We start from the raw sequence: 144,179 nt of genomic DNA on the forward strand, positions 1-144,179 counted from the left end.
GTAAAACTATCCCCCCTCACTCCTCCCGACAAAATATAAATCAAAAGTAAAACTATCCCCCCTCACTCCTCCCGACAAAATATAAATCAAAAGTAAAACTATCCCCCCTCACTCCTCCCGACAAAATATAAATCAAAAGTAAAACTATCCCCCCTCACTCCTCCCGACAAAATATAGATCAAAAGTAAAACTATCCCCCCTCACTCCTCCCGACAAAAAATAGATCAAAAGTAAAACTATCCCCCCTCACTCCTCCCGACAAAAAATAGATCAAAAGTAAAAGTATCCCCCCTCACTCCTCCCGACAAAATATAAATCAAAAGTAAAACTATCCCCCCTCACTCCTCCCGACAAAATATAGATCAAAAGTAAAACTATCCCCCCTCACTCCTCCCGACAAAATATAAATCAAAAGTAAAACTATTCCCCCCTCACTCCTCCCGACAAAATATAAATCAAAAGTAAAACTATCCCCCCTCACTCCTCCCGACAAAATATAGATCAAAAGTAAAACTATCCCCCCTCACTCCTCCCGACAAAAAATAAATCAAAAGTAAAACTATCCCCCCTCACTCCTCCCGACAAAATATAAATCAAAAGTAAAACTATTCCCCCCTCACTCCTCCCGACAAAATATAAATCAAAAGTAAAACTATCCCCCCCTCACTCCTCCCGACAAAATATAAATCAAAAGTAAAACTATCCCCCCTCACTCCTCCCGACAAAAAATAGATCAAAAGTAAAACTATCCCCCCTCACTCCTCCCGACAAAAAATAGATCAAAAGTAAAAGTATCCCCCTCACTCCTCCCGACAAAATATACATCAAAAGTAAAACTATCCCCCCTCACTCCTCCCGACAAAATATACATCAAAAGTAAAACTATCCCCCCTCACTCCTCCCGACAAAATATAGATCAAAAGTAAAACTATCCCCCCTCACTCCTCCCGACAAAATATAAATCAAAAGTAAAACTATCCCCCCTCACTCCTCTCGACATCCTCCCGACAAAATATAAATCAAAAGTAAAACTATCCCCCCCTCACTCCTCCCGACAAAAAATAGATCAAAAGTAAAACTATCCCCCTCTCACTCCTCCCGACAAAAAATAGATCAAAAGTAAAACTATCCCCCCTCACTCCTCTCGACATCCTCCCGACAAAAAATAGATCAAAAGTAAAAGTATCCCCCTCACTCCTCCCGACAAAAAATAGATCAAAAGTAAAAGTATCCCCCCTCACTCCTCCCGACAAAAAATAGATCAAAAGTAAAACTATCTTTTAACCATGTTACTCTTCAAATGATTTAAATGTTGGTATGTAGGGTTATAAAAGAAGTTTTATTTTCTAGCAGCCATCTTTTCTGGGACGTCTCTATTACTGTCAGTGTCACGTGTCCCCTCCTTATATATGTCAGTAGAGCAGGTAAGTACACTAAACGTTAATTTTACATATCTGGTATACAGATGTCTAAGCCCAACAATCGAAGACAGCACCAGTAGCTATTAATAATGTCATTAACTGACCACTGGTCAGTTAAGGCCTCTAACATAAGTAGGGGAGTGCGTAATCTTTGACATTGTTCTTCATAAACCCGCCAAAAGGTAGCGAACACTTTTGGTCAGATAGGGTCAGTTTGTACATATGTATACCCCTGGCTATTGATGTCAATGGTCCTTTACCTATCCCTTGTTCGTTACGTCATACTACCAATTATTTGTGAATAACTCAGCAATTAAGACGACAGGTATTTATCCTGCCCTTTGTTCAATGTTACGGTCTGTCACGCTTCACAGCATTGTTATTAATATGTAACCTATATGTCTTTGTATGCATGGCTTATATCTACCAAATCTATGTTAAATGTAAATATAAATTATATAGTTTAGGCATTTTGCTTCTATTTGAAAAACTCCAACACAGAAAAAGTTAGTGAATAAGAAATATCCAAACTGTCAAATCTCTTTCGTCTGATAAAATAATAGCTGTCTTTTATAGTGTTATCTAACTGCCTCGATCATGCTGATTTGCCAGTGGGCGGTTATCTTAAATCAAATTTCTCTGAAAATTATCATTTTTGAATCAATTTTATAATTGCAACAACATACGTCAAATGTTAAATTACAAAATGTCTCCTTAATGAGAGAAAAAAAACAAAACAAAAAACAAAAACAAAACAAAAAAAGGAACAAATTATTTTCTTCGTTGAATGATTATCTATTTAACGTGTCCTACATGGAATTATATATCTGACCAACATGTTGTATCCTTAATGCGGTGAAAGAAGATCTCTCAATTGCTGTATATTTCATTGGGTTCGAATCGGAACAACAATATTCTTTCATAATTAGAATATTACATTATCTCATAGAACTATAATATGTCTTTTGATATGTCCATATTCTTAGTGTTAAATTCATATTTGTAATACGTCATAACAATGTCACCATGGAGTATATGACGTCATGAGTATTGTCGTCATCGTTGTTAATTCACTAATATATAAGCTATACTTTTTGGAATAACTTGTCAGGGAACATCTGTTTCCGTGCCTTATATTGATACATTGGTCAGTAAATAGCATAGATACTGTCAGAGATTGTGGTTTATCTTATTTTGGTAAGTAAACAGCATCAATATGGAACTATTATCAGAGAAGACAAAATGGGTAAATCGAAATAAACTAATTGCCAACAGGACAAAACAGACACAGAAATGAGAACGACCCACACAAACAGGTGCTTTACAATGGGAAGTATGTTTTAATCCAAATTAATTTCAATTTCAAAAAAAAGTTATTGTTCATAAAGGGCAAAGGAATAGGGTATCAGACAATGGCCTATTGAAGCCTTCTCCCAGCAACTTCTGGATGGCAATATAAAGTAATTATTAAACACATACAGACAATACATAACAGATAGGTATACAACAGTGTCTCCATTTCCCTACTGGAATACATACAATTACTTTTAGTCAAATCTTTTAGTGCCAATTATATGTTCTGATATACATTACAATAAGAATGTATCTATTTCTTCTTCACATTCATGACACCATTTAATTAATACATTAATATTAAAACGGTCATGGGTAATATTTTGGTTTATCAACTCATTTGAAAGAATTACTCTTGAATGGTTGTAGAGTGGACAGGCAAAGGAGTAACATGCTGTCTAATTTACAAGAACATAACGGAGAATCTTTTAACTGATCCAGAAAGAGACCACAGTTCAAATTACTGACATCATTTCTGAGTTGACACATGATTATATTTATTCGACGGATACCATTATTTTGAAACGTTTTTGTTGTGGCAGAAACAGCTTCATCATATTTTCAAGAGTAGATGTTTCAATTGTGATAACGAGTTAATATTGATAAATCAAAATTAAGAGTAAATGAGTTAAATTCTCTAAATGTAGGCGAAAAAACTACTATAATAGCCAGCTGTTCTACATATTGGAATATTAAGCGCCTAGTAGTCTGTAATGTTCATCCTTCATTTTCATTGGTATATATACAAGGTTCCATGATGTCTTTCAAATATTGTAGAGCTAAGTCTCGAAGTGTCTTAAACATTAATAATAGTTAATGTTTTTGAGAAAGATATTCCCTGTCAAGTTTGATATAATTTGTTAAATTAACCCCTAACTGATGAGGGAAAGTCAGTATTAACTGCTTTTGGCTTGTATGCCTTTTGTGCGATCTTTGTGAATGTAACTTGTTTACACATCATTATATTTCATAATATTTCTAGATATAGGATTGAAAGGCAATAAAGTGGCCCATCTTAAGGGCAACATTATTGATTTTATTTATTAATTTATTCAATTTATGTTTTGGGCTTCTGACTAAGTTATAGCAACTTGTTTGCTATATTCTAAAAGTATGCTCCTGGATTCCTGCACTGTGTGATGACGTATCTTTATCAATATCAGACTAACTATACATAAGACTTTAAACTGTTATGAAAACGAAGCAGATTTTTTTGTTCCGACGGATGGATGAAGTTTGGGTTGTAAGCGATCACATTTACAATTGTTTCTAATATGTTTTGGCTCGGCGACTTCATCATTTTGTACTTGTTACATAGATACGTTATAAAGATATTGCATTTATTATTCTATAACCTTTCTATAAGTTCACATTTCTGATAAAAAATGACAATTTTATTAATAATAATATTTTTTCAAATATTGATATCATAAATTCATTTTTCAGAATATTTGAATAGAACAGTTACAACATTTTACAAACAAATAACTATTGGATATCGTTATTTGATAATTCCTACAATATTCAACGAATCAAAATTCCCCATGCCTGGCCTCTTAGATCTGACCAATGACAAAACAAGAACTCTTTCATTCTCTTTCATAATTATGAATTAGATAAAACAATTTCTGCAACATATGCAATAGACAATAATACCTGCATTGTGCGGATGAACATGTATATTTATAATACCCCCATCGTGAGCCCCAGTCTACTGACCAATGCCGCGTGGTGACAAATGCGATCATAAATTATGGTAATGAGCTATATAAAATACGGTGTGCATTCCCCACTACACCCATAGTGTTTCTGCTGGTCAGTACTCGGTCTTCTAGATTTGCCCGCAAGTTGCTATTTTCGCATTTAGACGGGAGAGATCTGTTATCGTCATGAGGGTATCACTGATTTTCGGGACTATTATCCTGGCTATAGCTGTTGGTGAGTATTTTCTACATTCATTTTCTCATCATCTCATAAGATAAGATTTGAATTTTGCGTTCTCACTGTGTTAAAAAAGTGAATATTGGTTATTTAAATTAATAAACAGTTTCAACTATGGTTTTAGTATCTTTATAATGTTAGGTTTCCCTTTTCTTATACTATTTTATACAATTAGAATATTCTTTAGGTAAACAAAACTATCAGTGTTCTTTTTATGATCTATTTAATATCAATGATATGGAGACGATTATTATAACCAAATACGAATTTTTAATTGTAATAAAAAACATGATTCAAACTGATTTTTTAGCCATTTTTGTCATATTTACTTAGTTTATTATTTTTTGTTTTACAGCCAGCGCACATGGACGTAAGTATTCTCACACAGTTTTAATTCATATGAGGGGGAAATCAAGGCTCCTCCTAATCCTAACCCGTATTAATATGCTTCTCAATTTTGTGAGGAAAGTAGAGGGTATATATGGGCCGAGGGGGTATACTGTAAATGCAACTAAATAGCAGTATTGATTTGCGATAGCTATAATTTAAGGTAGAAACCAATGCTGAAGAAATGAAAAAAATAATACATTTTTTCGCTTAAGGTATTATTCACTTCAAATAAATCTTTAGTTATGAATTTTCAATAGTTATTAAGTTACAGCCGTGACGATTTGTGATTTAAGACTGAGAAAATGCTGTACTTTTTACTATATTTGTTGATATTACAGCCTAACGTAAGTAACATATACCAAGTCTATGTCCAAAGTTCTGCAAAATGCAAACCTAATTATCTAAAATATTTGACAGGATGAAAAAAACAATACTGTTACATTATATTTACTGGATAAGACATCTGGTTAATAACTACATTGTTTATTGAGTACAAAAACTAATGTTTGTGTAATGATCCTTAAAAAAATAAATCAAAATGTCGTTCAGCCATTCATATTATGCCTATATTGCAACTATTTAGGACAATAAATGAATGAAAAAAAATGTTTTGGTACATTAAAAAACAATGCACCAATACAGTGACACAAGACTATATTAGAGTATTAAATTGTCAACAAGTCGAACTTTAATGTACTTGTAATTACGTATCAATACTAACTGTAAAGGAAACCGATACACATGCCTGGCTTCTGCCCGGTTAATGAGCGGAACTCGTGACTACACACTAATAATAAAACCAAATCCGAACACTTTTTTTACGTGATCAACATGACGTGATGACAACAGAGACGTAGGAATGTTTTACAGTAATCATGGACAATGTACATATGGCCTCGATACACCTGAATGTGTGTGGAGACCAATTAAAGATGTCATCAGACACTAAATCATATATATGATACTGGAAGCCTGATTTGTAGTCAGCAGTATTCAAAATATTATACTTATCTTGCATTAAAGGGCATGATTCTCACGCTCTTAATTAAGCTCGTGAGAGGCAGTGGGTCTTGAGTTACAGAGAGATATACGAGTACTTTAAGACAAGTGGTCTTAACAGACTGTAGGAAATTGTTATAGATAGGAATACAGCGTTTGTACAGAGATGATGTTTTTTGAAGTTTTCTTTTGGAGACAGGTGTTATTTATTGACAGATGACATATAAAGATAGGTGAAAATGGTTAAGTGGTCTCTTTAGACAGGAGTTCTTTATAAACAAGTGGTCTTAATAGACTGTAGGGCAATTACATTGATAGGGAGATTGATCTTGTACATAGGGGACTTTCATGGACAGGTGACTTTTGTAGATGGTTTGTCTTTAAAGAAAGGTAGCCTTCATGATGAAAATAAATAAATATATTTCATGAAACAAAAAACATATGTCAAAATGTTTGATTAAAATTATGTTTATACAGAAAAATATTGCAAATAAATGTTCAACTGGCGAAATAGCATTTCAATCAGCAGTGTTTTGATAAATTTATTTTTGATTTCTTAAACAAATCAGAAAAAGGGTAAAAGAAATATGTCTTTCGCCTTTATGCATTATAATGATGTTAAATCTGTTTTCATCATATTAAAATAAAAGTGATATTTTCAAAATTGACCAAATGCTAATGTATCCTGTCCTTTAGTTTAATTAGTGTATCATCTTAATTATCATTATTATATAATTACGTTGTATTTCAAAACTATGTTCATCTTTTTTCAGTATTTGCGAGAAAGTACAAAAAACGTAAGTACCCAATACTTTGACATATTTCTTATCTCTAATCTAGGATGAACTAATGTATGGATTTGATTTCAGCTTCAACTAGGTAATAATCGTGATATTTTGCTTATTGTCGATGATAATAAGGGCCTCTCTTATTACTGATGCAAAATGTTGAGGCTATTTCATGACTTCCTTGAAAAATACATTTGCAGTTAGGTTTTGGTTGATCCACGAAATGTCAAACAAAACGAAAGTTAGATTTTTATTTTCGTGATATAGATTTTTAGTTAATAGATTCGAGTTTTTTCGAATGTTAATACACTACTGCAGATTTTCGTTTTGATGTCGTTCACTGTGATGGAATTCACTTTGTTGATGCAATAGACACAGTTAATCATAAAGGATATGCCATACACTGGCGTGTTCGAGTTTATAGCGTACAGAAATATAGCCAGGAATGCTAGTTCTCTGCTATAAAATTGCCATAAGCTGACAAAGACATTTTCATTGGCAACTCGGTGTCAACAGTTATACACAAAGCCTTGTCTCTATAACTGGATGATTATGTTTTGTGATCGACAGCCGCCCCAGGCCGATGTTCCAAACCGCTATCTGACCATTGTGTCTAGGCGTTAAGTAGTATTGATATGTAGAAGGTTCTCTTTGCACTCTTCCCTATGAACACGAAGTTTGAACTTTCAGGACTATTTGTTCAATCTTGCAGAGTTTATTTTTTTAATATTTTTTAAAGCAACATAAACATTTTTCAGAGTTATCGATATAACTTAAGATATGTATCTTACATTTTCCGGAAAAAATACTCATTAAATTCGTTACTAGTAATACCGCTAACCAGAAAGTTTTACACTAAAATATTTTTGCTTACAGTTCTTCCTGTCAGTAGTAAGTATCGATAACATAACATGTCGTTCTCTATTCCATTTTGATAATTTAATAATTTGAAAAAAAAATAATCAAATGCTTATGATTTTCTGTGAATAAAGATTCGTCGTTTTCTCTATCTATAACAATGCATTTTTCACCATTTTTTTATCTCGGATATTTTTTTCTTTGTTATTTGATTCCACATACCATCTTATAAATGTAAATATGCATATTTTATCAGTAGTCTTTTCATCCATGTCGTTATAGACACATATCTTAAATCTTGCAGTTTATATACTTTCTTCATAAAGATATGATAAAATTGTCAGAGCGAGATCAAACAGTTTGTTGACTTATTTGCATAGAATCATATGCCAGACAAATCAGAAGGTATTACCGACCATACCAACAAAGGATTCAAAACACATTTAAAGGTTGGTAGCGCGCATTCGCGAGAAAATAAACCATGCATCATCTGCGTCTACATTTCTAAGCAGTTCATTTGACGTAATTAATTTCGATCCCAAGTCATTGCTGTCTATAAATCGACTTTTATCAATGAAAACATTTATTGAATTAATTAATTTATACGAACACTTATATATTAAGACAAACTTGCAATTGAAAAAAAAAGAAAGTTATATAAAAAAAAATCCTATTATTCATTATTATTGATATTTTTGTAGATTTGTAAAACATTTGGTACTAAACATTATAACAACTTTTTAGGGAGTTATCGCAGAAGTTATGGTAATAGAAAAGCCTATGCTGCTCCGAAAATGAGACCACTCTACAGGAGAGGTTCGTTGGCGCTTGTAGGCGTGTATCGATAACGTGTGTAGCTGCTGGCACCCGTAGCTTGTGACCAAACACTGTGTACATGCACGTATATGTCTGTAACTTTAATTAGATGTGTACTTAACGCTTTTCGTGATAACACATGTGTTTGGTTGGTTTTACGTACTGTTTTGTGTGTAGAAATTAAGGCTTTAATTGTGTTTTGCTAGCTTTTTTGTTTGTTTTAACATCACTTTCTTAGTCCCATTTGTTGTTAATGTATCTAGCATCATCTGGTCAGCAAAAAAAGATGGACTATGTCGCTTCAGGTTATGAAAACAGTTTTGAACGAATATTTGATTCTCGCAGGGCTAATACACATCATATTGTAGCATGACAATATTTCAGTTGAATTTGATGAAACGTATTTTGTTTTTCAAATTCAACAATTCAATTAAAACCGAGAAATAAAAAATTGCACTGCAGCCAATATTTATAGAAATCTTGAACGGAATGCAGGTATGAAGATCATTTATCAGGTTACAATGTAAATGAGATTTGGATTGTAAGCATTATCTGATTTATTGTCAAGAAAATTAAAATATAAAGGTATGCTCTCTATAAAGACCCCGTGATAGCATAGAGGTTTATTTATGAAATATCAGTATCGATATTAAAATTGTACAAGCATACACAGCACAAAGCATTATCTGGCAAGCCTATTCATACTGTAGCCTTACTTATAACACTGAGCAAAGTATAAGGTAGAAACATCTGCATTGTGGGAAAATTTGACAGTACTGTTGCTGACAGGACAATTAAGGGGTCAGGTTTATCTTCGGTCACCTGTCGTGTGATTGTCCAGAGTGACCACTTTTATTATAGGTTTACTAGCACCATAACTCTGTACTTATATATCATCCATGAATCCATCATATATTTCTGATAAAGACTTAAGGACATTTGTTACCTTAATACATAAGGCATCTTCGGAAACATTTTATGACCAAAAATGATATTAATTTCACAAGTCGTAATTAGCGCAATTATGCAAATATGTTTTGACGACTAAAGTAAAATTTCAACTGGAAGATTAACAATTGATTAAGATTGTTATACACCTGTGGTAATGGTGATATTGTGATATATATGAACATCGAAGTTACACATATACATATACCGTTTAACATTAATATAGGTAAGTAATGCATTAACATCGTTCATACCGTAATAACCCGAGGTTTGTTGTGTCATTACCGATGTCATTATCATCCGTAGTAGATATTTGTTGTTTTGTCCTGTAAACAAGGTGAATGTTTCCTTTTAGATAATATACTCGATATATTATTTGCACTGCTAAACAAATTGAAGTGAATGCCTCTTTCTGTTCTGATTCAATGTATATAATTGCCTATAATGTAATGAGTTCATATCAAGAGAGTGAAATCTTAAATTTAACAATTCCAATCATATTATTTCAAAATCAGGAAAGATATATATCATAAAAACTGCAGTATCAGATAAAAAAAATATTTTTACACTTTATCTTAATTAATGTTTCTGGTTTTTTTTATTAATTTCAGTGCCTATCATGAAACCAAGTAAGTAGAAAACATGAAAATCATCGTTAATGAAAATCAAATTTATGTATTTCACTGCTTCAGTGTTTATATTATGGGAACTCATGAAAATCGTGGTAAAGTGTTGATTGAGAAATATATAACCGTATAATGATATAAGTTTAATAAAACTATTATATCTTGTTTGGAATATAGATCATGTGTAGTTCTGAAAATGGAAAGTAATAGTTATACAAAATGATGCTTAATAGGATTTTTTATGAGAAAGTAACATTTTTTCTGTATTCATTTTTGTGTTCCCGCCGGAAATAGTGACGATATACAAGAAAAGTAAGTATTTCTAATAAAAAAAATTGAAAAATGTATTCAAATGTACTATATTTATATTCTCTACATACTTTTTAAACGTAGATTGTTAAGCAGTTTCCGAAAAATGCACTTTCAAGGTCAAGTAAATTTTCTGATATTTAAGACTTGCTCTTTGTCGGTATTCTTTTAATATCGACATGAAATATAAATATACTCTTAGTTAACATGACTTGATAGGCATAACTGGCGAAACATTAGTTTGTCATGGAAACGGATTATTACATTACATGATTTGTGATTTGAGAAAAAAAAATACGAAAAATATTTCAATATTACCTTAAAATATTCACCCTAGTATTTTAAGGTTTATCTATTGACACTCTACCGCATATTGCGAAATGTTTTCTACAGTTCATATGTTTACAAGATAATAAATATTTGGCGTTCACTTTTTTCTTTTTTCTAATCATTTACGTTTCTTTTGTTAACAGTCCCGATTTACAAGCCTATTATAAAAACAGGTGAGTAATCTCCCTTTTTGTATTTCCGTATTAGTTTAGCACCTAATGGTAGGAATAGCTGTTGACATAACCAAGCGTTTTGATACTTATTGAAACAAAAGTAATTGTGTCTCTCTTTTTAATTGTTATTGATTATTAATTAATTGTAATACTGACAAAAGTTGATGAATCAATATTTCATTTTGCATTTTGAATAAAAGTGTTTATGTTATGTTCCAGTTGTAAAGAAAGTTCCATACGTGAAGGAAGTACCAGTTATCAAGACAGTTTACAAAAATAAATTTATTCCCAAAACCGTCCGAGTCGAGGTACCCGTGGCAAATCCTATCCGTATACCAGTAGAGGGTATGTGTCTCACCTTAAGGGTTATATCTTCAATGACGTATTACTGCGATGCACTATTATTCCTTTTTGTTCAAAGCAGTGTTTACTTAATTACCTAAATTCCGTAATGTCTTATACGTGTATGTTATGTCGAAAATATTTTAATGCAAATTTATTTGCTTCATTGATTATCACCCTTGAATATTAGTCTTATTTTGATTATTTGCCATTCAAACAAATTAAATGGAACACTATTTATATTTGTTATTTAATGTTGCTTTGTTTATTACAGTTCCTGTTCCTCAAGCAATTGGTCCCATTATTGACGAACCAGGTACGATATTACATCACATAATTTCTCATAGTCAAGATTGTATTGGTGAAATATCAAATATTACGTTTCATCAGTAAAAACATGCCATCTTGTTCCTTACATTTGCCTTTAAAAAATCATTCATGTAATTTCACTTATGTTATGATACAATATTTTTTAAATTCTATTTGAATAATTGTAAATGGTCCAGGTTTTTCTCTCTTCTCCTAAGCATATTTATCCGATACCGTTTCTACAAATAACATATTTCCTTCTCTCTCTTAACAGTACATAACAACGGAATCGGTGAGTAAATCTTCTCGTTTGTTTTATCATGAATGTTATAATGACAATCTATTTTTGGACGTCATAAAAAATACTTATTTGGATTAACTTTCCTCTCTGTCGCTGATGCGTTGAATCATGCTGATTCCCGGCGCTATCTACTCTGATTTTCCGTCCTACTTTCTCTCGACTCCAGCGCTGTATGCATGCAAATACTGAGCGTTCTAATGACTTTTATTTCTAATCGAACTATTCTTACTTTCTAACTATCCCTTTTAATTGCCATAGCATTAAGGTGGAGTCGGCGTTAGATAACCTAAACCAAGTATTACTCATTCACACACGCAAACTAATTCAGTAGTAGTGACTAGAATTTAAAAAAAGCATTTAAGGCTTTTTGAACTTGAACCATCGGCAATTGCTTTACGACATACCATCCACCGCGGCAGAAGCGATGCAACTTCCCTGGTGAACAGCACAGTTCACCACTCAATGAACGCGCCATTCGTCGCCATGCGAACTCATCATCCCTGACTTGTCAACAGATCATCTTTTGTTTCATGAACGCATCATCCATTGCTTTGCACCTACCGTTGATGTATGAACACTTACCCTTATCAGTAGTGATCACTAGGAACACATTAACATGCCTTATCAGCAGCAGTGTCGAATAATGAACGAAAACCTAAAATTGTTTACGCCATATTAATAATTATCAAACCAGAATATACAAACTGTCATGCTTGTTATAACGAAACTGGATATATGTAGTTCGGATAATGTCGTAAGAATGGTATTTTCGACAGTGTTTAGATGTTAAAACTGGGATAATTCAGAATATTAGATGTTCGTTTTTTAAGTAACTCGGATTTAAGATTTACTTAATAACATATTGCACATATTCGTATTCCAAGACAAATATTTTTCATTCTATAACTTGTTTTGATTAATTAATTAATTCATTTATTTTATTCATTTCCACAAAATTCGGGAATTTTTATGAATGGGTTTGCTTTATGTTTTATTTCGGAATATATTATTTAAAGAATGCTAATTGCAAAAGTCAGAACAGATTTTTACGTAAGATGTATTTATACGTCACCAAGATCGATATACAATTAGAATCGTCAATATTTATGTTCTGAAGTAATTTATTGACACAAAAACCATTCCTGAAGAGAAAAATATGTCATTTTCATTCTCGCTAATTAGTGTGAAAACAATTAGCTTCGTTAGATTCTGTGTTAAAATTAAAATTTAAACTTTAACTGCTCTCAATACATACTGTTCTATCTAATTCGTATGTCATTAACACAACTTATCTACGCATGGTAGAATTTCAATGTCCTTATATATATAAAAAAACTTATCCATTCCTGGCCATTGTAAAGTATCGTACTAGAATTTTGCACATTTTTTGTTTTTGATTTTTTCCCCTTTTCAGCACATATTTTGTTATAGATTGTATATTTCATATTCATAAAGTATGATATTTTCTGGCCTTATATGAAATATCATAAACAGGATAAGGAATCGCTATTCAAATCGTTCTAAGCTTGTATTTATCCCACTTCTAGGTAGTTAAACTGCATATCAATTATAAATCAATGGGTATATTGTAATATATAATAGTCATCTTAAAACGTTACGTCACTGTATTGTTTATACATATATATTTTTTTGTCTTTTGGTTCTCATTATTTTTGTAAATTAAATTGAAGCAGAAGCAGTGTTGTATGAAATCGATAAAGATACAGAGAAATCAAAGTGCCAAATCATTGAAAATTACAGTTTTTATTACATTTATGACGTAGCTTAGTTATTATTATTATTTACCGTGTGTTTAGATTGCATGCCTAATTCGCCGTGGTTTATTACACCAAAAAGCAAAGAATTATTGCAAATACGCGCGCTAGTTGCTTAACATGCGTAGGTTTCAGAGGAAAGTTTCCAGAATTCAAAACATTGCTGAATAGATCGTAAAATCATGTAATCACAGAATACATTTTTTGGGAAGAGTTTATTGTACCTGTTCTGCAATTGATAATATCCATTATTTTTAATTCAAAAAGTCTTACAAATCTAATATATATATATAAATGTTTCATAAAATATCTGTAAAAGTAAAATATCAAAAACAAATTAAATTAGGATTTGCTAACGATAGAATTGTTTTCGGTTGATCTTGAATTTGGTCATTTCTGATTTACGTTATTGGTTGGGTTCAGGTCATTCAACAAGTAAAAAAATAAAAACTGAAAGTTCAAGCAGTGGAGGTGGAGATATAAATATAGGACTTGGAATAGGTATAGATGGTGTCGGCGTTGGAAGTGCTGGTGATGCTAAAGGCATAGGCCTTGGTATTGATGGAGGAAGTATTGACATCGGTACTCCAAAAATTGATATCGGAGGACCAAATATCGACATGGCTGGGCCAGATCATGGCTTTGGTGGACCGAATATGGACCTGGGTGGACCAAAAATTGATATTGGTGGCCCAAATATTGAAATCGGTGGACCGGAGTTCAATAGTCCGAGTCTAGACTTAGGGGGAACTATTGGAGCGATGACGGGTATGGATTTTGGTTTCGGAGCTGGTGGAATTGAAGGTGGCATGGGTATGGGCGTTAGCGACCTAGGTGGAAGCGTTGGAGGTGGCATGGGAGGAAATGAAGGAGGAGCTGGTTTCGGAGTTGGTGGAAATGAGCTCGCTGGAGGAGTAGGATTCGGCGGAGGATCCTTGGGTGGAGTGGGGGGAGGTGGAGCAATGGACACTTCCGGTGTGGGTATTGGAGTGGGGCACGGGGATGGCAGTTTCGGGATAGGCATTGGTCGGGCTATGCCTCCACCTAGAGGTATGTATTTGTCACTAGATTATGTTGCTCAACCGTATCCTCGTCAAATAAGACGTCCACATTGCTCTGATATAGATACCACATCGGTATTGTCCACGTACACATTTAAAATGTATGATGATTCTTCAAATCAGAAATACAAATAAACAAACCAAAAACAAAAACATAGGTTTGTCAACAACTCTATGTGTCCTATGCATCCATTAAACATTTACGTTTTTAAACATATTTTCTCTTTTCTGATCTTTTCTAATTCTGCTTTTCTTTTCTCATTTCTCAGATTCTTTTTATGTGCTTCCTTACCTTTTGTAGGTTCATTGGAAATAAACATTCGAAATGTAAAAATAAACATATAAAGTAAATTAAATCAGATATACTATTTTAATATATATTTTATATCATTAATTACGAAATAAATTATTATGTTGAAGTGCTGAATAATGAGATCGAAATGATAAAAGAAGTGATAATTTTATCAGCCATTACAATAATAAGATTTATTACTGACATCGCAATAGGCTAATACATATTCTAATTGGTTGAATTTGATTGTAGACAATTTGTCAAAGATAGTGTTCCTTACAAATGTTTTAAATTATTTTTTCAGATACCCTTATCGTCTGTGAGTATTAAAACGACAGCAACGAAGACCTTTTGATACGAAATTAACACAGAAAATTATGTCAAAAGAAACATAAACCAAACTCAAAATACTATTAAATATGTTAATTTATTTAAATTATAAGTCATTCGAACACAGGCATATTTACTTATCGTTTTGTTAGATACAACAAAAACTTTAATGAATACAATATCGGTGTTTACCTGATGATCATGATTAACCTAATTTCCTGTAGTGTCTGAAATTGTCCATTTCTATATATATCATAAAACATTTTTCTATATCAACTGAAATGATACGAAATCAAAAATCTTAATATACAAATCAAGATATCAGCAACCGTATTCGAATATCAGTTTTTGACTATGATTAACATTATTCTATATCTTATATTTCAGCTGATGCTGATCACGGTAAGTTATTTCATTTTGACATCTCAATAAACAATTTGCCATAGGACAAATATACATGAAAGAATGTAGCAGCTATCAATCACTTCTATCAAAAGATACTTTCTAAACGAGTTTGAAAAGTGATAAGATGATTTGATGTTTGATACTAAAACATAAATCACTATTATAATAATACAGAATTAGAAAAAAAATGATGTTATTCGCCGATTTTCCAGTTTAATGCATGCTAAGATAGAGATGTTTATTATTACAGTAAGAATTGGAGATCATGACTTCAGGGGACACGGAGACAGAGGAAGGAACTTATTTATTCGTAAGTATCTAACGGTCATGGTGTATTCCTTTCTGTTTTGGTGTTTCATAACTCCTTGTTTAATCATAAAATTGCTTATTTTCGGTGTTTTTATATCCTGTGGAGAGTATTAATTTTATTACAAAATATTAATTGTTTAACTGACGACCTGGAAAATAATTAGAGAAATAAATATTCTAATGAGATCTCACTAGCAAATTACCAGCTCCAGCGTAAACGATCCAATAATATCAGATTCTGACTGATTTAATTTTTTATACGCAGGTACTATTATTGTTATTTGTTATGTAATGATATTCACTTGTATGTTTTTTTGCAATCTGCATTCATATTTGACATTTCTTCTTTTGTCTCTTTTTGCACCTATGTAGATGATGCTGACCATGGTAAGAACATATTTATTTCATACGCTTGATAAAACAATGTAACATCTGTTTTCCAATATTCAGTAAACTATTTTGTCTGTTCCTTCCGGTCAATTGTTTGAAGTGGTTATGTGATGAATGTTTATTACAATTTTACAAGTTATTCGACCAATACCGTGTATTTTGAGCTTGATTTAAAATTTTGAATTTTTCCATCCTTCAAAATACGTGTGATATCGTTCATATTTTCAACTGCGTTAAATGCGGTGACTTCAACACTATTTTTGTCTTAATATGTGAAAAGGACAAAAAGGTTTCAAACATCAGTTTCCTTGTGCAAATTGTAATAAGATTATGACGTTCAATATTTTGCTGAATGATATACACAGCTCAGCGTTTATATATTCTACGCATAATCATAAATTTTTTTTTTCCTTCATCACCATCGGAGAAATATGTTAACTAAGGGGAGATAAATCTAGTCAAATGCAAACAGAAAATACTGTAAGGTGCTTTGGTCAATAGTTACAGGAGGGGGTCATCAAGGACATATGAGCGGTGGTAGTGACGGTTTCAACAACCCTGGTACGTCAAGAGTGACCGCACGTGCAAATATAGCATCGATGCCCTAGATGGATATGCTATATATAACATAGATAATATTGATATAGTAGTAGTTCTCGTTAAACATCTATGTATACTACTACTTGCGTCATGGGTGGAACTGTTCATATATCATACATTTTTGTGAAGGTTTGCATTCCAATTTACCATAGCATTATTAGCATATTAGTGAATATTCATGCAGCTGATATTGTTAGTAATATTGGGTACTAAAGCCTCTACTAATATGCTTTTGGAATGTTGCATATATCCATTATACATTAGTATTGGTGATATGCTGAACCTGGATGTATTCGTGTTATCATTATATCTACGTCGTATCTGCATGTTCGAAATCTGCATTGATATTCAACAAGAGCATATCAGTTTCTTTAAACATCTGCAAAGCACAAATCAAAGTCTTAAAAAACCTTGCTTCTTGGTGTGGAAAGTCATCTGAAATTAACAGTCCAATATTTAAAGCTGGAATTGATTTGTTTATTATTCTATTGATCAATTAAATAAATAACGGTACAGATATAGGTGACAAAATCTGACAATTGCATGTGCTAGCCAATAATTACCTGATAGTGTCCCATCCACAATGATATAATTTATGAAAAATTGTTACGTGCCCAACCACACAATTAGCCAATCAATCTTTATCAAATGTACTAACTTATATACAATATAATCGATAGGAACTAATTAAGATGTTATTAACATTTATATTATACAGCTTATCATCATGTTTTATTTACAAATGATTTACAAAACTACTAAGTAACTTACTCAACTACTAACAAAGTATGTATATCTTTTTAGCCACTAAAATGTTATACATTCGTTATGAGATATTTGACATGTATTTTACCATATATTTCCTTGTTTAGACAGAAATTGTGCGTTAGACATCGGTCGATTGAGGACAATTTTCTAATTCAATCTCTCAGTCATTCTAATATCTACATCTTGTACAATAAAACTATATAGGACCGTTATAAACAATTTTCAATTATATAAACATTTAATCATTTATTTTAATGGTTTTTTAATATTTCAACTTAATTTCCATAAGCAATCTTTTGCATGCAAGTAATATTATTTTTCATCTTAAAGTTATATCGATTACTCTTTCTTAAAAAGAAACGACTTTACATGATCTAGTCAATTGCGTCATACGAATCATGAAAACGTATATCTGAACCAGTAAAATGTATTTATTTATGTTCTTGTGTCTATTAGTTGCCATCTTCGGAGTTGACAACGGCGGAAATGGTGGCATTAGCGGAGGAAGTGGACTCGATAATGGTCTTGGTATCAATATGGACGGAATCGGAAACGGTGGAATCGATTCCGGACTAGGATTAGACAACGGACTTGGAGTTGGAATTGATGGACTTGGAGGACCATCCGATCTCGGTCATGATCTAGGTCACAATGGTGGATTTGATAACCAGGGAGGATTCATCGACGGCAATGGAGGAATCTTCGACAATGGTGTAAATGGCGGAGGGTTCGTAGACAACTTCAATGGAGGTGCTGTAGACAAAGGCCTTGGAGGTGGCTTTGTTGATCCTATTGTCGGAGGTGGAATGGACGGCAACATCAACATAGTAAACAATGGAGGTAGCCTCGACCATGGATTAGGCGGCGCTGGATCACTGGACATCGGAGGTCACGGACCAATTGACCACGGAGTAGGTGTTGATTCTAGATCCAAAGCCACAACAAACGTTAATGTAAATGTAAACGCGAAGTCGGCAGCTCATGGCGTTGGGTCTGGGTCAGCAGGAATCGCCCCAGGACCAGTAGATATGCTCCCCGCACCAATTGACCATGGACTTGGACATCCTGGCCCAATCATTGATGCTGGTCACGGAGTTCACACAGGTCACATGGGCAAAGGAAAACGTAAGTGATTATTTATCGTTTCAAACAAATATTAGATATTTGACAGCGATATCTGTAATTGTATATGACTGGTTATCTATAAAAATGCTACTTTATGGAAGGTAATCATTCGAGCTTTGTAAACATTAAGAATATTGAGATGTTATAGAACAATATTACCAAAAACGTCAATATCTTAATAATCAGCATCTCCGTGGCTCATATTGTCTCTAGCTTATGCAGCGTTCTCTCCAATACTTCACTACACACAATTAAGTTTCAAGAGTTAGCATATCAACATTTCGCATGTTCTAGCAGAATAGTAATTTAGAATCTATGCACTTCCACATATTTTCCATTAAGTAATAATTAAGAGCACAAATCGAGAAAAACGATATTTCAGTCGTTTGATTTGATACCTGTATTTAGGTGAAATTCAAACTCCATGATTAGCATATTTAAGATATTTCAGGTGCTAATATCTATGAAATTCTCTAACCTTAATATTCTAGAAGGACAAAATCCCTTTATGTTGTGTACTTGCTTGTTGTTTGTACTATTTTCTGTTCACCTTGAGATAACAAGGTATAATAATATGCCATTGCGCAACATTTCTATAGCTACTTTAACAAATATATATATATAATTCAGTTGCCAGATATGAATTATCTTCAGAAAAGAAATAAAAACAATCGTGTCATTATATGGTCATTAGGTCATTAAAACCTAATACCTTTTCTTTGTTTTTTCACAGATATTTGAGTGAATGACATTCCATCGAAGGTTATAGGGGCCATATAGCATCTGGGATTATTTATGTTGTCGTACAAATTCATCTGTATAATTTAATAAAACATCATTTTGCATATAAAATCATATAAACATGTCTATTTGTTTGTTGTATTTTTGGAGGAAAGCTACAATCAGAAATGTAAACAAACAAGGAATCAGATTGTACCATTTAAAATCGACAGCGATATATAGCGCTAGACGATCATCAGTCTTAGCGGGTGTTTTAGCTTCTTTCGCAATCAATATTGATAAAATGTTAGCACAGGCATGCTGCCGATATTAGCGGATTAAGTCTGTACACCTTAACTCTGAAAATAAATGCAAATCATAATGGAAGACGATGAAGAAGAAAAGGTGAACTTTGTGGCTTCAGGAAGTCACGTTTATACAGTTTTAAGGCTTTAAGATAAAATCATATCAACGTTTGCTGCAGATCAACTGATTCTCATGGAAAGTCAACAGATGTCGATATAACAACATCTCAGGGATCATTATGATGCAGACAACATGAAATATCTCCATCAAAGACAAAATACCTTACTCGTGGTCATGTAGACAAATCATGTTCTTAGCATATTAAATAAAACATGATTACGTTACCACTATTAACACACAAAATACTTTCTCGATGAGAGATTGAGTCATTGAATAACTTGAGCAATGGGTTACTAATTGGTTTAGACTGTTTAATAGCAAATTTGATTACAGCACTGATATAAGATATAACAGATGAATACATTTCTTTGTAAACAGACAATATGAAAGTATAGACCAACTAACTATTCAAAAACTCCATTTCAGAACCATAGTCCATTGGAATAAAAAAAACACAATTAGTTACAAAATGCAAATGAATATGTTTTAAACATACCGACACGTCAACAGTGTCGTGAGTATCGTAATTAAAAAAAGAGTTCCATGAAACTAGAAATTCGTATATATGCAATAGATAATACTCGAATGCTTCATAGAAATTATTAGCTCCGAGCACCCTGACAGAGGTTTGATCAGTAATGGATACATTAAATATAGAACAACGCGAACTTTATTTCTTAAAGATTTGTCCCACATTTTTCGATTTGAAGATCTTTTGAATGCATAATAATATATCATCTGAAGGAGTGTTAAGTGTAAAGAATGAAAACGCTGTTATAAGATGAGTACACTTTAAAATCTTTATTCAAAGACAATTGCATACATTTGTATGTATATAGATTGTGCCATGGGATTTCTTGGGATAAGCTAACAAGGCTTTCACATACAACACATTTTCTTATCAGTAAGCAGTGTCTCCTTATGTCACCCTGCCAGACATCTTGACAACTCTTCGCCATGCTAAGAAACGGAGCTTCGTGTCTTTGTGAGTGTTAAATAACATTTAATATAAGCTTTAAGAAGTTGAAATGTAGATACTCTTTATTCTGTTTCTACCAGATATAGTTTATATAAATGCGGTGCCTTGATACGAATAGAGTAACTCTGTCTGGTAGGAACAGTCTGGAAGATTGTCATCACTATCTTATCAATCAGCGGACATACTGAAGTATTTAGGACACATCACCTTAATGTTTATGTCAGAAGGTGCACAAAATCAGATGAATTACTGCTAATAGCAGAATACTATACCTACATCATGGGTGTTGTTTTGGCTATTTTTGATGTCGCCGTAGAAATTTAACATATCTTGTTAGCAAAACCACGTTTACTTTTCCTTATATCAGGTTTGCAGGTGTGTTATATCTGGTTACCATAGAAACACAAGTATGATATGTACACTATAATAAATCCTATTCGGTTGGGATTTCTGGCCACTTAAGTAAGTGCCCAATACAAAACCAGGATGAATCAAATAAAATCTGTATGTGTGTATATCAAATATACTAATGTAACGAAATGAAAAGTAGCACAACAAAGGTTCAGCGCAAATCAAATACCATTTCAGTAAATGCAAAGGTTTGTTCTACAGCCACCAGATGACCTGAAACTCGTGAATATATGAATAAATAGCATTTTATATCTAATGTACGGTGATGCAGAGGAGCAAATAATTTAGAGCGCAAAACCATATACCAATTTATGAGGTAAATAAAACGATATATGCATATGTATAGATAGACCAATTAATAAATAACCAATAAATAGCATGTTATTCCTGTATACCTGTGAACTAATGTAACGTTATACAAAGCTGAATCAAGAGGTTAAATCAGGCGATTTCCAAATAAATAGACAACTATATAAATAACGATATAATAATGTAATGACGCGAAGAGAAGCGCAACTTCCAAACCATGTGACAAGTCATAGTGTGGGATTTAAATCAATACAGTACTACATTGTCACAGACAACGTATAATACCATATCTTAACATGGATAAATTGTGACTCGTTGTCCAAATACGGGTATGCTGAATTCATCATCCAATTATAAATGAAAATACTGTATGGATAAAATTGATCTCAACATTTTTTTTTCAAATTTACAACAAAGGTTAGAGGCTTTAGAATATATACAATATTGTATTGTCAAAAAATGTATAACAAATATGAAAAAGACAACCGGCTTTAAAGTGTACTTTCAAAACATCGTGATGATAGAACAAAATACAATTTGTCACCACTAATATTGAATATTAGTAAATAATAATTCAAACAAAAATCATCTTTAAAAAAAACGTCGAATCATTAAAACATTTAGTATCAAATATCACATCACCCAATGATATATATCAAATACCTGTAACTGTACCAGATCATCACCAGTAAGAAATAACAACAAATCGGTATACAACATCACAGCTATGTTTTGATTGCAAGATGAAAACAAACATCCAAATTTGTTCTATTGTTGTGATAGCCTTCTCTAAATACCCGATTGTAAAGTTAATGTCATTCATAAATGTACACATGTTTGTAACATAAAACAATGCTTTGCTAAAATTCTTTACTGATACATCCAAATATTTTGTATACATATCTTACCAACAGATGCTGGACTGGTCTTGTTCTTTGGATGTGTTCATGGTCAAGGTAAAAGGTGTTACACCAACTACATAATCAATTGGTTGAAAAGTCTATTTTTATTCACCTTTATTCCACACATTTCACTCTTACTTTTTTAAAATGCATCTCCCATATCAGTAAGTGGGGGTATATGATAGACAAATTGTGCACGCGTGCGTTTACGTGTGCGTGCGTGATAATCTTTTCAACAAAACATCTGACAAATCCCTGAGAAGATTTGATTTATATTCACACCATATTATAACCCAACAATATCTACACTGTATAATGTTAGTCACTGGCCGCAACTTTAGATCTACAATCACCCTTGACAATCTTTGGAAAAGTAATTAACGTCTTGATTCAGGGATGGGGTAATATTTATGTGAGACCCTGCTCACTTTTTTTATTAAGATAGAAAGGCTCTTCCGGTTAGATGAAAAATGGAGGACCCAATACTGAGATGGGCACAAGTGAGTCTTACAATACATATAGCATTTCACCGAGCCAATATCAAATCAATCAAACAGTTCGTTGAAAATTGATCCAATTCTTGTTTTAATATTCTCACATGCTTTGATTGAATATCATTATAACCTTGATGTTTTATTATGTTATACAAACTTGAAGAACAAGTCATGAAATCAATAACAATCAGGCAAAGAAAACATATTAACAGATAAGCGATTGGAGTGTTATACTTGCGCTGATGTGATCCACCCTGCTGACTGCAACTACAACACAGCAGTGTGCGGTCTGGATGAAGTGAGTATTGTGATGTTATGCAAATCACACCACATGTGAGTGCATTACAGATAAAGTGATTTTGGGTTACTTATCTGTTTTATACCTTAATCTGTCTACTTATTTATGTCTATGTTGTTAGTCTTTAGTTTTATATCTATTTAGCAACGTGGTGGGGGATGATTTGGGGCTAGTCTCGAAGCTTCAATTTCATAGTTTTTATCAATACTAAACAATAACTTATAATTTGATGTTTATTTTCAAGACATCTATTTTTTTATTTTAATTTTATCTATTTATTTTTATTTTCCCCGTATTTTGATATAATATTTACAAAACAATAGATTTTTCCCCAGATTTATTTAGGTGAGATATACTATACCTATATTTGTCTATCTCAGATATGTTCAGTCTATCAGGCACTGTTGGGACCAAGTGAAGCGATGAGATACGTTGTCGGGTGTTCCTCAATACAGGTAACATATGAAATAAATGTCTACAACATTTGTTCTAACTGACTGGTTCAATTTTGTTTTTTTTTTTTTTTTTTTTTTTTTTTCCTTAATAAGCCCTAATGAATGTCGATACTAGTTTCAATTAACATTTAGCCAATATACTTGCTGACGCAAACGGAACTAAACTGAAATGATACATGTTAATTCGTAATCGTAATGTTTTCACGCGATTCAAATATTTTCAGACCTGCACGGTTTTTCTTAAAGATCAAAGAAAAAAACACAAATGTTATGATTTAATGCAAACTATATATAATTCTGTTGATATGTTAGCCTCTTTATTATTATTTTTGCTTGATGGAATTTGATATAAAGATTCTTTCATGTCGGCCTTTTCTTGACTATCTTTCTTATTATCAGCCTTCGCCTGAACGACAATGCATTTCCCCTCACGAATTGTTTTATTAATTGTCAAGCAATCAGGCAAAATTAAATCTATTTCCGCAAATGCATTTTAAAGCCTTAGATAATAGAGTATCTTATCATTTTCAGCTCTGTAATACTATATCCGGTATGAAAGGAAATACCATGTGTTCTGAATGTTGTAACACCACGCTGTGTAACAATCAACTATGCTCCACGAGTAAGTATTTGATGTCATTGTTAAAACTGTTAGGGTCTGTAACAATTCATGCGTTGATATTAACATGCTTGAAATACTTATTAACGTATCAAAACATGCTTAATATCGAATATCTCGATATATTATCTGCAGTTTGCTGATGCAAATAGAATAAAATTAATATCACACAACATGTAGAACATTTCAGTGATGTGTCGATGACTACATGGTCACCTTCATTAAAAAAATGAAAATTCACAATCAATTATTCTACTGGCTGTGCTGTAAGAGCTTATATCATAATGTATACACTATTGTAAAAACGAATATTACTATACAAAATAAATTTAGAACAAGGCACAGTCTACAAAATAAGTCCAAAATAAGTTAAACTTCATCATAATCATGTTTCGTCCTTCTAGTGGTCGTCTGTGATGAAAATGCTTGATTGAGTTGAAAGCTTGTGAAGGAAATCTATAATTATTCAAACATGTCAATTATACATACGTGTAATTGTATATTTCAGAAACAACAGCACCAATTCCTACAAGTACAACGCCGGAAATAACTACACAACAAGCAACGACGCCTGCCATACATCTGTTTGAACACCCACCTGTTGTTACAATGAATAGTCAAACCTCAGTTCAATTAGGGCTTTCTTTTGCACTGACCTGTAGATTTTCTGGGAGTGGGACACTTGCTGCAACGTGGTATTTCAATGGAGTGCGTAGGAATACCATGGCATTTTTGCTAACATTTTTAGCTATTGATAGATGAAGGTGTAATCAAACATTTTAATTTTTTTTCTTTTGGTTTCGATTTTGGAAAGATTTCCCCCATAGACTTTGTTGCACTTGTGTAATCGTTAACAGTCATCAATATCTATGCTATTTGAAATATGTTGAGATTTTTTCTTGTTATTTTCCCTATGTGTTGTATTACTTGTAATCCTAATACATTTCCCCTGTCAGTGACATGCTATAAGTATACGAGTATTTTGAAAAATAAATTGGACCTCGGTAGTTGAGTGATTAAGGCGTCAGACCGTCTTTATAACGACCCTCTTTAAAACGAATGATCTTTCTCAAGGTGGTGGTCAATTTCCCTTTTTTTGCACTTAACCCTAACCCCTCACCCCCCAACCCCAACCCCCAATCTTCTTCCAACCCCATTAAATATATAAATCTAAACAAACTAACAGACAGACAAAAACAACAACAAAAAACAAACAAAAAACTAAACTAAACAAAAAATACTGAACAACGCAGACACAGAACAGAACAAAATTAGAATAAAACGGAACAAAACAAAACAAAAAACAAAAACCAAAATCAGTCGAATATTGATTGCCGGGTCCTAAAATGTTGGAAGTGATTCATCGGCGCGTTATTGATGCATTTCAAATATGTGATTTGTTTTAACTGATCATTCGTTTCTAATTTTCAAGAAATTTTGAAATCTGTCAAAATACCACTGTCTTCCTGAGTTATAAGTAAGACTAAGAAAAAGTATTAAATCCATTCAATACGTCAACTTCATGCTTTGTTAACACTTAGTCTTAAACTCGTGATTTTATATAGCAATTACCGTCTCAGACAACATAGTGTAAATAAATACGTCAACTTCATGCTTTGTTAACACTTAGTCTTAAACTCGTGATTTTATATAGCAATTACCGTCTCAGACAACATAGTGTAAATAAATACGTCAACTTCATGCTTTGTTAACACTTAGTCTTAAACTCGTGATTTTATATAGCAATTACCGTCTCAGACAACATAGTGTAAATAAATACGTCAACTTCATGCTTTGTTAACACTTAGTCTTAAACTCGTGATTTTATATAGCAATTACCGTCTCAGACAACATAGTGTAAATAAATACGTCAACTTCATGCTTTGTTAACACTCGTGATTTTATATAGTCTTAAACTCGTGATTTTATATAGCAATTATAGACAACATAGTGTAAATAAATACGTCAACTTCATGCTTTGTTAACACTTAGTCTTAAACAGACAACATAGTGTAAATAAATACGAATGTCTAAGACACTATGGAGAAACTTGTTTTAATACGGAAGCATGACCTACTTTCTGCAAGATCAGAATCTCATAAATCTTTAAATACCCTCTTTTCGTGTTCCAAAATTGTTAATTCTTTTGAATTTCCGCTAGATGGCTTTAAAAACTAGGACCAACCGATTTTGTTTTTGTAATGCAAGCAAATATTATATTCGATATATTTTTTTGAAAATGTCGGTTATTTACAGTAAAGCATCTCTTTTCATATGAATTTTTTTTTCTTTTCCTTTTAAAATTTTTATTTTCTCAAAGAGGTATATATGTTAAAGGAAATAAATTATTTTGCAGCATAGGACCTTGCCACATAATGCTGTTGTCGCTAACCACAGGATGACATCAAAACTTTCTGTTTCAAGCAGTGAAGAGGCTAATGCTGGCACATACAAATGTGAGGTGTCAAACATTTACGGGACTGCGGCAGCAACAAGCAACGTGGTAATTACTGGAGGTAATAAACATTTCAGCAATTTAGCAACAGACAGTCAAATTCACTTCATAGGACTTCGGAAAAAGGGAAAAGATATGTTGATGAAGCTAATTTGGAATCTTTATTGTCGTCATTACGATCTCATTTATATATCGTTTAAATAATTATCTATTTTCCATTACAATTTAATGTTTAATGCTGATTATACAGGGTGGATTCCTTGAATTTAGTCTTTTCTTTTTTCTTAAAGAGCAGCATCTGGTCTTACTCTCTTTATATTTTCTGAAATAGCCTTCGTGTGATTTTTAATGTTTAAATTTTACCCACGTTTTAATTACGGTTTTGATGACGTGCTGTTTTTTTCTGTGTATATATCCATATTTGTATATATATAGGTGTTTTCAGTTTTTTCAACGTGGCTATATATAATTCTTCTGCAATTTTGTCTGAGAACAATGTTATATAGATTCATTTCTGAAGTGCTTTGGCTATAAATAGTTTGAGTTTATAACATATAGTATGGTTACAATAAGATTAGGATATTAGGTTAATTACCGATCTTAGCAACACCCGATAACTCGTAAGCGAATTTCATATTTCACAATACTCTCCTACTAACTAGTCAAACCAGCTTTTATCGAAAGACCTCCCGCGCACCTTGATATGGTTACCAATGGAGACTACAGCGCCACCTGTCGGGCATCAGGATTACCAAAGCCAACAATACACTTTGTAAGTGGGTTATTTAACTTTCGGAACTGATATTAGAGTTATTTGTATCTCTACCTAGTATTTGAAAAGATTCCAAAAAAAAACTTTAAAAAAGAATCATCCTAATTCAAATCCATGTATGTATCTGTATACATGGGTTTTTTTCACAAAAAGCACACTTCTGCTTAAAGATACAAAATATTGGACATACAAAGTTTAATTGTGTTCACTTTTTAACTCTCAAATGTAAAACAAAACACACTTGCAAATTGCTTATCTAAAATGAAATGTTAATGCTGACCACACTTATCACAGACGTCTGTTACATGTTTCTTCATGATATAATAGAAAAGGAAAAACGTTTCCTCGAACAACAACAGCAACAACAATAACAAAAATCAAACAAACAAATACAATAACAATAAAACAAACGTCATCTTGTTTATGCAAGAAGATTTTTCATTGAATGTTCGTCTTCGTCTTTTTGATTACTGGACAAACCATTATCCATGCTTGTATAAATAAGACATTGTTTGCTTGTGTTTGTAGCTCCATCAGTCGATGGCCGCGCTATCAGCCATATATACAAACCAAGAGCAGACTGTACTTTATATATCCGACCCATCAATGGATTTATCTGAGGGTCATGTGACCTGCACTTACGAAAACAGCTACGGGTCGATATCGACAAATATGACCCTGACTGTTCATCAAGCAAGTGAGTGAATTTCTTTCATTTCAATCATAAGCAGCGCAATTTTGTTATAGCATTGAGTCATACATCAAACAAAATAAAAAATATGTTGTACAAAAAACTCTTCTTTGCCAATTATTGTAAGTAAATCATGATAATTTCACATAAAATTGAACTGATGACTCCAGATGTTATAAATGTCATAATCACACATTGTATTCAAACCCTCAATTAGTATCAAAAGATATGCAGGTTGATGAAAATTATGGGGAAGTTTCATGGTTGCCAAAGTGATTTTCGTTGCTTGACGAAGGTTTACATGGCGGGTGTCGGCGATAAAGCAGAATACGCTTACTCTTCCGGAACATCTGTTCTTATTCTCCTTGTTCTTTTTCTTCAGTCTCCGCGTATTTTTTTCTGTCAAGTTTTTACCTAGTTTGATTGAATTTGGGTTTGAATTATGAATATGTTGGCATGTTGGAATTTTCTTTGTGTTTTACATTTTTTGTCCCAAAGATTTTTTTTATCAGAGAATAATTTATTTGACAATTGTCGCTTCTCTCATGTGATCTATTTGTAGCAACGACACCTCCGAGAACAACACATCAACCTACTACCCTACCCATTGATCACGTACCGTTGGCAATATCACTTCCGGGACATTTAAACGTACAGCTAGGAAGTGATGTAGTTATACCTTGCAACGCTACTGGAAGTCCAACCCCTCAAATCACGTGGTCTCAAGTTCCTGTGAGTGTTATAACTTGACATTGAGAAATACCAGTCTTTGCAAAATAAATAATATTCGTTTTTTTTTTCTTTTTATTCATTTTACATAATCATAGTAAAAAATTAAATTACGATGCGCTATGACAATGACTTTATGAGTAGTCTTTAACCACGTTTACAAAAGTCAACAAGAATGTATTTTCAAAGAAAACAGCAACATTCAAACCAAAGGTAAAATATATGTTATTTTACATTCTGTGTTAGTTTGAATAAATGACTCACAAAAATTATCAGATAAATTTTGAATGGTATTTCTGCGAGAAAGTTTTACTGAAATTCCCAGGAAAAAAATTTCTCTGACATTAGCATTCATGTAGCTCCCTAACTGATCAATTAAGATAATTAAACATTTGTTTCTTTATAGTACAATATTCTTGTCCATACGAAAATGTTATTTTATTGTGTTTTTGAGACCGCTGATGAATGTGTGATCTCTATCTTTTAATTATGGGGGTGTAACACCTTACTCGGTAACAAATTTTTTTTAGGTCATCTAGGATTCGAAATGCAGGCCGTTAGAGTTAAAGAGTTATTCATCGCAAGTACGTTGAATATAATAATATCATATAGTGGTGTTCTTGATAGAACGGAACATGCAGTATGATGTAGTGGTTTTTCACTACGTTTCCCACAGTGTTGAATGTGCTACTTACCACAGTATTAATTATTTTTCTATTTTAAGGGCAGATTTCCTAGCAATGTGGAACAACATGGAAATTCTCTATACATAACAAATGCTTCGGCCATAAATAGTCTGATATTTATGTGTTCAGCTACGAACATCCATGGTAACACCATAAAGTTGATCAGGGTGAACGTTCAGGGAGGTGAGTAAATACAACGGAGATTCTCCACTACCTTCGATTTAGACGAAATACGAAAAAAAAAACAGGAAAACACCAACATGTGAAAACAATTATAATCCAAACTGAAATTCAGTAAAACTAGGTCAAATTATGAACTACCAGTAGATTTACGAGAAAACTGTAGAAAAAATGTTCAAGGAGAGTAAGATCTGGTGTCCCGGAAGAGTAAGTGTCTTCTGCTTCATCGACAACACCTGTCATTCAAATTTTGGTCAATTCAAGTAAGTAGTGTCACCCTCTTAAATGAGAACAAGATATACAACGGAACAACAGATGTAATTTAGAGCAAAAAGAATCGTCATGGTTGAATGATGTCCTATTTAAGGTCAAAGTTCAGAGAACATCGTTAATACCATTCCCTAACTGACTTCATTCCTGTCGCTTCTCCATTTAATCCAGATGAACCACATAACTCTCAATTTGTTGCAAAACCGACTAATAAAACAATATATATTAAATTGTATTGTTTTGTGTCTGTTGTCCAGTTCCTCCCTACATCACGACAAAACCAGTTGGTGGAAATGTAACTCACGGCGAAACAGTCTTGATGGTATGCCAGGCAACGGGAAACCCGAAACCTACCATCTCCTGGGGTTGGCAATCGGTAGGGTTAATTCAATAGGATTAACTTCCTTGTTGCTGATTGCACATGATTGTGGTCCGGTAGTAAACATTCCTGTTTTACCTTTATACATATTTTTCTTCTTTGTTCTTATTCATGCATCCCGTGTTAATTTCAGTGTTAATATTAATCAATTTGTACTTTAGACTGAACATACAACTTTACTTGACGCTGTTTTAATACTGTCCGATGAAAATAAAGAAATTTATTTAACTATGGGACTGCTGCACCTCCGTGTTTAGGCTTTGACTTTTCTTTCGATCACATTTGATTTCCATTAGTTGCCTCTAAGCCTTTAAAATCATTGACGAATCCTAGGAGGACGAAACAGCTGTATGATGCAATTTAGCTCATTGTTATGCTCAACTGTATCTAACTCTTAATCATGAAACGGTGCTTTTTTATTTGTGTTTATTTTGTACAATGTTTTAAATCATGGCGTGTAAACAATAGCCATGTGATATGCTTTCAGAAAGCGAACGATCTTGCAGTTGACGGCTCCATCCTAAGACAAGTTCCCGGCGTATCGATACACGATTCACAACTAACCATCAGCAATGCGTTCGAATTACACAGTGGCGTTTATATATGTACTGCATCAAATGCCTACGGTACTGTGACCGCTGATGCCAACCTTAATGTTATCAGCGGTGAGTAACAAAACTGGACACTATTGTTACAAACGTATGTATTCTGTTAAGTGTCGTATTGTTACCATTGGCAATGCGTTCTTCTTTCCAAAAGAACGGACGCGAATATTTGCTAATGAACCGCATAGGTATATTTTTTAACATAACAAATGCCGAACAACGTCACTTTTAAGTTTTGCTGAATGCTTTCTTGTTTCCCCATCAGCAGAGGTCAAAGGTGTAGCTGCTTTCTAGTATTATACCTACATCTTAAGAATAAACCCACCTTTCAAACATAATTTATAATATGCTGTTTCAATAGACATTCATATCCAAAATATCCATGTAGCTGAGGTTGAAACATGAATTTATTCTATAATACTATGGTAAAAAATAATCATTAGGGGTGTCTAGAAATCAAAGTAAATGGCGTGGCAGGGCCAATACATTGTATACAAGGACAGTAGTGCAAATAACGGGCAAAATGATGTTTAGATACATGTTATCGCACCAACAGTATTCCATCTTTCTTGTTCACATCAACACAGGCATGGGTAAGGTAGGGTAAGGTTCCAAAGCGACATTGAGAAGATTTGGAATGGATAGGAAGTCGTTAAAAGCGTACATCTGCAGAAAGTGAATGGTTTGATTTTATTGTTTTGCTCTCTGCATACGTTAACTAAAAGCTATAATGTTTATGTGAAATATCTTTGCAGCACACGTGAACGTTGCTCCTCACCTATTGGTCACGCCTATACTTACTAGTACTCTGTACGGAAGTGACGTCACAATTAACTACACCGTTACCGGAGATCCAACACCAAGCGTTTCCTGCCTGTATAATGTATGTGATCATTCATAATATTAACGTATAGACGTAGATAGCGATAATCATACATATTCATACCGAAAACAGTGTCAATTTTTAATATCATGAATGCTGAAATAACGACATTCGACAATATTTTTTTATAAACGTAGAAAAGCATGTTAATAATATTAATAAAACAGTTAATTCTTGCTGTTATCCATGAAAGGATCAGTGGTAATCATATCCATAGATCCAGGAGTTTTGCCGTTACCTGAAATTATCTGTATATTCTCTTGTATTTGTTCAGATTACAGGTATGTACTCGACTTTCTTTCTAAGTGAACCAAATTTGGGACTTGTGGAAATTGCTATTTTCCATATTAGCACGCCTATCAGTAAGACTCTTACTAAGATTCGGATATTTTCTTTTTCTTCTCACTGTTGATCTACATATAAAATACATTACAATATTATGAATAAGATATCTCCATTTTATCTTCAGAAAGCTTCATTGCCTCCGAATGTGCGCTTGACAGATACGCAGTTACTCGTTATAAAAGCAACCAACGACAACAATGGAATTTACCAGTGTAACGCCCACAATATCGAGGGGAGTGAAACTGCGACCTTTCAAATCTCAGTGGTTGGAAGTGAGTGGTGAATAATAATTATGCTAATTGAATTATGAAATGGTGTTATTCACTGTCGTACAATTACTTTGATACATGATGGTCGCCATCTTGATGTATTGGAGAAATTATATTAATTTGTGATAAATAAAGTTGACATACTCGTTAATATCCAGTATGACGTATCTTACATTGACCTAGACTTAAATAGCTGTAGCCATTGGTTAAAATAGAAACAGATTAGAGTTCCGTTTGTTTGATTCTTTTGTCTTTTTTCCGTAAATTGTGTTTTTTTTTTCATTTTGTTTAGTGAGTCCGACCTTCCTTACTAAACCTGTAACTACGACTGTGCTGTTCGGATCATACTAACATGTAGCTTTGTTTCTACTGTACAGTGAGTCCGACCTTCCTTACTAAACCTGTAACTACGACTGTGCTGTTCGGATCATACTAACATGTAGCTTTGTTTCTACTGTACAGTGAGTCCGACCTTCCTTACTAAACCTGTAACTACGACTGTGCTGTTCGGATCATACTAACATGTAGCTTTGTTTATACTGTATAGTGAGTCCGACCTTCCTTACTAAACCTGTAACTACGACTGTGCTGTTCGGATCATACTAACATGTAGCTTTGTTTCTACTGTATAGTGAGTCCGACCTTCCTTACTAAACCTGTAACTACGACTGTGCTGTTCGGATCATACTAACATGTAGCTTTGTTTCTACTGTATAGCGAGTCCGACCTTCCTTACTAAACCTGTAACTACGACTGTGCTGTTCGGATCATACTAACATGTAGCTTTGTTTCTACTGTATAGTGAGTCCGACCTTCCTTACTAAACCTGTAACTACGACTGTGCTGTTCGGATCATACTAACATGTAGCTTTGTTTCTACTGTACAGTGAGTCCGACCTTCCTTACTAAACCTGTAACTACGACTGTGCTGTTCGGATCATACTAATACTAACATGTAGCTTTGTTTCTACTGTATAGCGTGTCCGACCTTCCTTACTAAACCTGTAACTACGACTGTGCTGTTCGGATCATACTAACATGTAGCTTTGTTTATACTGTATAGCGTGTCCGACCTTCCTTACTAAACCTGTAACTACGACTGTGCTGTTCGGATCATACTAACATGCAGCTTTGTTTCTACTGTATAGCGTGTCCGACCTTCCTTACTAAACCTGTAACTACGACTGTGCTGTTCGGATCATACTAACATGTAGCTTTGTTTATACTGTATAGCGTTCCGACCTTCCTTACTAAACCTGTAACTACGACTGTGCTGTTCGGATCATACTAACATGTAGCTTTGTTACTGCTTATTTCTACTGTACTTAGTGAGTCCGACCTTCCCTAAGGTGATTTTAACCTTTACTAAACCTGTAACTACGACTGTGCTGTTCGGACATACTAACATCAGCTTTGTAGCTTTGTTAATACTAACATGTAGCTTTGTTTCTACTGTATAGCGTGTCCGACCTTCCTTACTAAACCTGTAACTACGACTGTGCTGTTCGGATCATACTAACATGTAGCTTTGTTTTTACTTACTAAACCTGTTTACGACTTCCTTACTAAACCTGTAGCGACTGTGCTGATTTTTATATATTTATACTAACATGTAGCTTTGTTTCTACCTATAGGGTACTAAACCTGTAACTACGACTGTGCTGTTCGGATCATACTAACATGTAGCTTTGTTTATACTGTATAGCGTGTCCGACCTTCCTTACTAAACCTGTAACTACTTGTGACTGTGCTGTAGCTTTGTTTATCTGTATAGCGTTCCGACCTTCATACTAAACTGTAACTACGACTGTGCTGTTCGGATCATACTAACATGTAGCTTTGTTTCTACTGTATAGTGAGTCCGACCTTCCTTACTAAACCTGTAACTACGACTGTGCTGTTCGGATCATCGTCGAGATTGACTTGTAGCGCTTCTGGGGTACCAACCCCGTCTATCCGATGGGAATATCAGTCGGTATGTTATTCAAATATTCAGAGAGTCAATCTAGAAGTTATTAAACTGATCATAAATATGCAGATTCGGCAACATGTATGTTTTATCCTGAAAACCGTGTTACTGCTTATTTATTCTACCTGTTGCTTATTATCTTTTTAAGGTGATTTTATTTAATTCTTTTTCTGCGCTTGAAATATTGCACTAAAACATCATTGAGCTAATTGAATTTATTTGAAAGTCGTTAATATAACAATTATTGCTCATGAGCGAATATATCATTTTACTTATTTGAAAAAAATGGTATTGTATTTCAATTGGATGCCACAGAGGTGTGTTCATTCACATTACGGTTTACAGGGAAATGTTTGTCTTCGTTTAATAATCGACTTTTTTGGATTGAGCGATTTTTATATATTTATATAACCCTATTATTTATACTCTGAGGGTGAACTAAACCAGATACGAATGTTTGTCTGATCGTACACGAAACAAGTAACCTGGGTCGAAAATGATTTGGTATACGCTATATTGATGTCGCTACGTTTTTAGAAAAGCCTTTATGTATGAATCCCTACCTTGTGACTTTATCGTCTAGCACATAACAGTATGTTTCTGGAATTGTTCAACGTCGAGAGCAATAAACGACTTAGCTGAATATACAATTCTGAGTTCTACACAATGACGGTGATTTCTAAGCTCGCCAAAAACACGAACAATCACTTAATATGCAGGGTTATTTTTTACAGAATCAATATTCGAAGACGTCGACGGAACATGTTCCTTTGCGATGGTCATGTAAAAAAAAAACCAATATTTCTATTCATGTCTTCACATATGAGTCATGAAACTGTAGATGAAAGAAGGAATTTAATAGGTTGATTTCATTTGGACAAACATTCATTCACGCTAGAAACCGATGTCTGCCTTATTGTAGACGAAACAAAGTTGTGATCTCCAAGAGTCATAAATAAAGTTAAAAGCATCACGTGTAAAAGATTGCAGTAGATATTATAATTCATTCGCATAATGACAGGGTTCACATAATATTCAAGTGTACCTACGTTCTTGTGCATTTAACAGATGTATGCGATATCACGAAATATGAGGCTAGAGCACCACCACATTTCCTTTCATCATTCTCCCTCTTGATTAAAATTTTGGCCCTGACATCTACGCGGAGTCCTAGAATGACGAAACAACTGTATGATGTAACATCACTGACGAGTCCTAGAATGACGAAACAACTGTATGATGTAACATCACTGACGAGTCCTAGAATGACGAAACAGCTGTATGATGTAACATCACTGACGAGTCCTAGAATGACGAAACAACTGTATGATGTAACATCACTAACGAGTCCTAGAATGACGAAACAACTGTATGATGTAACATCACTGACGAGTCCTAGAATGACGAAACAACTGTATGATGTAACATCACTGACGAGTCCTAGAATGACGAAACAGCTGTATGATGTAGCATCACCATACGAGCACTAGAAGGACGAAACTGTATTTTGTAGTATCACTGACGAGTCCTAGAAGGACGAAACTGTATTATGTAGTATCACTGACGAGACCTAGAAGGACGAAAAACTGTATGATTTAACATCACTGACCAGCACTAGAAGAACGAAACAGCTGTATGATGTAGTATCACTGATGAGTCCTACAAAGGACGAACTTTTATGTCATTGAATTAATTGTTTTACCCTAATATATCTCTTACTGCGTCTTTTTGTTCAATAACCATTTAGGTCAGCGGCAGCTCCGGATTACCCGCCGGTTCCTCGATAAGCCCCGACCATACCACAATGACAATCAAGTCGACACAGAACAGTGGAACCTTCATCTGTCACGCTGAAAATGCTTACGGACAGGCAACAGCACAGGCGTCCATATTAGTCAAAACAAGTAATGTAATAGTTATATCAAAGTTAAATGTCAACCAAGTAATGTTATAGTTATATCAGAGTTAAATGTCAAAACACGTAATGTTATAGTTATATCAAAGTTAAATGTCAAAACAAGTAATGGTATAGTTATATCAAAGTTAAATGGATAACAAACAATGAGTTTATAGAAAAAATACCCCCTCAAAAACATGTTATAAATAAAATAAATGAAATAAATGAAAAAATAAATAAAGCAATTTAATAAATCATTTAAAAGGAAATAAAAATAGATTGAGTTCAAAACAATATGCAACAATTACATTGTATTGCTCTGAAATAATATCGTTTTTAATAAATGAAGTTTTTTTTCTAAAAAAAAAAAATAAGCAATTCCATAATATTATGACATCTTTAAATAGTAAATTCAATAATATTTTTATCAATCTTATTACAATGAACAGATCACAGTTTCAGTAAATAAACGAGGTAACGTAGAGAAAAGCGTACTTATGATTCACAACAAAATCAGTACTACGACAAAAATAGTCGATGTAGTTGGAATATTTGGATTGATAATGATGCACACGTGATACAGATAAAGGTGTTTGCACTTTGCCATGTCGAAATGTGATTTTTGACGTTTAACAAGTGTAATCTTTAGAATGTACATATACTTATCACTAAATCTATACAATGTTAGGGCCGTTGCATCTCTGCTCCACATCTGTACATCTTTAATGTCAAATGTTGCCTCTTAAATATCAACAATATTTCGTCTCATCACCATTGATGATTCCTAGAAGGACGCATTAATTGTACTGCACTGATTAAAAACACTGCTTACTCTACGATTTGATTTTGTTTTAAAACATGTTATTTGCCATTATTTCGTGTAAAATTTTATGTTTTCTAGCTTAATTTCAGCATGTGTGATAGAAACACTAAATCAAAGTTAATTTTCATTTCAGACTTGATGTTGTTGATATAGATTATATAGAATGAAAGCGTGTAGGAAAAGTTTGATGTTAAGATTGAAACAGAATGATAAATTCGTCACCTGTACCATTAAAAGGCGATTTTAAAAACGAAAGTGAAACATATTAACATTTTGTTTATATGTATTTATCATAAACATTTATTTATTTTTTCAGGCTCGTTGATTGGCTGATCTGCATCAAATACAAATTCAATTACGTGTCTTGTGACATGAAAACCTAATAAACAAACACCCTTTTCATGAGTTTTACTCACTATTTGTTTTCTTTGCATTATTATTGTATTTGTTATCGTTTATGTTTTATCTACATTATTGGTGATATATAACAGAATAGTTCTATGATCTGTCGTTTTTTTAAAGATGTTCAAAGAAATGCTCCCATTGTACTTAACGCACTATTCTCACATAACATAATATATTTACATCATCAGTGTGGAGTGATTTCTTTTTCTCGTTGTGTTCGCTATCACCAATAACCGTATCCAGGTATCTGATTGGATTTTTGTTAATCGTTAATAGGCCAAGTCAAAAATAAATCTGTTGGAGCATATATCGTCCCAGAAACCACTTTTACGGAAGTACGTTCCATTTCAGAATATCCTATACTGTCACGTTTTAAAGCTGTTGAATCTCTTGATTCGTTTGACGTCTATTTTAGATTTCAAAAGTGCTGCATCAGCTACGCCTTCCTTGTAGACTGAGGAGAACAATGTTGTAGGAAGTTTACTTTAATTAATACAGCCTCAGTAATTAGTAGGTAACGTCTGATTCAATCACACAAGAACGGGGTGTTATATTTCTTTAAAATGTAGATACAAGGCGGGAAAATTGCGGTTCTAATTCAAACCGTTAGCGTAATGATTTCTTCACGGGTTATGGATGGAATTCGTTTTGTTGTTCGCTAATGTAAATCACTGTATTGTCGTTATAATACGCGAGGAGAGTCAATCGCGAATTCATATATATCAAATTTATCGCAATTATTTGTATAAAATAACTGTGGAATGTCTCGATGAAAAGTTGGTTATCCGGGTCTTGAAGAGTCTATGCTCCGGATAGCTCATCGTTCGCGAATATAAAGTAATTTCTAAATCAGCGTGCACATATGAATTTCAATAATAGCTGCGTATCTCAGTAGTGTATATAAATTCCAATTAAATATTTCGATCACAATTTCATGAATAAGGTGTAAGGCGAAAGCCTTCTTGCCGTTGATCACAGCCGTGTCGGTTGTCATAACAACGACGTGAACGGTTTAAACTTCCGTCAAATACATAAATAGATATAACTAAAAATGCACGATACGTTGATTGACGTCTGTGTAACTTCAATGATTTCTGCCTAAATCTGACGTATTGGGGAAGGATTGCTTCACATATCGTGTGCAACGATAAAGTTATGAAAACGAAAATAGTATAAAAGAAATAATCCTAAAAGTGAAAGGTATTTGAACGCTATACCTTTGTATACGCTGTAAGTAAAAATGTAACATTATCCTAAATGTACATCAAGATGTAAAGGTATGAGAACAAGGCCATAATAACCGAGGTGACAAAATGGCGGCAGTCTTGGGACACAAACGTATTGGATAGATTTAGGCGTCGCTATGCCCAAACCTAGTGATAACATGATGACTAAGTTTGAACAAAAGGGTAATTTTACAATGATATGCTGAAAGACAACAATGGTTTTGGAAAGTAGTTCAAAATCAAGTTTATTATATACGTTGTAGAACACGTCATCAGATCGCGTGATCATGCCGTGGACTATGCAGTTCCAGACTAGTGTGCTGATATGTAAAAAAATATATATATATTATTTTTTTCATAAATATCACAAACGTTTTTTATAATTGGTAAGTATTATGCCCGTTACGTTGCTATATAAACATATCAATAATTCATTCTATATCATCTTAAGCTTGAAAATACTTCTGAAGTTTTAAAAAGTAATATAAGACTATTTAATTCAGAGTGCATTGATTTACTTGTAGACAACACTGGGCACTAGATTATTGTCTTTCCAGGAAAATATAATGTTATTGTTCAAACATTTTACCTGATTCAATCACTGATGAAGTGGCTGCCGACCCTACTTTATTAGTTGCAGTGCACGTCCAGGTTCCTAGTACGTCATGGGTCACACGGATTTGTATTCGGGTACCTCCATGTGTGATGTGGGCTGTTCTCGGTATTACGTTCGACGCAGTTGTTGACTTAAAGAGGAGTAAATAGTTACTATATCTATCAAAGTATATGAGTGAGCAAGACGTGTACAGGAAATCGTAAATACACAAATAGGATGTGAAGGACAGATTTTTTTACTTTTTGACATAATTTCTGTTATAGTAGTTTTCTGAAAGCACATGCATGGTAAGCCTAAAAAATTGATGACAAGCTACATCTATCTCTGTGAGTTGTGTATTGGTTTTATGATCTAAAAGCATATGAACAATTTGAACAAATTGGGATAATTGTTTCACGTCCTATAGCAAAGTTCAGTTATAGCAGCCGCTTATCTGGTTGCAGTTTGTGTAGTTCGAGTTTTCTGGTTTGCATTTTTGACGAGCTATTCCTGGACTATTTCTTTGATGATAAACAATTAAACGCTTGGTCTTATTTTTAAGATAGCAATAAGTGAATTCTTCTGCAGATAAACTGTTTTTCTTCACACGATTCTACCTTGAAATAAAGAAAACATGCAAATGATTTAGATTTTGATGTCAGGTGTATGAAATCACATTATATCCACTTTTAATACTGACAAAAAATATTCTAAAAAAAAGAAAAAGCGATATAGTATAGGTTGTCGGACTGTTGTTTAGTTGACTAGAGGTATATTAGTTGTCGGACTGTTGTTTAGTCGACTAGTAGTGTAAGAGATCGGACTGTTGTTTAGTCGACTAGAGGTATAAGTTGTCGGCTGTTGTTTAGTCGACTAGAGGTATAAGTTGTCGGCTGTTGTTTAGTCGACTAGAGGTATAAGAGATCGGACTGTTGTTTAGTCGACTAGAGGTATAAGAGATCGGACTGTTGTTTAGTCGACTAGAGGTATAAGTTGTCGGACTGTTGTTTAGTCGACTAGAGGTATAAGAGATCGGACTGTTGTTTAGTCGACTAGAGGTATAAGTTGTCGGACTGTTGTTTAGTCGACTAGAGGTGTGAGAGATCGGACTGTTGTTTAGTCGACTAGAGGTGTAAGAGATCGGACTGTTGTTTAGTCGACTAGAGGTATAAGTTGTCGGACTGTTGTTTAGTCGACTAGAGGTGTGAGAGATCGGACTGTTGTTTAGTCGACCAGAGGTGTAAGTTGTCGGACTGTTGTTTAGTCGACTAGCGGTATAAGAGATCGGACTGTTGTTTAGTCGACTAGAGGTGTAAGAGACCGGACTGTTGTTTAGTCGACTAGAGGTATAAGAGATCGGACTGTTGTTTAGTCGACTAGAGGTGTAAGAGATTGGTTGCGTAAGATATGTTGATCTTTTAAAACGTCGTGCCCATTTCACGATAGCTAAGAACACCAGATCACAGGAATTATTTGTCTACACTAATACCATAATCTTACAAATACTTTCTTACTGAAGAAATGCATCTGTAGACAGAGGACCGAGGTTACTGGATAGCTTGACTATTAGGCAGATGTATGAGAGTGAACAAGGAGATAATTTATATTTAACACTACAGCTATCAGAACTGGTTTAACAATGGCATGTCATTCATAAGTGACAAACCGTTAGGTAATAATTTAGACAGCAATGTATTCACATTTTGATGCTGAATCCTTACAAAAGGTACGCTTAGAAGAATCAATGACTCAACCTTCATTACAGTATAATAAATATAAATGTATTGAAAAACACAGTAAACTACTGCATTTCTACAGAAGACAAGTAAAGTATGCAAGAAATGAAAAAAGGAAAAAAACGTAAACTAGTTAGAAAAATCAGAAAATTATTATATGTGTTTTGTTTATCTATATGGTTGATTTAATATATAATCAAGAAGTGATGGATTTAGTAGACAATTCAAATATTTGCAAGTTTCAGATTATCTGCTTTAAACACATCATCGATGCAAAAAGGAAAAACGAATGTGGACAACAAAAGAGAATTTGAAGGAAAGGTAATCTACTAGATTATTAATACATAAGAAAGCTGACGAGTGATTTGTTAAAGTTTCAACGTACTATTGTAATTTTACGACATGAAACTGAATTATTTGTAAATCTGATAAAAAGTGCAATAAAATGGTGACCAGAGGTTGATTTACTACCGACTGAAAGCTCCATGCTATTGTGGCGTTTGATTTGGGATCCACTTCACAATGCAGAATGACGATATCCCCGTCCAAGACTTTCCTGTTGTTTGGTTTTCGTGTGAATGAGGGTAACACTAAAATAATACATAAATTGGAATTTGCTTCATAAAATATCGATAAGAATTTTTTTTCCAATTTCTCTCAAATGACATTACTAGAAAGAGTTCATTGAAGTCTATGTAATAATTTTCCATTTCTATTTGGTTTTATTATTCAATAGTTTAAAGTTAGGTATTCAAGGAAGGTTGCAAGATATAGGCCTTTTATGTTTGTATTCCGATAAGACCTTCATTCTACAATGGCTAAAATCATTTTTGTATTCGTTCCGAAAAAACAGATAAATAAATATTATAACAAACACATGAGTGAATCAAAATGCTGACTTTTGCTAATTAGTCTCTATTTTAACAAATGACGTTAAAACATCAAGAAAATACCAACAGAGCAGCATAGGTATAATTCAAACTAAAATTCCATAAAACTAAAGCAAATTATGAACAAAAGGAAGATTTACATGGAAAAGCATAAGCAGAATAAACAAGGTGTTCCGAAAAAGTAAGCGTTTTCTGCTTCATTGCCAATAACCGCAATGCAAACCTTTGCCAATCCAAGTAAGCAATATCACGTTCTCAAATGAGAACAAGGTATACAACAACGATATCAATCGGCAATCTAAAGAGTATCAAATACGTCCAGCTTCATGTCGTACAAAGAAATAGTTCTCAATGAGATCACTATGACAACCATAAAACTTTCTCATAATTCTTATTCTTTCATATACACGCCCAAAAATACACGCGAATAAGACCTGTTGTTCAGTAAGATAAAGTCAGCGGGGACAAAATAAAGATTTCATACACACGCCCAAAAATACACGCGAATAAGGCCAGTTGGTCAGGAAGGGTAAGTGCGATACATATATTAATATTTATTTAACGAGATTAAACGTGATATTTGAGTATCCATTTCACCTAGTGTTGGTATTCCACAGAGAGCCATGTTACAGAAACTGCCGTTACAGCATCGAGTGCAGTATGCTCCGGCAGCAGTGGATAATGCATTCTCCTCGAAAACATCACAAACCTTAAGAATAATACATATATTTATCACATAAAGAACGGCTTGTAAATAATCTCTTAATCAATATTCAATATCATAACATATTCGTAATTAAAGACGGCTTGGCTGCGTTTGGCTTGTAGCTGCCATATATTAAATTATGTTTTAACTTTGTGACGTCATCAAAAAGAGGTAAAGAATGAAAGCACTTCTATTTTAGATTTTGTATTTATTTGATAAACTGTTGTTTTAACAAATGTTTAATGTATTTCATATGGTAAGGAGTATCTGACATGAATTTTCATAAGATGTGTATAAAACAAGTCAGGAATTTGTCACCGAACCAGATCAAGACTTGATAAAATGGAACATTTGATGAGTCGTATCAGGAAGAAAGTGGATAAAGATACCGATGAATAAATCGAAATAAGAAACCAACGTAACGAAAAATCGTTTTATAACGCAATATCTGCTTTCAAGGACACTCTAAATTATCACTATAAGTTTCAAGGACACTCGAAATTATCATTATAAGTTTCAAGGACACTCGAAATCATCACTATAAGTTTCAAGGACACTCGAAATTATCATTATAAGTTTCAAGGACACTCTAAATTATCAGTATAAGTTTCAAGGACACTCTAAATCATCACTATAAATTTCAAGGACACTCGAAATCATCATTATAAGTTTCAAGGACACTCGAAATCATCACTATAAATTTCAAGGACACTCGAAATTATCAGTATAAGTTTCAAGGACACTCGAAATTATCATTATAAGTTTCAAGGACACTCGAAATTATCATTATAAGTTTCAAGGACACTCGAAATCATCACTATAAATTTCAAGGACACTCGAAATCATCACTATAAGTTTCAAGGACACTCGAAATTATCATTATAAGTTTCAAGGACACTCGAAATCATCACTATAAGTTTCAAGGACACTCGAAATTATCAGTATAAGTTTCAAGGACACTCTAAATTATCAGTATAAGTTTCAAGGACACTCCAAATCATCACTATAAGTTTCAAGGACACTCTAAATTATCATTATAAGTTTCAAGGACACTCTAAATCATCACTATAAGTTTCAAGGACACTCGAAATTATCATTATAAGTTTCAAGGACACTCGAAATTATCATTATAAGTTTCAAGGACACTCGAAATCATCACTATAAATTTCAAGGACACTCGAAATCATCACTATAAGTTTCAAGGACACTCGAAATTATCATTATAAGTTTCAAGGACACTCTAAATTATCAGTATAAGTTTCAAGGACACTCGAAATCATCACTATAAATTTCAAGGACACTCGAAATCATCACTATAAGTTCCAAGGACACTCGAAATTATCATTATAAGTTTCAAGGACACTCTAAATTATCAGTATAATAAGTTTCAAGGACACTCTAAATTATCAGTATAAGTTTCAAGGACACTCTAAATTATCAGTATAAGTTTCAAGGACACTCGAAATCATCACTATAAATTTCAAGGACACTCGAAATCATCACTTAAGTTCCAAGGACACTGAAATTATCATTATAATTATCATTATAAGTTTCAAGGACACTCTAAATTATCAGTATAAGTTTCAAGGACACTCTAAATCATCACTATAAATTTCAAGGACACTCGAAATCATCACTATAAATTTCAAGGACACTCGAAATTATCATTATAAGTTTCAAGGACACTCGAAATTATCAGTATAAGTTTCAAGGACACTCTAAATTATCAGTATAAGTTTCAAGGACACTCTAAATTATCAGTATAAGTTTCAAGGACACTCGAAATCATCACTATAAGTTTCAAGGACACTCTAAATTATCAGTATAAGTTTCAAGGACACTCGAAATCATCACTATAAATTTCAAGGACACTCGAAATCATCACTATAAGTTCCAAGGACACTCGAAATTATCATTATAAGTTTCAAGGACACTCTTAATTATCAGTATAAGTTTCCAGGACACTCGAAATCATCACTATAAATTTCAAGGACACTCGAAATCATCACTATAAATTTCAAGGACACTCGAAATCATCACTATAAGTTTCAAGGACACTCGAAATTATCATTATAAGTTTCAAGGACACTCTAAATTATCATTATAAGTTTCAAGGACACTCGAAATCATCACTATAAATTTTAAGGACACTCGAAATGTAAGTTTCAAGGACACTCGAAATTATCACCATAAATTTCAAGGACACTCGAAATTATCATTATAAGTTTCACAAAACCATTATCATATTACTGCATTGATGTCAATCCATACCCGTTTTTGCTCGCATCCCATACTGAATCGCATCTCACCATTACTATCAAGTTGTACTTTCCTGGTAAAGCAAATCTGTAGATAAACAAAACAAGATATCACCAGTGAAAACCTACAGCGTAAAACTGAAAACATATTCAACATGATACAACTGTTGATGATAAACATCCAACAAAGGGAAAAAGACACAGCAGAGAAAATTTCAGTGGTCATGTGATAAGTCAGCGAGGGTCGTAGTATACCAGAGCGTGCATACTACTAATAGTGATTCCCATGAAGATAAACAGCAGTTGATTTCAAGTAAAGACATTAGATAAACAGTCCATAAAAGTATGCCATATTTCTTACCTTATCCGAATAACACTCCTTTAATTCCGTGCATTCATTTGGATGCATGACGTCATCACAGTGAAAGCACTTCAAGCCTCTGTCGTTCTCTAGGAGAGAAATAGTGTGTTTACTCATCTTATAAGGATGCAATTTTGATATCAACAATATAAACTTAGTTTAGAAATGTTACAGAATAAACACACTGTATTGTCATCAATAATGTCAGAATGCAAAAAGCTCATAGAGAGTCTGTTAATATTCCAATAATGAAATAGATTATTTCATACAGCTGTTTCGTCCTTCTAGGACTCGTCGGTGATGCTACATTATACGCTGTTTCGTCCTTCTAGGACTCGTCAGTGATGCTACATCACACAGTTGTTTCGTCCTTCTAGGACTCGTCAGTGATGCTACATCACACAGTTGTTTCGTCCTTCTAGGACTCGTCGGTGATGCTACATTATACGCTGTTTCGTCCTTCTAGGACTCGTAGGTGATGCTACATCATACATCTGTTTCGTCCTTCTAGGACTCGTCAGTGATGCTACATCATACAGCTGTTTCGTCCTTCTAGGACTCGTCAGTGATGCTACATCATACAGCTGTTTCGTCCTTCTAGGACTCGTCAGTGATGCTACATCATACAACTGTTTCGTCCTTCTAGGACTCGTAGGTGATACCACATCATACAGCTGTTTCGTCCTTCTAGGAGTTGACATAGATGCTCAATCAAACGATGAAGAAATGATTTTTTGGGGGTTTTTTTGTTACTATTGTTGTTATATACAAATAGCACAAAATTTACACCTTGAAGATTTATACGGATAATATAGATTGTTAAATTTGTATTAACAGCTTGAAGATCATACACATTGCATAAATTGTATCAATTTCATCAACACATGTTTGAAAATAACCCAGTCTAAATCTGTTTTGTTCGAGATCCAGCAAGCAATGATGTTATTTAACCAACACTACAATAATAATCATTTGAATTGACACGTGTAAACAAATTTTGATATCGTGTTTTCGATTTGGGACCATACAATAAGATCAATCATTTATCATTTGCTTCTTTTTCAACAATCATGTATGATCTAAACAGTCTCCAAGCATGGTTCTTTACATGAAATCGACAGGAATAAATGTTGACTTAAAGAGTTTGGACAAAATCCAGAAATGTTGAAACATGTACCTGAATTACAGAGAAAAGCGTTACACCCACAATTTGTCGTATTTTTCTCCGTACATCCCGTCGCTTCCGAGTCACAGCATTTCAGACAATTTACTAAATCTCGCTTTTTTCGGCCACCTCCGAAGTTCATATCAATTATGTTACAAACCTACAAGGTAAATTGCAGACTTACTTTGTATTTGTTTCAATAAATCAGTGCTTTAAAAATCAAGTAATTTTATTTCATGTTTGAGTCATCATTTTACGGCGAGTGCACAACAGGCTTACTCGATTAAAAGAATATTCGAAAATGTATTGACAAATTTCATTTTACTGAAAAATCATTAACTTTCGTTGGATGTTTATATTTAATGATTTCAATGATTTCATTAGTCCTCCCAGGGACGTATCATACGTCCCTGGTCCTCCTTCTCCACGAATCCAATGTTCCCAAACTGTTACAATAGATATAGGCAGACTTATCAGGCGATATTTATCCGCGTCGACGGTAAACACAAAATTTTAACCCCACGAAAATATATATTACAGAAATATTTTATATTGCGAGTTTTACAGATAATCTTTAATATCATTGTTGAAAATGATATATATGGGAGGGAGGCATACTTATAACTGTAAGTTCGAATTTTTTATTGAAATGTTTATTCGGACAACATTATCTTCCTCTCGTGAAATATTGATCTATTTCAAACATTGCATATCAGTGATACCACAGTCAACTTCTATTGCCAGTGGTGATGAATGTTATCATTTAGCTTACAGATTGATCCATGCAGCCTGATTCAAACATGAGGTTCCCTGAAGGACCAGTGTATCGCTTCGTATAACATTTCTGAAATCAACCATAGAGTCATTATGTATCGTATATCATTTTGTACAATTATTCTGAAATCAACCATAGAGTCATTATGTATCGTATATCATTTTGTACAATAATTCTGAAATCAATTATAGAGTCAATGTGTATCGTATGTCACATTTTATAATAATTCATATGTCGATTTCTCGAAGTGTCACTGAAATTGAACAGGTACGAGTCTGAAAAATCCATTTGTACTAGAACAAGTTAAAATTCTTTATATATTTATTTCCATTCCTAGTTTAAGTTTCCAATCCTATATTTACATTTGCTTTGTATTATCGACTTCGTTAAGATTTCAAAATTTGTATTTGATATTTAGTAAGACCGAGGAAAACCCCCAGGTGGATCTTCGTAAATCCCCACCCCAATGAAGCTTTCATACTAGGCTACCTCTCTAGGACCGCATATGGTTGTTTCACCGCAGTCCGATTGTGATGGCACACCATTGCAGCTGTAGCATAGTTGAGTGCATTCAGCAGCTGCGAATAAGAAAAGAAATGAAACCAGTTTATCAGCAGACAGGTAAAGAGCCGAATAATTAGATATCTATATAATATTTTCTTTTTATGTAACTTATTATCGTAGCTATCATACATTTTGACTAAATTAGATAATCTGACAACACGCGAACATTGTAAAATGTTTACTTACCGAAATATTTTTATTACATTTCAATGTCCTCAGTTTGTCAAAGCTGTCATTTTGATTAAAACGCTTTATAATGCACTGAAACATGTCTGCGTTTGAAAGAGTCAATATTGCAAAGCTTCTTAGCGACTCGAATGATACTACAGGAATTAATCGACTACATTTTCCTTAAGTACAAAGATACTATCGCGTTATCTATAGGTTAGTTGTTTATGTTATGTGGTGCAAACAGTCGATAAATCCAAAGTTTAAAAGCTCAGCATGAATACTTTTATTTCTTTATTTCTTTTTTTTTTTTATGTTTCATTTTTATTAACCTGCATATATTTTTAACCATGAGTTTAATGTAGTTTTATTATGAAACTGATAAATACCAAATCATTTACTGTTCCAAAATGTTTTCCCAGCACGCAGCTTTTTTGTTTGTGCTTTTTATTTCTTTTTTTTACCACGACCGTTTTATCATGGGTCACTGGACCCCTTGCCAATATTCAGATTCTTTAAAAGAAAAAGTTTTTCGTAGACATAGTTTCATTTTGAGTACACTTATATGTAAGTATGGTTGACTTGTACATTTTAGAAGTATACATATTCAATAACAACAAACACGATAAGGAGCTTTTTTCGTTTTTTGCTTTTTTTTGTTTTGTTTTGTTTTTTGTTTTATTTTTGTTTTTTGTTTTTTGCTTTTGATTTTTTGTTGTTTTTTTTTTTTTCATTATTTAAATTCACAAAGATTTGACAAGAAGTAAGCGTCTGGCTAATACTTATGTAGGACATATACCTGGGTTGGACGAATAAACTATCATAAAAACAATAAGTCACACATTGACAGCAACAGAAACGAGTTAACTCTCCTGTTACATGTTTATCTGGGCTTTATACAACAAAAGCTTAACAAATCACTTGTTGATAGCTATATTCCACTTACACAAACATTGACATTACATTACAATGTCCACTTAACAGTGTTTTCTAAAACGTTAAATTTGTATGGTTTGAGGGATAAGGTTGATTTTAAACAAAGGTAAAACAACAACTTATTTAACCAACCTGTACAAAGCAGTGCCAATACCAAGAGTACTCTCATTTCCAAAATTCAACCTCGACTGAAAAAAATTGTGAAAATATATTTTATCAAAATCACCTCTGTTACATACATTTTTATGAGAAAGATATCTTCATTTCTCAGTCTAGTATTTACAACTGTATGTGTAACCCTGTCATTTATTCCTATCTATATGGTACATATAGAACAAGGTATGTGTGTACGGCATTGTAGATATAGTTGTAGTACTGTTATATATTGATGATAATTATACAGATGTGTAGATATAGTACTGTAATATATTGATGATAATTATACTGATGTGTAGATATAGTACTGTTATATATTGATGATAATTATACTGATGTGTAGATATAGTACTGTTATATATTGATGATAATTATACTGATGTGTAGATATAGTACTGTTATATATTGATGATAATTATACTGGTGTGTAGATATAGTACTGTTATATATTGATGATAATTATACTGATGTGTAGATATAGTACTGTTATATATTGATGATAATTATACTGATGTGTAGATATAGTACTGTTATATATTGATGATAATTATACTGATGTGTAGATATAGATATAGTACTGTTATATATTGATGATAATTATACAGATGTGTAGATATAGATATAGTACTGTTATATATTGATGATAATTATACTGATGTGTAGATATAGTACTGTGATGATAATTATACTGATGTGTAGATATAGTACTGTTATATATTGATGATAATTATACTGATGTGTGTAGATATAGTACTGTTATATATTGATGATAATTATACTGATGTGTAGATATAGTACTGTTATATATTGATGATAATTATACTGATGTGATATAGATATAGTACTGTTATATATTGATGATAATTATACTGATGTGTAGATATAGTACTGTTATATATTGATGATAATTATACTGATGTGTAGATATAGTACTGTTATATATTGATGATAATTATACTGATGTGTGTAGATATAGTACTGTTATATATTGATGATAATTATACTGATGTGTAGATATAGATACTGTTATATATTGATGATAATTATACTGATGTGTAGATATAGTACTGTTATATATTGATGATAATTATACTGATGTGTAGATATAGTACTGTTATATATTGATGATAATTATACTGATGTGTAGATATAGTACTGTTATATATTGATGATAATTATACTGATGTGTAGATATAGTACTGTTATATATTGATGATAATTATACTGATGTGTAGATATAGTACTGTTATATATTGATGATAATTATACTGATGTGTAGATATAGTACTGTTATATATTGATGATAATTATACTGATGTGTAGATATAGTACTGTTATATATTGATGATAATTATACTGATGTGTAGATATAGTACTGTTATATATTGATGATAATTATACTGATGTGTAGATATAGTACTGTTATATATTGATGATAATTATACTGATGTGTAGATATAGTACTGTTATATATGATATTATACTGATGTGTAGATATAGTACTGTTATATATTGATGATAATTATACTGTTATATATGATGATAATTATACTGTGTAGATATAGTACTGTTATATATTGATGATAATTATACTGATGTGTGTAGTAGATATAGTATGTTATATATTGATGATAATTATACTGATGTGTAGATATAGTACTGTTATATATTGATGATAGATATATACTGTTATATATTGATGTGTAGATATAGTACTGTTATATATTGATGATAATTATACTGATGTGTGTAGATATAGTACTGTTATATATTGATGATAATTATACTGATGTGTAGATATAGTACTGCTATATATTGATGATAATTATACTGATGTGTAGATATAGTACTGTTATATATTGATGATAATTATACTGATGTGTAGATATAGTACTGTTATATATTGATGATAATTATACTGATGTGTAGATATAGTACTGTTATATATTGATGATAATTATACTGATGTGTGTACTGTTATATATTGATGATAATTATACTGATGTGTAGATATAGTACTGTTATATATTGATGATAATTATACTGTTATATATGTGATAATTATACTATGTGTAGATATAGTACTGTTATATATTGATGATAATTATACTGATTTGTAGATATAGATATAGTACTGTTATATATTGATGATAATTATACTGATGTGTAGATATAGTACTGTTATATATTGATGATAATTATACTGATGTGTAGATATAGTACTGTTATATATTGATGATAATTATACTGATGTGTAGATATAGTACTGTTATATATTGATGATAATTATACTGATGTGTAGATATAGTACTGATGATAATTATATATATATAGTACTGTTATATATATACTGATGTGTAGATATAGTACTGTTATATATTGATGATAATTATACTGATGTGTAGATATAGTACTGTTATATATTGATGATAATTATACTGATGATATGTACTGTTATATATTGATGATAATTATACTGATGTGTAGATATAGTACTGTTATATATTGATGATAATTATACTGATGTTATATGTTATATATTGATGATAATTATACTGATGTGTAGATATAGATATAGTACTGTTATATATTGATGATAATTATACTGATGTGTAGATATAGTACTGTTATATATTGATGATAATTATACTGATGTGTAGATATAGTACTGTTATATATTGATGATATTATACTGATGATATGTAGTTATATATAGATAATTATACTGATGTGTGTAGATATAGTACTGTTATATATTGATGATAATTATACTGATGTGTGATGTGTAGATATAGTACTGTTATATATTGATGATAATTATACTGATGTGTAGATATAGTACTGTTATATACTGTTATATATTGATGATAATTATACTGATGTGTAGATATAGTACTGTTATATATTGATGATAATTATACTGATGTGTAGATATAGTACTGTTATATATTGATGATAATTATACTGATGTGTAGATATAGTACTGTTATATATTGATGATAATTATACTGATGTGTAGATATAGATATAGTACTGTTATATATTGATGATAATTATACTGATGTGTAGATATAGTACTGTTATATATTGATGATAATTATAATGTGTAGATATAGTACTGATGTGTAGATATAGATATAGTACTGTTATATATTGATGATAATTATACTGATGTGTAGATATAGTACTGTTATATAATGATGATAATTATACAGATGTGTAGATATAGATATAGTACTGTTATATATTGATGATAATTATACTGATGTATAGATATAGTACTGTTATATATTGATGATAATTATACTGATGTGTAGATATAGATATAGTACTGTTATATATTGATGATAATTATACTGATGTGTAGATATAGTACTGTTATATATTGATGATAATTATACTGATGTGTAGATATAGTACTGTTATATATTGATGATAATTATACTGATGTGATATAGATATAGTACTGTTATATATTGATGATAATTATACTGATGTGTAGATATAGTACTGTTATATATTGATGATAATTATACTGATGTGTAGATATCGTACTGTTATATATTGATGATAATTATACTGATGTGTAGATATAGTACTGTTATATATTGATGATAATTATACTGATGTGTAGATATAGTACTGTTATATATTGATGATAATTATACTGATGTGTAGATATAGTACTGTTATATATTGATGATAATTATACTGATGTGTAGATATAGTACTGTTATATATTGATGATAATTATACTGATGATATATAGATATAGTACTGTTATATATTGATGATAATTATACTGATGTGTAGATATAGTACTGTTATATATTTGATAATTATATGATGTGTAGATATATACTGTTATATATGTGTAGATATAGATATAGTACTGTTATATATTGATGATAATTATACTGATGTGTAGATATAGTACTGTTATATATTGATGATAATTATACTGATGTGTAGATATAGTACTGTTATATACTGTTATATGAATTGATGATAATTATACTGTTATATATTGATGATGTAGATATAGTACTGTTATATATTGATGATAATTATACTGATGTGTAGATATAGTACTGTTATATATTGATGATAATTATACTGATGTGTAGATATAGATATATTAATGTTATATATTGATGATAATTATATTGATGATAATTATACATGTAGATATAGTACTGTTATATATTGAAATAATTATACTGATGTGTAGATATAGATATAGATACTGTTATATAAAAATGATAATTATACTGAAATGTGTAGATATAGAATTTGTATATATATTGCCAATATGAATTGTTTTGTTTGAGACATACCTGATATACGTAAAAAGCTCGAATCTCCAGTGTCAAATGTAAAGGTCAACGCGTGTGATCGAATTTCATGACCAAGTCGGCCCTTATCTTATACTAATGCATTTACTAGCGTGGGAAATACGTGACACCGACGGCTGTATTTGTATAATGTAAGGATATATTGTCAATGAATGTTCCAAAATGTTTTGATGTTTAGAATTAAATAACAATAATAAAAATGGCAAAATGATGTGTCTCTGTGATTTTGTTGTAAATAAAACTACAAAGAAGATAACGAAATTTTTCAGACTTTTGTCATTAAGTTAATTACCATGAAACTATGTCAAAATTTGTGCAAAGGCATACATGGACAACCTTGGTGAAGTATAAGGATAACAATATCATATGTTCCGCAAGGATATGCGTTTTATATTTCATCAATTACATCCGCCATATAAATCTTTGAACATTTAAGTAAATAATGTCATGTTTTACAAAATAAGAACAAAGGAAATGCAATGCCTGTCGATGAGCATCACACACATACTACTTAATGTGAAATAAGATCATAAACTTGAGAACAGAAAAGAGAAAAAAAATAATATCATCGATGAAACTACGGTAAACATGAAAAAATGGCGGATTTACACGGAACTTTTTGAACACCTTCTAGTATATTACATGTTGAGGAAAGGTTCGTCTCTTTGTTCGTTATGCAATCATGACACCGTAAATGACATGGGATCTATCGGTTTGACTCCTTTTTACTCTCCAACACTTCAGGCACTAAGCATCAGTCATTACATGTTTTAAACTAATTTCAATTTCATGTTATTCGCGTATTTTTTCTAACAATTCTTTTTCCAAATTGAAATTTTACTATAATTTCAATGACTTTTGAAGTTAAGGGAACGATGTCTATACACTGGATGTAAGCGTTCCAGATAAATCTAAAAATGAAACTTTGATATACATCATTCTTATTTTTTGTAATATGGCACAAGGAATTTAAAATCTAACATATTTTACAGATTTCATTAGGAAACATCTATATTTATAAAATCAATTACTCCATCGCTAACGAAATGATCATTGCATTTGAATTTGGGTTGTCGGGTGGCGCAGTGGTAACGCACTAGCCTTTCACCTAGCCGACCGGGCCCCACTTGTATAAAACATCTCAACTTGAGATTTCCTCAAAACGAGATTTTCCTCTGCTGATATCTCCTCAAAAACGGCTTGTATAAAATTTTCTCAAGGAACAGGAGGAAGTCCTCGGCTAGGATGTCCTGAAATTCCTTGAGGAATTTTCATACAAGATATTTTCAAGGAGATATTAGCTGAGGAAAATCTGGGCTTGAGGAAATCTCAAGTTGAGATGTTTTATACAAGTGGGGCCGGGGATCAATTCCCGGAACGGACGTGAAAAGGTAAGGGATCACCTGCCCGACCATGTGGGTTTTCCCCGGGTACTCCGGTTTCCTCCCACAATAAGACCCCTCGCGCGCTTACATCCGGGCCAGCAAGAGTGATTAGTATAAGTTAACATAACTTGTTTTTTAACTATTTTAAAAATAAAAAATAAAAAGTTATATTTATATTTGAATTTGGAATAAATTCACCTAGTGCACATTGCTGATTGGGAAAACATCTTTGTCACATTCGTCTCATTTGCCTTCAGCATAGTCCATTGAAAACACGATTGACTAAAAACATAAACAGTTGAACACATGTAGCAAGTTGCTTTTCTCTAATGCCATGCGTCTGACCTTTTTGCACCTATCTCTCGTAGACATTCCATAATGTATCTTTTGACTGTTTTTGCAAAAACTGCATATTTCACTCATGTAATTTTGTTTGGGTTGATGTCATATATGTCTAACCATCAGAATACAAAATAACCAGCACCAATATAATATGTTACCGTCTCAATAAAACCGTAGGAGACCCACTTATAATCTGCTATGAAAAAAATACAACACACAAAGAAAATGAAACAATGTTTTATTTCTTACGTTTCTGAAGTTTCTTCATAATTAAAGCTTCCCTTCGATTAGTATTAATCTTGATTGTGATCTGAAATCAAAAATTTCGAAAATGAAAAATTACAATCCTAGAAACATGTACAATAACAATTGAAGAAATCTGACTACGTCAGAGAGAGGAATTTTTATAACCTACAACCGTAAAGAAAACAAATCTGCATATGAATTTTTGAATAGATAAGATAATTTTATGATTACTTTTGATATTTAATGATATAAATTAATATCAAATTATTGCTGCAGACTGAAAACCTTGATATCATTAACAATGAAATACATTCAGATATATGATTATAGCATCAATATGATTCTAGATATTGGAGTTGGGAGGAATATTCATCTCATACGTGAACTATGAAAAAAATTCTTCTTATTATTTATCTTAAATCTTAAAAATCTTACAAAAATCTGTGATGTGTTTTATAAATTGAAATTCATTTTGAAAATTTGAAATCACGTCATATTCATTTTGAAAATTTGATATCACGTCATATTCGTTTTGAAAATTTGAAATCACGTCATATTCGTTTTGAAAATTTGATATCACGTCATATTCGTTTTGAAAATTTGAAATCACGTCATATTCATTTTAAAAATTTGAAATCACGTCATATTCATTTTAAAAATTTGAAATCACGTCATATTCGTTTTGAAAATTTGAAATCACGTCATATTCATTTTAAAAATTTGAAATCACGTCATATTCATTTTAAAAATTTGAAATCACGTCATATTCATTTTAAAAATTTGAAATCACGTCATATTCATTTTGAAAATTTGAAATGTTGATATTGCAGTCATATAAGCATATTTTATGGAAAGACAGCTATTGGAATATTTGTATAGAATTTATAATCTCTTGCAACGTGTGCAAATGGCTATTTTCTAATCATTTTGCCGACATTATTTTTAGTATTTTTAACACAATTAATCCTGATTACATAAAACTTTTTTTTTTATTTTTGTTTCTTCTCCTCATGCTCACAATCACATTTGTATATGACACTTCACGTTTACTTTGAGCCTTTAGTACCTCTATCTTTATTAAACCTTTTTATGATAAAATAATGACGTCATTTATGCCATTTTGGAAATACATGCAGCAATATCCTTTTTTATGATTTCATTACGTCGTTATTTCAGAACGTCATATACCGTATCAATTAATGACCGAAGAACGATTCATTTATTCTCAATCTTCATGTTTAAATTAACTGTATAGACATAGCAATATGTTCAGAAAATGATGTAACTTCCAAGTGTTGCCAATCTTTTGGGACACTGAATTCATCTGCAAACTTTAGCAATGTATAATATATCTAACACCTCCACTATTTACAATTTTGTGGCACGTATCACTGAAGCAAAACACGATAAAATATAATTAGCATCAAGCATTACTTTCTGAATATATTTTTCGCTATCAGAAAATATTACCTAAACCTCCAAAATATGTATAAAAAATCATACAAATCCCGGAAAATTTAACATGTTAAGGGGATTATGTGTTAAGGAAACCAATTCCCAGGAACTTACTCCGTCTTGTTGCTCCGCAAAGCGCTACGTTACAAAAATTCGTATCACAACAACTCGTGCAATAGGAGCCATCAGAGTGATTCAGGTTAAATACATCACAAACCTAAAAAGAAGTTTTAGAAGATGTAGCTGTTTGTTACTCCAAGCAATAAGATATATGACACATACTATTGTACTAAAGCATATTTCTTTGGAACATGTTCTTCATGTCGATAGAGTTGTAGGAGATTAGAGTCAGTGCTAGGACGATAGACACTGGTCATATGTCTGATGAAGGTGACCGTGTAGTCATAGAATCGTCACACTCTAATCTTCTACTGGTTGTGTTATAAGATGAAGGTGACCTTGTAGTCATAGAAACGTCACACTCTAATCTTCTACAGGTTATGTTGTAAGATGAAGGTGACTGTGTAGTCACAGTCACACTCTAATCATCCACTGGTTATGTTGTAAAATATGAAAGTGACCGTGTAGTCACAGAAACGTCACACTCTAAATTTCTACTGGTTATGTTGTAAAATGAAAGTAACCGTGTAGTCATAGAAACGCCACACTCTGATCTTCTACTGGTTGAGGTGTAAGATGAAAGTGACCGTGTAGTCATAGAAACGTCACTCTCTAATCTTACTGGTTGTGTAATCACATGACGGTGACCGAGTAGTCACAGAAACGTCACACTCTAATTTTCTATCGGTTGTGTTATAAGATGAAGGTGACCGAGTAGTCACAGAAACGTCACACTCTAATTTTCTATCGGTTGTGTTATAAGATGAGGGTGACCGAGTAGTCACAGAAACGTCACACTCTAATTTTCTATCGGTTGTGTTATAAGATGAAGGTGACCGAGAAGTCACAGAAACGTCACACTCTAATTTTCTATCGGTTGTGTTATAAGATGAAGGTGACCGAGAAGTCACAGAAACGTCACACTCTAATTTTCTATCGGTTGTGTTATAAGATGAAGGTGACCGAGTAGTCACAGAAACGTCACACTCTAATTTTCTACTGGTTGTGCATTAAACCTCAAGATTCATCCGCAATATCTATAATCTTGTAATTACTATGAGATTTGATTGATCGATGCAAGTTCATTTTTAAATAACGTATTATATTAGTGTTTCCAAATCAACCTGTATTGCGTCAAATCAATTTTGAATACGTGTATGTGAACTTTAAAATCTATAACATAATGACCTACTCTCTTGTCTGTACATCCCAAGGTGTATAGGATTGCAGCAGTAGGCCCGGATTGCATCTGAACTGTTGAGCAACTCTGAAATAATCAAATCGGCGTTATTTCAAATGATTTAATATAAAATTTATTCAAATTTGAGGATATTCATCACTCCATCCGGGTTTTTTTTTTTTTTTTGGGGGGGGGGGGTTTGTTTTTATTTTTTTGGGGGGGGGGGGGTAAAGACATATTTAAAGTACACTCTGAGGTCGACCTACCTGATCAACACTATAGACATATATAAAGTACACTCTGAGGTCGACCGACCTGATCAACACTATAGACATATATAGAGTACACTCTGAGGTCGACCCACCTGATCAACACTATAGACATATATAGAGTACACTCTGAGGTCGACCCACCTGATCAACACTACGGATATATATAAAGTACACTCTGAGGTCGACCCACCTGATAACTGTTACAAACGTCCACACTGAAACAATCCGATGGACGATTCACAGCCCTACAGCTGTAACAGTATTTGTTCCCGTGTTCAGCTGAGAAATAAAGAAATAATACAATACAAAGCTGTCAATCTTGAACCTTATTATGGTCAGGATATTCTATCTACTAAGCTGTCAATCTTGAACCTTATTATGGTCAGGATATTCTATTTACTAAGCTGTCAATCTTGAACCTTATTATGGTCAGGATATTCTATTTACTAAGCTGTCAATCTTGAACCTTATTATGGTCAGGATATTCTATTTACTAAGCTGTCAATCTTGAACCTTATTATGGTCAGGATATTCTATTTACTAAGCTGTCAATCTTGAACCTTATTATGGTCAGGATATTCTATTTACTAAGCTGTCAATCTTGAACCTTATTATGGTCAGGATATTCTATTTACTAAGCTGTCAATCTTGAACCTTATTATGGTCAGGATATTCTATTTACTAAGCTGTCAATCTTGAACCTTATTATGGTCAGGATATTCTATTTACTAAGCTGTCAATCTTGAACCTTATTATGGTCAGGATATTCTATTTACTAAGCTGTCAATCTTGAACCTTATTATGGTCAGGATATTCTATTTACTAAGCTGTCAATCTTGAACCTTATTATGGTCAGGATATTCTATTTACTAAGCTGTCAATCTTGAACCTTATTATGGTCAGGATATTCTATTTACTAAGCTGTCAATCTTGAACCTTATTATGGTCAGGATATTCTATTTACTAAGCTGTCAATCTTGAACCTTATTATGGTCAGGATATTCTATTTACTAAGCTGTCAATCTTGAACCTTATTATGGTCAGGATATTCTATTTACTAAGCTGTCAATCTTGAACCTTATTATGGTCAGGATATTCTATTTACTAAGCTGTCAATCTTGAACCTTATTATGGTCAGGATATTCTATTTACTAAGCTGTCAATCTTGAACCTTATTATGGTCAGGATATTCTATTTACTAAGCTGTCAATCTTGAACCTTATTATGGTCAGGATATTCTATTTACTAAGCTGTCAATCTTGAACCTTATTATGGTCAGGATATTCTATTTACTAAGCTGTCAATCTTGAACCTTATTATGGTCAGGATATTCTATTTACTAAGCTGTCAATCTTGAACCTTATTATGGTCAGGATATTCTATTTACTAAGCTGTCAATCTTGAACCTTATTATGGTCAGGATATTCTATTTACTAAGCTGTCAATCTTGAACCTTATTATGGTCAGGATATTCTATTTACTAAGCTGTCAATCTTGAACCTTATTATGGTCAGGATATTCTATTTACTAAGCTGTCAATCTTGAACCTTATTATGGTCAGGATATTCTATTTACTAAGCTGTCAATCTTGAACCTTATTATGGTCAGGATATTCTATTTACTAAGCTGTCAATCTTGAACCTTATTATGGTCAGGATATTCTATTTACTAAGCTGTCAATCTTGAACCTTATTATGGTCAGGATATTCTATTTACTAAGCTGTCAATCTTGAACCTTATTATGGTCAGGATATTCTATTTACTAAGCTGTCAATCTTGAACCTTATTATGGTCAGGATATTCTATTTACTAAGCTGTCAATCTTGAACCTTATTATGGTCAGGATATTCTATTTACTAAGCTGTCAATCTTGAACCTTATTATGGTCAGGATATTCTATTTACTAAGCTGTCAATCTTGAACCTTATTATGGTCAGGATATTCTATTTACTAAGCTGTCAATCTTGAACCTTATTATGGTCAGGATATTCTATTTACTAAGCTGTCAATCTTGAACCTTATTATGGTCAGGATATTCTATTTACTAAGCTGTCAATCTTGAACCTTATTATGGTCAGGATATTCTATTTACTAAGCTGTCAATCTTGAACCTTATTATGGTCAGGATATTCTATTTACTAAGCTGTCAATCTTGAACCTTATTATGGTCAGGATATTCTATTTACTAAGCTGTCAATCTTGAACCTTATTATGGTCAGGATATTCTATTTACTAAGCTGTCAATCTTGAACCTTATTATGGTCAGGATATTCTATTTACTAAGCTGTCAATCTTGAACCTTATTATGGTCAGGATATTCTATTTACTAAGCTGTCAATCTTGAACCTTATTATGGTCAGGATATTCTATTTACTAAGCTGTCAATCTTGAACCTTATTATGGTCAGGATATTCTATTTACTAAGCTGTCAATCTTGAACCTTATTATGGTCAGGATATTCTATTTACTAAGCTGTCAATCTTGAACCTCATTATGGTCAGGATATTCTATTTACTAAGCTGTCAATCTTGAACCTCATTATGGTCAGGATATTCTATTTACTAAGCTGTCAATCTTGAACCTCATTATGGTCAGGATATTCTATTTACTAAGCTGTCAATCTTGAACCTTATTATGGTCAGGATATTCTATTTACTAAGCTGTCAATCTTGAACCTTATTATGGTCAGGATATTCTATCTACTAAGCTGTCAATCTTGAACCTTATTATGGTCAGGATATTCTATTTACTAAGCTGTCAATCTTGAACCTTATTATGGTCAGGATATTCTATTTACTAAGCTGTCAATCTTGAACCTTATTATTGTCAGGATATTCTATTTACTAAGCTGTCAATCTTGAACCTTATTATGGTCAGGATATTCTATTTACTAAGCTGTCAATCTTGAACCTTATTATGGTCAGGATATTCTATCTACTAAGCTGTTGATTCGTCTTTTATTTACTTTACATTTATTCAATTATTTATTTATTGATTTATTCAATTCTCTAATCATTATTTCATATCTATCTTAATACAAGCTGTAATCAAAGTGTTCTTTTAAATTTTACAGAAAAAAAACCCATTCATATGACATGTTTGCATAATATTAGCATGAAATTACATTTGCAAAATATCAATCCGTTTTGTTAATTAATAGACCGAAAATGTTTTAAAACCATCATGGCATCTCGCATACCATACCGATTTCCATATATTCAAACTTTCCAAAATGTTCTTTTGTCTTGTATATATATATGTTGTTTTTTTATCTATTTATTCATTTTTCTTTCTTTCTTTTTTATTTTTTGTATTTTTTGTATATTCATGTTTGTATTATGTATTTACACAATCAGTATTACATAATTGCTCGACGCCATTGCTCTTGAGATTAAAAATAAATTTACAATTGCAAAGATTCATGTTATTTCCTGATATTTGCTCTGTTAATTAATTCTGTCTAAATGACGCTTCATTTCCATGTAATTTCCGTTATAATGATATATCGTTGAGTTGAAATGTAACTTAATTACCACGTTTGAAGCCGAAGGAAAATTTTTAATTGATGCTAAGAGGGATGAAAGGAATAGTGAAATAAACGTTTTGAATACGAAGAAGGAGAATGTAACAGAAATAATATCAAGAAATCATGATTAGAAAAAGACATCATCTCTGAAAATGATTACGTAGTGCACATAATTTCCTGTTACAACCGCAGCTGGAGGTGTCTTGATCCGTACAGCCCATCGCATCTGCGTCACAACACTCGTTACACAACGCCCTCTCGTGGCTTCTTTTTTTACGACCGATAACTCCCGAAGATGTTAAGCTATTACACTGTAAACAAGAATTATGAATGGTTAGCTCCTCCTGTCTACATCAAAAGAATCTTGTGTTGACATTTCTTAAAGTCTACTTCTTTTAAGGTGTTAGGTTTAGATTGAATTTTGTAACTTTGCTCAAGTTTTGCCACATTAGTTTTACTCAGAGTGTTCGCCGCTATTTTTTATAATATACTTCTTATTTTCTTCATAAATATTTGAAAAAAAATGTAGAAATGTTGTTTCGGTATCCACGTATATTTTATATTTTGTCGAATGAGTCCACTATAGGGATTCTGTTCAGACACATAATGATGACGTTTAACACACTTAACTTACCGTTGTAACCGGACTACATCCAAAATGATGACGTTTAACACACTTAACTTACCGTTGTAACCGGACTACATCCAAAATGATGACGTTTAACACACTTAACTTACCGTTGTAACCGGACTACATCCAAAATGATGACGTTTAACACACTTAACTTACCGTTGTAACCGGACTACATCCAAAATGATGACGTTTAACACACTTAACTTACCGTTGTAACCGGACTACATTCAAAATGATGACGTTTAACACACTTAACTTACCGTTGTAACCGGGCTACATCCAAAATGATGACGTTTAACACACTTAACTTACCGTTGTAACCAAACTACATCCAAAATGATGACGTTTAACACACTTAACTTACCGTTGTAACCGGACTACATCCAAAATGATGACGTTTAACACACTTAACTTACCGTTGTAACCGGACTACATCCAAAATGATGACGTTTAACACACTTAACTTACCGTTGTAACCGGACTACATCCAAAATGATGACGTTTAACACACTTAACTTACCGTTGTAACCGGACTACATCCAAAATGATGACGTTTAACACACTTAACTTACCGTTGTAACCGGGCTACATCCAAAATGATGACGTTTAACACACTTAACTTACCGTTGTAACCGGGCTACATCCAAAATGATGACGTTTAACACACTTAACTTACCGTTGTAACCGGACTACATCCAAAATGATGACGTTTAACACACTTAACTTACCGTTGTAACCGGACTACATCCAAAATGATGACGTTTAACATACTTAACTTACCGTTGTAACCGGGCTACATCCAAAATGATGACGTTTAACATACTTAACTTACCGTTGTAACCGGGCTACATCCAAAATGATGACGTTTAACATACTTAACTTACCGTTGTAACGGGCTTACATCCAAAATGATGACGTTTAACATACTTAACTTACCGTTGTAACCGGGCTACATCCAAAATGATGACGTTTAACATACTTAACTTACCGTTGTAACGGGCTTACATCCAAAATGATGACGTTTAACATACTTAACTTACCGTTGTAACCGGGCTACATCCAAAATGATGACGTTTGACATACTTAACTTACCGTTGTAACGGGCTTACATCCAAAATCAAAAGTAACATTTCCGGCATTGCTTACTGTTCTTCTGGTGTAACAAACCTGCAATGTATGTATATATAATTATTTTAAAATAAAAATTATTTTAGAATATTTTTGTACCTCAGTTGCAATAGACAAGGAGCTCCACAATGGTCTATGAAATTATCACTTTTCATGTTACTTTGTTGTAAAATTCGTGGACTTTCGCTTATTTTTTGGAAAGAAAATCATGATATCTTGAAAAGAACACTTATATTTTGGAGAAATAGAAACAAATCATAGTCTACTTCTGTAAATGTCGAAAAAACACACATAGATAAACAGTCTGTTTCTACATTCAAGATTTCATATCTTGATACTTGATAGGCAGGAAAACCATTCGTTTTGAGAACCGTCTTTCCGATGACGCCATACCGAATTGTCCGCGCAGTCCCTCATTGTGTTACAATCTTCCTTCCTTGATACCCCCATACAAGAATAGCAAGACTGTTTACCTGCTACCACTGAGAAGTAAACATTTACCATCTCATTACTTTTAATGCCTTTTCATTCACTTCGTTGTCTATATACATTTTCGTTGCATCCGTATTTACATTACTCTGCGAATTCCAATTTTTGTCAAAAAATTCAGAAAGTTATGTTTTCTTATAAATGTGGAATTGCATATTTCGTAAGGTTCAAATTAAGTATTTTCCAAAACAGTATGATATTAAATACTTTGAGATGGCACTTGATTTCGTTAATAAATCTGTTTTCACCAATAATATAATATATGACAACTTTATCATTTGGTGGACATATAAATTCGTGGTTTTATATAATCCACAAAATAAATGAAAATAAATCTCCAACGAAAAAAAACTTGTACTCAGTATTCGTCTATTAATATCTGAGGAAACTGACATACACAAGTACCTGTTATCACTGCAAATACGGCAAGAAGAAGTTCCATCTTCCTGGAAATAATATGCTAACATTGATACAAATACTGTCGAGTCTCGTTATCTCGAAGTCGGCGGGACAGTGTAAAACTTCGAGAAATCCGAGGATTTGATTTAAATAAAGTTCAAAATCAAACTTTTCGAGTTTTATCGGGTCTTCGAGTGAAAAGAGTTCTAGATAAGGAGGTTTCAACACTGTAAATTATATAAAACATATCTATATTTGATGTTTTATTACGTTATCGGGTTATTTTTAATTGATGACATGCGATCCATTTCAATATTTATCTTCTAATTGAATTTACTTGGAAAATAAAAGTAAGTATCAGATTAAAATACAAAAGGAATGAAGTCCAACAAAATCTAATGTCAAAACATTAGGTAGCAGGAAACAGTTAACTTGCATTTTCCTGAAATTATTGGTCATGTTTGAGATATACAGGTATAGCAGTTATGAAAAATACATCATCACATGTATATATATTTATAAACTACATGACAATTACATTAATAACAGAAAGATAAAATTTGTGTAAAAAAATTTCCTCTGATTTCTGACATGTGATTACTATGGTTACCTACTGAAAAAATGCTAAAGATGTCAAAATACTGCTAATTCCAACCTAACAGTACAACTTGATAGAAGAAATTTATTTCTTAACAACTGTCTTAAAATCAACAACTCTATCATGGTAACAAACTACTTACATTTCAACAAATTCCAACTCGGAAATCCTTCATAACATGACCACATGTAAACACTTTGAAAATTTCACTTCCTGTAAAGCTGATTTTTGGTAAATAGACACAGATTCGAGACTGCCCAAATAGTAATCTCAACCACAAAGCTAAAATATTATTCTGAAAAAAATAAAACCCCACATTGTCCACTTCAATATGACATGACCAATGTTACCAAGGATTTATTTTTGAAATTATAATTAAAACCAAGATAATCTAATGAACAAAAATATTAACCATGACCACACCGAGAAACTGTGTACTGCTACCTTAACTAATGACATACAGCTATCCTTTCGCAAGAACAAGAAAAATGCAGTAATATGTTCAAAAGGATAAGCGTATCTTGCTTCATCGAAAAATTGTATGTGTTAGTTATTCCGCGCATAGATAAAATCGTGGATTTAGAATACTAACGATTTAAACGAAAATAAATCTCCCATGGAAACTAACGATACATCAGAATACTTCATATTAAAATCACTGTACAAGGAAATAGTAATAACGTTAATTCAATTGAAGGAAAACATGTGACCAAAAGCAACGCTTACGAGAGAGAAAAAAAATCGCGTTCACTCAAACGCTTAATCTCTATTGACGTAAATAATGTAGCATTAAGAGTCTGGTTGAGCAAAAATACAAAAAAGTTAATCATGAAATATCAGTTTGAAAAAAACACACACTCATAGGCAGTGAAGATAATATCTCGCTTGAACTCTTTCTAACATCCTCCAAATCACTGAAAAAAGACCCAACCCAAATATCATATTAACCATCGAAAATAATTTAGAGAGAGCACCTGTGTATTTACGGACCAAGGTGTTCCGCAAGGGTAATCGATTTTGTCAATAAAAGTCAAATACCTACATCATGAGAAAGATGAAGATTATGAATTTTCAATTTAGATACGAAACAGAACCGCTGTACTTACATTGGAGTTGGAAATGATCTTAATAGAAACGTAACGTTATCTTTCGAATTGTGAGAATTGTACACGGTCTTATCAGCATCACGGTCGTCTTATCGTTTTGGGAGTAGAACTCTCAACGAAACATGTGGATCGTTATCATTTGATTTCAGAGTCAATGACATTTTGATTTCTGTATGTAGCTTTAACAGAGAACAGCACTTAACTGTTTTGTATAAACACACCGGTTTTGGTTTTATTTTTGGGTTTTGTTTGTTTGTTGTTATTTTTCAGTCATTTGTTTGTTATTGTTTATATATTCCGTCAGAGAAAATAACAAACGATTAGTCTACAATGATGTCTAAACTCTTCGATTGACCTCTTGAGTAATGACCTTTTGTTTTCTTATCACTATCTACACCATTCTCAGTCGCCTTACTGACAAGCTTATCACTAAGAAACAAAGGGAAGTAACTCTGGTGGAACTACTGTATAAATGCGCTTTCACATTGGATATGGATGTGCAGAAACAACACCAGTGTTTAAGTATTATCTATCCTTGTGTAATCTTAAGTTTCTTGATATCTAATGCATTTCTGACAGTTTATATCTTGATAGAGCTTCAGACTTTACGTGTAAATTTTTATAAATTACAACAGGATGTCGTTGATAACTCTCTTCGTATCCAGACTTGTTCCTCAGCTTCAGAATCGGTAAGTATCCCAAAGTATTTATGAGAAATAAATCAGAATTTTAAAAAATTCACATGTAGAAAATGTTACATACAAAAAAAACCTGTTTTACTTTCGTTCATAGTACATCATAAATGATTTATAGACATGAGAGTCCATTGTTCTAGCTATTGGATGTTTGACCTTTGACCTTTTTTAAATTTTATTTACAACAATTGCGAAACAAGTTATGTTAACTTATACTAATCACTCTTGCTGGCCTGGATGTAAGCGCGCTAGGGGTCTTATTGTTGGAGGAAACCGGAGTACCCGGAAAAAACCCATGTGGTCGGGCAGGTGACCCCTTACCTTTCCACGTCCGTTCCAAGAATCGAACCCCTATCGGCTAGGTGAAAGGCAAGTGCGTTACCACTGCGCCAGCCGACCTCTATTATGTTGATGCTATCAATCGATAGAAACATATCCATTTGTATATATCCCTGATCAGACATATAAAATCGTGTCTGAGTTTTCATTTTAATTCATAAATCGAGTCTAGCGAGCTAATTTGAGCTGGAAAGTTTCGTGAATATCATGTTTGAGTTTATTGACCCGTGAACACAAACGCCCAGGATCATTTGAGATGGAATTTTCTTGTGATAGCTGGTTTTTTCCTCAATGAACGACATAAGAGAGGGCGGCCGCGTACCATATATAGAATGTGACTTGCACAAAGACACAACTACGTCAGTATAGACCGACCCGTTTCCCAGCTTTCAATTCTGATATCAAACGGAATCGAATTTACGATTCGTTTTATCACGTGATTCAATCATTTTGCTAATGTCACAGAAAACACGGTTTCCAGTGTCATCCTTGAAAAACCGTTCACTCCACTGCGATTGTCTTCATTGTGACGTCATAACGTAATCTGAAAAGTGTGACATTCAATATTTAATGACATCACAATACGTCATATTGTACTAGTAAAACACACAAAAATGTTACCAACACTTTTCTTAAATCTTTGCTGTATCTATGTTTTCCATGAAAGTTTGTGTTTCCTGGGAAGCTCAGAAGCTTTGTGCTCCCGTATGCTGTTCATTGAGAGAGTCACCGGCTACTACTTAAAATAACACTATTGTTTTGGATTTATTAATTATTTTATTGCAGAATGTTTGTACAATAGGATTGGACACAAGTTTTACCAACTTATCAAGCCCTCTCCATTACATAGTTTATACACCAATACTTAAACAACAAGAAATGTAACAATATATATATAATATTTTTTTATTGAAACAAAAGGGAGGGGCTGAAGAGAAGGAAGGAGAATAGGTAAGGAGGGAAGAAGGGAATATATAGTGCAAAGGAGAGATTGGCTCTGAATAGGTCATAATTGAGTGATCTTGCTCTATTTCTCAAACGACAATGAAGAATATTTAGCTGACGAGGACCATATGATAAAAACGCACGATTTAAGCTTGTTGGTGCTTCTTGTACATAGTTTGGTTTTTAAACAAATTCAGTAAACCAACAGTTTCTAAAGACTCATCTAATCCATTCCAGAGTTCAGTTGTAGAAGGGAAAATGAATTACACATAGATTGAAGACGGTAAGTTGGCTGTCGTACTGATCTGAGTTTCTTAAGTTATACCTAGTGAGACTGCCAATAGGTTCAGGAAGAAAATCAGTGAGGAAAGATGGCGTAGTTCCATTAATTATAGTATAAAAAAAGGAGAACTTTCGATGTCGATGTCTTAATTTAAGTTCCTCCCAACCCGTTTCTCTTAATAGTAAGTCAGATCTGATAAATATGGGTAAATCAGTCACAATTCGGGCTGTCTCTAGTTTTTTTCGATATTTGATGACATAATAACTCCACAATTATCCCATACTTCGCAAGCTTATTCTAATAATGGCCCTATGGACGCGAGATGCATTTTTACAAAGTGTGTCTATTAAGAATTAATTTTAAACTACCTAGGACACAAAGCACAACAAATATAAAAACGATACTTATTGATCATGAAGAGGACAACATATTTTTCAGAGTAACAATGTCAGAGATTCAGAGGCCATTTTACGTGAAGGGAGACAACTGGCATCACATGATTTGATATCAGAATTATTACAGTCCCAGGTATGTTTCAAGGTGTTAACTGTATTTAAATAATTAACATATTATTTCTGTTTACTTATATGGATTACACGACTGAACAAATTTGGTAAAAGTCAATAGCTGAAGTCTTAACTTAATAAGAATAATTAAAGTACAAAATGGCGAATAAAGAAAACAAACAAATCGTTTTCCGAAATGAATATCAAAATCAAAACAAGTGATGAAATCGACATCACGTGATATTTAGTGTATTCCTAAAAGTAGAAACGAAAAAGAAACGAAACGAATATAGATTAACGAAACAAAAATGGGAAACAAAATTGGAGTTATTCTTTTCTATTCTGTTTACAAGTGATGATGTACAAAGATTAATTTTCTGAGAATGTATATTATGTAACTGTGTATCTAAATGAACGATGAAGTAAAACAGAATAAATCTGTTATGTTCTCAACTGATGTATCATTTTAATTTACAGGCACATATATTACAAAGCCATTGTACAAATAATAGCAGACTATGTATGGCAGGTAATAATAATTTTTAAAGATATTTTAATTTTTTTCTTTCATATCAACTGAAGAACGAAATGTTTCTGTTGCTTAATTCGAGTTGTACAAATGTTCATCTTTGAACCAATGTGGTTATCGTTTAAGTTCATAGCACATTTTTTTCATGTTGGGAATAGATTTTAAAATAAATATTTTAAACGCAAAGGCACTGTTTCAACCTAACATCCACATGCCAGAGATCAAACAGATCAAACAGTAGCCATCTTGTCATTTTAACAATTTTTACACGTATTAAACACGGTCGTGAAATTATCGACAAAGGTGATACTATGAATGACGTATGAATGAACAGAGAAAGTCGGCGAGTAGGGGTGTCGTACATGACGTCGTTTTCTCATGTATGACGTCATGTTATCATGTTGCTCTGCACCAGACGGACAGACGGACGGCCAGACGGACGGACGGACGGACAGACAATATTACGAATGTGTTCCCATTCCAATTTATTACATATGAGTGTCCATATAAGAGTATTGATCAATATAATAAATATTGGTTTGACACATAAAACAGACATGTGAAAGGAAAATTAATAGTAGTTTTCTTTGGATTTTTATGTATAAATATAGGACCTCAAGGGGCACCAGGCCCAAAAGGAGAAAAGGGTGACCCTGGACCAGCCATTAAACCGAATACAACATGTGCCTGCCTCGGTAAGTAATACACAGACGTCGGTGTCATTATTACTGCAGCTTGTGTTTTTTTCGTGAAACATTTATTTTTGCGCATAGTTTGAGTACAGTCTTTGATGTTTGACGTTTCTGTGATGCATGTGGGATTTCCCCGAATAATTCTGGTTTCCACCGAGTTATTTTATTGTACAAAGATATCAGCTCTGTACAAGAAATTATTTAATTGCAGTTGCACCCACTATAAACATCAGTAACTTAACACAACATATACAGACTGGAGGACGTTTGACGACGCTGGATTGCCCCGCTGCGGGAGATCCTCAACCATTCATTACCTGGGCGAAAAATAGTGTCAGAATCAACCACAGTGGCGATAAACAAGTTAGAGTTACTTCCCCTGGTAACTACACGTGTACTGCGGAAAATATGGTGGGCGTGGCCACAGCTACGTTTTATGTAACATAATAAAACTGTTCTAAGTTTTCTGCTTTTATTTCCTTTCTTATATATAAACTACATTTCGCTGTAATTTGTTCGGTTAAATCAGCTGTACCTACACTTATCTAAATTTTATGCAAATGTCGAAAGTTCATTTAATTAGCAAGACGTTCAAAGTGTCTTAATTATTTTCTTTAATTATTTCTCTTACTACGAAAAGATAATGTTTAGCGGGGTAAAAACAACATTTATTTTTGTTTCGCAGAAAGTGAGTTTGCGAGTCCTCTCAGCCGATATACCTAAAATGTCCTTGTTCAACGGAAGGGTAAATTACATGTAATATGAAATGTTATAACTAAGATTTTAAAAACGCCCATTTAATTGAGTTAATTTGAATGTGAAAATACCGTAAGTGACATTCGACTGTGTTAAATCATCATAACTTTAATGTATAAGTTCTTTGTAACAATTTATATCACGTGTTAATCAGGACAGAAATGTCTAGGTCAGCTTTCGTGTCAACTATATTGAAAGAAATGTACATAACCTATATATTACTTCGTAACATACTTATGTGAGATGAGTGTCCAATGAAAAACTGATTAGCAACATTCAAACCTATAGGTAAATCTTTTCCTCTTATATCACGTTTGTTTTAGATATTCAAAATAAATTATTTAGAATATTTTCGAATTTCTTTTTGAAATATATCTCCCTCACCTTTGTCCTGGCATTCCTCATTCGCCTATGTTATTACAAATAGCATCACTGACAAGTCCTAGAAAGACGATACATTGGCATGATACAGCTTCCTTCATCATTTTGATATACTGTATCTTATTTGTATTGAATGGTGCTTTGCGTTTTCTTTTGATACTAGATTGACCTTACATACTGATAATAATCTCGGTTATACAGGGTTAATCCATCGTAATGTCAACATCATATGAGGTCATTAACTGGTATCTTTGTGACCTGGCCCCACTTGTATAAAACATCTCAACTTGAGATTTCCTCAAGTCGAGATTTTCCTCAGCTAATATTTCCTTGAAAATATCTTGTATGAAAATTCCTCAAGGAATTTCAGGACATCCTAGCCGATACCTTCCTCCTGTTCCTTGAGAAAATTTTATACAAGCCGTTTTGGAGGAGATATCAGCTGAGGAAAATCTCGACTTGAGGAAATCTCAAGTTGAGATGTTTTATACAAGTGGGGCCTGAAATACAGTCAGATCGAAGCAGAATAGGAATTTTTCAATGAAGTATTGTTATATACAAGTATAATGTGGATTATTCCTATCTTAGAAATATTAGGACTATAAGATTGTTGGGAACTATTCAGTTTTGGAATAGAACTGATCAGGATGCCTACAGTAAAGATATTCGGTGTGTGGGATTGGATCATTTTCGCCGCAATGCTGTCGATTTCAGTCATAATTGGAATATATTTTTCTTTAATTGGTGACAGACAGAAAACAACTGCTAATTTCCTGATGGGTAATCGACAGTTAAAACTGATTCCGATCTCTATTTCGATGTTGGTTTCGTTTCTGTCCGCCATTTCGCTGCTCGGATATCCGGCTGAGATGTTCAGCCATGGCACCATGTTTCTTTTGATAATATTTGCCTATGTGATCGGAGGTACATTTGTCATTACCCTTATAGTTCCTCTCATGTATCCACTCCAGCTGACCAGCGCGTATGAGGTAAGACAATTGGTATTTATTTATTTATTTATTTATTTACAGATCGTTTGATTGACAGAGTGAGTGAGTAAGTCTGTCTGTCTGTCTGTCTGTCTGTCTGTCTGTCTGTCTGTGAATGAGAGAATGCTTGAGCGAGCGAGAGATCGAACCAGCCAACAAACAAGCCAGTCTGTTAGAATTGTTGAGCGAGTTTTCAAGTCTGCCAGTAAAACTAACCTGCGAGTGAGGGAGGAAGAATGGGCGGGAGGATGACTGAGTGCAAGAAGTAAGGGAGGGGGAGGAGGGAAGATTTTTTTATTAATCCAAAGTATTGAATAATAAAAAGAGTGTTAGTTGTTGGTCATTAACGGTGAGACGTGTAGTGATATGTAACGTAGACTTACGTAAATATGAATAGAAATTGTCTGATTTCTATAGAATGATCATACAAACAACATAGCACCATTACATAGATATAGGGAATGAAACAAATATACTCAACAAAAAGAGAAAGGTTAACATGTTTCCTTGGAGAATACCTGTAAATGAGTGAAAACAAAATGACGTTTGTGCAATATTAGAAAATGGTAATGTTTTACATTACAAAATCCAAGGGGGATTTCGCAATTCATTAGCGTAATAAATATTTTTTCTAACATATAAAGTTCCTACAATAATTCAATTAACGTAAAGACTGAAGCTTTTCTCCAGTAATACACCTTAATACAAAGAGCTTGAATGACTTGGAATTGTCTACATATTAGTAAAAACGGAATTCATCCGTAACTTCAGTAATACTGTTGTCAGTATCGGTGTGCCATTAGGATATTTCTTCCTGTCTCTACTGGCAGAAGAATGACATGATGTACGGATTCTAGTCAAACTCGTACGATATTTAATTGGAATATATTTACTTACGTAAAACTGCAAAGAAAAAAAATTGACATACGAGATATTTATACGTAAAGCATTTTGGTGAATTTTCCAATGAACTCATAATTAATTGCTTTGCCTGATCAAATATTCATTGCTAAATCTCCAATTAAGTTAAATTTGGTCGAGTGACACTATTAGGATTTATCTATACATCACTAAAACCTACATTATCTAATTCTTCCTTAACAGAAGTCACTCAATTGAAAGCATTTCTGTTTCACTGGTTTTACAGAAAATAATATAATTCGGACACAGTACAGTTATCAGAAACTCTGATTTTAAACCATTTTATTTCTATATATTTTGTCAGAGATTCCAAAGAAACATCCCAATTCAGAATAAACCATACTGTTACACGCTGTCTTCTATACTTTGAACAGCTTTTTACAAAAATCCAAACGCACATGTTCTACATCAGGCTCTTAGCACGAACCCCATATCTCGCGTGCATAATAAAGGATACTACCCACATAAGTATCAAATAAATACACCACTGTTTTTATATTAGGGTTTAAACAAGAGTACTTAGTAAGTAAAACAAACAAAGCTTTACGTCCTTGGACAGCCAGTTGCTTCTGGATACAACTGAATCTGTTATTATATTTTAGTAAAATCCCTAAATATGAAGACTGATCAAGACAAGAAACAATACCATCCTTATAATACCATTATACCATAGTAGATACTACAGATATAACATTATATGTTTGAGACACAAAGTAGTACTGAGGAATCGTATTGTTTTCGTGATGACGTCATACGTTCGTGACGTCATATGAATTGTGACGTCACCAAAGAAATATCGTGATGATATTTTTGTTTATTGCACCTCGGACTAAAATGCATTGATCTGATTGGACGTTGCTTGCCCCCTATAAATCTATAGGGGGCAGCTGAATATATAGGGGGCAATGGCCGCCATCCATTATCTCTGAAAGGCGTCACTTCGTAATTTCAAATCACAGATTGGCGATATTCACATTCTGTTCCGTGTCGGAATATTGGCTAGAGTGAATCCTAGAAGTTGCTATTATCTAGTACGAGTTGTTTCCCCTACACGAAGCACCTATTTGACTCGGATCAAAAATGGCTGGGCGGTTCGGGCAGACGACAGCTGCAGACAAGGAAAAAAAACGCCTGGCACTTAACGCTGATAAGACGTTAAAAACTAATAAGTTGGCCGCTAAAGTGTTCAAAGATTATTTGGTGGAAAAGCAGCAAAACCCAGATTTTGAAGATTACGATGTAGTCCGACTGGACGAATGTCTTGGCCATTTTTACATGGATGCCAGGAAATGTGATGGGACGTATTATATATATATTTAAATGGGTCCTTAGTGCAATAAATTCGTTATGTAGTTTGCTAGTGACCCCCTACAGGAATATAGGGGTTCAGTCAGATTGGTAGGGGGTGAGGGCGAAGCCCGAATCCCCCTTCTGACTGAACCCCTATATTCCTGTAGGGGGTCACTAGCAAACTACATAACTAATAATATTGAACAGTTGTTAGTATGTGAGGATTTTACTTGCTCTCACTCACCGATCGAATGAAATAAATTTAGGATAGTGACCCCAAATTAATTCACAGAACCACACTACCGTATATCCCATACTATAACCTACAACATATGCGGTACATTTTGTGTTCGTGTTGATCTCCCACTAAGGAAAATGCATATTCACGTCACAGTCTTTTTACCGACAACTGTCTGTGCTTAACCTCTGTGTCACGTTAGACTACATATACAATATCATGACGTACTCTATAGACCGTAATTACAATGTTGATATACAATTCTAGGTCGAGTACTGTACTAAGTTATGTACTTACGACTGGAGCGCCACCCTAGCATCACAAGATTTCTGTTCAAGGTGACTTCAAGCTTAGTCATCTTTATCACAGATAAGATTTTTTGACATCCATATCGATTTTGCAATATATTCGGGGTTTTATAGAGTTCTGACTTAATTTCACACAATCCGTGACGTTGAAAAAAGATATACTTTAAGTCTTTTTTAAACGAAAATAAAGTTTTAAAGTAAAAGTTGATATCACTTGAGGGTAACTGTGGTTTATATTTATGCTAATCGTTGTTTACCAAGTAACTGTCAATATATACCTGTGTCTGCTGGCGTTAGTTTCGTTCACGTCCCCGATTTCACTGGATCAGGCCAGTTTATGTATGCGCTGTACCAAACAGGGCGTATTGCATGCAGTCTGTGTGGGATGATCATTACAAAACGTCGATTTCTTCTAGAGCGTCAGTTTTTTATTTATCAATTTTTTTTTCAATTTCGCAGAGTCCGTTTACAGATACTGTAAATGTTTTTTTCTTTTTTTTTTTCATGAAAAACATTAATTCTTAAAACAGGGAATTTTAGGGAAATTGAACATAACTACATACAGAATACGGTCTTCACATAAGCACAATTGATTCAACACAATGGCTTCCAAGGATGAATTTGACGTGTGGGATTGGTTGGCTTTCGCGGCAATGCTGGGAATATCTGCTGGGATTGGAGTGTTTTATGCCATCAAGGGACGCCGAGAAGCATCTACGAACGAATTTCTGATGGGTGGACGAAACATGTTACTGTTTCCGATCGCCATTTCTATCCTTGTTTCATTCATGTCCGCCATTTTGATTTTGGGAACACCGGCAGAGATGTATATGGAGGGAACTGAGTATTTTCTGTATGTTTTCGGAATGATTTTAGCTGTAATCTTGGCAGCCTTGATCTTTGTTCCTCTCCTTTACCCGCTCGAGCTCACCAGCTCATTTGAGGTAAGTCCATTATCAAATCAACTGCTGAGAATTTCAGGCTACATTTTTTTTCAAAGTGGTTTTGATTTAAAAACCGTTCCGAGTAACATACAGGGGAAACATATCGATCGTATACGTACCATACTCTTACAATGGTGTATTCCGAGACTTCATATTTATTTGGAGAGAGTGTTTTTTCTTTACTTTAGCAATGTTTCATTTCTAAGCTAACTTCAAGCTGGGTATTTTTTCTGTGTTTGGGGTACAGAATATAGACACATAATCCATGGGGTTTTTGCCTGTGCAAAACGGATCAAACGGTTTCTGTACTAATTGGGTTGTCAAGCAACAAAAACATCCATTTTATATATATATATATATATATATATACATATAGATGAGGGTGTGTGTGTGTGTGTGTGTGTGTGTGTGTGTGTCTTTATTCTGCAACTTGCGCTGCAATTGTCGGAATACACCTGCCACCTATATTTTTGCTGTGTTCGGAAAACAGCTGTATTTTATCACGTGCGGTAATTCGACTAGATGACTCTCTGAATTTGCTTTAGAGTTACGTTTAATAATAGAAATACCTGCTGAAATAAGCGTTTTTATAAAGAGATGTAAAGAAGAAATTTATTTACGAAAACTCCGAAAATCACTTTCATATTCATTTAAATTGGGAACTATATTTCTGAGTGAAGTAATTTTTTTGGCGTACGTCAGCATCAAAATCAACGTCGTGTAAACACAGATAGAACAACTAGACCGTTGAAGTTTAGATTGTCTAATTTTAAATTAATGTTGCAGGATAAATGTAATACAATTTTTGTCTTTCTTCACCTTCGCCAAAATACAACTTATATTTTAAGACCATGTATTCTCCATAGATATAAAATACGAATGAAGCATTGTGTATGTATATATGCAGGGACATAAATTATACTTGTAAAAGCACGATGTAGTATACTAAACGGAATGTTATTGATTCTTGACAATTTTTATACATATTATCGTTGCTAACCCTGTGGTTCAGTATTGAATAACATGGTTATGCAAACTTTCAATTGTTACACTTTACAGAAAGTGCATACCTTTTTAATAGATATCTAAATTCTATAATGCTTTTTATCAGTTATAAAATGAAAATCTAGCATTCGCTCCAATTAAAAATGTGTTTTGTGTTTTCTCTTGTTTGAATATTTTCGCGCCATCTGCAGATTTTTTCGTCGTTTTGCCGAAGTTTTGCCATTTAGATATAACTGCTGGTTGTGGTTTTGCGTTTCCAACTGTTTGTATTTTTGCATTATTTGCACTTTAGCGTGTATCACTGTTTTGTGGTGTCTAATTTATGCCATTTCGTCCTTCGCCTTTCGCGTTGTTTCTACACTAAAACGCGAATAGGCTACAAAATGAACACGAAAAAACGTCGTTTCATTCTTGTAAAAAACCTCGCTTTTTCGCATAATTTTTGTCTCGTTTTCATTTTTTCGCCTTTTTACGTGGTGATGATAGACGCGAAACCCCGCCGAACGTCGCACTTTCGCGTAATTTAGAATGCGAAAATCCAGAATGGGATGAATACTTCCATATCTCAACTAATAAGCTTCTTATTTATTATTTGCATAAGATATGTAGCTATTCTTGATATTAAACTTCATTGAAAGTTAAGTTTAGAACGTACCCGTCGCCTGAACTGGTAAGCTACTTTCGATTTCAGTTTTGTATACGCATGTCATTTCGGAAAGCGAAAAAGCGACGTTCGGCGAGTTTTCGCGTCGGTCATAACGCAAAAAGATGGAAATGCGACAATTTTTTTACAGCCAACGTTTTGCGATTTTGATTAATTAATTGTTACGCTTTTGCGTTTTCCATCGATTTAATTTATTTAATTAATAGTTGTGTTTCTTTTGTTTTATATTTTTATTTCAGTCAATGTCCTTCCTGTATGATGTATACTGATCTGAAGCTCTGTCTGTTTACGTTCCAGATACAGGTTCCTGTGTATTAGTGTAATCTCATTGCTGTCTTCACGTTCCTTTCAGAACTACAGAAAATTACCATCGATCAGTTAAACAGATAGACATCAGTAATTTACACATCAGGCATCCAATACATGACGCCCTGTACATATATATTATTTCTGTTCACGATTCTAGTCATATAGTGTAATCTACATATGTTACAGCATTTAATGGTTTATCATCTTCAAACGACTCATCCGATTCATGTCAATTCATGAATACCATGTCATTGTTTTTCATCTGTCTGTCAATGTACAATGTACACACGTGTAGCACACCTGTGTATCACACCTGTGTAAATGTGTAGCAGTATGACAACGTCGTCAAGTTCATGGTCTCTGCGTAAGGACATTTTCAGCAAAGTTATTGTGACAGATCGTCTTTGAGACGTCGGTGTTCATGGACACATGTACAATAATGTTAACATTTAAAAGCGAATATCTTATTTTATGAAAACATTTCTGGAGTAGCATTCTCCATTTCGGATATACTCGAGTTTGGAGGGATTTCCACAATTGTTAGTTCGTTCGGATGTATTCATCAGCGCCAAGGACGGGATTAATTTGCTCTAACATAAGAGGCTCGGGGTTCAAATTCACATTTCTTATCAAATGATAAATCACAAATTTAAAAAAATAATCTTATTTGAGCTTTTAGATATCTCGTAGCATAAATTAAAGAAAGCTGTGATATCTTAAGAACGGTGTTCACTCTTAAGAAAAAAAAAGAAAGAAAAAACAAGATGGCTCCCAAAACTGAATTTGACACGTGGGATTGGGTTGCTTTCGTCTCCATGTTGGCTATATCAGCTGCTATCGGAATATTTTACGCGTTTCAAGGAAACAAGGAGAACTCTACGAAAGAATTTCTGTTGGGTGGAAGAGATATGAAGATGATTCCAGTCTCGGTTTCGATACTGGTCTCTTTCATGTCCGCCATATTGATTCTGGGGACCCCGGCGGAAATGTTTACCAAAGGAACTCAGTATTTTGTTTACACGTTCGGTGTGATGTCAGCTGTCGTTATGGCGGCATACATATTCGTCCCATTGATTTATCCACTAAGACTCACCAGTTCATTTGAGGTAAGATATACACATACTTTGATGACGTCATTATGACGTCATTTTATTTAGGGCCAGAGCATAAGCTATTTTTCGTGGATTGATCATCTGCTTGTTTGCAAAAATCAGGGGCAGCGATTGTTCAATCTGTAGAGAATTGGTCTGGCAATGTCCAATGAATGCTCATACAACGCCCCCACCCCTACCCCTACCCCCACCCCCTACCCCCTATCCCCTAACCTACACTCCCATAAACTGTTCGAAAGGTATTTACCAGCTAAAAGGATACCCTAAAAATGACTTTATCCACGTGGCATTATCCTCAACACGCAAGCACACAAACAAACAAAAAATGTGCAAAATAAATATACTATCTGTAACATGATGAAAAAGACATTTTTGGTTGACGTCATTTTGACCAATTTTAAATTTTCCGTAAACAGTTCTAATGTTTTGGTATTTAATGAGCAGGTATTTTAGCTGTCGTTTACTGATTATGCATAAATGTTTTTACCAGAGACATATTTTGAGTATTTAACGATATACATGTATCAAATGTCAATTACAGACGACCATACAAGTGTTTATATCATTTTTTTATGTTGAAGAGCGTGATGTGGATAGTGGAATTAATACGGAAATAGAAAATAAAAGAAAAATCTGCTTGTCATCTGCGCCACTCGTTGTCAGTTCAATATAATTTTAATCTCGTTCATCCATCATCCAATAAGACGATCGTTTTATATTTCACACGTTTTAAGGAGGAAATAAGATTTTTATTCACGGGGCACCATAAGGGGACTGTTGCAAAGTCGATTAATAGGTTATAACCTAACTCAGAAAAATCAGTAAAAGATTTATATTCACGGGGCACCATAAGGGGACTGTTGCAAAGTTGATAAATAGGTTATAACCTAACTCAGAAACACCAGTAAAAGATTTATATTCACGGGGCACCATAAGGGGACTGTTACAAAGTCGATAAATAGGTTATAACCTAACTCAGAAACACCAGTAAAAGATTTTTATTCACGGGGCACCATAAGGGGACTGTTACAAAGTCGATAAATAGGTTATAACCTAACTCAGAAACATCAGTAAAAGATTTATATTCACGGGGCACCATAAGGGGACTGTTGCAAAGTTGATAAATAGGTTATAACCTAACTCAGAAACACCAGTAAAAGATTTATATTCACGGGGCACCATAAGGAGACTGTTACAAAGTCGATAAATAGGTTATAACCTAACTCAGAAACATCAGTAAAAGATTTATATTCACGGGGCACCATAAGGGGACTGTTACAAAGTCGATAAATAGGTTATAACCTAACTCAGAAACACCAGTAAAAGATTTATATTCACGGGGCACCATAAGGGGACTGTTACAAAGTCGATAAATAGGTTATAACCTAACTCAGAAACACCAGTAAAAGATTTATATTCACGGGGCACCATAAGGGGACTGTTACAAAGTCGATAAATAGGTTATAACCTAACTCAGAAACACCAGTAAAAGATTTATATTCACGGGGCACCATAAGGGGACTGTTACAAAGTCGATAAATAGGTTATAACCTAACTCAGAAACACCAGTAAAATATTTATATTCACGGGGCACCATAAGTGGACTGTTACAAAGTCGATAAATAGGTTATAACCTATTTTTTCCTATTTATAACGACATTTGATCTTTATTCTGTCTCAAGTTTCTAATACGTCCTCACATTTAGTTCGGGTTTACGATAGCTCGGAGCCATTGGCTGTCAAGCTTATCTGTACACAGGTACTGCCAGAGTAAAACGAAGGGCAGTAACTCTAGAGAGATCAGAATGGAGAATTGACTAATGTAACCTTAAGTAAAGATCCGAGGTGCCGTAGTTCGATGCTCCCTACACCCGACGATGTTTGTGTTTCTAAAGACGAAGCGAAACGGACCGGTACGTTTTATTGTGGTCCTCCCGTGTGTTGTTTTGTGAGGAAGCCACAATCTACGACAAGGAAATCAATTCTCAAAATGACGCTGTGTAAATGACGATAAATCCGGCGTTTAATCACTTTTAGTTCAAAAACATTGACGACACAGTTATCATAAAAATGTTAGAGATATACTTCGTAAATATTCATTAGTGAGTTTGAGGCTGATTAATTTGAATTCTCACCGCGACGATCAACCAAAATCACTAAGACAGTTTCCCACAAAAAATCATATTTATCATGAATTGATTTGTACTGAAATGAAAACACAATAGACACAAACGTACAACACTTTTCAATCAATAAATAACACCGTATACAAATACTGCTTAATAAATAAATAAATAGATAAATAAACTAAATAAGAGAAGATAAATCTGCATTTCCTTTCGAATAAAGGACATAATAATTTATTGATTTTATTTTTCACTGGGAAATGGTATGAAAATCTCTACGTCACAATTAAATTGGTACACATGAATTCGTGACGTATTACACCAATTTCATTTAACTAAACCTTGACAGAAGAAAGAAGACATTCACATCGTAGCCCGTCGTAAGTGTATTTAAATCAGGAAAGTGACTGACAGAATGAGGTCACGTTGTGATTGATTACCCTGAATATGAAGCTAATTATGAGGTCAAAGTTCATGGCATGAATAATAATAACGAGAAGCGAGACATGTCTTCTACTTCTGATAAAAGAGACCCATCTCCTTGATATCAGACATTGTTATCTACGAATTTCAAACTTTCCGTTTTCGATTACGACACGTGTCCTGTGTGGTGACGATTTGGGTTCATTTTGTTCTATTCATGTATTCGAGAATGCAGCTATAAGATTATTAATCAAAGTCTGCATGGCAATATTACCTCTTTATATCTTTGGTGACGTCACAATCTGCATGAAGATATGACGTCACAATGGAACCATAGTCAATTAACTTCGTGACGAGTTCCATCATTTTTTTTTTTTTTTTTTTCATTCGTTAGAATGACAAACGAAATAAAAATTATCTCGCTTTCTTTGATGACGTTACAAGACAAATGACGCAATAGAGATATTTCTTTTCAATGAAAAGATTAGGAATCTTCTATAAGATGAATTACCACCCGTTTAAAATCTATGATACAATATGGCCGATGTCATTTTTTATCACAAGAAAAATGAGAAATGAGATATTTTGGTAATTAGGGGGCTTGTGTTTACTCCGAGAAAAAAGAGAAACCGTATATCACAATAAATTAAACAGATTTATAGATAATATAGATTATAGATAATATATAGATGTTCATCCTAAATATTAAATCATTGACAACTCATATATTCAAAAGTTAGAGCATCGACATGGCAACATCAGGTGAAAACCCGAGCTGTGAAGTTCATCTTTCCTTACTTAGGCATGTTTGTAACTGATTGATTGTGTTATTGCACAAGTTACAATAACATTATCATCGCCCTTTCCTTTAGAAGAAAAACAATTGCATATATACATTACAAGATGGCTCAAAATAATTATATACATATCATTCTTAATTAAGAGAGTAAGAGAGAGAGGGGGGAATATATATATAGAGAGAGAGAGAGAGAGAGAGAGAGAGAGAGAGAGATTTACTCGAATTTCATGGCTAAATAAATATATTCGTGCACAAAACGTCTTAGATATATCATTAACACAATCACACTTATTTATATTTACATATATTATTATTCATATTAACATGATCATACTTGTTTTAAAAGAATATAATTGATTGTGCGTTTGTGACCCACTTTGCCGTACCTCCCGCATGTTCTTCATTGAGTAAGTCACCAGCTACCGCAGGGAATCCCCAAGGAACGTTACACCCAGCATCTAGATAGCATTATGATAAACACGCAGATATTTCAGCTGTTTATTAAGAATATTTGTGTTTCAGTACCTGGAGAGAAGGTTCGACTCTAAAGCAGCCAAGCTTACTGGAACTATCATGATGATACTGCAACAGGTAAGTAAAAATATAGATATTTCGTAATCGACTAATTACTGAAATAAAGCATTAAAGAAATCAGTCAAGTCCACGAACATCCGTGATATCTCTCATTAAGTCCTTGTTTGGTCAATGTGGTTTGTTAAAGAGAAAAACCAACAAGATCGACAAACAAATCAATTATGTTATTGTGCTTTAGATGTTAGCCAGTGATCCCCTTTTTATCTATCAAAGATGTCACAGGCGTGAAAGTTTCCTAACAATAATTTAGAATGCGGACGCAGAGCCTTCAGTTTTGGTTTTGATACATTTAAATAGGTACTCTCCAATCACCTTCCTCGATAACTATGCCTTAGGGCCGTTACCATGATAACTTTAACTTCTAATCATGTAGTCCGGACATGACGTCACACTGACGTCACAAAATTTGTTTTTCATTTTTGACGTAAGGCAAATAACAACAAATATTGCCAAGTACTATCTCACAGATTGAAATGATAAAAAAAAAGTGGAGGGGCGGGGGATGTCGGGAAAATTCAGACAACAACAAGTACTTTACATGATATGTGATTGTAAGCAAAATTGTATTGAAGTGTATAAATTATCAAAATTGCTCGATATAAACCTTCAATGTTAAAATCCCCGGGACCGTCGTGATTGTCTTCCAACTTCTTTTATGTTAGTATAAAAATTCTATAGCAAGGGGTGATATACAACAGCGTTATAAACTTTATATTTATAAGTTATCGCCCTTGATTCGAGCGCTATAAACTTCCTATTTATTACAGATGTCCAGATCAAGTGTTGACAGTGATATATGTCAGTATAGTTTATGCCTTAATGGTGTAGACACCTCATAGATCATGTTACGAAAGTGATGCCGTGATTGTTTAGATGAGTGTTTCTCATTTATATTACAACATTGTAAATGAACCTGACACAAATCATTTCCAGTCATGTGAAAGTAGTATGGCGTGAAACCGCCAGATTTTGACCTTAATGTGACCTACAATAAAATGAATTTTCCATTTTTATGAATTCGGAAAGGTAATCTCATAAAACCTAACCAAATATCAATAAGCAGAAAAAAAGTCATGGATAGGAGTCACGTGTTACATACAGATCGTCAAAGCTGCTACCTGAAGCAATATACACTAAAACTTTTTTTCAATGTTTTACATGCAATTTTGGCACACAGCGCACATATGTTTCAACTTTTTAGGTAACTAAATCTAATCCAGTGTGATCAAGTGTAACTTAAGTTCTTTCCTTGAAAATTAGTACAAACAGGTACCGAAAAATTAGCAAATCAGATCGGACCACAATGGTTAAGCGCCATACCTCTTTATACCTATCTATTACGTTAAATAAGTTCATTTTCTTGTCGTCAAGGTAACTGCTTAGTTAGCATGTGTTGCAATTGTATTCCGTCTCCCAATTAGGGATTTTTAACCTCTACACTGTCACTCCTAAAGGGGTCACTCATGATCCACAACACGAATGTCGGTAGCTCGTTTTCCTTCATTCAAATAAGTTTAATAAAGTGCCGAGAAGTTCATGGCGTCCCCTGCGTAAACAATATCACCGTGGCCAGTTACGTCCTTGCTGTGGTATAGGGGATGTAACTCTGGCAAAATTAGTGACAAAAAAGGGTCGGTTATAGTATCTCAATGTCTGTTTCATTTTCCCATTTCCATTAATAAATCTATTACGTCCCCGTAGTTACCTGTGTAGCTTTGTATAAATAACAATCTCATTAGCAGAATCAGTTCTGTCAAAAAAAAAATTGAGGTTTTATTTTTTATGAAAAAAATATTGCTGTTTATCCTTTTTGCTGTGTTTATGTTTCATTAGCTGTACGTTTGTGAATTACAGGTGATCTACATGGGTATTGCGTCCTACGCACCGTCGACAGCTCTGGAGGCAGGTAAATATGTCACGTGTACACTGGTATTTATAGAACATATTAATTAGTCTTCATTCTTTAAAAATGAAGGCCGAAGGACACCTCCGTTGTAGACAGACGTTGCTAGAGACGAAGAGTCGGGGAAATTATTTTGGATAATGAGGTCAACAAACAATTCTTGCCTGGAAATTCAAAAAGAGAATAGAAAAAAACCATGATAAAGTAAGTTACAAGTTTTAGCGGCGAATTTTAAATTTAAAGTCTTTACGTGCGTTATAGAAAACAAATTTCTCGATCTTTTATTCGGTTTTTTTTTATGACTTCTTACAAATGTGCTTGTATTTCTTGCTTGTTCAATTATCTGAAAACTTCTTATCATAAACCGAACTCCACATCGTGCGTGATACTCGGTCCTTCGGAACGCATAGAATTAGCAATTTGTTCCGAGTGCCAATTTCCGCGGGGAGTTCGAGAATCGACCAGCATTGCCATCATCTGGCTGTTCCATCAAATGCGGTTACCTGGATTTACCTGATCTTGGGTCTACGTAAGCAATTGGCTTCTAGCTCGCCATTGTATCATTTGACGTTACATATGTCAGTAAATACACACCAACGAGTGTCTTCTTTCAAACAATGACGCATGCGCACAACATCTGCTTTTCCTGGTCACACCAACTGAAACGTTCGTTGAACTACTTGCAAAGTCGTTTGTCATAAACGTCAAAACATCCGGTCACACTACGCATCCTCAGTATAAGCTTTCAAAGTGAGATAGAACTCGCCCGCAATTCATAATCTCTAACAGTTTGTTTTGTATAAATACAGTGTACATACACAAACTGTAAGAATTGGATGCAAAGAACGATAACTCCGGATTTACTTTGTTAATATCAGTCATTTTCTTCATAAGTCAGACATTATTACTAAATAGTCGGAAGAAAACATATTTTCAATTAATAATTACAACACTGCTGGATCATGTTTTATATCTTTTTTCTCAAATTTCAGTAACCGGGTTTCCTACCTGGGCGACCGTCATTACAGTCGGATGTGTTTCGACGTTTTACACTTTCCTGGTAAGTCTATGTCGGCCATCATTCATCTGGATTTACATAGATTTATGTCTGCATTCATCTTGGCTTACCGCCGATATCATTAACGGACCAGCGCTCTAAACACGTACATACCTTTTCTGCCAGTAAGAAAATATTCTCATTATAGAACTTGTCGTTTGTATGTTTAAAGAAACATGTATACAATTTAGTTTGTTTCACATCAAAAACCTGTAACTTTTCTGAAAAAGCAACGTTTTTCTTACTTCGGAACTCATCTTTTGTGATGTATCGTAATATCTAATGCGAACACTATGCACGTTCGTTATTCCTTTGTAGTTTTCATGCACCAGTCACTTTCCAAATCAGTTGTTCGTTCTACATATAACTTCCCGTGGTCTCTATAAATCAGATGATTTACTCATTCGTTACTACTCTTGGTTTTTCGCAGGGTGGAATGAAGGCGGTAGTCTGGACTGATGTATTTCAGTCGCTAGTCATGGTGGCAGGGATACTCGCCATTGTCATACAGGTAAGTTAACACGTTACTCGTCAGGTAAGTTCACACGTAATTCTACTAGTGAGTTCACACGTAACTCTAAAGGTAAGTTCACACGTAATTCGTCAGGTAAGTTCACACGTAACTCAACAGGTAAGTTCAAACGTTATTCGTCAGGTAAGTTCACACGTCACTCTACAGGTAAGTTCACACGTAACTCTACAGGTAAGTTCACACGTAACTCTACAGGTAAGTTCACAAGTAACTCGTCAGGTAAGTTTACAAGTAACTCTACAGGTTAGTTCACACGTTACTCGTCAGGTAAGTTCACACGTCACTCGTCAGGTAAGTTCACAAGTAAGTCGTCATTTAAGTTCACAAGTAACTCGTCAGGTAAGTTCACACGTAACTCTACAGGTAAGTTCACATGTAACTCTACAGGTACGTTCACAAGTAACTCGTCATTTAAGTTCACAAGTAACTCGTCAGGTAAGTTCACACGTATCTCTACAGGTAAGTTCACACGTAACTCTACAGGTAAGTTCACACGTCACTCGTCAGGTAAGTTCATACGTAACACGTCAGGTAAGTTCACACGTAAATCTACAGGTAAGTTCACACGTAACTCTACGGGTAAGTTCACAAGTAACTCGTCATTTAAGTTCACAAGTAACTCGTCAGGTAAGTTCACACGTATCTCTACAGGTAAGTTCACACGTAACTCTACAGGTAAGTTCACACGTCACTCGTCAGGTAAGTTCATACGTAACACGTCAGGTAAGTTCACACGTAAATCTACAGGTAAGTTCATAAGTAACTCGTCATTTAAGTTCACAAGTAACTCGTCAGGTAAGTTAACACGTCATTCGTCAGGTAAGTTCACACGTAACTCTATAGGTAAGTTCACACGTAACTCTACGGGTAAGTTCACACGTAACTCTACAGGTAAGTTCACACGTTACTCGTCAGGTAAGTTCATACGTAACACGTCAGGTAAGTTCACACGTAAATCTACAGGTAAGTTCACACGTCACTCTACAGGTAAGTTCACACGTCACTCTACAGGTAAGTTCACACGTAACTCTACAGGTAAGTTCACAAGTAACTCGTCAGGTAAGTTTACAAGTAACTCTACAGGTTAGTTCACACGTTACTCGTCAGGTAAGTTCACACGTAAATCTACAGGTAAGTTCATACGTTACTGTACAGGTAAGTTCACACGTCAATCGTCAGGTAAGACTTCTTATAAATGAAGTGTCACACGTGTAGGACTGCATATACAAATAAAGTGCATTACGTCACACAGGTAACAGTGTAGTGCTTCATACAAATAAAGTGCATTATGTCACACAGGTAACAGTGTAGTGCTTCATACAAATAAAGTGTATTACGTCACACAGGTAACAGTGTAGTACTTCATACAAATAAAGTGCATTACGTCACACAGGTAACAGTGTAGTGCTTCATACAAATAAAGTGCATTACGTCACATAGGTAACAGTGTAGTACTCCATACAAATAAAGTGTATTACGTCACACAGGTAACAGTAACAGTGTAGTACTCCATACAAATAAAGTGTATTACGTCACACAGGTAACAGTGTAGTACTTCATACAAATAAAGTGCATTACGTCACACAGGTAACAGTGTAGTACTTCATACAAATAAAGTGTATTACGTCACACAGGTAACAGTGTAGTACTCCATACAAATAAAGTGCATTACGTCACATAGGTAACAGTGTAGTACTTCATACAAATAAAGTGTATTACGTCACACAGGTAACAGTGTAGTACTCCATACAAATAAAGTGCATTACGTCACACAGGTAACAGTGTAGTACTTCATACAAATAAAGTGCATTACGTCACACAGGTAACAGTAACAGTGTAGTACTTCATACAAATAAAGTGCATTATGTCACACAGGTAACAGTGTAGTACTTCATACAAATAAAGTGTATTACGTCACACAGGTAACAGTAACAGTGTAGTGCTTCATACAAATAAAGTGCATTATGTCACACAGGTAACAGTGTAGTACTTCATACAAATAAAGTGTATTACGTCACACAGGTAACAGTGTAGTACTTCATACAAATAAAGTGTATTACGTCACACAGGTAACAGTGTAGTACTTCATACAAATAAAGTGTATTACGTCACACAGGTAACAGTGTAGTGCTTCATACAAATAAAGTGCATTACGTCACACAGGTAACATTGTAGTGCTTCATACAAATAAAGTGTATTACGTCACACAGGTAACAGTGTAGTACTCCATACAAATAAAGTGTATTACGTCAAACAGGTAACAGTGTAGTACTTCATACAAATAAAGTGCATTACGTCACACAGGTAACAGTAACAGTGTAGTACTCCATACAAATAAAGTGTATTACGTCACACAGGTAACAGTAACAGTGTAGTACTCCATACAAATAAAGTGCATTACGTCACACAGGTAACAGTATAATACTCCATACAAATAAAGTGCATTACGTCACACAGGTAACAGTGTAGTGCTTCATACAAATAAAGTGCATTACGTCACACAGGTAACAGTATAATACTCCATACAAATAAAGTGCATTACGTCACACAGGTAACAGTGTAGTGCTTCATACAAATAAAGTGTATTACGTCACACAGGTAACAGTGTAGTGCTTCATACAAATAAAGTGCATTACGTCACACAGGTAACAGTAACAGTGTAGTACTCCATACAAATAAAGTACATTACGTCACACAGGTAACAGTGTAGTGCTTCATACAAATAAAGTGTATTACGTCACACAGGTAACAGTGTAGTACTTCATACAAATAAAGTGCATTACGCACTACAGGTAAAGTGTAAGACTTCACAGACGTGAACTACATTAATTGATACACTATCAGATAAGTGGTACTACTCATTGTAATATTTGCATTCGTCAGACACTAACTAGTGTGATAACATATAGCTTCTGATCATGATGTGTGTTTTACCTCACATTAGTCAGAAGAGATAATCATGATAAGAATACATTTTTTAATTGATAAGGATATTTACGATCATAATTCTATACTTATTTTGTTGTCAGGGGTCAATATCGGTCGGAGGATTGGAGAACGTTTGGCAAGTCAACAAAGAGTGGGACAGGATCGAATTCTTTGAGTAAGTAATTCGGGAAAGTTGATCTCTCCGAAACGAAACATAGCGCCTGATATCGGCAAGGGATCAAATCCGATTTGGTTCGTTTCGTTTCTTCTGTTCTAAGAGGTACATTTTCACAGAGAAAGCCAGTTAAAACACTGAGATAGTAACGCTTCTATTTTGTTAAAGAAAAATCACCTCGCGGTTCTGCTCACTTTGTGATATTTTGTTCAACAGTTTCAATCCGGATCCAACACAAAGACATTCGTTTTGGTCCTTGGTGATCGGTGGGATGGTAGGGTGGACTGCTACCTATGGAGTGAACCAAGCCTCGGTACAGAGGTACTGTGCCCTACCTACACTCAAAAAGGCAAAGGCGTAAGTACAACATTAAGATCGATCGACCCTTCTGTGACGTCACACTTTTCAGAGCACGGTAATCCGTTTCTTTTTATAGAATGCACTACCTATATCCGGTTCTGGGGTTTTCACCTTGGCGTTTTAAAAGGTGTTTGCTTATCACATGATGAAGCCTGTGAATAAGGACGGGAATTTTTTAAACCAAAAGTGAATTTGAATAAAAAAATCATTATATTTACAATAAGGATACAGAAATACAATGTCGCTCAGCAGTGGGATAAACAAGAATATCGGAATTATATATTTGGTGCCATTTATACGTCAACGATCAGGATCAAAACAATAACCAGGTAGTAAACACGGAATTCTAAAACAAAAACAAAACAAAAAAACAAAAAAGGGGGCTAGAAATGACTTTAAATTTGTGATTTTTGTCCATGTAAAATGAAAACAAAATCCTGATTTACATCTTTATCCGACAAACTTTTAGCATGGATGGAGGTAAAATCATGGCTGACATTCGACATTGTCGAAACGTAATCTGTTTTCCTTAAACGTTTCAAAATTTAGCATAGAAGGACAACTGTATGATGTAGCGTCACTGACGAGTCCTAAAAGGTCAAAACAGCTGTAAAATGTAGTTTAATTCATTGTTTGGCACTTCTGTATATAACTCTAAAATATTAAAGTTCCTATTGACTTGTGTGTCTTTTGTACAATCCAGTAAGAATGAATTGATTAATATGATGTCTGACACTTCGGTCTAACATGGGTGATAACTGTGTTTCAGGGCTGTTCTATTAAACATTATCGGAGTGTTCATCCTTGTCACGATCACGTGTCTGGCCGGTATCGTTGTGTTCGCCTATTACGCAGAAAAGGGATGTGACCCACTCTCTAACGGGGATGTCTCTAATTCTAACCAGGTAAGAGGTCGAGGTATCAAAAGGTCGTTTGAATATCTAACCACAGATATGCACGTGACCATGACAATATACAAAAAAAAAATCGTTTGAATATCTAACTAGGGATATGCACGTGACCACGACAAGATACAAACTGATATGATTTGTGTTCAAACTCAAACTGGGTACAGTGCAATTTATGTTTATACACATGAGATGGTCAATTTGCTGGAATTTGTTATCAATATAATTTTTATCAGATTATAAGAGCTATTTCCCTTATGTAATTATCCGGATATTAATTAACGGTTTCTTTTTTCATTTAATTACTATGTACCTTGTTCCGGATATTTTGTTCATTGCTTTGATTGTTATGTAATCATATGACTTAGAAGATAAAAGATACACGTGATTTATTCAGATAGACTAATTTTTCAATATAAACGACACATGGATTCCATTTATTTTTTTTTAAATATTTCCTTTTTGCAGATTATCCCATTCTTTGTTATGGAGAAACTTGGTTACCCCGGGTTACCTGGACTCTTCGTTGCTTGTCTCTTCAGTGGGGCGCTTAGGTAGGATTTAATTGTGATTTTTATGTCAAAAGATAGAAAGATCAGAAGCATATTGTTTTTCATTTCTTTATTGCTTTTTTTTACTTTGGTTATTTTTGTAGGTTTGTTTGTTTGTTTGTTTGTTTGTTTGTTTGTTTTTGTTCTGTCTGTTTTTGTCAGTCTGTTTTTTGTTGTTGCCAACTTTAACCTTCCCTAAACTATTACATCGTAAGTGATAATGTTTTAGATTCAGCTTGTGTGTTCCTTGTGACAAGACCTTTCTGGCGGTACCAAATTTTAAACCTAGTGACCTTGAAAGTGACCTTTGACCTAAATTTTAAAAAAACTAAGGACTGGCCTTAACTATTAAATTGTAAGATGTAAGTGTTTCACGAAGTGTGTATGCAGTTAGCACATGCCTTACACAATACAGCTTTAACGTCCCACTTCAGAACCAGTTTTAATGTCCCACTTCAAAACCAGTTTTAATGTCCCATTTTAGAAATTTGTCGCAACCGGGGCATAGTGTTTAATAAACATATCTTTTTTCCCTGTATTTTATCAATCAATTATAACGACTCCGAAAGGAATCAATTTTTAAACCCCGACGTTGTGTATGTACAACACATATCAGATCGAGCCATTAGAGATACAGGTATATGTAAATTACCTCACTTTAAACCTTTCAACCTCGCCTTCAATATTGTGCGTAATTTTTTTCTGACATATCTTTCAAGTGTTATTATTCTCAGTCGTCGCCTATATTTACAACTACTGACGGAACAGCTGTATGGTGCAATATAGCGTACGTTTTGGTTCCATCGTCTCAAACTAAATTTTTATCGAAATATAATAATTATTTACTTTGTGTAGTGATGGTTATTATTTGATAAGAAACTCTGAATGTCATGAAGCAAACTTGTGATTTTATACACAGAAATAATATATATGTAACCCTTCTTACTATTTCATGAATACGAAAGGCACATTCAAGCAATTGGTTTCAATGTTCCAAACAAATATTTAACATGTTTTTATTTAAAGCAAAATCAAGATACAAATAACAGCGGTTTTTAGTGAACTTTTCAAATTTCAAAAAATAATATTTCTGATATCAGCGATTAAAGACTCCCTTTATTGTTATTCGTTGTTTTCGTTTTATTCCTACTGTTAAGCCTTATTGTCTGCCTATGTTGATCTAGAGTCTAACTTACTACTGTCACAATGAGGGATAACTCTTAGTTGCTTAGCAACACGACATATCGTTTATCTGATTTTTATCTGTTATATTTACTGGTACTACATCTCTGACGTAAATAAATCATTTGTTATCATTACATAGTCTACCGCGGTAAATTTGAATTCTAACACGCTTTCATGGAATTTGGTTTTGTTCAGTTTGGATTCATTAGCCGATGAATGCCAGCCTAATGTTTCGTTTACTTCTTTATGCGAAAAACAAACAAAAAAGTGCATTATATGCATATATCCTTTACTCTACCCCTGGTGTCCACTGTTGTTCAGCAGGTAGGACAGAACTATTGTAATTCCTGCCCCGATTGTATGATCGTACGAGGCGACTCGACCTAAGATCTTTATTTTCTTCCTCTTTTCAATAGATTTTCAATTTCCTATTGTTTCTCTTGACACTGTCCCACTTTTGGCCTTTAGTTGAGCGTTCACCCCTATGAGGAAGGCTTTGGGTTAAATTACCTTGCGAAGGATACCAGTGTCTACAATTCGATAGTTACTGGTCACTGTTTAACGCTTCTAATTATGGTTACTGGTCCCCCCTCACACACACCCCAAATCCCCACCACCCCACCCCCATTAGTTAGTCCATAGTATATTTCAGTGTGCTTGCACTATCAACCGATCTCAGTTCTGTCCTTTAACACGGAGACGGAGGCCTTTACGAACTAATCGCATACTGCTACAAACACTCGTACTCAACACATGTACTCACTCAATATTTGTAGCTGCTGACAGGATGTTAAGCAATAAAAACATACTTCGCTTATGGAAAAAAAATATCAGTTTTCTAGATTATTTATAGCCGAACCTCGTTTAACTTGAAATCGGCGGGACCACGGTAAAATTTAGAATTATTAAAGTATTCGATAAGTGAGTTCGAATGTTAATATTGAGGTGTGTGCAGGGCCTACGAAATAATTCGACTTAAACGGGGTCTTCTGGTTATATAAGTTCGAGATAATGAGGTTTGGTTGTAATCAGTGTTCTACTTAATCCTTAAAAACGAAATATCCCAAACCATTTTGTGTGTAGGTTTTTTTATTTAGACAATGCCATGGCAATATTTTTCTTTTTCTTCATTTTTTGACTGGATTTGTCGCCCTGTAAATAACCGAGGTCATTTTGCGGGGCGGGCTTCTTTAAGTAGCTGATTGCTATCTCACGGAACACATTAGGGGAGGCCCGTCACATATCATACAGAGGTGTAATTAGGGTAAAGTGCTTTTTTCAGGGACACAACCTCGTCATCACAGAAACAGGCAATAGTACTGGTGTTGATATTAACTTTCTGGTTTCTTTTTCGTGACTTGAAAATGGTTAACGCTAAAACATCCAGAACATCACATGTGCAGTATATGGAATACATGTTTACTGGTTCTTGTGTTACCTGTAATTTTACCTGTATCACGTATCACTTGTACTTTTGCCTGTATTACGTATCACCTGTAATGTCTATTACTACATTTTTACTTATTCTTGTGTTACCTGTAATTTTACCTGTATTACGTATCACCTGTAATGTATATTACTACATGTTTACTTATTCTTGTGTTACCTGTAATTTTACCTGTATCACATATCACCTGTAATGCCTATCATTACCTGTTTACGTGTACTTGTGTTACCTGTGATTTTACCTATATTATGTATCACCTGTAATACCTATTTTTTACCTGTACAGTACCATGTCCTCGTGTCTGAACGCCCTCTCTGCAGTCACGTGGGAGGATATCTTAAAACCGTGTCTCTATAACTTGTCTGAACAGAAGAAAACTTGGGTAACAAGAATTCTCGGTGAGTCATTTTAACCATCTGTCACATTGTAGTCATTGTTAATATAAATGTAATATCAGTAACAGGTAAATCCTACGACATCCCTAAGAGCCATATATCTGGCACCAAATAACTTTTAATGAATAAATGACAATAAATACAATTTGACAAATACCCAATGGTTACATTTAAATTTCGGATATAATTTGAAATAATATTTTCTTTTCTGATCAAAAAGAAAAAAGAAAAAAAAATCGGTATGTTTATAAACTGGAAAGAACTTTCAAAAAATCTTATCCAGCTAAATGATTAACGTAAAGCTTTTGTGCGTGTTATTTGATGCGAAGTGAAAAACATTGACGTAACGTGAATATACATGGCGTCAAAATGACGTCATGTTATTGTCCTGTGGTCCAGACTGCATTTATACTCCTGTGAATACAATCCAGGTCAACATTTAACTTATGGGAGGCATCTTGCATACTATAGATATTTAATTGTAAGGTACATTCTCTAGTTAAGATACATTATTTTATATAAAATATCACTGAAGAGTCCTAGAAGGACGAAACAGTTGTATGATGTAGCATCAATGACGAGTCCTAGAAGGACGAAACAGCTGTATGATGTAGTATCACTGAGGAGTCCTAGAAGGACGAAACAGCTGTATGATGTAAAATCACTGACGAGTCCTAGAAGGGCGAAACAGCTGTATGTTGTAGAATCACTAACGAGTCCTAGAAGGACGAAACAGCTGTATGATGCAGCATCACTGACGAGTCTTAGAAGGACGAAACAACTGTATGATGTAGCATCACTAACGAGTCCTAGAAGGACGAAACAGCTGTATGATGTAGCATCACTAACGAGTCCTAGAAGGACGAAACATTTGTATGATGTAGCATCACTGTCGAACCTAAGAAGGACGAAACAGCTGTATGATGTAGCATCACTAACGAATCCTAGAAGGACGAAACATTTGTATGATGTAGCATCACTAACGAGTCCTAGAAAGACGAAACAGCTGTATGATATAATATCAATGACGAGTCCTGGACGGACGAAACAGCTGAAGAAGGCAGTTTGACACATAATTTGGCTCTCCTAAATCTGATTTTAAAGATTGAAAAATACTATCCAGTTGTGTGTAGAATTGTCTTATTTTCAATACGGATTACAAGCTGCCAATCTTTTTATTGTTTATTATTATTATTCATTTTAATAAGTTGACTTTCCGTTTAAAGGATTCAATACGAAAGAAAATACTTTTTTTTTCATTTCCTTTCTTTTCATGCAGCTTTCGCAAATATGTAATGAAGTCATTTCTATATAATATGTACACAATATACACTACATAGATACATACAATATGTACAATATCACGTGCGCACGTGATAGCGAAAACTATAGATAATCTCTCGTTTGTATAATGAGGTAGTTATTTTGCAGTTGTTCTGTACGGCGGTTGTGGTATCGGGATGTCTTTCATGGCTATGAACCTGGGAGGAACAGTGTTACAGGTCTGTAGAATTGTGTTTGATCTACCTACCGACATATCATCATCTAGAAAACTTTCTGGACATAAAATCAGGTCAACAGGTGCAAAAATCAAATTTTACGATATGTTGATCGTACAGAGACACGGAATCCCGTCCCACGGTCCACATATATGTATTATAGTGTCACAGGGACTTTGCACGGATTCCCGTCCCACGATCCATATATATGTGTTATAGTGTCACAGGGACTTGGCACGGATTCCCGTCCCACGGTCCATATATATGTATTATAGTGTCACAGGGACTTGTCACGGAATCCCGTCCCACGGTCCATATATATGTATTATAGTGTCACAGGGACTTGTCACGGAATCCCGTCCCACGGTCCATATATATGTATTATAGTGTCACAGGGACTTGGCACCAATTCCCGTCCTACGGTCCATATATATGTATTATAGCGTCACAGGGACTTGGCACGGATTCCCGTCCTACGGTCCATATACATGTATTACAGTGACACAGGGACATGGCACGGATTCCCGTCCCACGGTCCATATATATATGTATTATAGTGACACAGGGACTTGGCACGGATTCCCGTCCCACGGTCCATATATATGTTCCAAAGTGACACATGAATGATAAGAAATTTATATCCCATGAACAAAATTTTAATAACTTTCAAATTTAAAAAAAAAATCCATTTTAATATTTTTAATTTTACACTTTGAATGAAATCATTACAAGTTCACGTCTGAGAGCGTAGTGATGGGTTCAATTTTCATCTCTTCAAAAACACAAATCGCCGATATTAACAATGCCGTACTATATATTCCTGGTATAAACATATAAGAGATTGTTGTAATAAATTGATCTAACCTCACAAGGAAAGGTCTGTCTAGCTATTTCTACTTATATTTACGAATTCATCAGGTCAGAATTTGGTTGATAATTTGGTCAGTTGCGTTCTAAGTTAGGTGCTGATTTCATGAATTTAATATTATTTGTGTCGAGTGTTTGACATGTTGTAGGCCTCTTTAAGTTTTACTGGAGCCGCTTCAGGACCTCTTCTGGGAATATTTGTGCTTGGTGCCTTCTTCCCGTGGGCGAACTGGATAGTAAGTGAACATTGGACTTGATGATAATTTCGATTTGATTCTGTAGAGTGTATCATCAGATTTATGTTACTAGAGGACTAAACTTGTTTGAGCGCCTTGTCAAATGAGTTTTAGGGTTGGAGATATTCCAAGAGAGTATACCAACCCATCCAATGTGTCGCCGGTCCCTAAATTGTATATCATATGTGAACGTAATGACTAATCATTGAATATATACAGTAAAAGAATAAACAATTAAAATTAATCAATAAAGAAAAGAATGGCAAAAAAAACAAACAACACAAAGTATATTTTAAGGGAGAAGGCCTCTTATGTTTTGTGTTGTTTGTTTGTTTGTTTTCGTCATTTTTTTTATTGATTAATTCTTATTGTTTTTTTAAAATCATTTTTACTGTATATATGTAATATATATGAATCAAATGAAACGACCAAAAGAATGTTACAATGAAAAATACACAAAAATACAACGACGAGAAAAAAATAAATAATATTTTAAAACTATTTTTTCGTGTGTATTTTAACAAGGGGGCAGTGGTAGGCAGTATATTTGGCCTGGTACTGCCCATGTGGATAAGTATTGGAGCTTACAGTGTCGTCGGTACCAAGTCAACGCTGCCATTTCCTTCTGATAATTGTACTGTAGACAGCATCTCAAACGTCACAACGATGATGACAACAACAGTTACCATGGCAACGACGACCCTCGCACCTGTCGTGGAGGAAATGTAGGTAGATCATAAACTCAGACCAGTTTAGAAAACAGGAAACAAGGACATATTTGCTTAGGGGTGTAATATATATGTGTAGACTAAGTAATTTAAAGCTTGCTGAGGATTTTTTGAAGATTTTTTTTTCTTTTTATTTGTTTTTGTTTTTTATCCTTTTTTCCTTCGTTTTTTTTTTAAATGCAAAGGTACTGTTTACAACGTAATTTTAATAGAAGACGTATATTGTTCGGGAATACCTGGTGTTTTCTTTTTACAATGATATGTAAAATTTATTTACTGAATGACATCATAGTGTAAATGACGTCATAATTGAGCCTATTGTAACCGTCCTACAGTTATAGTACCACATCATTACTATCTACATTGATTTCCACGTTCAGCATTTCTTTATTTCAATTTTATCAGTTTTGTTGGTGCTCACCCCATTTCTAGCATGTTGTTTACAGGCGAACATTGACAGTTCTCGTGTCAAATTAAAAAAATATATATTTTTAACTCTATAATACAACCTAAACGAAGGTCATCTTCTGTAACAAACAGGAATCACAGTCTTAGTTTAAATGAAGCTTCTTTTTGTAGAACTGGTATCAGTAAGCTGTACACAGTTTCGTATCTTTGGTATCCGTCGATAGGGGCCGCCACTGTAGTGATCATTGGTCTCGTTGTCAGTTTTTGTACAGGTAAGAAGGACATTGACGAGTTACCTCATTTAGAACTATTGACTAATATATTTAGATTTAAGTTATAAACAATGTACACACATGTAAACAGTGATTCGTTACGGTTAGGGAAGACAATGTTGACATTTGTTGAGAGATATCATTGAGGCATTTGAACTTACACTTTTAAAAACGTATTAATCTTTTCCTATATTTTGTGAATGTCATTTTTATGTTAAGCACAGTTTGTGGTTTTCTGTTGGTATTTTGTTGTGTTATACAGGTAGATCCTAACACTGTTAGGTATCTTATTATCTCTGCCATTGTCCTCGTTGTGCTGTCGTTGTCTGTTACAATTACGTTTCGCTGAGTACGTCTTCATTTTCTTTCAGTCCCTTGTTTTACTTTGTCTGACGAGTTACTGCCAAATCGTTGATTTTCGTGGATGATTTGTTTTTGTTAATTTTCTTTCAGTCCTTTGTTTTACTTGGTCTGACAAGTTACTGCCAAATCGTTGATTTTCGTGGATAATTATTTTTGTTGATTTTTTCGGTAGTCTTAACCCATGAATTAATACGTCTATGAACACGTTTAGAGCTGTATGCACGAAAATCAAAAGTCCTAGAATTAGCGGTTTTTAACAACGAAAATTGCGCACCACGAAAATGTATGCCACTGCAGTATACAATCCTTTATTTATGATTGCTTCGAGAATTCTATTTTATTTACTTTCATTTTCACAGGAGCTAATGGTACACATGATGTTGATCCAAAATATCTGATCCCGTTCTTTGACAGGATATTTTGTTGTCTGCCGAACGCCTTATTACAAAAATTACGGTGTAATATGGAATTTCCAGAGCCAGAGGTAAGTGACAAAGATTTATCACTAAATGAGATTATACATCAAATGCCTGAAGCAATTAAAACTCATTTGTGTTATATAACTTGAATAATTGGATTGTCTGTCTGTTCATCTGTCTGTCTGTCTCTGTCTGTATGACATACTGATAACCAATGTTGCTTTGTGTTTGATAAGTATCTACGAATTTCATGGTTAGACTAATTTCGCAAAAAATTAATCTTGAGCAGGATCACATTTATACACGGTTCGTGTAAAACTGGTTATAATCTGGTTTCTTAGTCTCCAACCTGTTGTTATACGGAAACCACAGACAAGAAAGGCCAACAACAATATATGTCTCTCTCAGAGAAATTTTACAACACGTGGAAATTTTTGTTTTCAACAAAGATAGCTATACTAACTCATATCTGGTATTTACAAATTGAGCTGTGTATCGCGACAGTTTCTTACAGCAATCTAATGGGTAATAATAACATTTGTAACAAACTGGGACGTAGTTGACAGGAAATAGAGCGCTTATTTGTTATAAAAGGTTTTAGACCAAACAAATGTACCGTCTAAACCACGTGATTTAGGTAATTATGATCTGTCTCGTGAGACTTTTTTTTATTCCTTTTTACATCTCCTGTACTTCATCAAATCAAGCGACGGGTTTTTAATTTCAAAGAACTGTGCTTAATGTAATTTTCCCTCTTTTATAGTCTTCAGGCATATAATCTTTTTAGTGTTCAGATATATAATATTGTATTGTTCCTATATATAATATTGTAGTGTTCCTATATATAATATTGTATTGTTCAGATATATGATATTGTAGTGTTCCTATATATAATATTATAATATTGTAGTGTTCCTATATATAATATTGTAGTGTTCCTATATATAATATTGTAGTGTTCAGATATATGATATTGTAGTGTTCAGATATATAATATTGTAGTGTTCCTATATATAATATAGTGTTCCTATATATAATATTGTAGTGTTCCTATATATAATATTGTAGTGTTTTCATATATATAATATTGTAGTGTTCATATATATATATTCTGATAGTGTTCCTATATATAATATTGTAGTGTTCCTATATATAATATTGTATGTTCCTATATATAATATTGTATTGTTCAGATATATAATATTGTATTGTCCAGATATATAATATTGTAATGTTCCTATATATAATATTATAATGTTCCTATATATAATATTGTATTGTTCAGATATATAATATTGTAGTGTTCCTATATATAATATTGTCGTGTTCCTATATATAATATTGTAGTGTTCCTATATATAATATTGTAGTGTTCCTATATATAATATTGTATTGTTCAGATATATGATATTGTAGTGTTCCTATATATAATATTGTAGTATCAGTAAAGTATATACGAAAGTTAATGTGTATATTAAAGTCAGGTTAGAATTAAAATCATCTAGTATATGTACCTGATAGCTTTGAATACTAAGGACATCCGTGATTAGAAATACCGGAAAATAAACTCGGTATGTCAAAGCTTTGTGAATTAAACACAGAAAACACGGATATATTATGTCTTATATCCATACAAAATGTATATTTATCAGTGTAGTCTGTGTCAGCATCAGTTTCTGACCTGGACAGGACAATAGTCAAAACTGTTTCCCCCTCGTCTCAGGCAATGTCAAAATACACTAAATCTACAAACCCAAGAAAAGAATATACAATATATATATATATATATATATATATGATATATATTGATAGATTATAACAATAAACATTTTACAAGACATATATATATATATATCTTGTACAATTGATATATATATATATATATATATATTTGAAAAGAATAAAATCAAGACGACAGATGTATCCCGCTAACGTTTTCAGGCCTAACAGCCATCTCCAGACATATAGGCATCAATGATAACGACTAATTATTGGATTATAATATCTGAATTTGTTTAATATAGGACATCAACAATGATAATTCTACTGTAAAGGAGGAAGTAGAGCCCGGAGTGACACTGACCCCTATTACAACGGAAAAACCAGCCAAGAAGCCAGACCCGTCACCGATAGCCTTAGTAGGATATAAACAAACTTCGGACAGAGAGAATATGTATCCTCACCTCGAGGACTGTAACAGAGGCACTTATGAATATATCAATAGTGCTTATACACTAAATTAAATTAATGGATGTCCAATCATCTTTAACACAACACTGTTAATATCCTTCCTTGTTTTAATTGATGTTCGGTATTATCCTCGATACCCCAGAAGTTACGATCACTTTAGCTCTCTGTTCCCTAGAACCATTCTCGATACCCCAGAAGTTAAGATCACTTTAGCTCTCTGTTCCCTGGAACCATTCTCGATACCCCAGAAGTTAAGATCACTTTAGCTCTCTGTTCCCTGGAACCATTCTCGATACCCCAGAAGTTAAGATCACTTTAGCTCTCTGTTCCCTGGAACCATTCTCGATACCCCAGAAGTTAAGATCACTTTTGCTCTCTGCACCACTTGAAACATGTCAAGGCAAAATTGAAGGCACAAGCTAACTAATTTGATTGGTTCCAGGAGAAAACGAAAACTGGCCAATCACAGATTAATACGCTCCTTTTGAAGATTACAAAGGCACTACACCCGACATCAAAGCCATTACAAAATTGTTTATGCGACCAGATTCGTTTGATTTGCATCAAAGAATCAAACTAGTCTTTTCGTCTTATCCACAAGGTGTTGCACTTGAAACCTTCAGTTCTGCTATCAGTGTAGAGAGAGAAAGTGATCGTAACCCCTGGATTGTCGAGGATGATTCCAGGGATGTAGAGAGCGAAAGTGAACGTAACCCCTGGAGTATCGAGGATGGTTCCACGGATGTAGAGAGAGGAAGTGATCGTAACCCATGGAGTATCGAGGATGGTTCCACGGATGTAGAGAGAGAAAGTGATCGTAACCCCTGGAGTATCGAGGATGGTTCCAGGAGTGTAGAGAGAGAAAGTGATCGTAACCCCTGGGTTATCGAGGATGATTCCAGGGGTGTAGAGAGAGAAAGTGATCATAACCGCTGGAGTATCGAGGATGGTTCCACGGGTGTTCAGACTGAAATTGATCGTAACCTTTAGGATATCGAGGATGGCTCCAGGGATGTAGAGAAAGAAAGTGATCATAACCGTTGGAGTGTCGAGGATGGTTCCAGAGGTGTAGAGAGAGAAAATGAACGTAATCCCTGGAGTGTCGAGGATGGTTCCAGATGTGTAGAGAGTGGAAGTGATCGTAACCTTTGGGATATCGAGGATGGTTCCAGCGGTGTAGAGAGTGAAAGTGATCGTAACCCTTGGGATATCGAGGATGGTTCCAGGGGTGTAGAGAGAGAAAGTGATCGTAACCTTTGGGATATTGAGGATGGTTTGGTTTATACATGTTTCAAAGTTAATGTGACTGAGATATGGCTAAGATAAGTTGTACATTGTGTTGAACAATTCCCGTTCAGTAAGTTTACTGTATTTGTGTAATTATATATATTTTAGTGTATAGGTAAAAATACGAACATTTGTAAAGTGCATTTGAATTATTTTTCGACAGTTTGGAAACAAAATCTGTTTAGAATTGTTTTGTGATTTCAGTGAAATATACCCCCAAAGAATTTTAAATATTGAGTAAATTTGGTTTGATATAAGTATTTATATTAATATGTCGAATGCACGTATTGTTATTGACTAGACTGGTTTGCAATCTTAAGTTTTTTGTATAGAGTTGCTAAGTTCTATTCTGGCTTATCTCCCTTCAGTTTAAGGATTTCTTGAGCCGAAATATGAAACAGATAAAAATTAATGCCAGTTTAATATTCTTGAGAGAGTTTTATTTTAGAAATTTACCGGTGTAAAGCTTGAGATACAAGAGAGAAGCGAAGACTACATAATTATTGTGTGAGCCATTTTTAAGATCGGTGTAGCTTTGAATGAATGTATTTTTCACCAAGGCTTATGTTAATCAGTGTCTTCTGTACATAAATCTATTTATAGATATTATGAGTTCACATCAGTCATTGATTTAGAGCCACCGTGTGTGATGTAAATAGGTTTAGTGCTGACCTCATTTGTAACCAATAATACCAGGCCCCACTTGTCGAGATTTTCCTCAGCTAATATTTCCTTGAAAATATCTTGTATGAAAATTCCTCAAGGAATTTCAGGACATCCTAGCCGATGACTTCCTCCTGTTCCTTGAGAAAATTTTATACAAGCCGTTTTTGAGGAGATATCAGCTGAGGAAAATCTCGACTTGAGGAAATCTCAAGTTGAGATGTTTTATACAAGTGGGGCCTGGTCACTTCAGCCCAACAATTATAACGTTTATGTGTATATTATGTAATATCATCGGCACAATTGTATGTTTTAAACAAGTTGATGATGATGACTTAGGCATAACAGTGGAATGTATGCGATGTTATATGCCATTTGTAAGAATATTATGTATCCAATAAGTTGTATAATCTTACGGAATAAAATTGAAAAATTGTCAAGGAGATGTTTATGTCGTCCATAATTGTAAAATTTATGCAAATGTTAAAAGCATTTATGTTTACATACCTATTCTGATTTCAATAGTTAGTGATATGCTTGTGTTCGGTTCTGTACCATTGGCTTGACATTAACAGGATCACAAAACATTTGTGTTTGTCTTTAAATGCTTCAAATTTCTGCTTCTTTATTGTTATTTCTTTAATAAAAATTTCATACGTCACTAAAATATGTTCAGATATTCTTGTCTTGTAAATATTTACCTGGAAGAAAATCATAAAAAGCGTTTTCATTTCATAAATCAATGATCAGCATTTCTTTTGTTTTCCCCTATTTGTCTACAATGAAGAGTATTTCCTAAAACCCTTACGCAAATAAAATATATTTGAAACAAATAAAATGTCCTTGAAGTAATGAACAGATAATTAACTTGGATTATAATAGTAGTAAAATTTCGTTAGCAAGTTTTTCCTCGAAATTAAGTGACAACGAAGATATTTATCTTAAGAAATTAAAAAAGAAACAAGAACAAAAACGGAATGTATGCATTCATGCACCAATACTTTTGCATATGCAAAATATTTATGCATATTTTACTACATATATTGCTAACAGTTACATATGGAATACCTACCAGAAAAATAAAATAAATGAAATAAATAATAAATAGAATATGATTCATTATCAATGAAATATAAGAATAGTCATATAGTATTGATCGATTAGCAGTAGATCTTAGTATACCATATATGTGTACAGAGAATGGTGGTTGTCGCTCAGTCCGGATATCAATATTGTCATTTCCGGTATCCGGTTTCTTTCACTGTAAACCATTTCTATATCTCTAACTACAGAAATACTCTGGACTTCTAACCAGATGACATTCACACGTATTGCAGGAAAAATTAAATGGAAAATGAGACATAATCTGGGGGATATTATTTTTTTTTCGTGATTTGTGATTTGTGTCTAGCGTCTAAAGGATTGAGATGAACAGTAGATGCGTCATCAGTTTTACAACAAATGACTGGACGAAAAAATAACATAATAATTTATCCAGAAGACATTTATATCCGTTTCAGCTTCGTAATTACCAGAAAGGATATACCAGATTTGATGTGTTGTAGAATAGAAGAGATTGCTCTCTGATTTTATGTGCTGACTTTGATATATTCCATACAAAATATATGTAACCTTATTCCTAAACCATGAGTTGGAGACGATGTAAAGGATCTGTTATCCTCAGAGACACATCAAGTGATCGCCAGGGATATAAAAGGGACATAAGGTCACTCACAAGGAAGAGTACTTTTGGTAAAAGCTTCCGGATCGATGCGGAACCTCCGAAAGTATCCCCTGTGGTTAAGGAGCCTAAACCAAAATTCCTGGACCGATGTGGAAATGTGATAAGAAAGCTACAATACAACAGGACATACCGAATTCGTGTGACGTACAGTCTTTGTTTAGTCTGGGTGTATATGATACTGGTAAGTAATAAAACAATAAAACATTATTTAGATTTATTTCCTAATCCCCTTTTTAATTCAGTGAACGCGCCCGTGTCATATTTATATTTTTCCTATATGCTACACGTATAATATCCCATTGAACGTTTTTATTGGCGGCGCCAGACCAAAACCGATTGTGATGCCGTACTACGTATAATGACGTCACGTCAGGAACTGACAAAGGCACAACAAAATAGATGTTTCTTTTTGGTTTTGCCCTCCACATGATTACGTTCGAACCTCTGATGATGTAAGTTTTCTAAGATATATGATAAATAATGTCTTAGATTCGTTTTCATTTCAAATGAGACTTTATGAAACCTGCGCCGAAGTTTAAGTAGACTTCTAAGACTCACAACAGCTAATATGGAGTTAAACCATATTTATGTCCTATCATTAGCATAACATACAAAAAGCTACAGAAATAACGCTGACATTTCAAGATGGCCATATACATACTGTAAACGTTGTCATTTTGAGGGGATTTAAGTTTCCGTTATTTTCGATGACGCCATGAGATGATGGAATGATGCACCCTTTCAGTTTCAAGCATTTGGTAAAGCCACACAAATTTGAACTATAGGAAATAACAAACATTTTCGTATCATGGTGATGGTAGACTCTTCTGGTGCCCATAGGGCCCTCAATCCAACATCCTTCTTGATCCTTCTCAGACATACTAACAGATCTATCTTAAAATGAAATGTTACAACACATTATGTGTTAATAGACAGAGAAATTCACAGTCTTGTTGAATGGTTCCCAAACAGAATCGACCGGGCCTACAAACTGAGCCAATGGAGCACGAGTGAGACAGTATTTGACACTATATACAAGTCACACCAACCCGTCAGCTGAGTGACAGAGACAGTATTTAACACCATATACAAGCCACACTGACTCGTCAGCTGAGTGACAGAGACAGTATTTAACACCATATACAAGTCACACCAACCCGTCAGCTGAGTGACAGAGACAGTATTTAACACCATATACAAGCCACACTGACTCGTCAGCTGAGTGAGAAAGGCAGTATTTAACACTATGTTCAAGCCACATTGACCTGTCAGCTGAATGACAGAGACAGAATTTAACACTATATACAAGTCATACCAACCCGTTAGCTGAGTGACAGAGACAGTATTTAACACTATATACAAGTCACACCAACCTGTCAGCTGAGTGACAGAGACTGTATTTAACACTATATCAAGCCAAGCTGATCCGCTCCTTTTTGACACATGTACGATATAAAAGTCACGTTTATATAAAGATAAGATTTTAAATTAAAAAATAATTTACAAATCGCACATGCTTTCGATACGTATACAGTTGATCTTTTGATGGCCAAAGATATTTATTAAACAATGAAATAGTAAAGAAAACCTTTGAAGTATTATAGTCATAGTTGGATCGTTAGGAGAGTGGTGAGTGAAATATAACTGATGCGGATTACCAGAAGCAATAGGTGGCACCCTCTAGACGTGATTGGCAATGCCATGACGACAAAATGGTTCCATTTAACTCCCCGCTGTTTATTTGAAATTGAGATAAGCACAATTTTATCTATTTTTGCAAATATCAACACTTCTGTTATCTTTAATTTATCGAGTGCAAATGTGTTCACAATCATAATATTACCTCTCTTCCTACACCTATCAAATACTCCTACAAATCAGTCCCAAATACAGGTTTCTTATTCATAAGTGAGGGTACCAGTATATTTACATACAGACACCAGTTATTCACTATTAGGAAGCATCTTGCAACATTAATAACGTAGATAATTTTAAGATCCATTTGAAGTGATACTAATATAACTGATTTTGATAAAACTCAACTGCTAATCAGTAATATAACAATATTCCAAATTGTAATAGCAATTACCTAACATTTGGTAAAGGGAGTTAACTCCAGCCAGCATGGACCGGACATTAGCAAATACTATAACTATAAGCATTGTATAATGCATGTTTGTTGGTAAATTATCTCATTTAGTCGATACTTTTCAGATCAATTGTTGAGTGGTAGTTGCATCTTTCAAAATCGTGTGTTACGGGTTTGATAAATCATGAATTGTAATAATTTTCACAAGCATCGCTTTAACCCCTGAAAACTAATCGTGATGTGGAAATAAACAATGATATTTCTTACCCGTACAGTATGACTGTTCATAACATCTTGTTTCACAATATTGCGTCAATTTTGGAGGTTATTTTATATTGAAATATTGCTTTTCCGTTTGTTTATCTGCCGTTTTGTAAATCGGAACTATTGGATAATGATGCGCACCGCATTTCATTCAAGCTGTTTTCTTCATTATAGTTCTTTGGTTAACTTCTACATATTGTTAGAACTTCGAGCTATCGGAGGAAGACCGATGACTCCTACGAACTTGAAAGTAAGATTCTAATTGTGATAGATTTAAAGTGTAAGAGTGGGAGGGAGCACAATAGCAAGGGAGGGCGTGGTATTTTATTGGCCATGCTTATGTCAAGAAAAACCCATCTTATTCAATAAAGTCGTTATGGTGTATTACAAACTATAGGTAGCTATAACACTTTCATCACTTACGTTGATATAACACCCATAAATATAATACATCAAATCTGTTTCCTCAACAGGGATGGACCACAGGCCAACTGGGACCTATCCTACTGGATCTGTCGTTGATCACGAACGTCAGCCTAGAGGCCACTGCCACCTACATTATAATTTTAGGAGTAGGCTACATCCTAGGGTCCTTTCTAGGAGGTATGGTTTACGAGAAGCTGAGTCGACCTTTGACCCTGTTTTTTACGTGCTTGGTCCTGGCTGCGTTTGAGTTCACTATACCGTACTGCAGGCAGTATTGGATAATGATGATCATCCTGTTCCTAGATGGCACTTGTGAGGGGGCCATAGATACAAGTAAATATTTAGATTCTTCTTGTTGAATAAAATAATTAGATTCCACAAATAAAAGTGAAAAGTACATTTTAATAATTTAGGTAAGATGCGGTAGAGTCAAACAAGTCATGGAACTGCTGTTTCAGCCTTCTAAGACCCGACCTTGATGTAAAGGCCTAATGTTTTAAGCCCAAGAAGCGACTGGAGAAAATAAAAAGTGATCAAATGTTTTTTAAAGAATCTAGATTAGGAGGTACACTTACCTCATAATTAATCTACAAAATTGATCTGAAGATATCCTGACATACATATGCTTGTCTTTTTAAACATATTATTTGATTGTTATATAAAAAAAACATGGTATATGAAATATAACAAAGGGACTGCTATATAAGTTATGATAATTTCTAAACAAACTCAATCTCGAACGAAATTGAAAAGTATGAAATATTTCAGCCGTTAATCAAATATATCACTATAGCCAAATGTCTCTGTATCACAAAAACAGCATTATTTTGTTTCCTTGAAATGATTTACTTATTCGTACACATTCGTTGTATCTTTTACATTCAATTTTCAGTTCAATTTCTTTTATTTTGTATCCTTATCAGTGAATTCAATATTTTTTTCATTTTCTTTATTTCTTGGAGATGAATATATTGATTTTATTTTTATCTTTCAGTTGCCAATACTGAAATGGTATCCCTTTGGGGGAAATCCATCGAATCGTGGATGCAGGGAATGTATTTCATGTTTGCTGTCGGCGCTGTCATTTCCCCACTAGTAACCGCCCCTTTTCTGGCACCCGAGATTACTGTCAGTGTCTCTGGTGTTCAAAGCGGTTCTACATCCGTGACAATCTTCACTCTGTATGATGGCACACAGACTAGGATTTACTTAGTATATATTATCAATGCTTGTCTGGTCCTCGTTGCTGCAGCTTTGTTTTTTTATCAGTCTATAAAAAACTCCATCTTCCTCCATGGCCTGAGTCTACCAATTAACGACGTGCAACAAGCGAGACCGCTGTCGAAGAGAGAAAAGACACTGATTTTACTAAATATGGGCATTCTTTGTTTTCTTTATACAGCTATTGAGGAAACATTTGCTGAATTTCTTACTATATTTTGCGTGGCACAGATGGGTATGACGAAAGTCCAAGGATCCGAAGCGACCTCATTATTCTTTGCGGCGTTCGGGATATCTCGGTTTGTAGGAATCTTCCTTGTGACACAGCTCAATCCTGTTCGTCTAATCTGTGGATATTGTGTGATACTAATTCTGTCCTTTGTAGGGCTGACATTAGCAGGTCTGTATTATCACATCATCGGTATCTGGCTTTTTAGTCCTCTTATTGGAATCGGTCTGTCTATCATTTATCCAATATTATACACATGGACAGACGAAAACTTTATACACATCACTGGGAAAATAACCGCCTTCCTAATAATCATGGCATCCTTGGGCGGTATGGTCAACCCCGCCCTGCTCGGATATTTGATGGAGGAGAGATCTCCAATGTGGTTCTGCTACCTTCTACTCGTGGAATCTCTTCTGTTCTTACTTTTCTATGACGTGGGTTTATTACTTTCACGTTGGATAGCTACAAAGCCTAATGTACGGCGTCTATATAATTCTGAAGTAGAAATGGAGACCATCAATGAAAACTTCGGACTAGATCAACGAATATCGCCATCACCGTTTGATGATAGGACGGGACTAAATGCAAATATGAGGCTTTCTTCTGTGAAGTCAGCTCAACAGTCGTCGGATAAACAACAGATGGAAACTATTACGGAAGGACGTGGTGGCTCCACAGATGGCGCTAACATGTCTTCGGAAATTCCATCCACGTCACAGCAAGAGAAAAGTTCATTGGTGATGAATGAAGAAAGCATTGGTCAACAGTCTGACAAGAAGTCACGTGATGCGAGAATCGACACACCAATCATAACGGAAACTTCAGGATCAGATGAGAACGGCGAAACATCAAAATTGGTAGGTACTTCAGTTACAGACGAAGAGCAAAAGGCAGTTCCTGTTTCGGACATAGAGGCAAACCTACATGCAGGAAAAGAAGAAACGGAAGTATCTATAAGAGCTGAACGCGCAGAAGCGGAAGTAGGTGGCAGGGAATTTACTGATAATTCCATGCTGACAAACGACGATTCGTCAGGAGTCAAAAAAGAAACAATTGTCTAACAATACGGAGTGTGAGGACAATCATAGTTATAATCCGTATCCTTTTAGTCAACCGAATACAGAGTATTGCTGAAAGTATTCATGATATTTTTACAAATCAAAACAAAATTTTCAAAATGATATAGCTTAATATTTTAAGATTATCACTGACACGTTTGACATGGTATTTGCTTATTATGACGTATGTCAACAACGAAGAAAAATATGTTTACTCTACGGGAACACCTGGTCTTATTTTCTCCGTGTCAGTTATTTTTTTGTTCATATTTTGTCTTACATCTGATCGAATTGGAGTTTTGATTATGATTATGGTGACATGTTCGTATTCAGCGCTTACATATTCTGCAAAAATGAGTAGATTTCCGAAACCTGAATCGATTTATTCAAAATATAACGATATTATTATATAATACATATAGATTTCCCTTCATCTTGTTTGAAATTTCGATTTGATGCTGAAACACAGAAATCACCAACATCCATACTGCCTCCATCACATCATCACGGCTTCAGGTAATTTACGGGCGCCATGGTAGCTATGAATGTTATACTTTACACAATAAACCGAATCTTCATTTAAATCTTTTTAAATTTATATTTTGCCATGCGTTGATTCTGCTGAAATGTCGTTATTTTTTGTTATTTTTGAGATTATTTTCCTTAGTACCTATATATATATAGATAATTTTTCCGGAAAGTATGAATAATTCTACATTTTCACACTTTCCTAGATTTATTTGCAGGGTGTTTAATTTTGCACTGAGTTTCACTCTTGCCCCGAGAATAACATAACGAGATAAACTGTTCTGAAATAATCATTTGCCGTAGTTTCTTTATCAATATTTATTTATTTCATCATCAGGTAACTTTGAGTTTTCTACAAAACTTGTAACAAAACACTCCTCAAATCATATATAAAATTATTTGTGAATGGATTTATAGATTTCGTATTGCCACCACATATATTATACAAAATACCAGTAAATAGCATCTTTCAATAAAACTTTTTTGTGGTTTTATAAAGTAGAGCTAAACAAAGAAATTACATTAACAGCTATGTTGTCCGTATAGGATTCGTCAGTAAGGCTCTAAGGGAACAGATTTTGTAGCGAAAGAGGCGACTGAGGGAAAATCAAAAGTGACCGAAAGAAAATTCAAAAATCTAGATCGAGGAGTGCACAATTAATATATTTACAGATAATTTTAGAAGAACACCAAATGCATGTGTTTATCATCCATTACATATTGAGTAAGTTATTAATTGAATGTAAACGTAACTATACCATATACTTATAAAACATTATGATATATACAAATATGTTTAAATGTAACAATCATCCTGTCATTGTTCTTAAAATAAATTACATATCGGCACATTTTGTATCTTTAGTTCAATTTTTATTTAATTGTTTCCAAACCAGATGAAAGTATAATGATTCCATATAGCAAATCGTCACTTTTATCAAAAATAAGACAACTTTATTTTCCAAGCGAATGATGGGATATATATTGTAAATGACAATTTAAATGGTAAATCAAGACAGAACGTTGCATTTTTTCAAATTAAAAGGACAATGAGATGGTTTGTACTCAAAATGATAGACTAAATAAAAAGCAATCAGTTCCGTCAACATCTCCCTCTGACTGCACGTGTGTAATGTAATTACAAAACACACTTTCTGGTACAGTAACACTGAACACATGATAGTTATGTGCTAAAGTGTGAAAGTTACGGTTCAAGAAACCGTCGAGTCACTTTTAAATGGGTTGGCTTTGAATAACATATACAGACAGGTGAACGCTCAATTGTAAATTAAAAACAAAAGTATAATTATATTATACATTTTTGACTATGTATGAGATGTTTTGTTATACCTTTTACCGTTGATATCTAAGTAAACAAATCATTTTAGATAAATATAAATGATAATGGCGGGGAATGTCGAGTAACGACCGGAAAGTGCCGAGCAGTAATGAGATGTGACGTAAGCAGTCAACATCGAGATGTTGCCAGGTAACCATTGCTCAGGAGCAAACATCTTGGATTTCTGACTTTATTCACTATAGAAAAGTATGGAGAATAGATAATTTATAGTAACATACAATGTTTACTGTATCACCTTTCCGCTTTTCATCATTATATAAACATTACATGGACGACGCCATCGGATTTAAACGTAGAATACATCCTTATTAAAGAAGGCAATATTAAAGAGCCATGAATATAAAAAATAAAATAATTCATTTAGCAATATCTTGTGTTTGTTTTATTTCATTTTAAAGTTCAAGATTAACAAATGTTCTTGGTTTGGTTATTTCCGAATGAATCTCTCTTCAATCATTGCAGCCAATGAACCTGTAAAATAAAACGGTATTAACGGATTACTATAGAAGGCAAGAAAGACTTCTCAAACAATTGAACTTTGTGTAGTTATTGATGTACAGCGACTATAGAGGTAAGATAAATCAATTCTTGTGAGGGGGCAATTTTCATTGGTCTCGTGCCGCTTCTAAAACAAAAATACATATCTATATAAACTTTAAAAAGTTCACAAATGTAAATTTAAGGGAGCTGTATCTATCAACTAGTCCAAATGTCAACGATTTTTTTTATCAACCACAAAATTATATAACTTTACAGAGTCGATTTTGTCAAATGTTTTAAGTTCTAGTTAAAAGAAATGTGGTTTTATTTTGATAGTACAGAATATTTGACCATGTTCCGGAAGATATAAGATGATTGAACTGAAAGGCACAAAATAAGGGATATTTTGGTATGATAATATTATCATTCTCAACATGTTCCATTTTAGTTAATCCAGTCCAAATATGGTATGTGATGGAGAATATGTATTACTCAAAATGTAACATTTTAGTCAGCCCAGTCCAAATATGGTCTGTGATGGAGAATATGTATTACTCAAAATGTGACATTTTGGTAAATCCAGTCCAAATATGGTATGTGATGGAGAACATGTATTACTCAAAATGTAACATTTTAGTCAGCCCAGTCCAAATATGGTCTGTGATGGAGAATATGTATTACTCAAAATGTAACATTTTGGTAAATCCAGTCCAAATATGGTCTGTGATGGAGAACATGTATTACTCAAAATGTAACATTTTAGTCAGCCCAGTCCAAATATGGTCTGTGATGGAGAATATGTATTACTCAAAATGTAACATTTTGGTAAATCCAGTCCAAATATGGTCTGTGATGGAGAACATGTATTACTCAAAATGTAACATTTTAGTCAGCCCAGTCCAAATATGGTATGTGATGGAGAATATGTATTACTCAAAATGTAACATTTTAGTCAGCCCAGTCCAAATATGGTATGTGATGGAAAACATATATTACTCAAAATGTAACATTTTGGTAAATCCAGTCCAAATATGGTATGTGATGGAAAACATATATTACTCAAAATGTAACATTTTAGTAAATCCAGTCCAAATATGGTCTGTGATGGAGAACATGTATTACTCAAAATGTAACATTTTAGTCAGCCCAGTCCAAATATGGTATGTGATGGAGAATATGTATTACTCAAAATGTAACATTTTAGTCAGCCCAGTCCAAATATGGTCTGTGATGGAGAATATGTATTACTCAAAATGTAACATTTTGGTAAATCCAGTCCAAACATGGTCTGTGATGGAGAACATGTATTACTCAAATTGTAACATTTTAGTCAGCCCAGTCCAAATATGGTCTGTGATGGAGAACATGTATTACTCAAAATGTAACATTTTGGTAAATCCAGTCCAAATATGGTCTGTGATGGAGAACATGTATTACTCAAAATGTAACATTTTAGTAAATCCAGTCCAAATATGGTCTGTGATGGAGAATATGTATCACTCACTATATCACGGTCTAATCATTGAAGTCAAACTCATTATCAAAATCAGGTCGTCTCCAAAACCATGGCCGAGGCTTATTCCAGTACGGGTCATGCCTGAAGTAGAATGAGTGCACCTCTGCAAAAGCAGAAAGTACATCCAGTTAGGGTTTAATTTTATTTTTTTTCACAAATTTTTACAAAACATGTAGTTGTTAATAAAGGTATTATGATAAGAAAAATAGCAATCGAGAAAAAATATGAATGACTTGAAGATCATATATTATGCGACAGTGCAATATCCTCGATACTCTACGATAACTTTCACTTGCTGCACCCCTGAAACTAATTAAAAATTAATATTAAGTTTAATGGATGTTCAATAATCTTTAACACAACACTGTTAATATCCTGCCTTGTTTTAATTGATGTTTGGTATTACCCTCGATACCCCAGAAGTTAAGATCACTTTAGCTCTCTGTTCCCTGGAACCATTTTCGATACCCCAGAAGTTAAGATCACTTTCATTCTCTGTACCCCTCTAACCATCCTCGATACCCCAGAAGTTAAGATCGCTTTCACTCTCTGTACCCCTCTAACCATCCTCGATACCCCAGAAGTTAAGATCACTTTCACTCTCTGTACCCCTCTAACCATCCTCGATACCCCAGAAGTTAAGATCACTTTCATTCTCTGTACCCCTCTAACCATCCTCGATACCCCAAAAGTTAAGATCACTTTCACTCTCTGTACCCCTCTAACCATCCTCGATACCCCAGAAGTTAAGATCACTTTCACTCTCTGTACCCCTCTAACCATCCTCGATACCCCAGAAGTTAAGATCACTTTCACTCTCTGTACCCCTCTAACCATCCTCGATACCCCAGAAGTTAAGATCACTTTCACTCTCTGTACCCCTCTAACCATCCTCGATACCCCAGAAGTTAAGATCACTTTAGCTCTCTGTACCCCTCTAACCATCCTCGATACCCCAGAAGTTAAGATCACTTTCATTCTCTGTACCCCTCTAACCATCCTCGATACCCCAGAAGTTAAGATCACTTTCACTCTCTGTACCCCTCTTACCATCCTCGATACCCCAGAAGTTAAGATCACTTTCACTCTCTGTACCCCTCTAACCATCCTCGATACCCCAGAAGTTAAGATCACTTTCACTCTCTGTACCCCTCTAACCATCCTCGATACCCCAGAAGTTAAGATCACTTTCACTCTCTGTACCCCTCTAACCATCCTCGATACCCCAGAAGTTAAGATCACTTTCACTCTCTGTACCCCTCTAACCATCCTCGATACCCCAGAAGTTAAGATCACTTTCATTCTCTGTACCCCTCTAACCATCCTCGATACCCCAGAAGTTAAGATCACTTTCACTCTCTGTACCCCTCTAACCATCCTCGATACCCCAGAAGTTAAGATCACTTTCACTCTCTGTACCCCTCTAACCATCCTCGATACCCCAGAAGTTAAGATCACTTTCACTCTCTGTACCCCTCTAACCATCCTCGATACCCCAGAAGTTAAGATCACTTTAGCTCTCTGTTCCCTGGAACCATTCTCAATACCCCAGAAGTTAAGATCACTTTCATTCTCTGTACCCCTCTAACCATCCTCGATACCCCAGAAGTTAAGATCACTTTAGCTCTCTGTTCCCTGGAACCATTCTCGATACCCCAGAAGTTACGATCACTTTAGCTCTCTGTTCCCTGGAACCATTCTCAATACCCCAGAAGTTAAGATCACTTTCATTCTCTGTACCCCTCTAACCATCCTCGATACCCCAGAAGTTAAGATCACTTTCACTCTCTGTACCCCTCTAACCATCCTCGATACCCCAGAAGTTAAGATCACTTTCACTCTCTGTACCCCTCTAACCATCCTCGATACCCCAGAAGTTAAGATCACTTTCATTCTCTGTACCCCTCTAACCATCCTCGATACCCCAGAAGTTAAGATCGCTTTCACTCTCTGTACCCCTCTAACCATCCTCGATACCCCAGAAGTTAAGATCACTTTCATTCTCTGTACCCCTCTAACCATCCTCGATACCCCAGAAGTTAAGATCACTTTCACTCTCTGTACCCCTCTAACCATCCTCGATACCCCAGAAGTTAAGATCACTTTCACTCTCTGTACCCCTCTAACCATCCTCGATACCCCAGAAGTTAAGATCACTTTCATTCTCTGTACCCCTCTAACCATCCTCGATACCCCAGAAGTTAAGATCACTTTCACTCTCTGTACCCCTCTAACCATCCTCGATACCCCAGAAGTTAAGATCACTTTCACTCTCTGTACCCCTCTAACCATCCTCGATACCCCAGAAGTTAAGATCACTTTCACTCTCTGTACCCCTCTAACCATCCTCGATACCCCAGAAGTTAAGATCACTTTCATTCTCTGTACCCCTCTAACCATCCTCGATACCCCAGAAGTTAAGATCACTTTCACTCTCTGTACCCCTCTAACCATCCTCGATACCCCAGAAGTTAAGATCACTTTCACTCTCTGTACCCCTCTACCCATCCTCGATACCCCAGAAGTTAAGATCACTTTCATTCTCTGTACCCCTCTAACCATCCTCGATACCCCAGAAGTTAAGATCACTTTCACTCTCTGTACCCCTCTAACCATCCTCGATACCCCAGAAGTTAAGATCACTTTCACTCTCTGTACCCCTCTAACCATCCTCGATACCCCAGAAGTTAAGATCACTTTCACTCTCTGTACCCCTCTAACCATCCTCGATACCCCAGAAGTTAAGATCACTTTAGCTCTCTGTACCCCTCTAACCATCCTCGATACCCCAGAAGTTAAGATCACTTTAGCTCTCTGTTCCCTGGAACCATTCTCGATACCCCAGAAGTTACGATCACTTTAGCTCTCTGTTCCCTGGAACCATTCTCAATACCCCAGAAGTTAAGATCACTTTCATTCTCTGTACCCCTCTAACCATCCTCGATACCCCAGAAGTTAAGATCACTTTCACTCTCTGTACCCCTCTAACCATCCTCGATACCCCAGAAGTTAAGATCACTTTCACTCTCTGTACCCCTCTAACCATCCTCGATACCCCAGAAGTTAAGATCACTTTCATTCTCTGTACCCCTCTAACCATCCTCGATACCCCAGAAGTTAAGATCGCTTTCACTCTCTGTACCCCTCTAACCATCCTCGATACCCCAGAAGTTAAGATCACTTTCATTCTCTGTACCCCTCTAACCATCCTCGATACCCCAGAAGTTAAGATCACTTTCACTCTCTGTACCCCTCTAACCATCCTCGATACCCCAGAAGTTAAGATCACTTTCACTCTCTGTACCCCTCTAACCATCCTCGATACCCCAGAAGTTAAGATCACTTTCATTCTCTGTACCCCTCTAACCATCCTCGATACCCCAGAAGTTAAGATCACTTTCACTCTCTGTACCCCTCTAACCATCCTCGATACCCCAGAAGTTAAGATCACTTTCACTCTCTGTACCCCTCTAACCATCCTCGATACCCCAGAAGTTAAGATCACTTTCACTCTCTGTACCCCTCTAACCATCCTCGATACCCCAGAAGTTAAGATCACTTTCATTCTCTGTACCCCTCTAACCATCCTCGATACCCCAGCAGTTAAGATCACTTTCACTCTCTGTACCCCTCTAACCATCCTCGATACCCCAGAAGTTAAGATCACTTTCACTCTCTGTACCCCTCTACCCATCCTCGATACCCCAGAAGTTAAGATCACTTTAGCTCTCTGTTCCCTGGAACCATTCTCGATACCCCAGAAGTTACGATCACTTTAGCTCTCTGTTCCCTGGAACCATTTTCGATACCCCAGAAGTTAAGATCACTTTCATTCTCTGTACCCCTCTAACCATCCTCGATACCCCAGAAGTTAAGATCACTTTCACTCTCTGTACCCCTCTAACCATCCTCGATACCCCAGAAGTTAAGATCACTTTAGCTCTCTGTTCCCTGGAACCATTCTCGATACCCCAGAAGTTAAGATCACTTTAGCTCTCTGTTCCCTGGAACCATTCTCAATACCCCAGAAGTTAAGATCACTTTCACTCTCTGTACCCCTCTAACCATCCTCGATACCCCAGAAGTTAAGATCACTTTCACTCTCTGTACCCCTCTAACCATCCTCGATACCCCAGAAGTTAAGATCACTTTCACTCTCTGTACCCCTCTAACCATCCTCGATACCCCAGAAGTTAAGATCACTTTCACTCTCTGTACCCCTCTAATCATCCTCGATACCCCAGAAGTTAAGATCACTTTCATTCTCTGTACCCCTCTAACCATCCTCGATACCCCAGAAGTTAAGATCACTTTCATTCTCTGTACCCCTCTAACCATCCTCGATACCCCAGAAGTTAAGATCACTTTCACTCTCTGTACCCCTCTAACCATCCTCGATACCCCAGAAGTTAAGATCACTTTCATTCTCTGTACCCCTCTAACCATCCTCGATACCCCAGAAGTTAAGATCACTTTCACTCTCTGTACCCGTCTAACCATCCTCGATACCCCAGAAGTTAAGATCACTTTCACTCTCTGTACCCCTCTAACCATCCTCGATACCCCAGAAGTTAAGATCACTTTCATTCTCTGTACCCCTCTAACCATCCTCGATACCCCAGAAGTTAAGATCACTTTCATTCTCTGTACCCCTCTAACCATCCTCAATACCCCAGAAGTTACGATCACTTTTGCTCTCTGCACCACTTGAACATGTCATGGCAAAATTGAAGGCACAAAGTAATTTGATCGGTTCCAAGAGAAAAAAGTAAAAATTTTTTTTTTTTTTTTTTAATGGCCACCACATACTGATAGGTTCCTTTTGAACATTACCCAACTTAAAACCCATTACAAAATACAGTATATGCTACCACGATTTTCGTTATATGTTTGTCTTTCCACTAGTTGTTTCACATGGAGCCTTCATTTTAACCATGACACGTTCTAGGGGTGCAGAGAGCGAACGTGATCGTAACAACTGGAGTGGCAAAAATGATTCCAGGGGTGTAGAGAGCGAAAGTGATAGTAACCCCTGGAGTATCGAGGATGGTTCCAGAGGAACAAAGAGAGAGAAAGTAATTGTAACCCCTGGAGCATCGAAGATGGTTCCAGAGGAACAGAGAGAGAGAAAGCGATTGTGACCCCTGGAGTATCGAGGATTGTTCCAGAGGAACAGAGAGCGAAAGTGATCGTAACCCCTGGAGTATCGAGGATACCGAGAGAGAAAGTTATTGAAACCCCTGGAGTATCGAGTATAGTTCTAGAGGAACAGAGAGAGAAAGTTATTGAAACCCCTGGAGTATCGAGTATAGTTCTAGAGGAACAGAGAGAGAAAGTTATTGAAACCCCTGGAGTATCGAGTATAGTTCTAGAGGAACAGAGAGAGAAAGTGATTGAAACCCCTGGAGTATCAAGTATAGTTATAGAGGAACAGAGAGAGAAAGTGATTGTAACCCCTGGAGTATCGAGCATAATTCTAGAGGAACAGAGAGAGAAAGTTATTGAAACCCCTGGAGTATCGAGTATAGTTCTAGAGGAACAGAGAGAGAAAATGATTGTGACCCCTGGAGTATCGAGTATGACCGTACAAATAAAAGCTGATTGATTTATAGCAATTGCTTTTCGTACGTTAAGACACGACAAAAAGTTTTCAAAATTCTATCTGATAAACATAACAAAAAGAGAGACAGACTGAATGTTATAGTTAGATAAAGATGTTGATTAACAAATTTCGCAAAGGTTTCTGATGGCAAAAAAATACAGGGAGTATGAATATGTTCGTATATATATATATATGACAATGGACACAGCAAATTTCTACTTTTTACTGATATTTTTCAGAAAGCGTCCACCATAAAGAAATGTAACCAAATTACTATTCAGTGATGTTAATGCATGCTAGTACATCACTATCACGATATTTCCGTATAGAAGTAAGCCCATATACAACCTACTAAAGGGCGATAATTTGAAACATATAGTAATAATTGTACAGTAGCATACATCTGTAAGAGTGCTGTGATATAAAACAGAGATAATATAATCACTAGGAAATATAACATACATTATTAGTAAATATGATAAAGACATAAAATAGATTGATAAACCTTCAGATAGATAACGCTGAAGAAAAACACAAATGTATGAAATAAAGTACTAATGTAATAGATAAGATAAAAAGAATAACAGAAAAAGTAAAATGTAATGAATACAAATTTTGCAGAAAATGGACAAATGCAGAAAATATAAAATTTTGACAGACAGACTACGCAATAATCGATTAAAGCAGAAATATAATATATCGAGGAAATAATACCAAATAGATAAACCAAAATGTAATAGACAGACGAGGTTATATGTGATAAACCAAAATGTAATAGACGAGGTAATAAGGGATAAACCAAAATGTAATAAACAGACGAGGTAATAAGTGATAAACCAAAATGTAATAGACAGACGAGGGAAGAAGTGATAAACCAAAATGTAATAGACGAGGTAATAAGTGATAAAGCAAAATGTAATAGACAAACGAGGTAATAAGTGATAAACCAAAATGTAATAGACAGACGAGGGAAGAAGTGATAAACCAAAATGTAATAGACGAGGTAATAAGTGATAAACCAAAATGTAATAGACAGACGAGGTTATATGTGATAAACCAAAATGTTATAGACGTGGTAATAAGTGATAACCAAAATGTAATAGACAGACGAGGTAATAAGTGATAAACCAAAATGTAACAGACAGACGAGGTAATAAGTGATAAAGCAAAATGTAATAGACAAACGAGGTAATAAGTGATAAGCAAAATGTAATAGACAGACGAGGTAAGAAGTGATAAACCAAAATGTAATAGACAGACGAGGTAATAAGTGATAAACCAAAATGTAATAGACAAACGAGGTTATATGTGATAAACCAAAATGTAATAGAGAGACTAGGTAAGAAGTGATAAACCAAAATGTAATAGAGGAGGTAATACATGATAAACCAAAATGTAATATACAGACGAGGTAAGAAGTGATAAACCAAAACGTAATAGACGAGGTAATACATGATAAACCAAAATGTAATAGACAACAGACGAGGTAAGAAGTGATAAACCAAAATGTAATAGACAGACGAGGTAATAAGTGATAAACCAAAATGTAATAGACAGATGAGGTTATATGTGATAAACCAAAATGTAATAGAGAGACTAGGTATTAAGTGATAAAGCAAAATGTAATAGACGTGGTAATGTGATAAACCAAAATGTAATAGACGTGGTAATAAGTGATAAACCAAAATGTAATAGACGTGGTAATAAGTGATGAACCAAAATGTAATAGACAGACGAGGTAATAAGTGATAAACCAAAATGTAATAGACAGACGAGGTAATAAGTGATAAAGCAAAATGTAATAGACAAACGAGGTAATAAGTGATAAACCAAAATGTAATAGACAGACGAGGTAATAAGTGATAAACCAAAATGTAATAGACAGACGAGGTAATAAGTGATAAACCAAAATGTAATAGACAGACGAGGTAATAAGTGATAAACCAAAATGTAATAGACAGACGAGGTTATATGTGATAAACCAAAATGTAATAGACGTGGTAATAAGTAAACCAAAATGTAATAGACGAGGTAATAAGTGATAAACCAAAATGTAATAGACAGACGAGGTAATAAGTGATAAAGCAAAATGTAATAGACGAGGTAATAAGTGATAAACCAAAATGTAATAGACAGACGAGGTAATAAGTGATAAACCAAAATGTAATAGACAGACGAGGTAATAAGTGATAAACCAAAATGTAATAGACAGACGAGGTTATATGTGATAAACCAAAATGTAATAGACGTGGTAATAAGTGATGAACCAAAATGTAATAGACAGACGAGGTAATACGTGATAAACCAAAATGTAATAGACAGATGAGGTTATATGTGATAAACCAAAATGTAATAGAGAGACTAGGTAATAAGTGATAAAGCAAAATGTAATAGACGTGGTAATAAGTGATAAACCAAAATGTAATAGACGTGGTAATAAGTGATAAACCAAAATGTAATAGACGTGGTAATAAGTGATAAACCAAAATGTAATAGACAGACGAGGTAATAAGTGATAAACCAAAATGTAATAGACAGACGAGGTAATAAGTGATAAAACAAAATGTAATAGACAAACGAGGTAATAAGTGATAAACCAAAATGTAATAGACAGACGAGGTAATAAGTGATAAACCAAAATGTAATAGACAGACGAGGTAATAAGTGATAAACCAAAATGTAATAGACAGACGAGGTAATAAGTGATAAACCAAAATGTAATAGACGTGGTAATAAGTGATAAACCAAAATGTAATAGACAGACGAGGTAATAAGTGATAAACCAAAATGTAATAGACAGACGAGGTAATAAGTGATAAACCAAAATGTAATAGACGTGGTAATAAGTGATGAACCAAAATGTAATAGACAGACGAGGTAATAAGTGATAAACCAAAATGTAATAGACAGACGAGGTAATAAGTGATAAACCAAAATGTAATAGACGTGGTAATAAGTGATGAACCAAAATGTAATAGACAGACGAGGTAATAAGTGATGAACCAAAATGTAATAGACGTGGTAATAAGTGATGAACCAAAATGTAATAGACAGACGAGGTAATAAGTGATGAACCAAAATGTAATAGACAGACGAGGTAATAAGTGATAAACCAAAATGTAATAGACAGACGAGGTAATAAGTGATAAACCAAAATGTAATAGACAGACGAGGTAATAAGTGATAAACCAAAATGTAATAGACAGACGAGGTAATAAGTGATAAACCAAAATGTAATAGACAGACGAGGTAATAAGTGATAAACCAAAATGTAATAGACAGACGAGGTAATAAGTGATAAACTATATGTAATAGACAGACGAGGTAATAAGTGATAAACCAAAATGTAATAGACGAGGTAATAAGTGATAAACCAAAATGTAATAGACAGACGAGGTAATAAGTGATAAACTATATGTAATAGACAGACGAGGTAATAAGTGATAAACCAAAATGTAATAGACGAGGTAATAAGTGATAAACCAAAATGTAATAGACAGACGAGGTAATAAGTGATAAACTATATGTAATAGACAGACGAGGTCATAAGTGATAAACTAAAATGTAATAGACAGACGAGGTAATAAGTGATAAACCAAAATGTAATAGACGAGGTAATAAGTGATAAACCAAAATGTAATAGACGAGGTAATAAGTGATAAACCAAAATGTAATAGACAGACGAGGTAATAAGTGATAAACCAAAATGTAATAGACAGACGAGGTAATAAGTGATAAACCAAAATGTAATAGACAGACGAGGTAATAAGTGATAAACCAAAATGTAATAGACAGACGAGGTAATAAGTGATAAACCAAAATGTAATAGACGAGGTAATAAGTGAGAAACCAAAATGTAATAGACGAGGTAATAAGTGATAAACCAAAATGTAATAGACGTGGTAATAAGTGATAAACCAAAATGTAATAGACGAGGTAATAAGTGATTAACCAAAATGTAATAGACAGACGAGGTAATAAGTGATAAACCAAAATGTAATAGACGAGGTAATAAGTGATAAACCAAAATGTAATAGACAGACGAGGTAATAAGTGATAAACCAAAATGTAATAGACGAGGTAATAAGTGATAAACCAAAATGTAATAGACGAGGTAATAAGTGATAAACCAAAATGTAATAGACGAGGTAATAAGTGATAAACCAAAATGTAATAGACGAGGTAATAAGTGATAAACCAAAATGTAATAGACGAGGTAATAAGTGATAAAACAAAATGTAATAGACAGACGAGGTAATAAGTGATAAACCAAAATGTAATAGACAGACGAGGTAATAAGTGATAAACCAAAATGTAATAGACGTGGTAATAAGTGATAAACCAAAATGTAATAGACGAGGTAATAAGTGATAAACCAAAATGTAATAGACGAGGTAATAAGTGATAAACCAAAATGTAATAGACAGACGAGGTAATAAGTGATAAACCAAAATGTAATAGACAGACGAGGTAATAAGTGATAAACCAAAATGTAATAGACGAGGTAATAAGTGATAAACCAAAATGTAATAGACGAGGTAATAAGTGATAAACCAAAATGTAATAGACGAGGTAATAAGTGATAAACCAAAATGTAATAGACGAGGTAATAAGTGATAAAACAAAATGTAATAGACAGACGAGGTAATAAGTGATAAACTATATGTAATAGACAGACGAGGTAATAAGTGATAAACCAAAATGTAATAGACAGACGAGGGAAGAAGTGATAAACCAAAATGTAATAGACGAGGTAATAAGTGATAAACCAAAATGTAATAGACAGACGAGGTAATAAGTGATAAACCAAAATGTAATAGACGTGGTAATAAGTGATAAACTATATGTAATAGACAGACGAGGTAATAAGTGATAAACCAAAATGTAATAGACAGACGAGGTAATAAGTGATAAACCAAAATGTAATAGACGTGGTAATAAGTGATGAACCAAAATGTAATAGACAGACGAGGTAATAAGTGATAAACCAAAATGTAATAGACAGACGAGGTAATAAGTGATAAACTATATGTAATAGACAGACGAGGTAATAAGTGATAAAGCAAAATATATGTAATATATAGAGGAAATAATACTTAGATAAATCAAATGTTATAGATAGAGAGAGTAATAATAGATAAAGTTATATGCAATAAATAAAGTACAATTGTAATAGATAAACCAAAATGTTATTGATAAAGTACAAACGTGGTTTTTATTTTTAGAATGGACTGAATGTGACAAGTATCGAATCGTAGGTCAAACTACGGAGAATGTAACGCCAACTTACCTGATAGACAGACGATCACTGAAACAAATAAAAACAGATATGTGAATATGTTAATGACCTCGCTAGTGTTGTGGCACTTGTCAAACAATCGTGTATCAATGACGAAACATGTCCAGGTAAAACTAATGGATTTAAAATGTCAAAATATAAAAAAAAAAAAACAGGAAAATCACATCTGTTTTTCGTCCAGTAACACATTAAACCACGTCAGTGTCATATTAAGTGAAAACAACCTTAAAGGTCAAATTATATCAATCTTACATTTTACGTTATAATTTGTTTAATATCAATTGTTTTTCCGGGTCCCATATCGTGTCAAATGTTACTATAAATAGAAAGAACATTGTAACACAATTAACGAGGGATTCTGATCCCCGCTTTGTCAGGGCCTCGGACGCATGATCTACATCACAAAATCACCGAGCCATGAAATACAAATCTGCATGGCCATTGCACCATCACAACCTCCTGTCGTAATTATACCCGTACCCAAGGCTGAGATATATAGTATGTCTCTGTATCACATTTGTTTTATATTAGGATAGAGAATGGATTTATGTGTCTAGGCAATGAAACTCGGGGTCAGTGATGTTACATCACACGGTTGTTCCGTCCTTCTAGGACTCGTTTAGAAACAGGAGATGGCCGAGGACAATAACACATCTCTGATAATTTTACAACAACGCCGAATTTATGAATATAAGAACCGCGTCATTATCCGAATCAACCCAAAACAAGGCAACACAAAACTGCATTGTGTTACAATCCCAAGATCAAAGACGAAACGCCAGAAAAATACTACCACTTTTATATGTTAATTAAACAATGGCGTTAATTGCTACCTTAGATGTTGTTTCGGGGATGAAAAAAATGAAAATGTAATTAACTTAGACAAACTTCCTTTCGCTACAATATTTTTAAAAAGTTGTATTGAAATTTGAAACTATCGTTCTAAAATAAAATGGCATTCGTTGGAGTTTTCGATGATGAGCAAATTCAATATGGCGCTAACTTGCCAAAATGCGCTAGATTTGGTTGCATCAAATAAAGTGAATTTACATATTTATTTTCCACAGACAAATAGTGAAACAGAGAAGTAGAACGTCGTCTGACGTAACAGCTTTCAGACTATGTAGATCAAGGCTTCTCTTTTGTATGAATGGGTCACCTATTTTCCTATGCATTGTAAAACGTAGTCAAGGTCATGTCCCCACACAATTAGCGTTTGATCCACTGTGTGTGATATAGTCATCAAATGCTTGCTGTAAGCATTACATGGATCGTTTGTCTGGACGTTGTCTATGTGGGTCAGACTTAATTCCATGTCGCATTATGTGACATCCGCTTCTTATCAGTTAATTACTACCGAAGTCTGTAATACCTATGTCTGATAGGCCGATTCATTCTAAAAAAAATGAAAAGAAAAAAATCTACTTCTTGTTTCATTAGCTTTAAAACCTGAAGTTTATTATTTGGTGTACTTGTTAAGTTGACCGTAAACGCCGGCTCTTTAACAACAAGCTATTGCCATTGTCTTTATTGTGACATGAACTGAATTCATTGGAAACTAATCTATTGTCTTTGCATGATATGAAGCTGGACGTGTTTGATGAGCACCTGTTGGTGCCGTTGTTCTATATCTTGGTTTTTTTAAGAACGTGTCATTATTTACTTAGATTGACCAAGGTTTACACGGTGGGTATCGTCGATGATGCAGAATACGCTTAGTTTTCCGGAACACCTGGTCTTATTCTCCTTTTCCCTTTTTGAGGACTGAGTGTAGATTTTTCTTTCGTTGATTTTTTTGCCGTATTTTTAAATTATTTGATTTTGAGTTATTGTCGAAATATTGGTATTATTTTGTTGTTTTATCATTTGAAGTTTAAAACTGAATCAACCTAGATATTAGGTGGACGGAATATTACGTCTCAGAAACTACATCACATATTTATCGACCAATATATATACAATATATATATACATAAGGTCCATTTCATTCTCTGGGTATATTTCTCTTATTTCCCCATATATATTTCAGTTGAATAATATTTTAAGTACACTGAGTGTATCGGAGTTAGACTGAAATTAAATGATTAAAGATATTTGAAAAAATATAGGCAAGTGTTCAAGAAATATTAAATAAATGGTTTCTAAATTATGTAACGGTAAAGTATACATTGTGCGTTATACATCATTTAATTACTATCCCGATATTGTAAAGTTTATTTGGAATTCTTTTGTTTGTTCAATTTTAGACCTCTTTTCGAAAGACTTTCCAAAATTGGAATTTATTTTGAAAGTTCTTATTTCTAAAATTTTAAAAGATCTTTTATACGAATATTTGCTGGATGGCGATGTGATACAACAGTCTTGTTCATGTTGCTCGATGCTTAGATTTGATATCAAATTCTCTAAATCATAAAATATTACCATGTTTGAAAAAACGTTACATATAAAATCAACGACGGAAAAAGTGATCAAAGTGACATTTTAATCGTTGTCATGATATGAACTTCACCTGATAACTGGAATAGATGTGACATAAGGTAAAATAAAGGATAAAATGGTAAAAGGATAAACAAGATGTCGTTCAGATCACATTTCATTCCGTCTAAAATTCGTGAAATTTTCAGAGCGAACAAAACTGTTGTAAAGCGGCTACGACTAAAAACAGCATGTGCTAATGTCTTAAGATTCAGAAACAGAAATGGCAGGATATGCTGAAGTATTGGGTATCAATATGACACTAAAACGATATGTCAACCAAATCATAACCTAAACTTAAATTCAATATAATCACGGCAACATATGAGAAATATCCTCACGTAGACTCCCATATGCTTAATGTTCAGAGATCATATATATATTGAAAAATAGAGGAAAAAATCACCTCAAACTTAATTGTAATATAATGTTAACTATTGGTAAGTTGATGTTGACAGTATGACGTTCGCTCTCTAACACCACAGAAAAAATCTCGTCACGGTCAATAGGTTTCGTTAAATATTGTTAACACGGTCCAGTGAACGGGGTAACGGATATGATGATAATGTCAATTAGGAACAAATATACCAATCAAATGGCAGCTAAGACGTGAAAGGAACGCAAACCATTAAAAATGCTGTTAGCGTCATGACGTCATTGCACATATTGTTTCGGGTAAGCGTCATGACGTCATTGTACATATTGTTTCGGTTAAGCGTTATGACGTCATCAATTGTATTCGGTAACTACGTCATTATTACTGTTTAAATATGAACTTAATACATGTCTATTTAAAGAGAGTCTAATGCATTCTTAATCAGAATCAGTGCCATGTAGGTCTTTCGTTGTCACTCTGTCCTGTTTTAGGTGATTTTGTCATCATAACCCATACACTTTCTCTTTATAATAATCTGTTATACTACATTACAGATAAGCATGCATACCATTAATTTATAATTGTATGTTCTATCAAAGACACGTGTCAAATAACTGTCTGACTGATAGGATTTTCAATTTTGCCGAAACTTTCTAAATAAGTCGTCATTTAAACATTTCCTTTAAGATTTTTTTTTTTTAAATAAAAAATGATAAAGAAAAGATAAACGGAGTAGATGTTACAAAACAAATAGACTTACCAATGAGGCACAAGACCAGGATAAGATAGGTGTTTTGTAGCATGGTGATGACTAAAACAGTCAGTGAGGAACCGGTCGACTGACGGCGTGGCCCGGAAAAACTGAAAATTGTCTGTTTGACCGTGGTATATATAGGCCTGTCACATGTCGGCTGGTTCAATAGCACGTGCTGTTACGGCTGGTACAAACAGTTTCATCAAACATTTTTATATTCAAATTACTTAACGACGGTGATAACGTATCACGTCGTAAAATATTAACCACAATTTATAAATGTGGTAAACATGACATAATTATGTTAATATCAATACAAATCTAACGCCTTCCATGAATATTCTATATTCTAAAACTTGTTTACATACTCCGTCTTCATTTTAGTTCCTTAATGTCATTTTCTGTTTTTTTTTCACGATCAGACTTTTTTCAATTTTACCTTTTAGTTTGTTTAACGCTATTTCCTGTGTGTTTTTTACCATTTGATGGCCCTAATGACCTTTTATGTGTTGACAGGCCGTTCAGAATGTCATAGTCTTTTTTTTCGATTTTAAGACATATATTGTATTTTATATGTCATCTGGCGCTTAGATGTCTTGATTTAACCCAATATTTCCCAAGTCCTTTGTTCCTAGAATATTAAAACTATAAATAGAATTGAACTTTATCATTTTGGTGCCTCAGATATAAATGTTGAAAACTAAAGCTAGGTGAGCTAATGCTAGAACGTAGAATAAAATATTACAGCGTTTCGCTTGTATAACGGGGATAATTTGAGATATTTGTCACGTTCAGATAGTGTAGCACGTGAGCACGTGATGTATGCTATTACAGTGGTAGTCATTCCCAGTCGTCGTCTCATATCACTGTTTCTTTATCAAGTTTGTAAAGTAAAAGTTTATGCGGGTCCATATTCTAACAGGAGTGCTTAGGTTCCACTGGGTAAGTTTCAGTGAGAATTAGTTAACATTAACTTTTCGTTGCCATTGGACGACGGTTTTCTGAAAAATCTGGTTTTTCCTGAGCGAGCAGGTTAATCTCTGTGAAGGGCGTGGGGGGGTTGCTCTTTAATTGTTAAGGTGTTTCAAGGATTATATCAAAAGGCCATCCTTATATTTGTCTGCACAGTTTATCTATCATTTGTAAATTCCATTTATCTTGTCTTGAAAAATAAAAAAGGCGACCGCTGTTTATACGGCTGGCTTGACGGCACTAAATATTTGACCTTTTTGCAATTTTTATAACGAGTACACATTTAGTGAGTGAAGCCGAGCAACTCCTTGTAAAAAATGAAGACAGATAGCCAGTCTTTCTAACATTTTTGTGTCCATTTTTCACTGTATCACTTTTAAGACCAGCTACACTATTATACATGTTTTGTACTATGATAAATATTTACACAAGAAAGACAAAAAAAGCACAGATACGTAAACTTAGTACACTTCCACCCACCGAAACCATCACTTGACATTTTAATTCATTCGTTGTCGATCAGAAACGTTGGACGTGATTTATGCACAGTGGGCGTGTCTGTTGTATCCTGTTTTATGTGTTTACGCCCAACACTGTTAAATAAATAAGAGATGAAACATAGGGAAAATATGTTTAGTGACGCAATACAAATCAAAGTACAAAATACAGTTCTAGAAAAAAAGGGGGAAAAACGCTCATTACAATGTCTTGAAATATGATAACTTACAATTGGAATAAACATGTTTATTGTACATTGCTCAATTCGGTGCGTACGATGTGTAAAATTAAAACATGATCAGGCCTTTATCCAGGATCTTAACTTGTACACATATAAATTTGGTTATTAGAATAGTAATCGAATACATCGTTTATCTAAACTTTCAATAATTATGAATCAGATCGTTATTTAATCCGAGATAATTTCATAGATTCATTACGTGAAAAAACGCTTTCAACTTTGAATTTGATCTACTCAAATTACATGTAATTAATATTTTCTTGAAATCAAACACTGCTTTCAAGAATTAACAGGTTTTCATTACACGACGCTACCCATCCAACCTGCTCAAGCGGTCGGTAATTCATCCTGACAATTCTGATGTTCTTTTTTCCGTTTGTTCCGGAGATGAAGTAAAAATTCATCTTTGAAATTAATTTAAAATGACGGCTTCTCAGGAAATACACACTTTTTGTTTTTGTTTCATGAGTTTTGTCGTCTCGTCAAAAATAATTGTCTTTCTGGTAGATAATGGCAGATTTTGGAGGTTAAGTGTCCTGCTCGTGACACGAGCAATATAACTACAATATAACAGGATACATCTATAGTGTAACAGGATACACCTATAATGTAACAGGATACACCTATAATGTAACAGGATTCACTGATAATGTAACAGGATACACCTTTAATGTAACAGGATATACTGATAATGTAACAGGATACACCGATAATGTAACAGGATACACCTATAATGTAACAGGATACACTGATAATGTAACAGGATACACTGATAATGTAACAGGATACACTGATAATGTAACAGGATACACTGATAATGTAACAGGATACACCTATAATGTAACAGGATACACTGATAATGTAACAGGATACACTGATAATGTAACAGGATACACTGATAATGTAACGATAATGTAACAGGATACACCTATAATGTAACAGGATACACTGATAATGTAACAGGATACACCTGATAATGTAACAGGATACACCTGATAATGTAACAGGATAATGTAACAGGATACACTGATAATGTAACAGGATATACTGATAATGTAACAGGATACACTGATAATGTAACAGGATACACTGATAATGTAACAGGATACACCTATAGTGTAACAGGATACACTGATAATGTAACAGGATATACTGATAATGTAACAGGATACACTGATAATGTAACAGGATACACTGATAATGTAACAGGATACACTGATAATGTAACAGGATACACTGATAATGTAACAGGATACACTGATAATGTAACAGGATACACTGATAATGTAACAGGATACACCTATAATGTAACAGGATACACTGATAATGTAACAGGATACACTGATAATGTAACAGGATTCACCGATAATGTAACAGGATACACCTATAATGTAACAGGATTCACTGATAATGTAACAGGATACACTGATAATGTAACAGGATATACTGATAATGTAACAGGATACACCTATAATGTAACAGGATACACTGATAATGTAACAGGATACACCTATAATGTAACAGGATACACCTATAATGTAACAGGATACACCTATAATGTAACAGGATACACTGATAATGTAACAGGATACACCTATAATGTAACAGGATACACTGATAATGTAACAGGATACACCAATAGTGTAACAGGATACACCTATAGTGTAACATGTTACACCTATAATGTAGCAGGATACATCTATAATGTAACGGGACACACTGATAATGTAACAGGATACACTGATAATGTAACAGGATACACTGATAATGTAACAGGATACACCTATAATGTAACAGGATACACCTATAATGTAACAGGATACACCTATAATGTAACAGGATACACCTATAATGTAACAGGATACACCTATAATGTAACAGGATACACCTATAATGTAACAGGATACACCTATAATGTAACAGGATACACTGATAATGTAACAGGATACACCTATAATGTAACAGGATACACCTATAATGTAACAGGATACACCTATAATGTAACAGGATACACCTATAATGTAACAGGATACACCGATAATGTAACAGGATACACCTATAGTGTAACAGGATACACCTATAATGTAACAGGATACACCAATAATGTAACAGGATACACCTATAATGTAACAGGATACACTGATAATGTAACAGGATACACCGATAATGTAACAGGATACACCTATAATGTAACAGGATACACCTATAATGTAACAGGATACACCTATAATGTAACAGGATACACTGATAATGTAACAGGATACACCTATAATGTAACAGGATACACTGATAATGTAACAGGATACACCTATAATGTAACAGGATACACCTATAATGTAACAGGATACACCGATAATGTAACAGGATATACTGATAATGTAACAGGATACACCGATAATGTAACAGGATACACCTATAATGTAACAGGATACACCTATAATGTAACAGGATACACCTATAATGTAACAGGATACACCTATAATGTAACAGGATACACCTATAATGTAACAGGATACACCTATAATGTAACAGGATACACCGATAATGTAACAGGATACACCTTTAATGTAACAGGATACACCTATAATGTAACAGGATACACCTTTAATGTAACAGGATACACCTATAGTGTAACAGGATACACCAATAATGTAACAGGTTACACTGATAATGTAACAGGATACACTGATAATGTAACAGGATACACCTACAATGTAACAGGATACACCTATAATGTAACAGGATACACCTATAATGTAACAGGATACACCTTTAATGTAACAGGATACACCTATAATGTAACAGGATACACCTTTAATGTAACAGGATACACTGATAATGTAACAGGATACACCTATAATGTAACAGGATACACCGATAATGTAACAGGATACACCTATAATATAACATGATAATGTAACAGGATACACCTTTAATGTAACAGGATACACCTATAATGTAACAGGATACACCGATAATGTAACAGGATACACCTTAAATGTAACAGGATACACCTATAATGTAACAGGATACACCTATAATGTAACAGGATACACCTTTAATGTAACAGGATACACCTACAATGTAACAGGATTCACTGATAATGTAACAGGATACACCTACAATGTAACAGGATTCACTGATAATGTAACAGGATACACCTATAGTGTAACAGGATACACTGATAATGTAACAGGATACACTGATAATGTAACAGGATACACCTATAATGTAACAGGATACACCTATAATGTAACAGGATACACCTATAATATAACATGATAATGTAACAGGATACACCTTTAATGTAACAGGATACACCTATAATGTAACAGGATTCACTGATAATGTAACAGGATACACCTATAATGTAACAGGATACACCTATAATATAACATGATAATGTAACAGGATACACCTATAATATAACATGATAATGTAACAGGATACACCTTTAATGTAACAGGATACACCTACAATGTAACAGGATACACCTATAATGTAACAGGATACACCTATAATGTAACAGGATACACCTTAAATGTAACAGGATACACCTATAATATAACATGATAATGTAACAGGATACACCTATAATATAACATGATAATGTAACAGGATACACCTATAGTGTAACAGGATACACCAATAATGTAACAGGTTACACCTTTAATGTAACAGGATACATCTATAATGTAACAGGATACACCTATAGTGTAACAGGATACACCTATAGTGTAACAGGATACACCAATAATGTAACAGGTTACACCTTTAATGTAACAGGATACATCTATAATGTAACAGGATACACCTATAATATAACAGGATACATCTATAATATAACAGGATACATCTATAATATAACAGGATACACCTATAGTGTAACAGGATACACCTATAATGTAACAGGATACATCTATAATATAACAGGATACACCTTTAATGTAACAGGATACACCTATAATGTAACAGGATACACCTATAATGTAACAGGATACACCTATAGTGTAACAGGATACACCTATAATGTAACAGGATACACTGATAATGTAACAGGATACACCTATAATGTAACAGGATACACCTATAGTGTAACAGGATACACCTATAATGTAACAGGATACATCTATAATGTAACAGGATTCACCTATAATATAACAGGATACATCTATAATATAACAGGATACACCTATAGTGTAACAGGATACATCTATAATGTAACAGGATACATCTATAATATAACAGGATACACCTATAATATAACAGGATACATCTATAATATAACAGGATACATCTATAATATAACAGGATACACCTATAGTGTAACAGGATACACCTATAATGTAACAGGATACATCTATAATATAACAGGATACACCTATAGTGTAACAGGATACATCTATAATGTAACAGGATACATCTATAATATAACAGGATACACCTATAATATAACAGGATACATCTATAATATAACAGGATACATCTATAATATAACAGGATACACCTATAGTGTAACAGGATACACCTATAATGTAACAGGATACATCTATAATATAACAGGATTCACTGATAATGTAACAGGATACACCGATAATGTAACAGGATACACCTATAGTGTAACAGGAATCACCTATAATGTAACAGGATACACCGATAATGTAACAGGAAACACCTATAATGTAACAGGATACACCTATAGTGTAACAGGATTCACCGATAATGTAACAGGATACACCTATAATGTAACAGGATTCACCGATAATGTAACAGGATACACCTATAATGTAACAGGATTCACCGATAATGTAACAGGATACACCTATAGTGTACCAGGACACACCTATAATGTAACAGGATACACCGATAATGTAACAGGATACACCTTTAATGTAACAGGATACACCTATAATATAACAGGATTCACTGATAATGTAACAGGATACACCTATAATGTAACAGGATACACTGATAATGTAACAGGATACACTGATAATGTAACAGGATACACCTATAGTGTAACATGATACACTGATAATGTAACAGGATACACCTTTAATGTAACAGGATACACCTATAATGTAACAGGATACACTGATAATGTAACAGGATACACTGATAATGTAACAGGACACACCGATAATGTAACAGGATACACCTATAATGTAACAGGACACACCGATAATGTAACAGGATACACCTATAGTGTAACAGGATACACCTATAATGTAACAGGATACACCGATAATGTAACAGGATACACCTTTAATGTAACAGGATACACCTATAATATAACAGGATTCACCTATAATGTAACAGGATACACTGATAATGTAACAGGATACACCTATAATGTAACAGGATACACCGATAATGTAACAGGATACACCTATAATGTAACAGGATACACCTATAATGTAACAGGATACACTGATAATGTAACAGGACACACTGATAATGTAACAGGACACACTGATAATGTAACAGGATACACCTATAGTGTAACAGGAAACACCTATAATGTAACAGGATACACCTATAGTGTAACAGGATACACCTATAATGTAACAGGATACACCTATAATGTAACAGGATACACCTTTAATGTAACAGGATACACCGATAATGTAACAGGATACACCTATAATGTAACAGGATACACCTATAATGTAACAGGATACACCGATAATGTAACAGGATACACCTATAATGTAACAGGATTCACTGATAATGTAACAGGATACACCTATAGTGTAACATGATACACTGATAATGTAACAGGATACACCTATAATGTAACAGGATACACCGATAATGTAACAGGATACACCTATAATGTAACAGGATTCACTGATAATGTAACAGGATACACCTATAATGTAACAGGATACACCTATAATGTAACAGGATACACCTATAATGTAACAGGATACACCTATAATGTAACAGGATACACCTATAATGTAACAGGATACACCGATAGTGTAACAGGATACACCTATAATGTAACAGGATACACCTATAGTGTAACAGGATACACCTATAATGTAACAGGATACACCGATAATGTAACAGGATACACCTATAATGTAACAGGATACACCTATAATGTAACAGGATACACCTATAATGTAACAGGATACACCTATAGTGTAACAGGAAACACCTTTAATGTAACAGGATACACCTATAATATAACATGATAATGTAACAGGATACACCTATAATGTAACAGGATACACCTATAATGTAACAGGATACACCTATAATGTAACAGGATACACTGATAATGTAACAGGATTCACTGATAATGTAACAGGATACACCTTTAATGTAACAGGATACACCTATAATGTAACAGGATACACTGATAATGTAACAGGATACACCTATAATTACACCTATAATTTACACTGATAATGTAACAGGATACACCTTTAATGTAACAGGATACAGTTTGTACAATGAATGTAACAGGATATTAATATCATGATAATAGATACATGTTAGATCTAATGTAACAGGATACACCTGATAAATGAAATATTACAAGGATAAATAGCAATATCTATCATTGTGTGAATAAACCTAACATTGATTCGGATAATTCCATGATTATGTAAATAGATATATTACTGTGTACACTGATAATGTAACAGGATACACTGATATTACACAAATAACTACCTATTGTGTAGATAGATCTATTTGTTGTGTACATAAATCTATCTATTGTGTAGATAGATCTATTTGTTGTGTACATAAATCTATCTATTGTGTAGATAGATCTATCTATTGTGTAGATAAATATATCTATTGTGTAGATAAATCTATCTATTGTGTAGATAAATATATCTATTGTGTGATAAATCTATCTATTGTGTAGATAAATCTATAAATAGATATATTGTGTAGATAAATCTATCTGTTGTGTACATAAATCTATCTGTTGTGTACATAAATCTATCTATTGTGTAGATAAATATATCTATTGTGTAGATAAATCTATCTATTGTGTAGATAAATCTATCTGTTGTGTAGATAAATCTATCTGTTGTGTACATAAATCTATCTATTTTGTAGATAAATATATCTATTGTGTAGATATATATCTATTGTGTAGATAAATCTATCTATTGTGTAGATAAATATATTTTTGTTTTGTAGATATTTTGTTGTGTGAGTAAATCTTCTAGTATGTAGATAAATCTATAATAATGTATATAAATATATTATTTTATGGATAAGTCTATTGTTGTTTATAATACTAAATTATCCGTCTATAAATCAACACCCTGTTTAGTGCACCTGTCTGTTACTGTACCGATTGACCTCATTGTAGTTCTTATGTAGGTCAAATATCACTTTGTTTCATTTTAACAGATCAATGTAAGAAATGATCCACAATCTATATATATATAAGTATGTATTTAGTTTATGGTGTTATTGACAATGATTTTAGCAAATATTTATTGCGCAATCATGCGTAATTGTAATCAACGAACTCATTTATTCACGGATCAATGAACGCCAAGAATTAGTACATTTATATCAGTATATTCCATAGATTTCTACGTTTTATCTTGGAAATCTAGAGTCATCATACGATTTTTTTTACCACCAAATTTACTTGACCACGAAAACATACGAGTTTACAGTATATCAAAGTTTATCATCGTGGTAATTAATACATGTATGGTCACTGGTTTGTATTTCTTCAGAAAGGTTCAAAATGTTTCCATAAAGCAGTACATCAGTCGAATAGACACAGACACATGGATGTGATCTATTAATGTCAGAACCACGTGGTAATCCAAACATTTAAATGATACCTGTCGATCTGAATTACGGAAACGCTTAATCAATCACCATGTACATGATGTAAGGATATAAAACGTCCATAAAATACTAGATAATGACTTTCCTAATGACAGAACACAATAGACATATACATACATCGTAATACACGTCACAGAAACTGCCTAACGACGCCTTGATCACGTGATATTACTCAGGTATTTTCAAGCAATTTGAAAATAATCACGTGACTTCATCTGAAGCAATCCAATGAATTCAAATGTCTGTGTGTAGATATTGTATAGCTAACTAATAGGTGTGTGTTTTATTAACGTGCTATAATTAAACTCGCATACCGAGAATTCCAACACTTTGATATAATTTTTACTTTACAGTTGGCATACACTAGCTAGCCAAGGTCAAGCGTGATTGTCTTTGCTGTTAGGTTACTTGATTTATGTATATCTGTTACCTTAATGACAAGAACAACACTCCAACAGACCAATGATACTGTACAAATACAGTGACGGGAAAATGACTCAAAATCTGTTACCTTAATGACAAGAACAACACTCCAACAGACCATTGATACTGTACAAACACAGTAACAGGGAAATGACTCCAAACCTGTTACCTTAATGACAAGAACAACACTCCAACAGACCAATGATACTGTACAAATACAGTGACGGGAAAATGACTCCAAACCTGTTACCTTAATGTCAAGAGCAACACTCCACCAGACCAATGATATTGTACAAACACAGTGACGGGAAAATGACTCAAAATCTGTTACCTTAATGACAAGAACAACACTCCAACAGACCAATGATACTGTACAAATACAGTGACGGGAAAATGACTCCAAACCTGTTACCTTAATGACAAGAACAACACTCCACCAGACCAATGATATTGTACAAACACAGTGACGGGAAAATGACTCAAAATATGTTACCTTAATGACAAGAACAACACTCCAACAGACCAATGATACTGTACAAACACAGTGACGGGAAAATGACTCCAAACCTGTTACCTTAATGACAAGAACAACACTCCAACAGACCAATGATACTGTACAAATACAGTGACGGGAAAATGACTCCAAACCTGTTACCTTAATGTCAAGAACAACACTCCAACAGACCAATGATATTGTACAAATACAGTGACGGGAAAATGACTCCAAACTTGTTACCTTAATGACAAGAACAACATTCCAACAGGCCAATGATACTGTACAAACACAGTGACGGGAAAATGATTCCAAACCTGTTACCGCAACAAGAACAACACTTCAACAGACCAATGATACTGTACAAATACAGTGACGGGAAAATGACTCCAAACCTGTAACCTTAATGACAAGAACAACACTCCAACAGGCCAATGATACTGTACAAACACAGTGACGGGAAAATGATTCCAAACCTGTTACCGCAACAAGAACAACACTTCAACAGACCAATGATACTGTACAAACACAGTGACGGGAAAATGACTCCAAACCTGTTACCTTAATGACAAGAACAACACTCCAACAGACCAATGATACTGTACAAACACAGTGACGGGAAAATGACTCCAAACCTGTTACCTTAATGACAAGAACAACACTCCAACAGACCAATGATACTGTACAAATACAGTGACGGGAAAATGACTCCAAACCTGTAACCTTAATGACAAGAACAACACTCCAACAGACCAATGATACTGTATAAACACTGTGACAGAAAAATGACTCCAAATCTGTTACCTTAATGACAAGAACAACACTAAAACAGACCAATGATACTGTACAAATACAGTGACGGGTAAATGACTCCAAACCTGTTACCTTCATGACAAGAACAACACTCCAACAGACCAATGATACTGTACAAATACAGTGACGGGAAAATGACTCCAAACCTGTTACCTTAATGACAAGAAAAACACTCCAACAGACCAATGATACTTTATAAACACAGTGACGGGACAATGACTCCAAATCTGTCCCTTAAATGACTAGGTCTGAAACAAACAGTTATTCTTTACCTAAATGTCATTGATATTGCTGCAATACGAACAATGATAATGAACTTTCAATAGACGCTCATTACTTAAATATTCACAAAGAATTTGATAAATGTCCCATATTATCAATACAAAACAATGAAATGTGAATAGAAAATTGTAAAAATAGTGTGTCTTTGAACTTTACTGATGGGGGATTAGTCTTAGTGACAGTAAAAAGGCTTCGAATGATGAGAGCAGGGGCAGGCGGTTATATAATATGATTACACTCAAATAGAATAATACAATATTGTAAGAGTATATTAAAAATATAACCTGAACTTAATCCTTGAATCCAATGCTATGCTACAAGAGAAAAGCACCTGGTAGCAGTTTCTGGATGGTTTTTATGTGTTTAATTGTATTGATAATATTTATCATTAGTTTATGTTAAACATTACGGTCGGAAAGGAGATGGTTCATAGAACCATGTCTGGAAAAAAAATAAACACAAGATAATTAAGTAAATAAACAAAAAAAGATAAATAAATAAATGAATAAACAGAGAAACGGGAAAACCGAAGAAACAAGTCTAACTTGTAGATCTAGCAACTATCGTTTCAATGTTTGACGGGAGTTACGCACAAGTCATGAAAATGATAATAATTAAAAACTAACATCAATATGTGAATATGGTTTACAATCTCAAATAATCACTTCATAAAAAATAATGCGATTAAAAAGATGTTGAATTTAAATGATGATATCGATAGGACTTTTATGGGCATTTTTCTCTAAAACAAAATGCGTATGAAAACCTCAGGTTTCACTTATCATACAACCCCAAAATATGATATCAACGATGTAATACAAGAAGACACACATATATATAAAACAATTATCACGTGACTTGTCAGAGACATATATAACTCATCGAGAATATAATTCTGTAGATTCTCACTCAGAGCAAGATTTTAAACAATAGATAACACACAACGTAATGCTTTTAACTACCGACGGAATGAGAGATGAAGAGAGACAAAAAGGGACATATAATGACGTACACTTCCAGAGGTTTACCTTCAGTGTCTGTATGTGTATATCCTATTTCATCTGTGTAAGTATATCATAAAATATCGACTCAAAGCTTAAATTACAGGACACAGCAGAGAGGCTTGAAAACATACAAAAATGATTCAAAATTTTGGAGGATATGTTTTCGTTAATTTTGATCTAAAGCTATGGATTCATATTTCTAGAAAATGATCAACAGATGAAACTTGACAGTATCCAAAATTCAAAAGATCGAATTATATTTCACCTAATTACAATTTCTCGATCGGCATTTCAAAGGACATCGAATACAAACGTTTCCTTTTACTTCAAGGATTAACTTTTTCGCGATCACGAGATACTGTACCGCGAAATAGCGAAAATATCATTCTGCGAAAATAACCAGTATAAAACTGTAAAATCATATATTTACGCTGGCCTCTATTTTCGTTGGTTTCGATAAAAAAACTAGTATGTTACCTATTCATTTATCATTTCGGGGACATATGAATTCGAGGAATAAGATTACTCACAAAACCATCGAAAATACGGCATTCGAAAAGAAAATTATAGAGACACTGCAATGGTACCACAAGGTCGTTAATTACTAAAAGGATAAAAGGATGAAAGGGATATTCCATCCAAGCTGCAAACTTTCTGACAATCTTGTCCTTTTTGGAGAACTCATTCTATTGACTTTTAAAACTATTGTTAATATCAAAACATCTCTCCTGTGGTCAGTTTAAACAGGCGGAAGTGTTGGGAATATTTCCCGCCAAATCGATCAAATACAGATAATCAGGAACTCCGGAATTAAAAGGCCTCTGGATCAGAGATTTCATACACACTATTGGGTAGATACACAAGCGTTTATCTTGCTCACTGAAATCTCTGCTGAGGTTGCCATTTTATTTCTGCGTAGGTTTATCTTCTGTTGATTTTATAATTTACTCAAGGTATCTGTTTTGGTCGTAATTCGGGTGGCGCAGTGGTGATGCCTTTGTATTTCACTGCAGCGTCCTGGGTTCAATTTCCGAAAAGGACGTGATAATTGTCACTTCCATCCAGACAAATAATAGTAACTTATATGAGATGGAAACTTGTTTGGCGATTGTTATCAAATAAATTAAGTTTAAAACTACACTAAGTAATCGGAAGTTCTACTTACTAAATTCTGATTATCACAAGGAAATTTTACAGAATAAAAATAACATTGAACTTGATATTATTCAGGTTAATACACAATTTTTTTGTCAAAACTGTATTGATTCAATAGTATGTTGTACTTTGAAATTGATATGAAATAGATATACGCTATTTCTTCATTAGCATAAACTGATTTTAATTAAATACAGCTGGTGTGTCCTGATTTAGTAACTCATGTAATTGTACACTATAAAGGGCAATGACGTCGTCAGAATAAAATTAATAGAAGAAATTGGTTATATTTAATGTGTTTTGAACAAACGTGCATTAGCCTCACAAAGAGTTCTGTATTGGATATGAAAATATTTGACCTGGCAGTCGCCCTGTAAATACATACAATGACTGGCAATCCGTTGTTAACTTATAAGGTGCCCGCCACTTAATTCAAAACAACATATATTTTTCTCTAACTGTTTTCACTGATTACAAAACTGCAGGGATGTGCGAAATATTCATGACATTGAGACATTTAAAAGGATTGGAATTGACAAATTATTTTATTAATAATAGTTTATATTGTATCTTAATAGACATGTTATTCATATGATATCCAGGAGTCACACCAGCTTTTAAAATTCTTGTTTTAACGTTTTTGCCATACCTGACATCTTTTCGCTAATCATACATTTAGAAGCTAGACATGCTTTGGTCAAATACAGTAAAATTGTTTGAAAGTTATCAAATATTTGATAAAGAATACACCAAACTCAATATTTTTCGTCAATTAAAATTTTTTATCTCAAAATGTGACATTGGCGATCGCTGGTATGTACTCTGCTTATCAAAATAGTATATAAACATTCCCAAAAAACATTCAATATGACTGCCCAATTATAAAAACGTGGTGACCCTCAGATTTATACACTGTAAATGATGTCCAGAAGCAAAGAATCAACTGTGTGTGGCCTTCATGTTTTGATAACAATCATTAAGTGAACCTGGTGTGTTTCTGACGTATATGTTCTTGGAGAAAGATATTGGTGAGAATTAGATAAAAACAGTAGTCCTACAAAGCAAGTGTGTGTATATATAAAGACACATGTATCCAGAAGGAGTGTTCAGAAT

General features: G+C 34.0%; 6 protein-coding genes across 6 annotated transcripts; 4 read left to right on the top strand and 2 right to left on the bottom strand.

Moving 5' to 3' along the window:
* Positions 1 to 4,663: 4,663 nt before the first annotated feature.
* LOC132562161 (uncharacterized) lies at positions 4,664 to 18,967 on the top strand. Its single transcript, XM_060226894.1, has 18 exons — positions 4,664 to 4,712; positions 5,071 to 5,085; positions 6,878 to 6,901; positions 7,769 to 7,783; positions 8,131 to 8,199; positions 8,495 to 8,566; positions 10,126 to 10,143; positions 10,435 to 10,452; positions 10,923 to 10,952; positions 11,172 to 11,297; positions 11,569 to 11,610; positions 14,103 to 14,729; positions 15,337 to 15,351; positions 15,750 to 15,764; positions 16,018 to 16,077; positions 16,449 to 16,463; positions 16,968 to 17,027; positions 18,291 to 18,967. The coding sequence occupies exons 1-18, from the start codon at positions 4,664 to 4,666 to the stop codon at positions 18,965 to 18,967; spliced, it is 1,947 nt and encodes a 648-aa protein (XP_060082877.1).
* Positions 18,968 to 23,176: 4,209 nt separating this feature from the next.
* LOC132562170 (hemicentin-2-like) lies at positions 23,177 to 37,850 on the top strand. Its single transcript, XM_060226905.1, has 16 exons — positions 23,177 to 23,206; positions 23,879 to 23,953; positions 24,485 to 24,575; positions 25,081 to 25,280; positions 26,929 to 27,088; positions 27,690 to 27,799; positions 28,328 to 28,496; positions 29,053 to 29,222; positions 29,944 to 30,088; positions 30,613 to 30,731; positions 31,222 to 31,399; positions 32,095 to 32,222; positions 32,692 to 32,839; positions 34,693 to 34,811; positions 36,553 to 36,747; positions 37,842 to 37,850. Exons 1-16 carry the CDS (start codon positions 23,177 to 23,179, stop codon positions 37,848 to 37,850), a joined length of 2,046 nt encoding a protein of 681 aa, XP_060082888.1.
* Positions 37,851 to 38,295: 445 nt separating this feature from the next.
* On the bottom strand, positions 38,296 to 49,479 carry LOC132562181 (uncharacterized). The gene is made up of 10 exons (XM_060226916.1): positions 49,443 to 49,479; positions 48,132 to 48,220; positions 47,640 to 47,711; positions 46,880 to 47,027; positions 45,703 to 45,791; positions 45,355 to 45,429; positions 42,975 to 43,086; positions 41,959 to 42,077; positions 39,746 to 39,902; positions 38,296 to 38,384 (listed from the first exon to the last, which is right to left on the bottom strand). The coding sequence occupies exons 1-10, from the start codon at positions 49,477 to 49,479 to the stop codon at positions 38,296 to 38,298; spliced, it is 987 nt and encodes a 328-aa protein (XP_060082899.1).
* A 6,307-nt stretch (positions 49,480 to 55,786) lies between these two features.
* LOC132562193 (uncharacterized) lies at positions 55,787 to 64,613 on the bottom strand. Its single transcript, XM_060226927.1, has 6 exons — positions 64,503 to 64,613; positions 64,074 to 64,148; positions 62,508 to 62,658; positions 59,012 to 59,100; positions 58,562 to 58,636; positions 55,787 to 55,858 (listed from the first exon to the last, which is right to left on the bottom strand). Exons 1-6 carry the CDS (start codon positions 64,611 to 64,613, stop codon positions 55,787 to 55,789), a joined length of 573 nt encoding a protein of 190 aa, XP_060082910.1.
* An 11,562-nt stretch (positions 64,614 to 76,175) lies between these two features.
* Positions 76,176 to 102,025, top strand: LOC132562204 (sodium-coupled monocarboxylate transporter 1-like). Its single transcript, XM_060226937.1, has 16 exons — positions 76,176 to 76,517; positions 83,478 to 83,546; positions 85,404 to 85,455; positions 86,445 to 86,512; positions 86,940 to 87,020; positions 90,071 to 90,144; positions 90,361 to 90,501; positions 91,274 to 91,409; positions 91,881 to 91,966; positions 94,881 to 94,993; positions 96,422 to 96,492; positions 97,506 to 97,592; positions 98,118 to 98,306; positions 98,916 to 99,000; positions 99,723 to 99,847; positions 101,807 to 102,025. Exons 1-16 carry the CDS (start codon positions 76,176 to 76,178, stop codon positions 102,023 to 102,025), a joined length of 1,938 nt encoding a protein of 645 aa, XP_060082920.1.
* A 3,543-nt stretch (positions 102,026 to 105,568) lies between these two features.
* Positions 105,569 to 110,959, top strand: LOC132562212 (sodium-dependent glucose transporter 1-like). The gene is made up of 3 exons (XM_060226947.1): positions 105,569 to 105,847; positions 108,493 to 108,778; positions 109,440 to 110,959. Exons 1-3 carry the CDS (start codon positions 105,569 to 105,571, stop codon positions 110,957 to 110,959), a joined length of 2,085 nt encoding a protein of 694 aa, XP_060082930.1.
* Positions 110,960 to 144,179: the final 33,220 nt, after the last annotated feature.

The sequence above is a fragment of the Ylistrum balloti genome, unplaced genomic scaffold, assembly GCF_031769215.1.
Source record: "Ylistrum balloti isolate Yb309-2 unplaced genomic scaffold, AGI_CSIRO_Ybal_v1 Utg369670, whole genome shotgun sequence".
In the NCBI taxonomy this organism is placed as follows: Eukaryota; Metazoa; Mollusca; class Bivalvia; order Pectinida; family Pectinidae; genus Ylistrum; species Ylistrum balloti.

Bases quoted from the DNA above. Each gene is read 5' to 3' on its own strand.
- LOC132562161 (XM_060226894.1), top strand. From the start codon at position 4,664: ATGAGGGTATCACTGATTTTCGGGACTATTATCCTGGCTATAGCTGTT. The intron at 10,953-11,171 runs GTGAGTAATCTC...GTTATGTTCCAG, and splicing joins CAAGCCTATTATAAAAACAG to TTGTAAAGAAAGTTCCATAC. The intron at 17,028-18,290 runs GTACGTCAAGAG...TGTGTCTATTAG, and splicing joins TGACGGTTTCAACAACCCTG to TTGCCATCTTCGGAGTTGAC.
- LOC132562170 (XM_060226905.1), top strand. From the start codon at position 23,177: ATGGAGGACCCAATACTGAGATGGGCACAA. The intron at 23,954-24,484 runs GTAACATATGAA...TATCATTTTCAG, and splicing joins TCGGGTGTTCCTCAATACAG to CTCTGTAATACTATATCCGG. The intron at 30,732-31,221 runs GTAGGGTTAATT...ATATGCTTTCAG, and splicing joins TCTCCTGGGGTTGGCAATCG to AAAGCGAACGATCTTGCAGT.
- LOC132562181 (XM_060226916.1), bottom strand. From the start codon at position 49,479: ATGAGAGTACTCTTGGTATTGGCACTGCTTTGTACAG. The intron at 43,087-45,354 runs GTATGGATTGAC...ATTATTCTTAAG, and splicing joins TGGGATGCGAGCAAAAACGG to GTTTGTGATGTTTTCGAGGA. The intron at 42,078-42,974 runs GTGAAATGGATA...GTATTATTTTAG, and splicing joins CTGTGGAATACCAACACTAG to TGTTACCCTCATTCACACGA.
- LOC132562193 (XM_060226927.1), bottom strand. From the start codon at position 64,613: ATGGTAAATGTTTACTTCTCAGTGGTAGCAGGTAAACAGTCTTGCTAT. The intron at 59,101-62,507 runs GTAATCATTTTC...TTTATTTCTCAG, and splicing joins CAGGAAATTATGTGCACTAC to CTGAACACGGGAACAAATAC. The intron at 55,859-58,561 runs GTAGGTCATTAT...TTTTGATTTCAG, and splicing joins TGGGATGTACAGACAAGAGA to ATCACAATCAAGATTAATAC.
- LOC132562204 (XM_060226937.1), top strand. From the start codon at position 76,176: ATGGCTTCCAAGGATGAATTTGACGTGTGGGATTGGTTGGCTTTCGCG. The intron at 83,547-85,403 runs GTAAGTAAAAAT...TGTGAATTACAG, and splicing joins TCATGATGATACTGCAACAG to GTGATCTACATGGGTATTGC. The intron at 86,513-86,939 runs GTAAGTCTATGT...GGTTTTTCGCAG, and splicing joins CGACGTTTTACACTTTCCTG to GGTGGAATGAAGGCGGTAGT.
- LOC132562212 (XM_060226947.1), top strand. From the start codon at position 105,569: ATGAGTTGGAGACGATGTAAAGGATCTGTTATCCTCAGAGACACATCA. The intron at 105,848-108,492 runs GTAAGTAATAAA...TTTCCTCAACAG, and splicing joins TCTGGGTGTATATGATACTG to GGATGGACCACAGGCCAACT. The intron at 108,779-109,439 runs GTAAATATTTAG...TTTATCTTTCAG, and splicing joins TGAGGGGGCCATAGATACAA to TTGCCAATACTGAAATGGTA.